The 131,850-nt window shown below is 42.2% G+C and overlaps 1 protein-coding gene and 1 non-coding gene across 9 annotated transcripts; one reads left to right on the forward strand and one right to left on the reverse strand.

Annotated features, from left to right (window-relative positions):
- The first annotated feature begins 3,776 nt into the window (after nucleotides 1-3,776).
- TJP2 (tight junction protein 2) lies at nucleotides 3,777-100,197 on the forward strand. Of its 8 annotated transcripts, none has more exons than XM_068974107.1 (23): nucleotides 3,777-3,844; nucleotides 61,780-61,833; nucleotides 64,135-64,259; nucleotides 64,907-65,009; nucleotides 66,419-66,980; nucleotides 70,823-70,926; nucleotides 71,557-71,710; nucleotides 73,369-73,477; nucleotides 73,583-73,716; nucleotides 75,528-75,594; nucleotides 76,421-76,571; nucleotides 80,375-80,483; nucleotides 81,630-81,840; nucleotides 82,690-82,877; nucleotides 83,737-83,832; nucleotides 84,543-84,622; nucleotides 85,029-85,239; nucleotides 91,982-92,082; nucleotides 93,283-93,495; nucleotides 94,776-94,886; nucleotides 96,036-96,365; nucleotides 97,841-97,926; nucleotides 99,312-100,197. In XM_068974107.1, exons 2-23 carry the CDS (start codon nucleotides 61,789-61,791, stop codon nucleotides 99,475-99,477), a joined length of 3,456 nt encoding a protein of 1,151 aa, XP_068830208.1. In that variant the 5' UTR covers nucleotides 3,777-3,844; nucleotides 61,780-61,788; the 3' UTR covers nucleotides 99,478-100,197. The 8 variants fall into 8 exon arrangements, with proteins under 8 accessions (XP_068830208.1, XP_068830207.1, XP_068830210.1 ...); XM_068974106.1 differs by lacking the exon at nucleotides 3,777-3,844 and adding an exon at nucleotides 22,579-22,638; XM_068974105.1 differs by lacking the exon at nucleotides 3,777-3,844 and adding an exon at nucleotides 53,992-54,147.
- On the reverse strand, nucleotides 37,876-37,947 carry TRNAC-GCA (transfer RNA cysteine (anticodon GCA)). The gene has a single exon. It is a non-coding gene; the product is annotated as a tRNA-Cys (tRNA).
- Nucleotides 100,198-131,850: the final 31,653 nt, after the last annotated feature.

Genomic DNA, 131,850 nt, shown 5'->3' on the forward strand with positions numbered 1-131,850 from the left:
TGCATCACAGGTCAAGATCTTCCTTATAATACTTTGAGTTCTTTGAATATACATGGACAAAAGAGTATTTTGCTGATACTCATTTTTTTGTTTGCTGACTTTATCACTTGACACAGCCTTTCTGTAGACATATTAATATCCTTCACTAACCTTGTAGTAAACTCTGCTTTCTTGGCATCCTGGGAGGGATTATCTCCTACTGTTTAATTTTGTAAATAAGTTCTAAATCCTTCAGTGGCACCTTGATATCTTATTTCTCACCCTTTAATGTGCATATGAACCACTCTATTAAAATGCAGGTTCTAATGCTGTAGATGTGGTGGGGCCTGAGAGTCTGCATTTGAATATGCTTATAGGTGATACTGTCAGTTTTGGTGATGCCCACCCAGTGGATGGTCCATGACTCACACTTGGAGGAACAAGCATCTAGAGCAGCCCGTTCCATGATATCCTGCTCGTTCCCTCTTGACCTCACAGTTCTCTGACCTTCCTAAAAATTTTGTCCAAATACTTCCCCTCCCTACAGCTGTTAGACATCTCAGTGGTTAGAAGGTAGGTGATAAATTGTGCTTCTACGGAGGGAAATCTGCTGACAAGCATTCTGACTGGAGATTTCTCTTGAGCTGGTTGACTAAATAGTGTTGCCAATATTTCTTCCAAGGGTTCTATCCCTTTCATTCTTTTCCAGAACTATTCCAATTGCCGGAACGTACATGTAATACTGGATAGTAATTATGAGCAGCTCCTTTTGGGTTTTAGAACATAATTGGAAGTCAGGTCATGACTGAGTTTTCAAGACCTCAAGAAATTCTTTCACTACCAGCCCCTTCCTCCTTTTAGTACTTTGTCTTGCTTCTGTAAACAGAACTGTGCTGGGGCTTCTACTCTACAAACTGTAATCATATGATAGGTCAAAACCAGCTGCCAACGAGTTGACCGAGTGTTGCAAGTTTATTGAAGCACAGATTGGATAACTTGCACATGTGTTTATTGACCCCCAATGCCCAACACGATAAGTACGCTGGCAAATATTTTGCCATTGCTTACTTGGTTTTAAAATAGCCCTAGGACTTCCCTGGTGGTACAGCAGAGAAGAATCTGCCTGCTAATGCAAGGGACATAGGTTCAATCCCTGGTCTGGAAAGATGTCACAAGATGTCACATGTCGCGGAGCAACAAAGCCTGGTATGCCACAACTACTGAGCTCGCGCTCTAGAGCCCGCAAGCTGCAACTACTGAAGCCCATGTGCCCAGACCCTGCAATAAGAGAAGGCACCACAATGAGAAGCCCGTGCACCGTAACAAAGAGTAGCCCCCACTTGCCACAACAAGGAAAGCCTGTGTGCAGCAACCAAGACTGTGTGTAACCAACAATAAAAATAAATTATTTAAAAAACAGCCACAAGCAGAAAAAAAAATTTTTTTCTCTTAAAAAAATTGACAGCCAGGGACTGCCCTGGTGGTCCAGTGGTTAAGACTCCATGCCCACAACATAGGAGGCATAGGTTCAATTCCTGGTTGGGAAACTAAGATCTCACATGGTACATGGCATGATAAAAAAAAAAAAAAAAACAAAACAAGAATTGACATCTGATTACTGAGCCACTTATGGATTTTCCTTTTTAAAATTTTGTGAAGTTTTCCAGCACTAACTCATGTTACCTGACAAAAATTTTACATATTTGTCAATACTATCGCATACCAAGTGTATTTAGTTTTCTTCCAAGCTTTTCCTTAATTTATAGGTAGCCCTAGTCAGTGTTGGAGAAGGAAATGGCACCCCACTCCAGTATTCTTGCCTGGAAATTTCCATGGACAGAGGAGCCTGGCAGGCTGCATTCCATGAGGTTGCAAAGAGTCGGACAAGACTGAGCGACTATCACTAGTCCATAGTTTGTATTTCAGAAATGGCTGATTGTTATTTGAGGTTCCTGTATATGTCAGAAACTTCAGGCAGTATCATAAAAGATAGTTAAAATCAGGATGTTGTCAAAATGCAGAAAACTGACTTAATTCAAAAGCAAGCCATTTCAATGAAAGAGGCAAACTCTATTTGGCATTGATACATGTAGGAAAATTTCATACTAAGGCCCAAAGCATAAGGAAGTCCATCTTGATTTGCTGGGCATTTATTTATTGTGGGAAGTAATAACAGAAACTGTATATGGGCCGGGCTCTAATCCTGCTGGTTGCTTTGTAGGATATCCAGATGTCCCTGCATTAGCCTGTGCCCACATTTCCTGCTGATCCTTGGAGAAGGGAAACGGGTCTCCTGCCTGCACAAATAAAATGGACACTCTCTGATTTCTGTTCTATTGTGTAGGGAGTGTTTTGCACAGATACCACAATATCACTTTGTCTAGCAGGCAGAGGAGTATGTGCGGAACTGGTGAGAAGCACATTCCTCCTCCCACTGGATGTATCCCCACATGAGGCTGCTGGGTTTCCAGCCCTGCCCAGAAAGGAGCTTGCCTCTTGTGCTGTTTGAAAGGCACGGGCAGGATTCATAAAAATGTCCAGAAAGCATTTTCTTGGATTGTCTTGGGATGAGGGGTTAAAATAAAAGTATCTGCCATCTTTTCTGATTGGGGGAAACCTACATGTATAAATATAGAGACAAGCCAGTATCGTAATTCCCTTTTAGTTGAAAATGTTTTTTTCTATTATATACCTTAAAATGGTGAAGTTAAGTGTATTTTACCAAAATTAAAAAAAAGTTTTCTCTAGATGTTTTATCACCTGCTGGGTATTTTTTTTTTCAACCTGAAAAGTGAATTTTTTGTTTGTTTGTTTTGGCTGTACCTTGCAGCATGTGGGATGTTAGTTCCCTGATTAGGGGTTGAGCCACTCCTCCTGCATCGGGAGCACAGAGTCTTAAGCACTGGACCCCCAGAGACATGACATGACATGCGTGTGCTCAGTCGTGTCAGACTCTTCGTGACCCCAGGGACTATAGCCCATCAGGCTTCTCTGTCCATGGGGTTTTCCAGGCAAGAATACTGGAGTGGGTTGCCATTTCCTCCTGCAGGGGATCTTCCCGACCCAGAGATCAAACCCACATCTCCTGTGTCTGTTGCATTGGCAGGCGGATTCTTTACCACTGTGTCACCTCTGGACTGCCAGGGAAGTACCCACCCCTGCCCCCAAAATGAATTCTTTACTCTTCTTTTTTTCTTTTTTGAAGAACAGGACAGCAGTTGCACTCCTAGATATACAGCTGAGAGAAATGAAAACTAGGTCCATGTACACATTTGAGCATAATAGCTAAAAGGTGGAAACAGCCAACCCAAATGTCCATCAGCTGTAAAGTGGATAAGTAAACTACGATATATCCATACATGGAGTGAGGTTCTGACACAGGCTACACCCTGGATGCAACTTGAAAATGTTATGCCAAGTGAAAGAAACCAGTCACAAAAGATCACATATGAGTTCGTTTATATGAAATCTCCAGAAGGGGTGACTCTATAGAGACAAAATTAGATTGGTGGTTGTCTACAGCTGGGAGGAGGAGCGGGGAATTGGAGGATTAAATGGTTTCTTTTTTGAAGTAATGAAAATGTCCTAAAATGGATTGTGGTCATGGTTGCACAAGTCTGTGAATATATTGAAAGCCATAACGTAGGTGGGTAAACTGTACAGAATGTGAATTTCAGTACATTTCAAAGATCTCGCCAAACTGGGAATGACCATGCTGAATTTTAACAGTAGTGTCTTTTTCAGGGTGCGAAGTACTACCTTGCTGTCATCTCCTTGTGAGTGGGATTGGCATCCCAGCTGCAACTCTTGGCACAAGTGCTCCAGGAAACACAGACACGTGCCAACAGACAGCCTGCTTTACCAGGTACTTGCCTTTTGGTCTCTCATCAGCTTTAGTTACTGGCCTAGTTTGATTAAATAATCTCACATCCTACAAGTCAAGGCCACCCTATTCGATGTTGCTGGTAATGAAATTGTATAATATCCAAGAAAATTTAATTGTAATGCCCTGTTTCCCAAAGATGAGAAAGATCTTGCCTGCATTTATGGTCTGAATTGATAGGTAATTCTGGGCAAATGCTGATAAAGCAGCTAGGTCTAACCCTCATTATTCAGAATAAATGCATACCAAGGTATTTTGATGTGTAGGGTTTACAAGTCATTCTGGTAGGTCACATTTTTTCCATTATCTTTGACATAGCAAAATTATATAACAGTGGAAAGTGCTTTGCTGAAAATAAAAAAGACATCAGTGACACTGGCTTCTAAAGATTAATTACGTACAGGCTTTTAGAAAAAGGGCTGAGTATTATCTATCGACTGATTCAGTTTTAAGTACGAATTAAATGGGATTTACAAGGTATTAAATTCTATTTTGGCAGATGCTAGGATGCATTTATTCTTAGTTACACTTTAACCCCTGGTTATAGGCCAGTCCATGGCTGCTAGAATGGGGTTAGAATTTTTTTTTCATGTGTTTGTTTCAAAATTCCTGTCTGTTTAAACTTGAGGACCTTACTGGGGTGGATTCCAGCTTCATATCAGTGTTGGAATTTAGTGGAGTGTGACTGGCAGATAGCTCTTCAAATCCTAGTATTCCTGCCTTCTGACTGTGTGATCATCTTAATGTCTGTGAGCTCCAGATCCTTTATCTGTAAAAAGGGCTTGTTAACATGAAGCTGAATGAGTTAACATATAGCAAGCATCGGTCACACACCAAGGCCTTTCTTGCCATCTAGTTGTCCAAATGGGAACACTTGAGTGGGGAATTCCTCAGTTTCCACTGAACTAACAAGGCTAGGAGTAGGTTTTGTTTACTGAGATGTTCTCTATGGAGCTTTTGAACATTCCAAACATAAGAAGACAGATGCTTGCCCAAACCCTGGAAGTGGTTTTCCTGAAAGTAGATTTCTGGGTAGGGTCTGTTGCTTTAGTCAGATGATTTAGAGGTCCAGTATGGATATGGCAAAGGAGGACCTGGAGCTGGCATTGTCTTTGGACAAGGACTCAAACAAGCTCTTCCTGATAAATGTCTCCCTGGTTCTGATTGCCTATACTAGTGACCACATACCCTTCAACATCAGTTTGTTTTCCCAAGCTAGCATCTTACTCCACAGCTCCTTCACAGATAAACACTGAAACCTGGGTTTCTGGGTGAATTAGCTGCAGGCAAGCTTGGGTGGTGCGGTTTTCCCCACATGGCTATAGTTTCAAATCCAACGGACATTTATTAAAAGCGTTTTATTTGCCAGGGACTGGACAAGGGGCTTTCATCCATCTTGTTTATCCTCAGAACATTCTGGAGGAGCTATTGCCAGCTCCCTTTTGCAAATAAGGAAACTGAGATTCAAAGATTTTAAATGGTTTCCCCAAGATTGCATAGCCTCTGATTCCCAAGTGCAGTGAGATTCCTATAATAGCAGCTGTTTTCCATACTAACTCTACAGAACTTGAGGATTTAACTCCTAAACTAGGATAGTAATGGGTTTTTCGCAAGGGCCAGATCTGATCAATTGATAGTGGCTGCCTGGAGTTAAAGGTTTCTAGATACTCTCCCAGCTGGTGCTAGTGGTAAAGAACCTGCCTGCCAGTGCAGGAGACTTAAGAGACACAGATTCAATCTCTGGGTTAGGAAGATCCCCTGGAGGAGGGCATAGCAACCCACTCCAGTATTCTTACCAGGAGAATCCCATAGACAGAGGAGCCTGGTGGGCTATGTCCATAGGGTCACAAAGAGTCGGACGCGATTGAAGCAACTTAGCATACAGATACTGTCCACGTTTGTTGAGTAAGAATTTTGTGACCCATTAGCAATGTCTGGCATGGATGGAGGAGGCCATCCATGAAGGCCCTTTACCTGTTTCTGATTATAAGCTTCTACCTGCAGCTGCCCTGCTTTACTATCTGAAAGTCTCTGGAGAGCACTATTTGCCTGGCATTTGTTTGTTGCTACTTATGCAGCAAAATCATCTTTTCCTCTTTGCTTTCGGGAAGGAGGCTCAGAGTCTGGACAGAGCCTCACTTCCTAGACATGGATTCTCATTGCTAGGTAATTTAGATAGTAACAGTTTAGAGTTGTTACCAGCTCATCCCATAATATGGGTATAGATAAGTGAATTGAAAGTGAAAATTAAAACTTTCGCTTCTGTGCCTCTGAGAGCCCCTCTGCAGTCCCCTCTCCCCTGGGACTCCTCCTCTGTAGGAATTCCTGGGGAGCTCACAACCAGCAGCCCAACCCCTTCACATGGAATTGGAGACAGAACAGTAGCTCACAAACTTTAGCTGCATCAGTCACCTGGAGGGCTTGGTAAAACACAGATTCCTGGGTTCCCTCCTTAGAGTTGCAGCTTCAGTCCCTCGGGGTGAGACCCAGGATATTTGCATTGCTAGCAAGTTCCCATCCAGGCTGATACTTCAGGTTTCCCCACCACACTTTGAGAACCACTAACCTGGACAGTACTTTTAACAGGTGTCTTAGAGCCTGGGCTTGTTTGTAGATAGTATGTGGCCAGTTTCCGTACCTGTGGTGAAGAGATTCTTTCCTCAAACTTTTTTTTTTTTTCCCTCAAACTTTTAATGAGCACCTCACAGGCTGCCTGAGGAAAGCTAAGAGGAATGTAAAGGCTTGTCTGGGGGACTTGGGAATCTAATTTGAGATCAGTAATTACACTGCTGTGTGAAAAGGGCTGCAGAGCAGAAAGCCTGAAGCAGTGATTATGTGAGAGGAGGCTCCTGAGGAGCGTTAAGTTGTTGGCCAGGTGTGCAGAGAGGGGAAGAAAAAAGTGGGGAGGACAGGCTGTACCTCAGAGGCCTGGAGATGCTGTACTGTGAGAAGAAAAGTTGTTTGTGTTGAGAGTTCCATTGTAATTCTGATATGAAGTATCAACCTACAGTAATAAAGATGAAAGCCTTATATTTATTTGGGAGCTTATTACAGTGTACTCGGTACTGTACTAAATATTTGGCTGCATTGTTTTTCATTTAATTCTCAGACCCACCTATGAGATATGGGTCCAACTATAATCTTAATTTGTATAAGTTTCCTAGGGCTGCAGTAAAAAACAAAAACAATCTATCGCAGACTGGGTGGTATAAACAATAGTGTATCGTCTCATAGTTTGTATTACATGACTGAGCGACTGAACTGAACTGATAGTTTTGGAGGCTAGAAGTCTGAAATCAAGGTGTTGGCAGGATTGGTTCCTTCTGAGAGTTATGAGGGAAGGATCTGTTCCAGGCCTCTCTCCTTAGCTAGAAGGTGGTCGTCTTCCCGCTATGTGCGTCTGTCTCTTTGTCTAAATTAACCCATTTTAAGATAGCAGTCACACTGCATTAGGGCCCCTGCCTAAAGACCTCACTGTAACTTGATTGCCTCTGTAAGGATCCTGATTCCAAATGAGATCATATTCTGAGGTAAGGAGAGCTGGGACTTCAATGTGTGAAATTTGGGGAGACACCATACAACTCACTATACCATTTTACAGATGCAGAGATGGAAACTCAGAGGGTTTACATAAATCACACGCCCGTCAGGTCCAGCTGTGTAACTTGCCATTTTGATAGGTCAGAACAGCTGAAGAGTGGCAGTGGCATACGTTAAACGTGCGAAGTAGCAGAACTGGGGTTTGTTGAAACCCCAGATCTGATTCATCATTGTATTCTTTCACCCAGTGCTTCACTTTGTTTACTGGCCTTCCCCCCTTTTTTTTTCTCTGCTATGTCTGCTCATGGTTCACTGGGAAAAGCAGTGGTGTAGAGGTCAGGATACCAAGCCGATAGCCTGTTTATTTCTAATTCTTGAGTTTATGGATCAGATATTTTTATATGTCAGTTTCCTGTCCTGCCTGTTTAAGGAGAGTGGTGGGAAATTACCAGATTATGTCAGGGATCCCCACCCTCCAGGATCTACTGCTGATGATCTGAGGTGGAGCTGCTATATATTAATGATAGTAATAAAACGCACAATGAATATAATGCTCTTGAATCATCCTGAAGCCATTCCCCACCCCACCCCCACGCTCAGTCTGTGGAAAAATGGTCTTCCACAAAACTGCTTCCTGGTGCCATAAAGGTTGGGGCCACTGGAGTATATGAAATTGAAAATTCATTGCTATTAAAACATTAAATCCCTACACATAGGGCTTCCCTGGTGGCTCAGTGGTAAAGAATCCGCTTACAATGCAGAAGATGTGGGCTTGATTCCTGGGTCAGGAAGATTCCCTGGAGAAGGAAACGGGAACCCACGCCAGTATTCTTGCTTGGGAAATTCCATGGACAGAGGAGCCTGGTGGGCTATAGTCCATGGCATTGCAAGAGTCAGATACAGCTTGGTGACTAAACCACCGCTACCTATAAATACACAGGTTATCAGAGTATAGATGTCCTATTCTTAATTTCCTTCTCAAACCAACCTAAATATTTGTAAGCAATGTGTTAGTTCTGCACTTGTGTTTTAAGTACCTTTACTTGGAATTGTTTCAGCATTCAGGGATTCAAGCAACTTAATTGTCTAGCTGTGGAGATTTTAGACAAGTAGTTTTGTCAGTACTCATACAATAATTCCGTATTTTCTTCTTTAAGTATTTATAATGAAAGAGAATTGCCCCAAATACTTATGTACAAAGACTTTGGTCACTTTAGCAGTTAAAGCAAAATTTCATCATGTATATTTGTGTACCATTGAAGTGGAAGAGAAATAAAAACAAGAAGTGTTTGAATGCTGTAATTATAGTCTAATGTGTTTTCCAAACAAAAATTAAAGTGCATGCTTCCCTCATGAAGTCAACAAGATGGAATGGTAGCCATTTGCTTATCTCTGGAAATCTGAGATGTCTGGATATTTTAAGTATAGCATATATTAGAGATGAGTAATATTCAACCTAGGTTCTGAAACATAAATTTAATTATACTCCTGAATGTTTTAGAGAACCCAAAACCTAAGAATTAAAACATGACTAGGAGCTTGTGATGGAGAAGGAAATGGCAACCCACTGCAGTATTCTTGCCTGGAGAATCCCATGGACAGAGAAGCCTGGCAGGGCTACAGTCCACGGGGGTCACAAGAATCAGACAGGACTTAGCGACTAAACCACCGCCACCAGCAGGAGCTGGCGAAAGGGACTCCCAAATGGCGCAGTGGTAGAGAATCTGCCTGCCAGTGCAGGAAATGCAGCTTAGATCCCTGTGTTGGAAGATCCCTTAGAGAAGGAAGTGGCAACCTACTCTAGTATTTTTGCCTGGGAGATCGCATGGACAGGGGAGCCTGGTGGGCTACAGTCCGTGGGGTCACAAAGAGTCAGAGACATAGTAGGTCACATACCAGGGGCCTGTAAACCTAGAGCCCTACCTCTCTCTTACTTTTCATAGCCACATTTCTTAAAAGGAATCTCTGTACTTACCACCGTTTTTCCTCTCCTCCACCTGCCTCTCTCTTCAGCACTTCCTCCTCCACGTATTCCAGCCACTCAGGATCCAGTAACTGGTTTCAGGTACCCTCTGGGCTAGACACACAGGCACAGGGCTAAGCACAGCACTGCCTCAGGAAATTTTCATGGATAAGGACTCTTCCCTGCCTGGAAGATGCAGTTGAGTTTTCAATCAACAGTTACATTGTGTGTGTGCTACCTGCACTGGACCCCTGGTACTGTGACTGCGTGGGGAAGACTGGAGGCAGCTTATTTTATGATTCCTATTATAATAAAATAATGCAGGGACTTCCTGAGTGGTCCAGTGGTTAAGAATCTGCCTTCCAAAGGAGGGGACTCCGGTTCAATCCCTGGTCAAGGAACTGAGGTCCCACATGCTGCGGGAGCAGCCGAGCCCATGTACACTATAGCCTGTGTGCTGCAACGAAGGCTCAGCACAGCCAAAAATTAAAAAAAAATGATGTAATTAGTTTCTGGTTTGGAAGGGTGTCATCACTGGAGTCCCGATTTTGATACCTCACATTTTCATTAGTTGAGTGGTTGGTGATAGCATGTTTCAGTTCAGCCAAAGTTTTGATTTATTTAGAGGTAATCTGATTGTACAGTGAGATTAGACAAAACCCTCTAGATAGGGAATTCCCCTACCTAATCCTAATCTTATTGATATTTTTTAAAAATTATTGATTTTGAAAAAAATACGTGATTGATTATAATTATTCATATTTGACATGGATATTTGTGATATAATTATTGATAGTCAAAAAATCAAAATAATTATATATATGATTATTTTTAGTTCAGATCTTAAGTCTGGTAACTAAAATAACTGGCAACACACTTTGAAAGAGACTTCATACTTATGTTAAAGTTGAATTTGTCTCTTCTGATGGCTTTAGCTCAGTAGGATACTTATGGCAAGATTTAGAACAAGAATCAGAATACGTTAGCAACTGGAGGATGGTTCTAGGAGAGCCAGAAATAGATCAGGGAGAGAGAAGATAGGCGAAAAATAAAATGTCATTGGGAGGAATAGCTAAAACTGCTTAGGTGATTTAGTGTATACAACATAAATATCAGAATCTCTTGAAAATAAATTCTGATTGATTCATTTAAAAACTTAGATAATAACTTTGGAGGCAAGAAAAGCTGAAAACCCGATACATTCCTAAAACTAAATGAAAGATTGCACTTTGTATTACCCTTGCCCTCTGGCCCAGACTCGCAAAGAATTTGATGTACCTTCTGTGTGTAATTTTAGTCATTGCGGCCCTCCACCATGCTTGCTTCTCTCCATTACTCTAGAAGTGTGGGAAGTAACTTTGATGCAGTCTTAGCCTCCAAGAATACTGCCAAGGAAACTCTCCCAGAGATTATGAGACAGAAAGGCTTAGAGAACAAAGTCAGTTGTTCCAGTCATATGATTTATTCACCTTGAAAACATGCTTTGAGATGCAAGGGGGAAAGATTCAAACCCTTTTAACATAATTAGGTGAGGATATAAATAAGGTGAAAGGCCCACACTCTGGAATCCTGTGCTTGCAGTCATCACATGTCCTGTCTCTTTGTGGTGTTAGCTTTCCCCAATGACGGTGTGGTCACAGAGACCAGATTTGAGGTTGAACAGGAGGCTTGGCAGATAGAAAGTGTCTGAAGCCAGCATAGGCTTTCCCCATAGCAGGGATACAGGCCAAGTATACTTGGCCAGTAGCTGTAGTTCAATAGTAATTTGCCTGCCTTTGGGGGCAGAGTATACAGGTGGCCAGAATTGTACATAATGGGTGTCACCAATAGGTGATCACTTTAGGGATGACTTAGCTGTCAATCTAGAGGCAACATGAGCTGGGCTTTATTATGTGTTATTAATATTTTAGGAAATGTTTATTAATAATAATATAAACTATATTATTACATCTAAAATTGTAAGTTAGATATTCAGTACATTTATTAATATTTTATTGGGCTTTTCTTGTGGCTTTATTAAATATTAATTTTTAAGATTTACTTTATCCTTCATTGGAATTCTTCTGTTTATAAGTGACATTCTTATTTGTTTCTTTATTTTCATCTATACTTAACACAAAAGCACTTCATTTATTTTATTTTATTTTTTAACATATCTTACTAACATACTGTCTATACTATATACATCTTACTAATTGTGCCTAAGTCTTACAAACTGTGGGACTTCCCAGGTGGCACAGTGGTAAAGAGTCTGCCTCAATGCAGGAGACTTGGGTTGGATCCCTGAGTCGGGAACATCCCCTGGAGAAAGAAGGACGTGGCAACTCACTCCAGTGTTCTTGGCTAGTAAATCCCATGGACAGAGGAACCTGGCAGGCTAGAGTCCATGGGGTTGCAAGAGAGTCGGACATGACTTAGCAGCTAAAGAACAACAACTTACAAACTGCTTGCTTTCTCATTATCTATGGAAAATAAATCTTAGGAATTTCATCCATCTGATTTTTACCTTGTCCTCTATACCAGTGGTCCCCAAACTTTTTGGCACCAGGGACCAATTTTGTGAAAGAAAATTTTTCCATGGACCATGGTGGTCGGGTGGGATGGTGGGTCAGGTGGTAATGCCAGTGATGAGGAGGGGCAAATGAAGCTTTGCTAGCTGTCCAGCCACTCACGTCCTACTGTGTGGCCTGGTTCCTAATAGGTTGTGGCCCAATACCCATTCACAGCCTGGAGGCTAGGGATCCCTGCTCTATACCATTGTTTAAAAGAACTTTGAAGTATTTATTCAGCACATTATGGTATAGTCATACAAATGGGGATATTTTGCAGCTTCCTGCTCCAGTATTCTTGCCTGAAGAATTCCATGGACATAGGAGACTGGTGGGCTACAGTCCATGGCATTGCAAAGAGTCGGACATGACTGAGCGACTAACACACACAGAAAAGTGATGATACAGAACTATATTGCCATGAAAAAACTGCCTATTCCTATGTAGAGAAATGGAGAAGGCAATGGCACCCCACTCCAGTACTCTTGCCTGGAAAATCCCATGGACGGAGAACCCTGGTAGGCTGCAGTCCATGGGGTCGCTTGAGTCAGACACAACTGAGCGACTTCCCTTTCACTTTTCTCTTTCATGCATTGGAGAGGGAAATGGCAACCCAGTCCAGTGTTGTCGCCTGGAGAATCCCAGGGACGGGGGAGCCTGGTGGGCTGCCGTCTGTGGAGTCACACAGAGTCAGACACGACTGAAGCGACTTAGCAGCAGCAGCAGCATGTAGAAAAAAACAGATAGCAAAAGGGCACGTCTAGTATAGCCCCAGATGTATAATGTTATATATGATATCTACATACTTACCTATGCATGGAGGTACCTGGAAGGATGCTCATCCAGTTATTTAACAGTAGTTTGCTCAGGATTGTGACATTTTAATTGCATTTTACTATTCTTTTGTGTGTGTGTGTGTGATCTGTGGTATGGTTTGTGTAAATAAACAAGTATCATTTATTTTAAAATAACTGAAACTCAAAGATATGTCTATGTACAAATATGTATGCAAATCAACATACCAAGAGGATTATAACATCTGACCCTTTTGTAAGCCAAAGACATTTTGTAAGAAGAGAATTCTTCTCTTTTTTCTAAAATTTTAGTTTTGCTTTGGGGTATAACTGATTAACAACAATGGTATTAATAACCCTGGTGGCTCAGTGATAAAGGATGTGCCTGCCAGTGCAGTAGCCGCAGAAGATGTGGGTTGGATCCTTGGGTCAGGAAGGTCCCTTGGAGGAGGAAATGGCAACCCATTCCAGTATTCTTGCCTGGAAAATCCCATGGACAGAGGAACTTGGCAGGCTACAGTCCGTGGGGTCGCAAAGAGTCGAGCATGGCTGAACTCGCATGGCATAGCTAATTAACAGTGTTGTGACGGCTTCAGGTGAACAGTATGTATGACTCAGCCATACATATACATGTATCCATTCTCCGCCAAACTCCCCTTCCATCCAGGCTGCTACATAACATTGAGCAGAGTTCATGTACTATACAGTAGGTCCTCGTTGGTTATCCATTTTAAATATAGCAGTGTGTACATGTCTATCCCCAAATCAGTAACTATCCTTTCCCCTGATCCTTTCCCACAGGAGAATAATTTTCTGACCTTCAAAATGAATGTTTTACCTGCCTTGGAAACCTTGTTATCTTTTGTCAGAGAATTGTAACAATGTCCCTTTAGCAGAATTTCTTAAACTTTCTTGATGATAAGATTCACGTGCTGGGTACAGTGCTGCAATGTAAAATTCCCCAGGGCCCTTCTCAGACCCACTGAATCAGGATCTCAGGGAAGGACCTGGGATGCCTCAGGTGATTCTTATCATCAAGAAGCTGTCTTTATAGAAATGTATGTTATGTGTTTTCAAGTTTTTATAGAATGGCTCTTGGATTTGCCTTTCCCAGGACCAGCTTCCTTTGTTTTCAGAGGCCTGTACTATTTTGCTCAGCTGCCCTGGAAAACTTAACAGCTTTTTTTCTAAGGCCCCTTTCAGATCTGAGGATTCTTTGACAATCAAGGAGACACTTCAACAATTATAATCTGTGTTGGTCAGGGATACTGAATTCTTAGTGCTACAGGATTAACCAATTCAAGTTGCCAGAGGCCTCTCTGGGCTCCCCGGAGGACTTGTATATCACACAGACAGTCCCCTGGGCCACTCTCACCTTAGATTCCCTCCCTTGCATGGGAGATGAGGACTTTTTTCCCTTAAAAAGGAAAAATTTTCCCTTATTAAAGGTTTATTTTTATTTTTTTTAAGAAACTTATTAGGGGAGAGGAAATTCGAGAATTCTCAGACGCTAGCATCATATTTGATTTCAGGATTCTAATTCCTAGCTCATTGTTGTTGTTTAGTCACTCAGTAGTGTCTGATTCTCTGCAACCCCGTGGACTGCAGTATGCCAGGCTTCCCTGTCCTTCACTGTCTCCCAGAATTTGTTCAAACTCATGTCCTTTGAGTCAGTAATGTCCTCCAACCATCTCATCCTCTGTTGCCCCCTTCTCCTGCCCTCAATCTTTTCCAACATCAGGGTCTTTTCCAAAGAGTTGGCTCGTCACATCAGGTGACCGAAGTATTGAAGTTTCAGCTTCAGCATCAGTCCTTCAAATGAATATTCAGGGTTGATTTCTTTTAGAATTGACTGGCTTGATCTCCTTGCAGTTGAAGGGACTCTCAAGAATCATCTACAGTACCACAGTTCAAAAGCATCATTTCTTTGGCACTCAGCCTTCTCGTCCAGCTCTCATATCTGTACTAGCTATTAGCTCATTGGCTGGAGTCAAATGACGTTTGTGGTATTTACCTTTTTAATATTGCACAGGAAGATTTTCACAAATATGATTCCCCAGCATTATTTGTTCAGTTGTTGTGTCAGCAAAAGCCCTCTTAAGTCTGTTCAAAAGAACCCAAAGGAAAACAACAATAATGACAACCAAAGACCTACCTCTGCCCCAACTCTGTACAGTTGTCTCATTGCTGCAGACTGAACTGAGGGACAGGCGGGCAGGGACGAGAATGGACTGTGAGTCTGATAGGTTTGGAGTCTTACCCATCATCTACTCTGTGATGCCCTTGGACAAGCTGTTTTCCTCTGGGCAGGGATGAGAATGGACTGTGAGTCTGATAGGTTTGGAGTCTTACCCATCATCCACTCTGTGATGCCCTTGGACAAGCTGTTTTCCTCTGGGCAGGGATGAGAATGGACTGTGAGTCTGATAGGTTTGGAGTCTTACCCATCATCCACTCTGTGATGCCCTTGGACAAGCTGTTTTCCTCTGGGCAGGGACGAGAATGGACTGTGAGTCTGATAGGTTTGGAGTCTTACCCATCATCCACTCTGTGATGCCCTTGGACAAGCTGTTTTCCTCTGGGAAGCTCAGTCTCCTCATCTTAAAACAGGGCAATAATATCAAATATACAGGGGCGATGGAAGGATTTATATTAAATGAGTTAATATAGTGTTTGAAAGATTTGTGGCACATAATGTGCATTTAGCCAATTACTTTTTAATCCAGGTTTCTGGGTTTTTTGATGGGGTGTTAACAAGTAGCACCTCTCCCTGAAGAGTGTGGATTTTATATACTCTGCAATATAAATAGTGGTAAAAATAATTAAAGATGTCAAAACGCAGAGCACAGTGCCTTTAGGATCCAGGGCACCTTGCCAGGAGGAGAGGGCTCTCCACAGAGAGAACATGGTTTGTAGCAGGGTCTGTCCAGATGAAACCACATCCCAGAAAGTGCTTCTGTGATCTCCAGGATTGGACTTGGATTATGCTGTATCTCAATTCCTGTTGAGCAGGCTGAATATGCCCAGGTCAGCCCCATAAGTTTCCTAGAAGCCTGCTCATCCACAGTATGGCACCCTGAGGTCAGCCCAGACCACAGCCACCTCCTTCCAACCAGAACTACCCCCAGCATCGTTCCAGGGCCTCTTCAGACTTGTAATCCATCCAGCTGATTCTGAGTTACACAGCTAATTCTTCCGTCAACTTTGTGGCCAGGTGAACCCATCATGGCCAGAAACATTGCCCAGTGCTTACACAGGATGGAGGGTAGGAACAGGGTGGGTATGCTGGGGTTTGGAGTTTGTACCATTAGCAGTGAGAGGAGAGGCAAGTAGAAGCCACCATCCATTTAGAACTGAAAACTTCCTTTCCCTGTAAGTCTGATTACTGATATTTTCAGGCTCTTTGTACTTACTGTAATATCTTTTCATTGTAGTGATAACAGCAGCAATGCCAACATTTTATCAGTGGTAATAATGATGATGATGATTAAAAAGAGGGGCCCTTTCTAGGGCTACTCTCCCTGCTATTGTTCCTCTCTGGTCTGCCCATCCCCTAAATAGACCATCTACCATTCCCACCCTTTCATACCCTGCCCTGGACTCTGTGAAACCCTTGTCTCACTGTAAATGAAACAGTCAGCTGAACTCCACCTTCTTGCTTTAATTTAAACTTGGCTTTCTCCTGAGGGCATCATTTCCTGGTAGTAACCTCAAGGGATGCTTTCTACTTTAGATGGAAAGAGAAATCTAAGCAGGAGCTGGCTTTGTGGTCCAGGCAGAGAAGCTCCAACAAAGGCTCTGGGGCAGGAATGAGCTTGGCAGGGTCTCAAGAGCAACAACTGCAAAGAAAGGCCGGTGCAGCTCCAGGAAGTGAGCTTGGGAGAGTGCAGGCTGGGCTGAGCCTGGAGAAGGCAGCAGGGTCCACGCATATAGGACACGGGGTCTGCCTTAGCCCAGGCTGCCACAGCAGGACACCCCGGACAGGGTGCTTAAACAGACGTTTACTTCGCACAGTTCCGGAGGCTGAGAAGTCCAAGATCAAGGTGCTGGCAGACTCGGTCCTCAGTGAGGGCCCCCTTCCTGGCTTCCAAACAGCCGCCTTCTCGCTGTATGCTCCCAGGGCCATTGCTAGGTGCATGCACGTGGAGTTAACGAACCTGGAAATTTAGTGAGAGTACCATTAAATAACGAAATGTGAAGGCATGGGGCAGAGCAGAACTTTGAATGCCTCTCTCCTAGATGTTCTTTTAAGGGATGTGAGGTGACTGCTTATGGAAGGAGGAGTCCTTTAAGTGAATATGCACAGTTACTGGTATGGTTGTTTGGCTTGGGAAGGGAAAGGAATGCCAGGCCTGTTCTCCTGAAAGGTACCGTTCCTTCAGGCAGAGTTTTAACTGCCAGCACCTAAATCATGCACGTGCTCAAGCAATTCTTGTGCCTGTCATCGTTTGTGTACGTGTCTTTCTCTTCATCACGCTGTGAGCAAGCCCCCTGTTGTATATTGCCTTTATCTGCTATATACCTACCCCAGGGTACCTGCTAGGCATTCAAGAAACACTTACTGAAGGAAAGTATCATTATAATGTGGGCCATTTTAAAAGTATTTATTGCATTTGTTATAATATTGCTTCTGTTGCTTATGTTTTGTGTTGTTTTTTTGCCTGCAAGGCATGTGGGAAACTGGACTGGAAACTTTCCCTGCATTGGAAAGCCAAGTTTAACCATTGGACCACAAGGGAAGTCCCGGGAGTGCCTTCATGATTCTAATCCACTACCCAGTGTACAGGCCAACTCAATTGCTTAGTTAGCCTGGAAACTTTTCATGTTGGGCTCCTTTGCTCCCATTTAATGATACGTTATAAAATCATGTTGCAAGTATGTATGTGTGTGTGTGTGTGTGTGTGTGTGTGTGTGTGTGTTTATCCCCAAATCTTAATGTTCTTGAGGAAATCTGATTAAAAGTGTTTAGTTTTTTACAGTTATTTGAGGTCCTCTGACCCTGCTTTAAAGACTTTATACACTGTAATACATAATGACGTGTTAAAACATTTCATAAACTAACTACAATTAAAAAATAAAAGTATACGCAGTCCTCACCATTAATCAAATCATATTCTCATATACTTTCCAATTCTTTTATATATATATAGTAATTTTTTGTTATTGCCATCAGGATAGATAGTGTTTTTGTTTGGTTGGTTTTTTTGCCGCCCTGTGTGCTTGTGAGATCTTAGTTCCCCAGCCAGCCTGGGCCGTGATAGTGAAAGTGCAAAGTCCTAACTGCTGGACTGTCAGGGGACTCCCGAGGATAGATGCTATTTGTACTCTTTCTCATTGGTTATTACATTGTTATTATCCCTGTTGCTCCACAGACTTCCTTATATAATTTTGAATGATGACTTGCTGTGCCCATTACGTTGATCTGCTGTAGTTTACCAGTTCTCCAGCCTTGGACAGCGATGGTTTCCATCCTATGTTATTATACATACGATGACGCGCTGCCCCACCTCCCAGTCACCTGCTGTCATCTATCCTCCAATCCTGTCTTGTTATTGAGACAGCTCTGGCCAGGATGATCTGTGGTTCTCGGTGAACATCTTCTGTTCTTAACTGAACTCTTCAAAGTTCTGTGTTGGCTCTTCTTCCCTTCTTGAAATTCATTCTTCTTTTGACTTTTTGGACACCTTACTGCAGTGGATTTTTTTTTTTTTCCTTTCTGGCAGTTTCTCTTTTATCTCTACCCTGGGGTCTTAAGCTTTGCTTGCCTCCTAAGTATTGGCATTCCCTGGGATCTTCCCTAAGTATTGGCATACTCTTATTCTTTTCCTGCCTCAGTTTTCGTCATGTTTCTGAATACTCTCATTACCTCCCGTGACATCAGCTTTCTTGATATACTGGCAATTTCCAAATCTCTTCCTCTACCACAAACCTCTCTACCTAAGATCTCGTTAATGCCTGGCACATAGTAGACACTTGAACATCTCCACCTGGAGGACCCATGACCCTCAGAACTCAATCAGTCCCTAACTAAACTCACCATCCTTCCTCAAGCCCCTCCCAAGATCTGTTCCCATTCCTTTGTTTCCTATTTTGGCAAAAGACACTGTCATCTACTTAGTTAAGCCAGAAACCTGAGAGTCACCTTAGACTCACTTCTCTCTTCCTTACCTCATATCTGATCAGGCAGTCACCCAGCCTGCTGATTCCACTTCCTTCATCCCTTGAACTGGCTTATTTTGTCTAACTTCATAATCACATCATCTTCCACCTGCATTCCAACAAAAATCCTTTTTTTGTTTGTTGTTGGCCTTGTCATTCTTACTGATGCCCCTCCCTGCAACCCCCACCAACTCATCCATTTTCCAAGAAGCTGACAGAGCGATCTTCAAAAAATGCCAGTCGAATCCCACTTCTGCAGTGTCACAGTAGACCACAAACCCTGTTTGCCTGAACAACCTTACCTCCTGCTACCTCAACAGCAAGTCTCTGATCTCTTCCTTTTTCTCCACTTGTTATTTGTTGTCTTCACCTGGAAAGCTTTCTCCTCTTTTTGTCTCACGAAGTCATTCCTCCCTGTCCTTTAGAATGTGTAAGCTGCTGTCTCATCTCTCGAAAGACTTCACTAAACCCCATACCCCTGTCTGGGTGAGGAACCCCTCCAGAAAGTCCCTAGACTACTCTGAGCTGCCAGGAATCTTGGTACTTAAATGGTTTCTTATAATTTACTAATTGTCTACTGTAGTAGGCTGAACTCTGAGGCTACAGCCTAACTAAGTCTTGTATTAGGGCGTTCTGACTTTATAGAAAGTGTTTAGTAATTATTTGTTGGATAGAAGTTCTTTGGAGAAACAAAATTCTAGGAATGGGGTTCACATGTGCAAGCCCACTTGTGAGAAATATATACTAGTATAACTTGCTTTTCCAAAGAGTTGTATAGCTTTATACTGCCACCAGCAATGGTACTGTATCAATTGAAAGACTTTTTTCAACATGAGTCAGAACTATGTATTGTGTCCGAATGTTGGTATTTCTACTATAAAAGTATGTCATCATTTGGAGTACTGTAATGTATTAGAAGGGCTTCCCTGGTGGCTCAGTGATAAAGAATCTACCTGCCCAATCAGGAGACTTGGGTTTGATCCCTGGATCCGGAGGATCCTATGGAGAGGGAAATTGCCACCCACTCCAGTATTCTTGCCTGGGAAATCCCAGGGACAGAGGAGCCTGGCAGGCTACCGTCCATGGAGATGAAAACAGTTGGACATGCCTTAGCGACTACTAAATAGCCACAATGCAATAGAACTTTATGCAGCGATGGACATCCTATATCTACACTATTCAATATGGGAACCACAAATGTGTGGCTACTGACTGAGCACTGGAGATATGACTAACACGACTAAGAAACTGGACTTTTAGTTTCTTTTAGTTTTAATTTAAATTTAAATGTATCCGATACTCACATGTGACAAGTGGTTATCATATTGGACAATGCAACTCGAGAGAGAAAAAGGAAAATCATTCAGCAGATATAATTGCTACATTCTGGGTTCCTTTCTTTTTAAGTGCTAGTGGTACAAGCTCACATCACTAAGGTGTGACCAGTTCACATATGGTGTCAGTGTTATTATTAGTCAGCACTGCCTAATTTGGGAAACTTTTTTTTTTTAATAGTGCTTTCATCAGGAGAGTAACACCTTACCTCAGGAATACAACCAAAGTATCTAATTCTGGAGACTTAAAACTGGGAAATGTTACTCACAGTGCTTTTTATTCAGAGGCAGGCACTTTGCCATTGCAAAGGAAGCCAGAAGCTAACACTTTCAGAGGCATCTGCTCGACTTGTTTTTCCACATAAGTTGCCAAACTTGTTTTCATTAGGCAGGAAACGAAGCAACTTTTCAGGGAGAGAGCCTGGCTTCTGCATCTCCTCAGTGGGTCCATCAACCCTTCTACCTTCTGAGGTGCTATGCAGTCGCTTACTCATGTTCAGCTCTTTGCAACCCCATGGCTGTAGCCCACCATACACCTCTGTCCATGGGGATTCTCCAGGCAGGAATACTGGAGTGGGTTGCCATGCTCACCTCCATCTACCTTCTGGTGGGCCAAGGTAAACTACGAACTGTTCAACCGAAGAGCAGGATGGACTGAACGTTTCTCTCTCACAATGTGGTTTCCTTAAGATTTCAAACCCAAAGGTATATTTTTATTCAGGGTATCTGTTTTGATTCTCCAAATAACTTACATGCCTTTAAAATAAGGAAACTTATTTATTGTGCACAATTATATATACGTAGACTTCTCACAAAGAGTCAGACATGACTGAGCGACTGAACTGAACTGAGACTTCTCTGATGGCTCAGACAGGAAAGAATCCACCTGCAATGCAGGAGACCTGGGTTCCATTCCTTGGTGGGGAAGATCCCCAATATTCTTGCCTGAAAAATCTGGTTGACAGAGAAACCTGTTGGGCTACAGTCCATGGAGTCGCAAACAGTTGGACAAGACTGAGTGACTAACCCACGACAGAGGATTCTACAATGAATAAATGTACGGAGTTGAATTTGATGAATTCTTCCTGATAAGCATTTGTGACCTACTTTGGGGCTTCCCTTCCCTTGTGGTTCAGCTGGTAAAGAATCCCCTGCAATGCGGGAGACCTGGGTTCGATCCCTGGGTTGGAAAGATCCCCTGGAGAAGGGAAAGGCTACCCACTCCAGTACTCTGGCCTGGATAATTCCAAGGACTTCTATAGTCCATGGGGTCGCAAAGAGTCGGACACGACTGGGCGACTTTCACTTAAAAGAAAAAAAGCCTCAGAAATGGAAGAGGAGTTTTAAACTCTATTGGAGTTGTTGGGAATGTGCCAAAGAGATAACTTGGAGTATATTTTCCCAAAAGTCTTGTTTTATTATTTAACATGAACCTCTCACTCTCCGAGTTCAGGGTATCAATTGTTGAGCCGAGAAACGTGGGGTACAGTCCTGGGTGTGTATGTGTGTGTGTTGGCTGGCCGGTCTGGTCTCTAGGCAGGACAAAAAGAAACTTTGGAGCTTCCCCGGTTCTTTCTTTTGGAAGAGAATTGGGAAGAAGCCTCTGCAAACCTCTCCAAAAAGTGTTCGTACAAGATGTGCACGCGACCTTGGGGGCAGAAAGAAAGTGAAAGTGTCAGTCGCTCAGTAGCGTCTAGCTCTTTGCGACCCCATGGACCCTGGACCCTCCAGGCTCCTTTGTCCATGGGGTTCTCTAGGCAAGAATAGTGGGGTGGGTTGCCATTCCCTTCTCCAGGGGAATCTTCCCGACCCAGGGATTCGAACCTCTGTCTTCCGCACTGCAGGCAGATTCTTTCCCCGCGGACAATGAGACCATCCCGAACGCGCTGCTTCACGCGAACTTGCAGCGCTTCCCCGGCGCGCGCCCGGAGCCGGACCTGCTGCCCCCAGTGCGCGCCGCGGAGCGAACCATCGGGTCCGCCGGAGGGGGGTTGGGCGTGGGGGCCGCGGGACGCTCTGGCCTCGGGGTTTCCCTGCTGCCGCCCCCTCTTCCGTCCTCGGCCGAGAGTCGCTCACTGCGCTCCGCGGGGTCTCCGGGGGCACGGCGCCGGCAAGCCCTCCCCCCGGCCGTGCAGGGTTGGTAGCGGCCCATTTGAGAGTTTCCGCGGCCAGGCGGCGGGCGCAGAGGCGCGGCGTTGGGTAGGGGGCGGGCCGTTGCCGCCGCCGCCGCCTTGGAGGGAGGGACAAAGGGGTGGGTCCCCGCGGACTTGCACCGGGCTAAAACCCGGCTGCGGGGCGGGGGACTGACCTGCAGCCTGGACAAGGAGGAAGAGCGGGGCCCAGGACAGGCGCGCCCACGCGGGACCCGCGCCCGAAGATGCCGGTGCGAGGAGATCGCGGGTTTCCACCTCGGCGGGAAATGTCAGGTTGGCTCCCTGTAAGTTCCCTCTTGCGTTCCGCTTGGTTGGGAGAAGGGTCGCGAGGAGAGAGCCTGGGAGCGCGTGGTGGGCTTCCCGGAGGCGCCATGGGAGACTGGGACTCTCCCATGCGGAGGTGGGGTTGAGGGCAGCGGGTAGGTTTCACCGGACGGGGGTGGTGGCTCGTGGCCTCCGAGGCTCCTGGATCCTTCTCTCTGTTCTCCAGAGTCACTTGGATTTCAGGTTAAGTCGCGAGTAGGGAGAAACTGTCTTGAACTCTGTCTTGGATCCTTGCTACTTCGGGGGCGTCTCGCTGCGCCTGCTGTGCCGCCTGCCCTGTGCCTGCGTTTTCCTTCTCTGTTGGTTGATGCAAAATTACAGGCGTATGTGCGTGAGACACACTGACAACTCTTTGGACCAGAATCCTCGTTTTCCCTTTTAATCGGTTACATCTGCAGAAGAAGTAAAAGTTGTTCGCTGTAGGAAATGGAGCTGGGGTTTGGGAGGACGCCAAGAGAAGAGAGTGATGGATGCTTTGTACTCTGGTATTATCTTACCTGTCACCAGTTCCTTTTCTGTCTTCATTTGTGAAGTCTCTGCTTTACACAGTAGTTTATTTTAAATTATAAATAATCAGGGTTTTGACTACAGGGTTTTAACATTCTTGAAATGTGGATGAACTTGGGAGTGAATACTCCAGGGCTTAGTAATGGAAAGGAATACAGCCTCCCACCTCTGTTTTAGCTTCAGTTCTTAGGCAGCGCTGCCGCCTTGGCAGCTGTCTAGCCTGAATAATGGTTGTGGTTTCCCTGCAGTTCCCAGTGGAAACTGCCCTCATAGAAACTGCCCTCATCCCGTCATAGAAACTGCCCTCCCTTCCTCAGTTGGGGGAATCCCAGCAGAGAAGGCAGGAGGCCCTGTCCTCAGATCTTTAGGTGGTCTGGGCCAGCTGTGCTGACACTCTGGGAGAACAGGTCCACTTGTGTCTGGATGATTCCTGGGCGAGACAGTCTGCACACAGACTTTGGAATCAGACTGTTTCCTTTTTAAGTGAGGAGTTAGTGGTCATGATTGCATTTGTAGCAGAGTGCCATGTGATATCCTGCCTTAGAGAATGAAATTGGGTTATTTGATAAAATTTCATGACTGGCTTCACTTCAGTGTGAGGATGCCTCTGTCACCCTGTCTTGTTGGGGAAGAATGCCAATCTTTAAGACTCTGATGTATTCCAATTAGAGAGATGAACAGGATGCTGTCGTTTTCCCTCTTTGGGGAGGTGAAAGAAGGGGAGGGGGTGCCTTACTAATGTGGTAGTGGCTTTTGAGGTTTTTCTTGTGCTTTTTCTGAGCTGCTGTCAGAGATTTTCCCTGCCCCGATTCACTGCTGCAGCTTTTTCAGGACCACGCAGCTAATAACGTAATGAGCACCTACTTGGGCTGGTCCATTGTGAAGAGGTGAGTGCATGAGATAAGCAAGACTCAATTTCTGTCTTTTAAGAGTGTGCTATGCGAGCTGAAAATTTTAGGTGTATTTTTAGATTGTGTAGACTCTCTCTGCTGGGATACCTGTGGCTGAAGGAGGGAGTGTGAAATACAGATGTACAGTCTGCAGTACAGAAATGCAACAAAGTGTGGGATTGTCCTGTGCACACTCCCTTCAGGGATTCTTGTGGGGAGGAAAGTTTGCCATTTGAACAGATTCCTCACAGCGTAAGTCAGTCTAGAAGATGGGGCCAATAACACACCTCACAGGGTTGAGTGAGGACTGAATGAAATGTGCCAGGGTGCCTGGCTAGTGGGTGCTAAATAAACAGTAGCTTGTACAGTCGTTCCTGGGTATCATGGGAAGGGGGAGAATGGTTCTGGGACCTCCATAGGATACCAAAATCCAAAGATGCTCAAAGTCCTTAATATAAAATGGCATACATAGTATTTTCCTGTAACCTCAAGGCATCCTCCTGTACACTTTAAATCATCTCTAGGTTAAGATTCCCTAGAGGAGGGGCATGGCAACCCCCTCCAGTATTTTTGCCTGGAGAATCCCATGGACAGAGGAGCCTAGCAGCTATGTTCCATAGGGTTGCAGAGGGTCCATAGGGCTGCAAATAGTCCCACAAGACTGAAGTGACTGAGCATGCAAGCACAGGCTACTTACAATACTATATACAATGTAAATATTATGTAAATGATGTGTAAATAGTTCTTGGTGTGTCAAATTCAAATTTTGCTTTCTGGAACTTTCTGGGGTTTCTCCCCTGCCCCCATACATTTTTGATCTGTGATTCGTGAATCTGCAGGATATGGAGGGCTGACTGTAATATGAACCGAAACAGGTGCTGAAAACTCTTACGTGCAGGATCCTGGATTACGGAGGCAAGTGGGACCTAGAAGCACAAATAGGAGACGCCAGGTAGGTGTCAAGGCAGTTGCTGGGAGAAAGATGCTCACACTCTTGAAAGACCTTGAATGCCAGTAAGAGAACTTTAAGAAAAAGCCACAGAAATACCTAATGCATTGATGACTTGACTTTTCCTGCAAAGGAGTGAGCCAGTTTCCTAGTAAACACTCTACCCCACACCCCCTACATAGGGAATATTACTATTTGGGGGGCACTCATATGCTTAAGATCCTAAATTTTTTAGCATCACTTGCTGGGGAGTTCCATTTGCAAGGATTTCTGCCTCCATTTGTTAGACTTTTAGTCTAATTCTTTGTATATTGACAGAAGGTCACAGCCAGACATTTCTCTTTCGTGGGAGAAGTGCCTGGGAATTTGAGGGAGATGCTAAAATCCCTAGTGACTTTAGCAAGTTTTTCTTTTCTGAAGAAGTTCTTCTTAGGAGACAGATAAGTCCTTGAAACTAGGCGGGGCCACTTGAGTCTTGTGTGCTGTCATATGTCATGCAGCTTTGGTGCGAGAGTAGCTTGACATGTGGGAAGGGCGGGTGGGGTGAAGAGTTAGGAAGGGTTAGTAATCACGCTGAAACTCTCCACATACCTCTACCAAAAATATGAGCCATCAGGGAATTCCTTGCCTAATCCCTAAAACAAATCCCATTGAGGAGCTGTGGCTATAGATTAGCTTATCTAGATTGAGGGCTGATACCCTATAAAATGCCTTGTTGATCAGACTTGAGGTGGTAATCACAGGGCAACAAGTGCTGGGCTGGAATGGCCTTGGACCAGCCAGCCTTGGGGTTGAGAAGAATTTTCATTGAAAATTAAGTGGACATGGTAGAATGATTGTCTAAGATGTTTTACTGAGTTTATTTCTTCATCCTAAATCCAAGGGTCAGGGTCAGAAACATAGACTCAGGGGTCAGATTCAACACCTGTTGTGTAGGTTAAAAACTTGTTTTACATGGCCCTTTTTAAAAATATATATATATATTTTATTTTTTGGCTGCGCTGGATCTTCATTGCTGAGCATGGGCTTCTCTAGTTGCAGTGAGCGGGGGCGATGCTCTCATTGTGGTGCAGGCGTCTCTCGTTGTGCTGGCTTCTCTTACTTAGAAGCACAGGCTGTCGGTGCACAGGCTTCAGTAGTTGCAGCACGTGGGCTCAGTAGTTGGGGCTCGTAGGGTTTGGTTTAGTTGCTCCACAGTATGTGGGATCTTCCCAGACCAGGGATCTAACCCCTGTTCCCTGCAATGACAGGTGGATTCTTAACCACTGGACCACCAGGGAAGTCCTGTACGGGCTTTTTTTTAAAGTTCAGAAAGAAATGTTCCCTAAAGCAGTTTAGAACCTACTTTATCCCCACAGGAACTTTTATGATTACCTTTATGAGTAGAAGCTCCTTTAGCTAGCAAATTTATGAGGGTCTGAGTTGGTATCGCCATTAAAAATTTTGCAAAATTCATATAACAGCAATGGAAAAAACTTACCAGGCACTCAGTCCCACTATCTGCTATTGGCAATAGCTAGTTCCAGGTTTAAAGGCTACCTAGGAAAGGAGCCAAATAAATCTGTACTATGCCCATGTCACCGTATGAGGAAGAACGTTCTGAGGCGGAAAGTACCAGCATCCACTTTTGTAGCTTCGTTAGGAAATGCCCTTCCTAGAACTTGGTCTCTGACTGCTAGAGCCCAGGCAGGCCTGCATCGGTCTTCCCCTAATGGTGACTGTTTCATACTGGCTTTTTAAGGGAACTAGAGTCTCTTTCATCCAAAGCTGTATCAGCCTCAATAACCTGTGTGCTCAAAAGGGAGATGCAGGACTGTCATTGGAAAACCATCTATTAAGTTTGTTACGCATTTTCTCTTGTCTTTTTTGCTATCTCCTGAACAGTGTTTTTCCCCCAAGTGTGTTGTACAGACAGACTGTACAGGGAGGGACATTGCCCATTCTTCAATTACCGTGCTTTCCTCTTGTATAAATAAAAAACGTAAAGCCAGTCTGTAAACTCATTAGGATGAGTGGAGTGAGAATAAGATAAAAAATTGTGAAGAGAGCCCTTGAAATCTGAGATTTGGAAAATACTCTTAAACTGTGAGTGTGACATTTAGGTATGGAGAGCTAGGTATACCTCAACCACACCTTCAGGAAAGTCACCACAGCATGGCCCAGAAAAGACAGGAAAGTTGAACTTGATGGGCTTTATGTCTTAATGTGTGTATCGTGCCATTGTCTACCCATACAGTGTATTTGTGAAGCTATTTAACGTCTTCCGTAAGTCTCATTCCTTTCTCTGCTTCCCATGAGCCATTCTGCAATTTTAAGGTCTGTTGGTGTGACGTTTGCAGTAAGATAGTGTACTCCAGTGTTCTTGCCTGGAGAATCCCAGGGATGGGGGAGCGTGGTGGGCTGCCATCTCTGAGGTCACACAGAGTCAGACATGACTGAAGCGACTTAGCAGCAGCAGCAGCAGGGTGAAAAGAGGGGAAGAGCTTTGGCACTCCTGGAGGACATACCTCTGTTACCAAATGCATCTTAGTCACCATTCATAAGTGCTTAAGAGTAGAGAGACCCAAGCAGCCTCCCATGCAATGCATCTAACTCATTAAAAATGAAGCTCATAAAAGTGAAGTTGCTCAGTCGTGTCCGACTCTTTGCAACCCCATGGACTGTAGCCTGCCAGGCTTGAGGAGCCTCTCGGTCCATGGAATTTTCCAGGCAAGAGTACTGGAGTGGGCTGCCATTTCCTTCTCCAGGGGATCTTCCCAACCCAGGGATCGAACCCGGGTCCCCCGCACTGCAGGCAGACGCTTTACCATCTGAGCCACCAGGGAAGCCTATGGTCTGTAAATTATTCTTTAACAAGGATTGTCATAGGAATTGCAAGTCTTGAGATAGGGAAAAAGCATGCTGCTATGACCTGGAGAAAAGAGCAATTGAGGTTCTTTGTGGTCGGTGAATAAAACCACGACAGAAAACACTGTTTTAGTCACCAGAATCCCTCATTCTGTGGGTGTGCACAGTTTTCATGAGAAAACCTAGGGCTTCAATTAGTAACTTGTTCTTCAGTCATTTAAAGTCAGTCCAGATATTTGTTTAGTGCCTCTGCCAGATGGTTAAAGTTAAATCAGGTCTTTAATCTTAAAAACAATGCAGCTTCTCTGTCACTTACACATCATGGTGTGTTGCAAACCATAGCAGTATAAATTTTGATGATAATGAGTGTTTGTTTTAGCTTTCAAGCTAAATATTTTGCCTGATTAGATTATAGATTATAGTTTCTACTTACATTTCTGTTCCCCCATCATTTTGTGTGTGTGTGTGGGGAGGGTGGGGGAGAGTTTGGGGGTATTGATAGTAGTGGTAAAAGACTATTGATAGATCTTTTGAAAATAAATATTTGTTGGGTATAACAGGAAGCTCTTCTGACCCCAGGATTTCAAATTATACTATTAATCATGGCAAAAACCTCATGTCACATCCTTGAGTACAAATGTTTACTGAATTTTACCCATATGCATATGTAAACATGGATTTCAGAGTTAATCAATACAGTAATTATTATTTGTGTCATAGACTTTACTCAGCCATATGAAATATATACATTATGTTCACAAGAGAAAAATGATGTCGTCTTTGGAAACTTTAATTGTAGTATGCTTCATCTGACACCCTATATAAACACAGGACTAAATATATAGTTATGTTTTTATAGTTAGTGACAATATAGTTAGTGAGAAGTCAGAGGCATTTAGAAGGAACATATGTAATACACTGTGGAAGAAAATTATTGGGATAGTCTTGCTGGTCATTAAAGAGTTGGACACGACTGAGCGACTTTCACTAACAGTTATTGGGCTGTAATTAATAGGTAATGATTAGAATCCAGTTGTATGTTTTGTTTTGTTGGCCACAAGGCATACAGGATCTTAGTTCCCCTACCAGGGATCGAACCTGGGTCCCTTGCAGTGAAAGTGCCGTGTCCTAACCAGTGGACCACCAGGAGAGTCCCAGAATCCAGTTGTATCTTTGCCATTGTATATGTTAGAAAAAGCTTTGTTAGAGATGAGAGAATACTGCAGATACTCTAGGTTTTTTCACTTAGTTGAAGGTGAACTGGGGAAATAATGCATTTTAGTCATCAATAGGACTTAGTGACCTTCTCTTCTAGGACTTGTAGCTTCGGGAACCTTTGTTGTTCTTCTGATAAAATAATGTTCCATATATGGCTGTTTGTTTCCATTCACTGAGAGACATTTCTTATAAAGGAAGTGTTCTGAATCCTAGGTTTCTGAATCCTAGGTGGGATTTCTTCTCTGCCTCCTTTTGCAGCAGGCATCTGAGAGGTTGCTTGTGCTGGGCTCAGCAATGGGGAGGAGAGGTGATGTACCTATCAGAGGCTACCAGCCCATTCTCCATCCTCGGACGACTCTCTCCAAATATATCTAGCAAAGCAGAATGAAGTTCTTTGAAGAAATCAGTATTAGCCAAGCTAACCATTTCTGCTTTCGAAAAGAATAGTTCAGAAGAAACTTCTGGTGAGCTCATTTTTAGTTGCTCCCTTATCCTTCTTCCCTCAGGCTGAATCAGTTAACCTCCTGGCCTGTGATTGGCTAGTGTGCACACGCCAGTGTTTATTTGAGCCCTTATCATGTCTGCCTTATGCCAGTCATTTCCTGTCAGCTGTGAGCCCCTCCCTGGTCTGCGTCATCTTGGTCACCCCAGACACTGACGGGTCACCAAGCACATTCCCTAAAGTATCGACCACATTTTACTGACTTGATTTGGGGAAGTCTTACTGCATAAAGTAGTAAGAATGAAAGACTCTTTGAGAACTTAGAAAAGTAGATTCCTAGATTCCTGACATTGATAGCGTGAGTGGATGATAGTTTGTCCATAAGAAAAAAATACTGTAGAATTTTTAGTAATATACAGATTGTTTCTTCGTTGGTGTATAAGCTGTACTAAGAATTAGCGTGGTGACTTTAGCTAAGGCATGTAATTCTATTAATAATTCTCAGTTACCTTATGGGGATAACTATACTTGATCATCTCTGAAGTCTCTTACTGTGCTTAAGATTCTCAGTATCCAGTGTAAAGCCTAGAGACCATTCTAAATTTCTGTTGGTTCTTGTCACCTTGAAGTGCTTTCATACTCAGACAAATTGTGTGTGTTTTCTTTCTCTTTGTTTTCTCTTTGAAGAAGAGATTCAATGAAGTCTCTCTGCACAGCAGTTTTTTAAGAGTGGCTGTCTTGTTTAGCTCATGAAGTGATGGAAAGATCTATTATTCAGTTGCAGCTTAAATAATGTACTAGCTCAGTGGGTACTGAATTCTCTTCCTCACTCTGCAGCCCCAAGTCAGCAGCTGCAACCATCTCACAGAGCTTCTTGAGAGTTCTTTTTCCTTCTTCTTCCTTTTCCCCTTCACCCTTCCCAGTGAAAACTGCATCCTGGGAGCCTCCAGTATCCCCTCTCTTCCCCATGGAATCCTCTCCCAGGAACCACATTGCCTGTAGCATGGGCGCAGAAGGTAAGGCAGGCCTGTCACTAGGATCCCTTTCTGATTTGTTCTTCACCAGTGCACTGGAGACAGCCTCCTGGTGACTGTTGCAAGGCCTCTTTCGCTGTTACTGACTGACATGAAGTCACTCTCCAGCAGCCACATTTAATGGATACCTCAGGCACATGGGATTTTTTCTGCCTAACTTCAGGGAGAGCACTTCGCCTGCCATGGTCGGGTCTGTTTAGTGTCTGGGTGAGTTTTAAGAGGGGAGAGAGATTTGTAGCATCTCAGACATCCATTGAAATTTTCCAGAAATGCAACTGGAAGCATTTGTGCTTTTCCTTCTGGTGTTATTGTGAAGAATCTAAAAACAGGCAAGTGGCAATAAAATACGTTGAAATCAAGAGCTAATGAGTTCACTTTGAATATCGGTGTTTTTTTCAGATTTTAATCAGAGGCCGAGAAGGAAATGGCAACCTACTCCAGTATTCTTGCCTAGAGAATCTTGTGGACAGAGGAGCCTGGTGGGCTGCTGTCCATGGGGTCGCACAGAGTCGGACACGACTGAAGCGACTTAGCATGCATCCGTGCATTGGAGAAGGAAATGGCAACCCACTCCAGTGTTCTTGCGTGGAGAATCTCAGGGACAGAGGAGCCTGATGGGCTGCCGTCTCTGGGGTCACACAGAGTCGGACACGACTGAAGCGACTTAGCAGCAGCAGTAAAAGAAGCAATACTCGATCGGCTTGTAGTGCTTAAGTATAGTTTGCAGATGTCTTTACTCAAGAGTTGGGGAGAGACAGGAAAGGTAGGCTGAATTTACCAAAGAAGTGCGGTGAAAAATATTTGCCTGAAATTGAGGAAAATTTTCCTGTGGGAACAGTGGTCTCCTGAGTGTGTCCTCAAAAGCTTACGTACTCACAGTGAAGTTTTTTCTTATTATTATTTTCATGTATTTTAAAAAGTTGAAGTATAGCATATATAGTAAAACACAGAAGTGGGGAGTGTGATACTTTTTTTTTTAATTGTAATAAAACACAGTAAGACCCACCATTTTAACCATTCTGAGTGTAAATTCAGTGGCATCTGCTTGTGCCGCCACCATCACTATCCAGTTGCAGAGCTGGCTGAACTTTTGCATGAATGTATGCATTGTGTGATTACCACCTGGATCAAAAAATAGAACTTTCCATCACTCTAGAAGGTTCTTCTCTCTTGCCACTTTTTCGACTGTTACCACCCCACTGACAAGGGAACCTCTCTTCTGACATCTCTTACCATTGTATAGCTTTGCTTCACTTTGATAGGATCTGTATAAATGAAATCAGCATTTGGTATCTGGTTTCTTTCCTCAGCGTAACCTTTGTGTGGTTATGTGATTCAGTAGTTTTTTTTTTTTGCTCAATAATATATATGTCACTTATATGAATTTCCCAGTTTGTTTATTCATTCTTTTGTTGTTGGATATTTGGGTTGTTGTTAGGTTTTTGTTTTGTTTCTATTATGGGTAAAGCTGCTATGAAAGTCACCTAATACTTTGTTCTGTTGGCTAATGCACCCATTTCTCTTGTGTAAATTTCTAGGAGTAGAATCGCTGGGTCATGGGCTGGAGACATGCTTAACTTTCATTCTGTGACTGTTGAAATCAGGCGTACCTGGGTGTGAGATCTTTTTGTCCTGAAACTTGCATGGCCTTAGGCAGTTTACTTTGCTCAGCTGTGAAATGGGCATTGTATACCTCTGGGTCAGGGCTCAGTGAAGGAGACAGACATTATTCTAGATGTTTCAAGGAGAAAGGGATTTAATGGAGGGAATTAGATGCCTACAGAACAAAAGGCTGGAGGGATGAAAACCAAGGGCCCATCTCTAGGTCTCTGATTTGCCTCCTAGAAGGTTAGAAAGCTGCCAGGACCTCTGATTTTGTCAGCCTCTGTAGCCAAGAGGAGGCTGAAACGATAGGGAGCTTGGAGGCAGCTGCAAAACTCAGGTCTGGGAAGTCAGTTTCTGCCTATGACTGCTGCTACAGGAAAAGAAAAAGGAAAACTAATGGCATCTGTTTCCCTTCATTCTTTAGATCTTAAGTAGATACTTGCACCTCATTGGTACCCTTTGGGCAAAGATATTGGGCTCTCTAGTCTCTGGAACTAGAGGAAGCTGAGTACCAGCAAGCAAGAAATGGCATAGATGCCTCCTAGGATTGCAATGGCAATTTCATTGCAGTGGTTATAATTTGCTTGTATTATCACTATTACCGAAGAACATGATGCCACAGTAGTCACAGGACTGCTTTCTGTAATCTGTGTTCAGAATCAGTACTTTAATCAGACTTTATAATCACCTGCTGGGGGGTGGATACCACTGTTAAGTCCTCCCAAAGTATTGTCTCTGAAGGGCCTTTGTTTCTCAACTGCTCTGTGATGGTTGATACTTTTCAGTATGAGTAAGCTTGAGAAGTTTTCATTTGCAGGCCTATAAATTAATACAGGCTGTGAAGTGACTTGGTTCTAAGAGCTGCTTTTTGATGTATAACTTTGTGAAACTTAATGAATATTCCTTTTTTTAAAACAATTTATGTATTTATTTTTGGCTGTGCTGGATCTTGGTTGCTGCCTGTGGGCTTTCTCTAGTTGTGGTGTGCAGGCTCAGTAGTTGTGGCACGTGGGCTTAGTTGCCCATGTGGAGTCTTGTTGGACCAGGGGTCAAACCTGTGTCCTGTACATTGGCAGGCGGATTCTTAACCAACCGCTGAACCACCAGGGAAGTCCAAGTATTTTCTTTTTGAAGTTGTTTTGATTTATTAGTTTTTTTTTTTAATGTTTAAAGAATTTTATTGAAATACAGTTGATTTACAATGTTGTGTTCATTTCAGGTGTACAGCAAAGCAACTCTTATACATGTAGATAAATATATATAGACATTTTAAAATATTTTCTTCCATTAAAGGTTATTACAAGATACTGTAATATCCCTGTGCTATATAGTAGGCCCTTATTGGATATCTATTTTCTATGTAGCAGTATGATTTAATCCCAAACTCCTAACTTGTCCCTCCCCCTAACTTGTTAGTTTTAAAGTAAAAGGTGATATGCAAATCTGGTTTATAGATTGATGGGCTTCCTTGGTGGCTCAGATGATAAAGAATCTGTCTGCAGTGCAGGAGACCCGGGTTCGATCCCTGGGTTGGGAAGATCCCCTGACGAGACTGCCCCCTTTTCCTCCCTCTGTCTTTAACTTCTTCTATCTTTTGACAAGTTAAGTGAAAAGATACAGTCTTGGTCCTGTTTTGTGCCTCACACCTAATGCTGACAGCACGTGCTAGTCTACTAAAAAATTTGGCAATAGTGTCTGTCCCACTTCCTATTTGCAAAACATGAGCTGTAAGGTGTTGCTCTTGAGACATTTAAAAGTCTTGACTCGGTTTTTGCAAAACCCTCCCTATATAATGATGCCCCATGTGGAAAGAACTGCTGCTGCTGCTGCTGCTGCTGCTGCTGCTGCTGCTGCTGCTGCTGCTGCTGCTAAATCGCGTCAGTCGTGTCCGACTCTGTGTGACCCCACAGACGGCAGCCCACCAGGCTCCTCCGTCCCTGGGATTCTCCAGGCAAGAACACTGGAGTGGGTTGCCATTTCCTTCTCCAATGCATGAAAGTGGAAAGGGAAAGTGAAGTCACTCAGTCATGTCCGACTCTTAGCGACCCCATGGACTGCAGCCTACCAGGCTCCTCCATCCATGGGATTTCCCAGGCAAGAGTACAGGAGTGGGGTGCCATCGCCTTCTCCGGGAAAGAACTGAGTTTTTCTTAATTTAGAATGTCTGTGAATCTTCTCTCTCATTCAGAGAACTTTGCCTATGACCCTGACTAATTAGGGACGCTACTACTGTTGCTTTCAGGCGAGTGTCTAGAAACAGACTAGCCAAGTGATGTATTGATTCGTAGTTTATTAGGCTTAGATCTATAGTACTGCTTGAGAAATTTGAAGTGGTAAGGAAAGCAAATGTTCTAAGTGCCAAGATAAGCATGAGCAGTAACTTCATTTCAGCCACTGGTTTAGCAGAGTGAGCTGGCTCTGTGCAAAAGCTCACTTAAATTTGAATGTGCTAGAAATACACTGACAGAATCTCCTGTTTTATCTCTTTTCTCGCCTGACTTAGCCAGTCAACCAGGGCTAACAGTGGATGTCCGAACAGTTTACAGTGGCTAATACAATGCACAAAAGCTTTCTTTGTTTGGAGAGTGGAAAATAGAGCTGAAGGGGGCTTCTTAAGGGCACTGACCTAATTTCACTCCTACGACAAAAATGATTGGTTTTAAACATATATGTATTTCTGATCCAGGTGTCTATATTTCAGCTAGTAGTGTTACAGCCTGAGGAAGGGTCGCACAGTGCTGCTTTGTGTATTTTTACAAAGCAGCCTTATTTTTATTTGACAGTGTCCTTTAAACTTAAAACAAGAAGTCAAATTCTGGCATAAAATGATAATTCCACAAAAGCCAAGGAATTAAGAAAGGCAGCTGGCGTTGCATCATCACCCCTGTCAGTCCTTGAAACCTCCTCACATTTGAGAACTGGTTAGTCACCAGCTTTTTAAAGATAAAGTTCTCTGGGGGCCATTCCTCTGTAAAATGTGGGGAAATAGAGCTGAGTTTAAAATAAAGTTAGTTCAGGCATTGCCAAATTTTCTGAATTTCTTAAATTTCATGTTTATGATTTACTTTAGAAATCACATGTCAGCAATGTTTTTACTATCTATTACCCCAGAATATTTGCGGGCAGTATGCGCTGCCTTAAAGAATCTCTATCGCTTATTAATAGAACCAAGGGGAATACACATGTCACTTGGGGGTGGGAGAAGGGAGGAAGCTCATTTAGCTTTGGTGTATTAATAAGCTCCAAGGAACAATGGCATTGCTGTTCTAAGTGGTCTTTGAGTGTGATTAGTTGGTGACATATAAATGTTGGCCCGACTGGATTATGTCCCAACGATGAACTGTCCTGAGAAAATGCAAGTCACTCACCTATCACTCCAGTCAGTCACCAGACTTGTCCTTTCAGCTTTACCTTTGGGATAATGGTTTATGCAGCGAGGTGCCCTCGACACTGAGCTGGTATTCTGCCTGTCTGCTGTCTGTCTCTTCTGTCTCTTCCAGCTTGGATATTGTTGGCTCCATCTGTGTAGTCTGCAACACGGATAGTTCATTTTCTCTGTGAGAGGGAACATAAGCTTTTTGATTGGGATGAGCTTCGTCAAAATGAATGCTTGGAAAACAGTAAACTGCAAAATAAATGTCCTCAATTAGATGTAAACTGCATTGCTTGTGTTTATCCTTTTGGAAGAGCAGTGTGTTTTCTGATAGGCCTGGGTTCTGCCTAGTGTTGGAAGGAGGGTCACTTTTAACACTAGGCGGGGTGGGGAGGGGTGGTGATTGTGAATTTTCGCAGGCAGGTCTGGTTCTTGGCATTACTACTCCAGGCACAGAATAGTTGCTCAGTAAATGAAGGAAGGTGAAAGGAGGAGAATAGAGACAGTCCTAAAAAACTGAAATGAGATTGATCTGGGTATGTATTCTCTTACCTTGCTCACTGTGTTTCTCACTGGCCCCCCTCCCCGCCACAGCCATGCAGGTGGCTTGGAGACTGAAGCTGCAACATTCCATTCCATATTGGATGAACAAATGTAAAATAGGCATTAATGGACTTTATAGAATGGCTCTGAGGCTCTGTCCTTGATTTCTGCAAACATGAGTATGTTGGGAGCTGGCTTACTAAAGTTCCACCCAAGTAGAACTCCTGATGTCTCTGTAAAATACCTAATGGTCAGGGGACCCCAGGACACAAAGTAAGATGCAGACAGACTTTTCTCTGGTGAAGTGAGAGAAGCCACACGGCTGGTGCAGTGTTAGTACAGTGTTAGACCTTGGTACCAGAGAAGGCAATGGCAACCCACTCCAGGAAAATCCCTCCTCCAAGGAGGAGCCTGGTAGGCTGCAGTCTATGGGTTCACGAAGAGTCGGACACGACTGAGCGACTTCACTTTCACTTTTCACTTTCATGCATTAGAGAAGGAAATGGCAACCCACTCCAGTGTTCTTGCCTGGAGAATCCCAGGGATGGTGGAGCGTGGTGGGCTGCCGTCTATGGGGTCGCACAGAGTTGGAGACGACTGAAGCGACTTAGCAGCAGCAGCAGACCTTGGTACAGACCTCACTGAATCCTCCCAACCAACTGGGAGTGAGTGTTAAAACTAAATTTTATAGGTGAGGATAAGGAGGCTCAGAAATGTTAAGTAACATGTCCAGTGTCACATAACTTGTGTGACAGGGAGGGAATTTGAGTCAAGGTCCATTTAATTTGAGACTTACAGGTGCTTTCAGCTCCCAGCTCTGCTTTGCAGAATCAGATGAGCAGAGAAATAAGAGGGAGAAGCTAATGGCCTCTCTGTTGATTTGTAGGATTTTTTTTCACATTATCACTGAAAGTATACAGAAAGTTTTCCTCCAGGGAGTCACAATGAAATAGCAATGTTTTTAAGAGTTGTTATCATTCTTCAGTGACCCATGTGTGTCCATTACTGTATGAAGCCCCAAAGACGCTAAGGTGACAAGACAGAGTTTTATGGAGAAGTCGATTATGTAGGCTACTAGTGAAAATCATAGTTTTTTTATAGAAATATTAAGACTCTCAAGTGAGAGTGTCCGCTTTCTTCAAGTCCACAGCCTCCAGTTAGAAATGACTGTGTAATCCCATCCCACAGAAAACAACGATTGTTGTTAATGTCAAGAAAAACTTGTTGGCGGCTACAAAGCATATGAGTTGTGGAATTCGAAAGAATGTTCATCTTTGATATGCTGTGTTTGGGAACTTGTCTGTTAAGGATCAGAATTCCATTATTAGTTTCGTCAGGATCAAAGTACATCTTTTAAATAACGCTAAGAGGTGTAGGTCACCAGGCAAGCACAGTTCAGTGGCAGGCAGGTCATCTTTTTGTGATATCCAGCTGAGACTGAAAGCATTGATGTATAAAACTGAGAGACTGGGTTAAAGATAGAGAGAGAGAGGGGATTTTGGAGCCAGAACTTTTGGCGATGGATTGCTGGGGGTTCGCCTTTGGAGGCTTTTGGGGTAGGAGGACGTTGACAACCAGAGCAACAAGCACAAGGGGTAGAAAGAGCTAGACAGGCTCCAAGTGCAAACTTTGTTTCTCTCCTGTTGCCCTTGGAGTCCTGTTAAGTGAAGCCGCTCAGTCGTGTCTGACTCTGCGACCCCGTGGACTGTAGCCTACCAGGCTCTTCCCTCCGTGGGATTCTCCAGGCAAGAGTACTGGAGTGTGTTGCGATTTCCTTCTCCAGGGGATCTTCCCAACCCAGGGATCGAACCTGGGTCTCCTGCATTGCAGGCAGATGCTTTACCCTCTGAGCCACCAGGGAAGGCCCTGGACTCCAGTTAGGAGCATTGCTGTCATCCTCCCAGCCTCACCGCATGGCATTCTTCCCTGAGGACCCAGGACTGAGGAGTTCCATGAGCTTCCATAGACAGTCTAATAAGGCTGACATTGTTTGAAATGTTGGTTCTTGGCTCGAAGCTCAGCCATGACGAAAGCTGGATATATAATTCCGACCAGATTCTGTGGTGGGTGATGGAAACTTCCAGTGTTCTCATGTTCTCTTTAAAAAATTTCTTCTCCAGTGGCAACTGGTCTTGGTCTGTGGGTGCTGCATGCTCTCTGTGGGGGTACACAGGCAGCAGAACCAGAGTTTTCACTCCTGTGTTCAGCACATTTCCTCAGTGTCTTGCCCAATACGTGTGTTGATAATGCTCCCACCTGTAGTTAATTATCCACTTGGAGGATTATCCAAGCAAGATTCTGATCTCAGGCCAACTTCCCATGTGGTATGTGATTGGAAATTGTTAACAAGTTCAGATTTTTGTTTAGGTAAAATATAACCAGAAGTTCCATTGCAGTGGAAACCAAGGGTAGTTCACTTTGAATTGGCCTAACTTTGCAATTATGTATCCGCTAAGACCTTGTATGTGTATATGTGTACTCAGCTGTGCCGGACTCTTTGTGGCCCCATGAAGAATAGCCCACCAGTCTCCTCTCTCCATGGAATTTTCTAGGCAAGAAGACTGGAGTGGGTTGCCATTTCCTACTCCAGGGGATCTTCCTGACCCAGGGATCAAGCCCACATCCCTTGTGTCTCCTGCACTGGCAAATGGATTCTTTACCACTGCACTTCCTGGGAAGCCCCTCTTCTCTAATAACTAAAAAATAAAAAGAAACAAGAAAACAGAATTATCTCCAAACAGCGACTAGATGGTGAGCCAGTTGAGAAGTTAAGAGTGTAGATGTCCTCCAAGTTAAGAAGTAACTTAAGTAGGAGAAAATGTGGAGAAAGTACATGTCAAAGCGCATTTTAAGATGTGGAAAGGCTAAAACACTGAAATGTCCTTCAATGATAAAACATTTCTGCCTGAGTTTTGGATGTTATTTATGCTCTGGATTTCCAGCTTTAGGACAAATACTGTTTGTTGTATTTCTAAGTGGTTGGCTGTTTCGTTTCTAAACAATTCATTCTTTTCTGGGGGATGGAAGGGACCTCAAAGATACAATAAACCATCACCATGGTCAAAGTCTTGAAGAAATGTTGCGCAGAAGAGAAATTAATGTTGTTCTTTGGGTTTGGAAAAACTTGGGGCTGCCAGATCAGTGACTGACACCGTAGTTCAGTACGCATTCACCGCCATTGTTCTCCAGACTGTTCCAAGCCTTTCTACATCCTAAAAAAAAAGGCATCCTCTGAGGGTGGGGACTGTTGTTCTATGTTGATAGGCCTTTGTTTTCAAAGCCTGAGTCACTGTAAATACTTAAATGCTGAATGACTAAAAGAGGTCTTAAAGAAAAATCTTTTATTAAATGTATACCATATCACTTTTTTTAGAGTGAGACTTATTTAATAGAGGAAGTACCCCCTCGTTTGTGTGACATTTTACAGTTTGTAAAAACTTCCATGTAAAATTCTCAGTTGATCTCAAAGAACCCTGTGAGGTGGGTACTATTACCTGAGCTGTGCAGCGAGCTTAGAGGTTTTACGGCTGGTTAGTGACAAACCAGGGGCTCATCTGTTGACAAACTAGAACAGCTGGAGAGAGCTCCAGAGTGTTGTCTGGCCCCCAGCCTCCAGGGAAGCAGAAGCCTGAGTCTTTTTGACAAATGTATTAGAAGTCCTTACCTGAATTTCCTTATCTGTTTATTTGGCCTTATCGCACGGTGACCTTGAGATCTTAGTCCCCCACCGGGAATTGAACCCTGGGCTCCCAGCAGTGAAAGCACTGAGTCCTAACCACTGGACCGCCAGGGAACTCCCCAGTGAAGCACTCTTGATAGTGCATTTTGTTTCCATGGTCCTTTGGCTTTTTCCATGTCTGTATCCATTTCTCAGAATGCCCAGTAAACATTGCTGTTGCTGGCCCTGATAGCAGTTTCTTGCCCACTCCTAAGTTAGGTACTTGCAAAGGTGACTTTGGAATTTGGCTTAGAAATGGTGGTTTGATTTAAATTTTCCTCACAGTAAAAGGGGGATCTTGACTGGGGCTTAAACCCTAGGGTAAGCCCTCAGCCTTACTGCTCTGAGAATGCCATTACTGCCCCAGACTGAAACCCAGGAATTCAGTGCAGCCCTCCCTTTCTTCCTCCTTCCCACCTCTTGTATTCAGTAACCCCCCTGGGGCTGTCGACCTCAGACTTCTTTCCTGCTTCTCAGGAAAGTGAGGAGTCTGGTCTCAAATATATAAAAATACAAATCCACTCGTGCCCTTGACCCACCTCAGACTTAGAGTTACTTTTTTCATGCACGAGACCGGGATGCTTACTGAGAGCCAGGTTCCCCCATCGGCCTCCCCCTCTATGTCCCAGCCGTGATGGTTTCTTGCTGTGTCCTCTCTCAGTGGATTGAAGTCCCTATTTCCACGGGGTCACTAAAAAGGAAAGCCCTCCCTGATCTCCCTGGGAGGCCAGCTCCTCCTGTTCTAGACCTTTCTGTACTTCCCTTCGTAGCGTGTGTCACAGTTTTAGTTCTGCAGCTGCTGACAGACTCCTTGATTTACAGCTGAGCCCCCGTCCGCCTGTAAGCTCCATGAAGGCAGGATCGTGTTTATTTTTCTCACTGTTTAACCTCTAGTGCTCAGTACAAAGCCTGGCATGAAAAAGGTGTTTAATAAACATTTATTGGGTGAATCAATGAATGGATTCCACCTTCTGTGTGAAACTTCAATTCCAATAACTCTTCCTCCTAGAAATTTTATTTCAGCAATTAGGTCCAGCGATTAACAATGAGAAAGTGCTATCTTCTACCTTCCACATGGTTTAACTTGCTCTGACTATCCCACAACCAGAACAGGGTCAAAAACCTCATAAGGTGTCAGTTGATTGTAATATGCTCTAGTGGTTTTGTTTTGGTTTTGGCTGCCCCAAGTGGCATGCAGGTTCTTAGTTCCCTGACCTGGGATCAAACCCATGCCCCCTGGAGTCCATCTACTGTTTTGTTTTTTCCCCAAACTTTAAACTTTTTATTTTGTATTAGGGTGTAGCTGATTAACAGTGTGGTGATTGTTTCTGGTGAACAGTGAGTGGAAGTACTCAGCCACACATATACATGCATCCATTCTCCGCTAAACCCCACTCCCAACCAGGCTGGCACATAACACTGAGCCGAGTTCCATGTATTATACAGTAGATTCCAGTGGGTTTTTTTTTTTTTTTAAATAGTATATGTAGGACAACTAAAAGTGTAATTTTTTTCCATCTCTTTTTTATGTCTGCATCATTGCACCACCTAGTGGGTTATGTCTGTTACTATGCGGTAGCCTTGCCGATTTCCGGATAAACAAATTCCATGAAAGGGTAGTGAATGTTGGGTGCCTTCTTATGCTTTAAGACTGCATACAGTTTCTGCCAATAATTTATGTTACTAGGCATAGACAAGTTTTTGAGAGGAGCTCAACATTGTTTAATTCAGAATTTAAAAAATAATATTGACCTGTGTCTGAAATTTCCCATGTCACCAGTAAAGGAAAAGAGTGAGGGTGGGGAAGGGTATTGTACACAGTTTTATGGACTGTCCATTTAACTCAATTTATACAATAATGCCATGCAAGATACTAGGTCAAAGAAGGTTGTCTCCTTCTAAGTTTAGCAATAAGGCTGTTCTAAACATCTGAACTTTTTCTTTCAGTTTTGTCATGAGAAAAAAAATAGAAGGCTAACTGTTTTGATACAACCTGCTTCAGTTTCATCTCTTCTGTTTTATTATTAAGTCAAAATCATTATTAAGGCTTGCTGAAGTGCACTTTGATTATTTTTAATAGTTTGGCCTGGGCTCCCACCTTTCATTGGTGTGGGAGCTGGATGCAGGAAACCTCACCTTTCCCCTTCCTGTCTCTGGTCTTTGCTGTCCCCTCCCCTTAATGGAGTGTTTTCTTCAACAATCGGATGGATCTTTTGTTTTCCTCCATTGATTCTCTGAGATGGCGCACACTCATCATGATGAATGTGTTGTGCAAGTATACATTCCATTGTCAAGTTTATATCTAAAATGTACAAGTATACAACTCAACAAGAGAACAACCCAATCGAAAAATGGGCAGAAGACCTAAATAGACATTTCTCCAAAGAAGACATACAGATGGCCAAAAGGCACGTGAAAAGATGCTCAACATTGCTAATTATTACAGAAATGGAAGTCAAAACTACAATGAAGTGCCACCTCACACCAGTCAGAATGGCCATCTTTAAAAAGTCTACAGTTAACAAATGGTAGAGAGGATATGGAGAAAAGGGAATCTTCTTATATGGTTGGTGGGAATGTGAAGTGGTACAGCCACTATGGAGAACAGTATGGAGGTTCCTTAAAAAATTAAAATATAACTACCATATGTCTAGCAATTCTACCCCTGGGCATATATCCAGACAAAACTCTAGCTCAAAAAGATACATGTACTCCTATGTTCATAGCAGTGCTATTCACAACAGTCAAGACATGGAAACAACCTAAATATCCATGAATGGATGAAGAAGATTTGGTACATACACACAATGGAATACTACTCAGCCATTAAAAGAACAAAATAATGCAATTGCAGCAACATGGATGCAATTAAAGATTAAGTAAAGTCAGAAAGGCCCAAAGAAAGGCAATGCCGAAGAATGTTCAAACTACCACACAATTGCACTCATCTCACACCCTAGCAAAGTAATGCTCAAAATGTTCAAGCTGGATTTAGAAATGGCAGAGGAAGCAGAGATCAAACTGCCAACATTCAGTGGATCATCAAAAAAAAACAAGAAAATTGCAGAAAAACATCTACTTCTGCTTTATTGACTACATCAAAGCCTCTGACTGTGTGGATCACAACAGACTGTGGAAAATTCTGAAAGAGATGGGAATACCAGAACACCATACCTCCCTCTTGAGAAATCTCTATGCAGGTCAGGAAGCAACAGTTAGAACTGGACATAGAACAACAGACTGGTTCCAAATCAGGAAAGGAGTATGTCAAGGCTGTATATTGTCACCCTGCTTATTTAACTTGTATGCAGAGTACATCATGAGAAATGTTGGGCACAAGCTGGAATCAAGATTGCCTGGAGAAATATCAATAACCTCAGATATGCAGATGACACCACTCTTATGGCAGAAAGCAAAAAAGAACTAAAGAGTCTCTTAATGAAAGTGAAAGAGGAGAGTGAAAAAGTTGGCTTCAGACTCAGCATTCAGAAAACTAAGATCATGGCATCTGGTCCCATCACTTCATGGCAATAGATAGGGTAACAGTGGAAACAGTGACAGATTTTATTTTGTTGGACTCCAAAGTCACTGCAGATGGTGTCTGCGGCCATGAAATTAAAAGACATTTGCTCCTTTGAAGAAAAGTTATGACCAACATAGACAGCATATTAAAAAGCAGAGACATTACTTTGCCAACAAAGGTCCATCTAGTCAAAGCTATGGTTTTCCCAGTAGTCATGTGTGGATGTGAGAGTTGGACTATAAAGAAAGCTGATTGCCAAAGAATTGATTTTTTTTCAACTGTGGTGTTGGAGAAGACTCTTGAGAGTCCCTTAGACTGCAAGGAGATCCAACCAGTCCATCCTAAAGGAAATCAGTCTTGAATATTCATTGGAAGAACTGATGCTGAAGTTGAAACGCCAGTACTTTGGCCACCTGATGTGAAGAACTGACTCATTGGAAAAGACCCGGATTCTGGGAAAGATTGAAGGCAGGAGGAGAAAGGGATGACAGAGCTTAAGATGGTTGGATGGCATCATGAACTCAATGGACTTGAGTTTGAGTAAGCTTGGGGAGTTGGTGATGGACAGGGAGGCCTGATGTGCTGCAGTCCGTGGGGTCGCAGAGAGTTGGACCCAACTGAGCGAATGAACTAAACTGAAGAAAGAGACAAGTACCGTGTGATGTCACTCATATGTGGAATCTAAAATATGCCACAAATGAACCTATCTATGAAACAGAAACATAGACATAGAGAACAGACTGGTGGTTGCCAACGGGGAGGGGGTTGATGGAGGGATTGAATGGGAGGTTGCCGTTAGCAGATGTAAGCTTATATGTAGAATAGATAAACAACAAGGTTCTATTTATAGCACAGAAAACTATACTCGATATCCAATGATAAATCACAATGAAAAGGAATGTTTTAAAAAATATCTATGTATAACTGAATCACTTTGGTGTACAGCAGTAATTAACATTACTTCCAACATGGTAAGTCAACTTTACTTTAATTTTAAAAGTAAAAAATAAAAATGTATAAGAAATACTTAAGCCGTTGAAGCCATAAATTGGAAAGTTTTAAATCTCATCCATAGATAATGGCTTAATAGAAAATTATTGCGTCTCTTACTGAGAGCTGGTTGAATTAGTGTTTTTGAAGGGTCATTTGCAAAGTTTTACCAATGTGCCTACAGAAGGAGTTCAGAATATTTTTTCCCCACAATCTCTTCTTCGTTCTTGCAGAAAAGTTTACCAAAAGAATACCAGAAATATCTTCAAAGTATGAAAGCAAGCACTGCTTCTGTAAATAAGCGGTGTTTTGTCCTCAAAATACCATTTGACTCATCTTGATACCGTGCTGTAAACTGCTAGAATTTAAGTTATTACAGATGAAAAGACTTAGAAATGAGCGTGTTCTTTAATTCAGAAATACCACAAATTATGAGGGAGGGGCTACATAGCAAGAATGTTAACTATAGTATTTGTTATAGTACCAAAAAATTGGTTGCTAGGGATATGGCTAATTATTTGGTAAGCATGACTGTTTACAAATTTAAATTAAACATTTGGTTCCTTAATTGCATTTCGGGTGCTCAGTGGCTAGTGGTTTTCATGACAGAGAGCTCTGCTAGCATGACACAGAGTTCTGTTGGGAACGCTTGAGTCTGCATCTTTAATGTGCGTACTGATCACATGGGGCTCTTGTTAAAATGCATATTCTTGTCAATAGGTCCAAGGTAGGGCTTGAGATTTTGCTTCCAGGTGTTGGCAATACAGTATCGAAATGTGAGGTTCTTTAAGTTCCTGGGCTCATTCCCTGATTCTCATAGGAAAGGCATGTCTTTGAGGTGCAGGTCTCTGTAGGTTTCCTAACTTTCTGGGAATTAGCCAGGCACATTGATACATGGCCGAAGTACCCTGTGTGAGCTGTCCTCTGATAGTGCCTTGAGACAGGGAGTGACAGTTGACCTTGGGTATTTAATACAGGGCCAGTCCTGCTGGCAGGATTTAGCTGAGCACTCTAATTGGTTTTCTAGCCTGCCTTTTGACAAAGCAGTTTATAATTTTCTTTATCTTGGTACCAACATGGGTGGTGGTTTGTATGTGTGTTTATTTTTTCAAAGTGAGGCTGTTTGAAGGTTATACAGGCTTAGTCAGATTTAAAATCATAGAGTAGACAGGGCTACGACTGTGTTGCCAAATTAGCTCCTCCTTTTTTGGCTTATTAATGGCTTCTTTGTGATTAGAAATAAGAATGGCTTGTTAAATTGTAATTATAATTTATAGCTTAGTGTCCAGAACTATGAACATAGAGGTATTAAGTATAATTATCTGCTGATGGTATTGTTATTTTTTGCCTCCTATCTTATTAAAATTGGACTCATACAGATCTGGATTCAGATAGTGACCATTCACCTACTAGCTGTGGGGTTATGTGCAAGTTAATTAATATCTCAGGAGATGTATATATACATATACGTATATGTGTGTGTATATGGCTTTCCAGGTGGCACAGTGGTAAAGAATCCGCCTGCCAGTGCAGGAGATGCAATGCAAGAGATGCAGATTCAGTTCCTGGGTTGGGAAGACCCCTGGAGTAGGAATACCAGAGTAGAATACCAGAATGGGTTGCCATTTCCTATGTATGTGTAGGTATGTGTGTGTGTATATATATATATTGCATTTCCCTGATGACTTAAGTTGTAGAGCACCTTTTCATGTTTCTTTACCATATATATCAGTGACCTCAGATATGCAGATGACACCACCCTTATGACTGAAAGCAAAGAAGAACTAAAGAGCCTCTTGATGAAAGTGAAAGAGGAGAGTGAAAAAGTTGGCTTAAAACTCAACATTCAGAAAATCAGGATCATAGCATCAGGTCCCATCACTTCATGGCAAATAGATGGGGAAACAATGGAAACAATGACAGACTTTATTTTGCTGGGCTCCAAAGTCACTGCAGATGGTGACTGCAGCCATGAAATTAAGACATTTACTCCTTGGAAGAAAAGTTATGACCAACCTGGACAGCATATTAAAAAGCAGAGACATTACTTTGCCAACAAAGGTCCGTCTAGTCAAAGCTATGGTTTTTCCAGTAGTCATGTATGGATGTGAGAGTTGGACTATAAAGAAAGCTGAGCACCAAAGAATTGATGTTTTTGAACTGTGGTGTTGGAGAAAACTCGTGAGAGTCCCTGGACAGCAAGGAGATCCAACCAGTCTATCCTAAAGGAAATCAGTCCTGAGTATTCATTGGAAGGACTGATGCTGAAGCTGAAACTCCAATACTTTGGCCACCTGATGTGAAGAACTGACTCATTGGAAAAGACCTTGATGCTGGGAAAGACTGAAGGCAGGAGGAGAAGGGACAACAGAAGATGAGATGATGGATGGCATCACTGACACAGTGGACATGAATTTGAGTAAGCTTGGGGAGCTGGTGATGGACAGGGAGACCTGGTGTGCTGCAGTCCATGGGGTTGCAAAGAGTCAAACATGACCGAGCAATTGAACTGAACAGAACTTATCGCATATATATATTCTCTCTGTTGAGGTCTTTGGTCCATTTTTTTAGTCCAGTAGTTTTCTTATTGTTGAATTTTAGGAGCTCTTTGTGTATTTTGGAGAACAATCCTTTATCAGATGTAATTTTTGCAAATATTTTCCCCCACTCAGTGATTTGTCTTCTTCTCTTGACATTGCCTTTCACAGAGCAGAAGTTTTTTATTTTAATGAAGTTCAGCTTTTCAATTCCTTGTTTTGTGGATCATCAGGACTTCTGTTTTCATATGTTAAGAAAGGGAGGAATTGTGTAGAGTTTTTGGAAGGATTACTGGGCAACAGCCATAAAGCATTCAGCACAGTGTCTGGCACATTTTAACATTCAGTTAATGATGATATGTATCAGGCCCCTCATGTAAGCATGTGTTTGCAAGGGCACAGCCATTAGGGAACCTATACGTAACTGGTTATTGGAAGAACAAGAAATAAAATAAAGTCCAGCCCAATGCCCTTTGTGTACCCTCTTCTCAGCAAGTCACTGTGGCTGAGTTACTGAGCCAGGTTGACTGAACCCAGGCCAACTGCTTGAAAGTGACTGTCATGCTTGTTAAGATGTTCTGAGTTGTCAGAGTGATTGGATCCATTGCAGGTCTGGTGTCCAAGCACCACCAGCCGTGTTTTTGGGGTGGGTTGTTTGTTTGCATGCCTGAGATCAGGCATCACTCATGGGTAGGTTCTGAAAGGCACAAAGGCTGTACAGTGGAAAGGATACAGGCTTGGTAGCCATGCTGACATGGGTTAGAATCTGTCCTCTGCTACCTTTAACTTGTATGACCTCAGACAAGTTACTTTGTCTGACTTTGGTCTTTTCTGTAAAATGAGTCCAATAATTTTGATAATGATAATAGCTGGAAATGACAGAGCATTTGCTGTTAGGGGGGCATCACCCTGAATTCTGTACATAAATAATCTGATTAAGTTCTCACAACCCTAGTGGAGTAGGTCATGTAACTGCCCTTGCTTTACAGATGGGGGAAACTGAGGCATGGAGAAGTTAAGTAATGGAAGTGGTGGAACAAGGATTAGAATCCCCACTTTCTGGGAATCCCCTGGTGGTCCAGTGGTTAGGACTCAGCACTCTCATGAGTGAGGGCCTGAGATTTAATCCCTGGCTAGGAACCAAGATCCTACAAACCGTGTGGTACAGCCAGAAAAAAAAGAAAAAGGATCCTCACTTTTTGATTGCAGAATCCATGGTGCATTTTTTTAAGTCTTAAAAAAAAAAAAAAAGAAGCTTTATTGAGATGCAGTTCACATATCAAACTAAAAATGTACAGTTCAGTGGGTTTTAGTATATTTATGGAGTTGTGCAACCAACACCATATCAGTTTGAGAACATTTTTATCACCTCAAAAAGGAAACTCCATACCCATTTAGCAAGTTATTCCCCAGTTTTCCCGATATTCCCTTATTCCTAGGCAACCACTAATCTACATGTGATCTCTGTGGATTTGCCTCTTCTGGACAATTTACATAAATGGAATCATAATATTTTGTGATTCTGCAAAATATAATGCGTCTGGCTTCTTTTGCTAATAATGTTTTTAAGGTTTATCCTTATAGCATGTATTTGTATGTCTTTCCTTATTAGCCTGAATAATAATCCATTGTATTCATATACTGCATTTTGTTTACCCGTTTACAGTTGATGGACATTTGGGTGGTTTCCACATTTTTGCTATGATAAATAATGCCACTGTGAACATCTGTGTACAGGTGTTTGTGTGGACATATATTTTCATTTCCCTTGGGTTCCATGATGTGTTCTTAGTTAATCATACTGTGCTCTTCTCAGAAAAAGAACAGGTTCTTAAATGGGAGTGGTCACCTTATATTGCTGCTGCAGAATTATGGTGGGGACCTTTATGGATAGTGTTAATTGTGTGATGAGCACTGGGTGAGGCTCTTTATAAACATTTCTCCACTCAGTCCTCACAACAATTATAAAGGGTAGGGATTTTGAGCCCATTTTGTAGATGAAGCAACTGAGCCTCAGCAAGGGAGCTGCTCCAGCTCATGGAGCTTGTCAGGTGTGCGGGAGCTGAGCTTGGACCCTGGCATGTGCAGGGCTCTAGAGGGCTATTCCCACCATGTTCTGTGGCCGTGGTTGTCAGAGGCATTCATGACCATCCCACCTCCTCCTTGCAAGTTTACTGGCCTGGTATTTCCTGTGTTTTTGTGGGAGTTTGCCTCAATTCACCCTGTCAAACAGATGAGGAGATCCTTGTTTTTACTAACTGGCAGTGGAATTGAGTGGTGCCCAAGGTCCTGTGTCAGTTGGGAGGGGCAGAGTCTTGGATGGAAGTGTCTTCTTAGAGCCTGGGTTCATTGCTTTTTGCATTTCAGCACAATTGCTTTTGAAATGCACCTCTAGGCGAACCGTTGTCCTCTCTCTGTTCTTCATTTTTTACTTAAATATGCGCTGAAAGTTTACCTTAGGTAAATAATAGGTGATGGGTTAAAATAAGAACAATAAAACCCTCATAACTCTAGTCGGTACCCATCACAGTAGGTCTGGAATCTAATCCTGTGAATTGTTGAGCTATCAAGAATCCCTCTTTATAAACTGCTGTGTGTAGGTTTTTTCTCTCACCCTGGTCACACTCAGCTGTGTCTATTGTGAGTTGTGTGCTGTGAGCACACTGTACACTAGTTGTCACTGTTCCCCGTCAGCGTGCACCTTCGTAAGTTGTGAAGGGAGGGTAAAGAGCTGGTGATGATCTTGTTATCATAGAATCAACTATGAGAGACTTTTTTAAAAAAAGAATTACATAAGGGTTTGTTTAACTCACTGCTGACTTGGTTACTGCTATTGGAAGGGTTTAGCTTTGAAGAGACACAGGCAGGTACCTGGAAGCCAAAATCTTGGTTTATAATTTTTAAAAACTACTCATTTTAGGAAGAGCAAGAGTGAAGCTCATTTTCAAACTTTTCTGGGGAAAAGGAGTTTCTATAGGTTGTGGGCATCTGTGAAAAACTGTACAGAGCGCTATGAGCGAGGTACCTGCTGGGTGTTGATAGCTTCCTTCTGTTCCAGTTCTCACACTCATCTTGTCTCCTATTTCTGGGGTGGGTGTGTGTTTTAGGACTCCCGAGCTGTAGATTAAGTTGCTTAACACCTCTGTTCCATGCTGAGAGTGTAGCATCCTGTGCTTACTTCGCAGCCACACTGAGTGCCTGTCCACATTGTCTTGGACACACCTTACAGGTTATCCCTCCAGCTCTGCCTGTGGTCCCCTCCCCAGGATATCCACCCACCCACAAGCTAGTCATCTTTCAGCTCGGGGGTACACAGCCGTCCCCCCTGGACCTCTCATCCCCGTTTCATGGCATGCACCCATGCCATCAGTTCCACATTGTATATACCTGCCATTATCTCAGAGATCACCCTGTTCCAGCCCCATGTGGCCTTTTTTTTTCTTGATTATAAGCTTGTTTTTCACCTCATGGCCTTTGCATCTACTGTTCCCTCTACTCGGAGAGAGGTCCAGGTTTTCTTATGATTCCTTCTTTCCAGAGTCACATCCCGTGGCAGTTACTGCTACTGGAGGTCATATGTTTACTTGTCTATTGTCTGTTTTCTCTGTTAAAATCCTCCCTGTGTGGGGAGAACTGATTCGTGTACCCCCAGCAGTGTCTGATGTGTCCTAGGTTCCTGAGGAATATTTGTTGAGTTTATGAGCCTTGTCTATCCATCTGCGGTTGTAGTTGGACTGCATCGGGATTGTTTACGTGTCCTGGTTCCCCCCTGGACTGTCACTGCCTGAGGGTAATAATGTAGGATAATTTTTTTTTTTTAATCCACAGGGTGGGTGCTAATTGCTCAGTAGATGTTTCTCAAATATGTGACTATGGAAGTTAGGGATCTTGGGAAAGGTAAAGCCCTAAACTCTTGATCTTCTCGTGGAGGCAGCTGTCCACCACCAGGTGTCCTTTTGATGCCACTGATAGAACAACTGCTCATCAGGACAGCCTGCAGTGGTTCAGATGGCCTTTTCACTACTGGCCCGCTGCCTTTCTCTTTCAGGGTCTTTGCCCTCTGCTGCTCTTTGGGTCCTGCACAATCCAATGCACATGTGTTCAGTCGTGTTTGACTCTTTGCAACCCCATAGACTGTAGCCCGCCAGGCTCCTTTGTCCCTGGGATTTCCTAGGCAAGAATACCAGAGTGGGTTGCTATTTCCTTCTCTAGAGGAAATCTTCCCGACCCATGGATCCAACCCACAACTCCTGCATTGGCAGGCAGATTGGTTACCACTGAACCACTTTGTAAATCCTGCACAACTGACCCCACCCCCAATTGTATTCATTCTTCAGACCTCATCTCAGTGGCCTTGTTCATGGGAAATAGCCCCTATTCCCCAATCATCCAATGAGATCAGGTGCTAGCTCCTGTCAAACTTCCTGAAGACAGTGCTATATGTGGTTTGATCCTCATTTGAACGTCAGTATCTGGCACGTTGCGCTTGGTAAATGTTTGTTGAATGAGTGAGTAAAGAATTAATATGAAAGTATATACACTACTATATGTAAAATAGGTAGCCAGTGGAAAATTGGTATAATACTCAGGGAGTTCAAACTGGTGCTCTGTGACAACCTAGAGGGGTAGAATGGGGTGAGAGGTGGGAGGGAGGTTTAAGAGGGAGGGGACATATGTATGCCTATGGCTGATTCATGCTGAGGTATGGCAGAAACCAACACAATATTGTAAAGCAATTATCCTTCAATTAAAAATAGATTAAAAAAAAGAATTAGTATATTTACATACCCATGTTCATAGCAGCAGTATTCACAATCTAAGAGGTAATAGTAACCCAAGTGTCCATTGATGAATAAATAAAATATGGCATACCACATACAATGGAATATTAGCCTTAAAAAGGAAGGAAAATCTGGCACATGTAGCAAGGATTAACCTTAAGGACATTATGCTCAATGAAATAACCCAGAACCAAAAAAGCCAAATACTATATGATTCCACTTGCATGAGATATTCGAAATAGTTACATTCATGGAAACAGAAAGAATAGTGATTGTGAGGGGCTGAGAGGAGGAGGAATGAGGAGTTGTTGAAAGGGTCTAGAGTTTCAGTTTTGCAAGATGAGAAAGTATTGGAGATTGGCTGCATAACAATGTCAACAGACCTAACACTGCTGTACTGAACACTTAGAAATGGTTAAGATGGTACATGTTATGTTATGCAGTGTTTCTTTTGTTGTTGTTTTGCTAAGCTGTGTCTGTGTTGTTTTGCTGCAGTCATCTCTGACTCTCTGTGACCCTATGGACTGTAGCCCTCCAGGCTCGTCTGCCCATGGGATTCTCCAGGCAAGAATACTGGAGTGGGGATCTTCCCAACCCAGGGATCGAACCCACATCTCTTATGTCTCCTGCATATTTAAAAAAAAAGAGTGAGTGATGGCAGGAACTGTAAGTTTTGAAAATCATTGAAGAAAAATCTGGAATGATTAACTTGTAGAATGCCAGTGACTTCTAGGTAATGTTCATGCATTTAAGGGAAGGAAGTATTTATTTCCTCATCAGGGCAGCAGGAGTGTTTTCCTGAGGATGGTCACAGGAAAGGAACAAGCTGCTTTGTGCCCTCCATCCATGCTCCTCTGTGCCTGGGGCCTGGGCTGAGCCTGGCTGGTGTGGGGCGCCTGCACACCCAGGGTCGAGTCCTGGGCATCCGCTCAGCTCCCAAGGTCCCGCTTCAGTAGGGCTCCTTTGTCTTCCCTGCCCTCTCAGTGTAAGATCTGAAACAAACTTTCATTCATTTCTGATCCCGTTTTGCTGGCCCAGCACTTCTGAAGCACCTACTCTTACGGAGTCAAGGGAAGGCCATGAACACTTTTGAGAGCTTTGCGCTTTGTAGGGAGAGGTTGCCGCGTTCCAGGCTGACACTGGCCCTCTGAGGTGTAGGTATGTTTTCCTCATTTAGTAAAGGAGATCGGTTATCCCAGGCCCCACAGCTCGGTGACAGGACAGAGATGGCCCCCAGATCGTCCTTGCCTCTGCGTCAAGCTGCTCCTTTTGTGGTGTGCATCTCGTGGTCTACATTTAATTCACATCTCAACCTCAACCTCTGGAGAAGGAAATGGCAACCCACTCCAGTATTCTTGCCTGGAAAATCCCATGGACAGAGGAGGCTGGTGGGCTACATAGGGTTAGGGTTACAGTCCATGGGGTCACAAAGCATCAGACACGACTGAGCACACAACCTCAAACAACGTAGAGGGCATGCTCCTCCCTTGCAGCCTGTCTGGCCCATTGGTGTAAAATACAATACACGGTGACAAGGACCACCACTCCCCAAGACCATGCTTCCAAAATCCCAACCCGGCTTCCAAACCCCCAGCATCCCATACAGGCTTTCTTAGATGTTCAAAAACCCCAAATGTGCTTTTCCACCCCAACCCTCTGCAAGTGGTGAAGACAAAGAAATGGAGAGCAGGGGCCTTTGTTATTCTTTTATCTGTGAAGTTTACAGAAAGGGGCGAGAGAGGAGGCTCTGCTGAGTGAGCACTCTGCCCCCGCTATGGCCCTGACTGTACCCACTGCCCGAGTGTAGACTTAGTTATCTCCAAGGATGAGCAGCTTCGTATCTTCAAGCCTTTTACTTTTCTAGGTGATAACAGCAATCCCAGGCACCTGAAACTTTACCCGTTGCTGTTCAGCCAGCTTATGCTTTTCGTGTATGTGTGTGTGTAGGGGTGAAGGGGGGCATCTATGTAAATAAATACTTCTCTAAGTGTTCCTTTCTACAATATTGCTCTAGAATGTCCTCCTTAACTTAAAAAGTTCTGCTCAGATACTGAATCATTTTACATGTCTAAAAGGAGTATTTACTCTTAATTCTCTAGTTCCCTGGCATGGGAGAGAGGGAGGGAAAGCAGCAGAGTGGTGCAAATCCAGAAGGCTTTCTTTTTCCTCATAAGTAGTGCTTTTCAGAGCGTTCGGTGTCCCGCTGTATGGATGTGTCACTGTGTGAGATAACAACAGGGTTTGCTGGGAATGTGGGCCACTATTGTATCTGCCTTACGTAACCACGTGGAGTGGTGGCAATGGGCGAGCAGCCTGGGATGTAGGCAGTGCTCTGGCTAGTCACCCTCCAGAGGCCATGAAGACCGCGCAGTTCCTCCAGAGGATGTGGGTCCAGGCTGTTAAAAAGTTGGGGAGATTGAAAGGCCATGTGAGTCTCTCCGCAAGCTCTCCTTTCCCCCTTTTCTTCCCCAACCTTTCTTTGTGGGAAATTGGGAGGGGGAGCCTTCTCACAGTGATTCCTTTCTCCTCTGATTTATTTGTGCTTCTGGCAGCCCTCAGGAACAAACTGTGAGATGCAGATTGTAGTCATTGGTGGGTTTAAAAAATAGTTGTCTTATATTAGGCAGACTTATGTGAAACTGATAGCCTCTTAATGGGATTTATGAATCAAAGGCTGCTGTTTCCCCTGTATTGGGAATCTGCAAGCATGGTGTTGCTTTCTGGGGAAGATGTTTGTTTGTATTTGGGTAATTGTAATTTCTTATTTTGGGTAAAAAGCTTTCTGCTTCCTTATCCAGCAGAAATCTATATTTTTCTTCTTACTATTATTTGTTAGTATTCTTTTTATCTTGGTTTCTAAATGATAGAAAAAAGTTTTTCCCTTGTTCTTTTTTTCTCCCAATGGATTGAACATGGAGTGCACTATAACATGTATAAGTGTTTACTTCTATGATGGGATTTTTATCAAACATGTCCCTTATGGGCAGATACTGATTCATCTCTGGCTCTGACTTTCCATCGCTGAAAACCAACAGTTTGTAGATAAAAAGCTTAAAAAATTTCCTGTTGGGAGAATCAAGGCAGTGAAGACTTTTAGTAACTGCCTCCTAGTTGGTTTTTATCACATTTCGATATTCTTTATGTAAAATATGGAATTTACCTGTTTGGCCAAGATTTTTCAAAGGAAAGAAATTTTAACAACTAGAGAGTATTTTTAGAGACCAATCAAATAACTATTTGTCCCTTTTTCATTCTTCATGTATATACGTTACTGCCAACACAAAGCTTTTTATTTACAGTTTTTAAAAATGGCCCCTTTTTATCTGTCTGTGTTGTCTAGGAATGAGTCATTACAATTTCGTGGGGGTGGTTATTCACCTTACATATAGAAAAAGTGAAAGTGACGTGGGGGAGAGCACTGGAGATCCCCCTGCTGCCGGAATGTTGTCTCTTGGGTTGAAAAGGAGACTCGGCTTCTTCTGCAGCCTTCTGCTCCTCCGGAGCCAGCCTGCTTCTGCACCTTGCCTGCCTTCATGCACTTCTCAAATTACTGCTCCCCCTTGCCCCCTGGCAGTCTGAATGATTGCACTTTTGCTCTTTTGGCTTTGCCGTCTGTTCTGCATTAACAAATATTGGTATGAGGTCCTTGGGCTAGGAATCATTGGGTACCCTTTGGTGTTTACTCATGAGCCCACCTTTCCTTCCCCCCACCCCCCGTTTTTTAACTTACAGAGTGTTTGGTATATAAGAGAATTATGTATCTAAATCATAAAGTGTAATTATAAAATATACTCGTGAGCCCGTCACGATACCCATGGACCCTCACTAGGGTGGACCCAAGGTCCTTTCTCACTCATCTACCTCATCCTGGGTCACACACACACACAAACACCTCTAAACAAAAGTGTGCAGTGCAGTGGTGTCCCGTATATTCACATTTCCATCTTTGAATTATGTAAAAATGATAGCTCTCTATATAAACCCTTGCAGGATGTTTTTCACTCCGTTATGTTTGAGACACTCCTGTGTTGTGGGTGTGTGGCTCTAGTTTTCATTGCAGTATAGCATTGCATTTTAATAACATATCACAATTTGTTCGTCTGTTCTGCCCTTGATAGATCATTCAGGTTGTCTCAGTTTGGGCTGTTGAAATATTCCTGCTGTGAATACTTGGTGGATCTGTGCGCACATACTGGCACATTTCTCTTGGGCCTCTGACCAGCAGAGAAATCATTGCATCGTGAATACGAGTCCCTTTACCCTGCCTGATATATGTATGTACTTTTCCTATGGTCTTGCATGTGAAGCTTTCCGAAGGCTAAGCAGCTCCCTGCCCGCATTCATGCAGTGGCTAAATATTGATGGCAATTCTCGGATCTCTGCACAGCCCAGCACAGGTTGGGTGGGGCCCATTGGCCCAGTTGGAAAGGCGTGGTCTCAGCTGTTGCCTAAGGTGATACATGACTGCAGGCTGTCCCTGGGGATGTATCGGGAGCTGATTTTCTGTGATTGTGTAGGGTGCTCTGTGTTTCTAGAAAGATAGTTATACAGATGAGGCAGAGAAGACAGTCAGTGATTTGCTGTTTTGGGCACACCCATGGTTGAGTGACTGAATAAGTGAAGGAATGAAAGAATGAAGGGTTTTCTGTGAGACCTTTGTAAAAAGTCACAGCTTTGTGGGTTGTATGCAACATGGTTTATTTTTAATGCTCAAGAGAGCTGTTAAAATTTATTTCACTCTAATTTCTTTACCTTTAAAATTAAGATTTGAAATTTATCACTTAGTATATTCTCTTAAAATTTAAGTAGTTAATGGGTTATGTCACAGCCCATTAACTCTAGGTAAGAAAAGGTTGCTTATAATCTGAGCAGTTTCATAACAAGTTGATGAAGTCTTTGGCACTTGGCAAGGTCTGATTGATTTAAAAATTTCATTCATTCCTGTGATTGGCACAGTAGTGGTAAGGGATTAATCCTTTCTCTGACAAATTGAATTTAAATTACTCCTGCAGGCAGCACAGGAATACTTAAAGGCAATTTAATCTTATTAAGAAAGAATAGTGAATTACAAAAGCCAGGTTCATACTAGGAGAATGTTTTGAAAATAAAATTTTGAAGTAATGTATTTATTTTGCTAACTGATAAAAAAATTTAAAACTGTTAATAGAGAGTTTTCTGTTTTTATTTTTGACATATATTCTAAAAGCAATGTGCTCATAAAAATATTCTCTAAACCCTCACAACTCCTGGAGAAATTTAACATTTATTGGTATTTACTCTTCCAGTCCTTTCCCTGCATGCTTACAAAAATAAATAAGTCAGAGAAATAAGAAACAGGAACAAACAATGATGTTTTGCACCTTGATTCTTTTTCCTTTAACTGACATTTAAGTGTGTGTGTGTGTATAAAACCAGTCTCCTATTGTTGAGCATTTAATTATTAAAAACTATAAACAGCTGTATATGTACATAAATTTATATGTATATCTTTGTGCACTTGTACAAGTATTTCTGTAGAATAAATTGCTAGAACTGGAACTGATTGATCAAGTGGTATGTATATTTTACATTTTGAAGTACATAAGGCATTTGCCTTCTGGAAGATGTATGCCAATTTATATCCCCACTGCTTCCCAAGAACAGGCTGGCCTAAAAACATAAAACTAATTCTCTTTCTAATTGAAAATATGGTCATCATGATGAAAAAAGCTTTAGAAGTGGACAGAAGTTAAATGAATATTTCAGTGCCTGTGTGTTTCACTGTGAGTTGATTTATTTAACCTAAAGATCACTGTCCTTTTGGGATTATGCTCCCCATCTACCCCATAGCATTGCCCAGTCCTCGGAGTCGTTGTCATGGTACTGCTTCTTTCCTGATGACTTTTAAACACATTTTTGGGGTAGGGTACTGAATGATGTTTTTTCTTAATACATGAGAGTATAGCTATACTCAGAGAGGATTTGGCAACTGTATTTATTTTACCGCAACTTTCAGAGTAATTCACTGTTGAAATCTGTCAGCTTTAAAGTAAAGTGCAGAGAAGAAACTTGGAAAACATACATGCTAGTAAGATTACTTCCAGGTCATGGTGAGTTGGTTGTATTGAAGCCACGTTGAAAACAGGTGTCGAGATGTTAGGAAGTGTTCTGTGAAAATGGAAAGGGACGATCGGTTCTGATCAGCTGGATTTCTGCTTATTATTTCCCTTTAAGAAGAAGCACTTAAAAAAAAATAATAGGAAACTTTATTAAAATCTTGGGAAAGTTGTGATATACTGGCACAAATTGGAAAATGCTGTTATAGACAACAAAAATCCAGAGAGAAATGGCCATAAACTATTTCTCTCTGGAACACCAGACCATAGGCACCTGAGTTTCCAGCTAACCACCTCCAGCGTGATACGGAAAGAGCAGAGAGCCACTGAATGGAGTAGAAATTTACTTTAAAGGAAAACTTTTTTTGTAATAGAAATCGGTGCCTTCATCATATTAATTGGGTGATGAATGAATAATATATCCGTTAATTTATGGAAAAGAAAACGTTTTTGAGTGCCTACTCTGTGTGCCAGACACTGTTCTAGAAGATATGAGACAAAAGTGAGTAGAAAAAAGTCACTTGAAAATCCGTTTTCTTTTTTTTAAATTGAAGAACAGTGATCATGGTGAATAAACTTAAACAGTGGGAGAGATTTACATATTTTAGACAGTTACCTCTTTTGAATGCTTACATATTTCATTGTGTTGCCATGCCTTCATTTAGCCTAAGCATCACCCCTTTTTGGACACTAATGCACCTCCACCCCGAAAGCACTCAGTCCCTGGTGTGCTGGTAACACAGAAACTAATTCTCACCTTTTCCAGGCACCATTTTTTGAGTTCTTTCTAACCCTAGAGACAATCTAAGTTCTATTTTTAAATCTCTTTCTGAGAATTCTGATCCCTTGGAGCCAGATGGTATTAACCAGGGAAATGTCCCCACAGTGAGTACATAGAGGGAGGAGGGAACTAAAGGATTATAAACTCCTCTCGATTTGAGTAATCAGTGACAGCCACTCAAGAGTAGTCTTGCTCATCTTCTGTACAAACAAAATTGCCTTTTTCTAACCCCATTCTACCAAAAGAAAGAAATTATCTGCTCTAATTTATCAGTTGTTAGCCTTTTGTGCTAAGTGGCATCTTCCCCCGACCAAGCCTGAGTTTTAACTGGGTAAAACAGGATGACAGTATCTGGACATGTTTTGATTCTCGTCTCTCTGTCTTATTAGTAGCAGTGCGGGAATTGGCAAATTTGAGTTTAAAAAATTTTTACCGTAAAATAGCTAGAGAGTTTTTCTTAAATTATTTGTAAATAAGTACAGTAAAGCTTTTTATTCATATAATTAAATTTCTTTAAGTCCTTATGTTTTAGATATTGTCTATTAAAAAACATGTAACTAGATCTTCTTGTTTTTAATCCATTTTGACCATCTGTCTATTGGGATAACTCTACATTCATTTCTACAATCATAGTTTATGTTTTGTACTAATATTTGCCCTCCTTTTACTAAATGTCCCATTTTGTCTCTTCTGCCTTCTTTTGGATTGACTTTTGTTTTCATTTTATTTTTCCTTTTGCTATTTGGAAGTTATATATTCTAATTATTCCTATGGTGGTTATACCAGAAAATTTAATATGTGGATTTTACTCAGTGAAGTTCAAAATTAATCAACAGTTTAATTCTGCTCTTGAATGCAATATTTAGAATAATTAAATCATGTTACACGCTTCTAGATTTAAATCATGTTACACGCTTCTAGATTTACTGTGTTGCCTGGTTGTGTGTCTGTGTGTATGTCTGTGTGTGTGTGTGTGTGTGTGTGTGTGCGTGCGCGCACGCGCGCACGTGCGTGTGCATGCGCGCACGCGCTCAGTTGTTTCCTACCTTTTGAGACTCCATGGACTGTAGCCAGCCATGCTTCTCTGTCCATGGAATTTTCTAGGTGAGAATACTGAAGTGGGTTGCTATGCCCTCCTCCAGGGGATCTTCCTGACCCATGAATTGAACCCATATCTCCTGCATCTCCTACTTTGGCAGGTGGATTCTTTACCACTGAGCCACTTGGGAAGCTCACAGAATTTTAGTTCTGTCTTAGTTAACTGTCAAAAATTACACGTTTATTATAGTTGCATATAGCCAATATACTTCCAGGTGTACATCCCTTCTTGTCTTTTATTCTTCTTTCTGGGATTATTTCCCTTTCTTAAATTTGTCTTTTGGAAGTTCTTTTACTGCTTGTCTAGGGTAATAATCTGTCTCAATTTTGTTTTTTAAAAAATGTCTGTCCCCCAAATCAACAGATACTAGTTTCAATATGTAGTTCTACTAAGTTCAGGCTTTCATTATTGCTGTTTCAAAGTCAAATGTTATTCTGATTGCTCTTTTGTACTCTTTTCTGCTTAGCTGCTCTCAAGTCTCTGTATCTTTTTCTGTAGTAAGATTACCATGTTTTTCAAAGTGATTTTTTAATTTGGTTTTTTAATTTACCCTGTTTGTGATGTATCAGTCTTGAACCTGAAGAATCATCAGGTCTTGTTGTTTTGGAGTATTGCGTCTGTCTCACTTTCTTAACTTCTTCTGGAAATCTAAATAGACACATTGTAAGACTATCTCACTTTCAATTTCTTTCAACTGTTTCACTTTTTTAATGATTTGTGCTGCACTGGGTAATTTATTCACATCTTTCTTCCAATTCATTATTATCTTTAACTTTCTGTGGTATGTGGTTCAATCCATTTTTAAACTTAATTTTATTATCGTATTTTTTTATTTCTAAAAAAAGTTTAGATTTGCCTGATCATTTTTGATACTGTTCTTTGAGTACACTTTGAATTCCCCCTTTTTAATTTCTTATGAAAAACACATGAGACATATTATACTTTTCTTTTGGTCTGTGATTGATTTTTTCCAAAATCCACAGACTTTGATTCTGCAGTTTCTCTTAACTCTCACTAATGATGACCTGTTTTGTGTTTGTGTTTAAACTGTGAACTCGTGTTCCACAGATACTTGTCTGCAGGGTTCTCTGAAGCCTGCTTTTTAGTGTGTTCCTGGGTAATTTTAGTGTGTTCCTGGAGTATTTCATTCACTCCATGTACCTGGGTGGTGGTGCCAGTGTAGAACCACTTTGGGTATGAGTGTTTCAGTAGGGGAGGGTGTCGTCACATCTATAACATGAATTTCAGTCTCAAGCCTGAGTGAGTACAGGTCTCTCAATACAGGAATTCTCCAGGGAGATATTTTTAGTTATTTCCACTCTGCCCAGAGCCAAGAACGAGACAGGCAGCTGTGCCTGCTGTCTCCATCTGCCTCACATGCTTTTCCCCCTTATACATCCACTCTGATCTGATCTCCACCCTGTTTACATCTACAGTTTTCTCTCTTTCCAGCCTCCTGTTGAAATGCCTGCTGCAGTGCTGCCCTTATCTCTCTGGCTTTCAGCTTTCTTGCCATTTTTTGACTTTAAGGATTTCCCCTCAAAGCCAGCATGCATTTAATGGATTATTACGATTATGAAATGATATCCACTGTTTTCAGGTTTGTCTAGAATATTGTCAGAAATTGACACCTAGGGGTCTGTTTATGCTGGCATTATCATCTTTTACACCCATAATGCTGATGGGGAAAAGGCCAAGGGGTCCCACAGACCTTGATACAAATAGTATCAAGTTTGGCACTCTCTTGATAAAGGCCAAGGATTCCCTTAGACTTAAAAATGCATAAACTTGCCTAGGAAGTTGCTTTTGACAGGACGAATGAGAATTTTTTTTTTAATTGAAATATATCTGTTTCCAACTCTAGATAAGCACTTTTATCATGACCGTGTTTTGGAGTGGTGATAAGAAAAAAGCTTAACACTTAATATTTCTTCCTTTTTAGGGTGTATCTCTCAGTATGTATTTCACTAATTTTCCTTGTATTGTTAAGACTGCCATTTCATTGAAGGAAAGTGTGTTTGGAAATAAGTAGTATAATGTTCCCACTCTTTTTGATGTGTGGAATGTGTGAGCTGGACTTTCTATGGAGACATTTTGAATTACAATTTTATTTCTATCATTGAAATGCTTGTGGTTTAAATCAAATTGGTTTTGATTCTTTTAAAACAGGCTCCAGGCATGGAAGAACTGATATGGGAACAGTACACCGTGACCCTACAGAAGGTGAGTGTTTCGTATGTCATATCTGCTACAATCTGTTCTAGTATTTACAGATCATGAATCTTTTTTTAATTGAAGTATAGTTGATTGACTGTGTTTCAGGTATACAGCACATACAGATACACATACACACTTTTTCAGATTCTTTTCCATTATAGGTTATTAAAAGATACTGAATACAGTTTTCTGTGCTCTATAGCAGGACCCTGTTGTTTACTTTATGTATAGTTGTGTGTATCTGTTCATCTCAGATGCCTAATTTATTCCCCCTTCCTTTTCCCCTTTGGTAACCGTAAGTTTGTTTTCTATGTCTCTGTTTCTGTTTTGTAGGTTCATTTGCATTAATATCTTTTCTTGGATTCCACATACGAGTGGACATATGATGACTATTATTCCATTTATAGATACCATAACAGATCATGGATCTTATTTATTTGTACACAGACACAATTACTGCATTAACAAGGATTTGTATGTTCTATTTTTTGGCTAAGATCTGTATAATATAGAAGAGTCATAGAGATTCATTAATGTATTCACGTCTTCAGATAGAATGTTTTACAGGAAAACAGAGGAAAGAAAGGGAGGAATGGAAATAATCTGTTCTGTTTAATGTTAAGGCAGCTTCTACAATATCTGTACTTTTAAGTATAGCATTTATAACATCATTTCCTCACTGAGTGTTAAGTCCAAACAGAACTTTAAAACATTGGTTTAGCACTAGGGAGACATGGGTTGTATTCCTTGTCTCACTCCTGATTGTGTTAATGGGGCTAAGTTAATCAGATTTTTAATGATGCTTATTCTGACAGCAAAGTTCGAGGTAGGCATGATAGGTGTTAGCCCCACGCAAGACAAGTACAGCCATTAAGAACTTGTAAGTGATTTGTGTGTGGCTAAATGAACTAAACACACACTCGTGATTCCAAAGTCTTACTCATCAAGCTGCCTTGGTCAGCCTCATGATTTTCTTGGGCCCTGTATGGGTCTTTTTCCACTCTGAGTCCTTCCAGTCTCTGTCACTGTGTAGGTGGAGTCTGAGTTCCTCAAAGGGAGAGTTTTCCTTTGATCACAGCCGTGAACTTTAGACCATGACTTCAGTGGAAACTGGTTTCTGAATAAATATGTATGGAGTCAATTCAGATAGAAAAACACGGATGGATGCTCAGGTGCTGAAACTTCTGGAGCGGTAATCATGATTTCCTGAGTTGAGGGGCCTTCCCCCTTTAGGTCTTATTTTTCGCCTCTTGTCATTTTCTGGGGCTTCCATTCTGACTGTTTTCTCTGCCCTTTCGCCGTATACCATTTGAATTTAAACCACAAATTGGCAGAGGTGAGGAGCTGGTGCAGAGGATGGAGCTCTCTTTGTGTGGAAACTGGTATCAGGCGACAGTCCTGCCAAACTCAAAGCCGTGGGGCTAATGGACAGCAGCTCAGCTTGTTCTGTGTTTCTGTTTGCTGTCAACTGGCACAGTGGGCCCCACATGGGAACTTTTTTTTGGGTGAAGGTTTCTTTTATTCTCTGAATAGCTTTTTATATAATCAAACCCTTATTTAGCCTTATAGCCACATATATCCCTGGATGTGAATATAGTCCACATATAGTCCATGTAGTCACCTGGGTGAAATCCAGGAGCTTAGCTTTTCTGAACACTGAAATGAATTAAGATTCTGTATTATTTGGGTTCACCCTTATACATTTCTAGATTAATCTTCAATCTCATTCATCTCTATTTCCATCCTAAATGCATATAGAAAAGAATTTAATACTTTGCTCTCTCATAAGATGTCAAAAATAAGTTCATCTTCAGATTTTGTCTTTAAAATCCATATACTTCTTCTTCACTGTGTATTAAACAAGACCATTAGCTCCTCTAACTTGTAAGTTAAAGGTATTCTTTAAAAATACGGTTTTCGCACAGATTGAGTTGTGACAAGCCTTTCCAGCTCAGGCCTGGATATGAGAACAGATGTGATTGGTGATTCCAATAGCACATTCTTATTTGGACAGAAGATGTAATTTCCATCCCCTGCCAGCTTCTAGTGATAACTCCAGTCTGTGCTATTAATCTTGTCCAGCTTTCACAAGGCTGTTCCTTTTAGATAAGGTGTTTCCCTTTATAAACCTGTCGGCTAACCATGATGATGCCGTGTTCCATTTCTCACTTGTTTCTCTAAGCCTTCTGTTTCTGAACTGTCTCTGGTTATTGGTTTGACCTTTATTTTATTGACTGCTGGTAATAAATCCTGAAAGCCACTTATAGAGGATTTTATTTTAATTTTTATCTTAACTTCAATGACCAGGATTCCAAGAGAGGATTTGGAATTGCAGTATCTGGAGGCAGAGACAACCCCCACTTTGAAAATGGGGAAACATCTATCGTCATTTCTGACGTGCTCCCGGGTGGGCCTGCCGACGGGCTGCTTCAGTGAGTGTCCTTCTTCCTGCTCCCAATCCCTGCCAGTCCACTGGACAGGGGGCTTTTGGTGGTGTGCACTTTTAAAATTAAAAAAAGAAAGGAACATATATATATGTTAGTTTTCTTTCATACAGAGAGCATGGTTGAAATTTTACATCATTTTTGGGATGAGATAAAATTAAGAGTTAGGGTTCTGTGACCTCAAAATTTCTTTAAGAAGCCGAGGCAAGCTCTTGACTTCATCCCCTCCAAAACACAAGTGACTGTCAGCCTCCTTTGGGGTCATCTGTAGATTTGCTAGAGCATACCATGTACTGTGTTCCACCAAACACCGTGGGTAAGGAGGGCCTGATGTACAAGTTCCCTCTGTGCTCAGACCTTAGTGCCATCCAGCGACTCAGAGGGACCCATGGGTTTGGGTCCTTCTCCACAGATGGTTTCCAGGAGACACTGTCCAAAGCGCTCTGAGAGTCTCCTGGGTTCTTTCCTCTGAAGAGCTCAGACCGAGTTGACAGATTAAACCTCAGGAGTCATTAGACACTGAGCCTTTAATAAAAATTTTGGGTCAATCTTTTGCTTTTATTTGTTCCTAAATAAATGATTCATAGGGGCAAGCTGGGGGTTTTTCATATCCCATTTTTCTGTTTTGTTTGCAGAGAGAATGACAGGGTGGTCATGGTTAATGGCACCCCCATGGAAGACGTGCTCCATTCATTTGCTGTTCAGCAGCTGAGGAAAAGTGGGAAGATCGCTGCCATTGTATGTCCTGGGTTTGTTTTCAGCTTGACTCCGTAGAGCTTTGTTTTTTGCCCAGAGGAAAATTACTACTTACTCTTCAGCACTTGACAGAATTGCACAATCTAGGGACCACTCCCTCTGTATCCTCAGTATGTTGGGAGGGTGATGCTAACTAAGGTTGATGTAAAGATCCCTTCTTGCCTTCTCATCCTTCTCCTAACTTAAGACCAGTGCCTCTCTTGCCTGAATGAATTTGCCTGAAGAGCCAGGTTAGATAATTGTTCTCTAAGAGATTTAGCTAGATTGCAAACAATGGTAAAACTGCATTAATTTAGAAACTAAATTATGAGCTCATAAACTCATTTGTAACAGGTCTCGCAGGATCACGATCTTTCTTCATAAACTCGCATTTCTTTGGAGATAACTGGCAGTCTGTGCCATTCACTCATTTATCAGCTCACTCAGTCATTCAGCAAACATTGGTTGAAAATCCGCTTGGCCCTGGAACAGGTCTGAGCTGTAAGGAGTGTTCACTCCAGCAGGGCAAGTGGACACACTGAGCGAGAACTGGAACATGGTGTGTTAGGGACAGTGCTGGGGGATACACGGGGTGTGTGGTATTTGATGTTTTTTTTCCAGCTTTATATGGTAAAAATTTTCAAACAAAAAGGGAAGTTCAAAGATTAGTATAACCAACACATATCTTCTATAGTGTTAATATTCTGCTGTATTCACTTAATTTTTCTCTGTATGTGTATATAAAGACATTTTTAGTCAACCATTTGAGGGGAAGGGGCAAGACACGGCAGTTCAACCCTTCTTACTTCTGAAATCTCCTAAATAAGGACATTCATCTACATAACTATACTACTGATATCCTATTTAAGAAAAGTAATAATAACTTCACTGCGTCATTTAGTACACAGTCCATGTCCTAAGGTGACTTTGATAGACTGTTTTTGTTCTCCATCCAGGAGCCAGTCAAAATTCGTGAGTCACACTTGGTCCTTATCTCATCAGTCCTTTTGAATCTAGAAGGATGCCTCTTTGCCCTCCTCTCTCCTCCTACATGCCACCCCCCACTTTGAATGACATGATTTATGGATGAACCTAGGCACTCCTATACAGAATGTCTCACTTTCCACATTTTCATTTTTGTAACTTCTTGATTTAAAGCCTCTTGGTGCTTTTCACACTTTTGAGTAGAAGCAGATTTTTGGAGCAACTGTGCTCCATTTTATACTCATTGTCTTACTTTCTTCTTAACACTCTGAGGTATTTATCCTTCTTGTTTTAAAGATAAGGATCCTGAGGCTTAGCCTGGGTAGGAACGCACAGTTATGCTGGAAAGGAAACCCGGGCTCTTAACCACTATATTCTCTCTGCTTGGTTGGGATTGTCTTGTGTCTCCTCTGTTTGTTTGGTGACAGGTGGTCAAGAGGCCCCGGAAGGTCCAGCTGGCCCCGCTGCGGGACAGTCCTCCTGTCCACGAAGATGACCGGGCTTTCGAGGTGATGGACGAGTTTGATGGCAGAAGCGCCCGCAGCGGCTACAGCGAGAGGAGCCGGCCCAGCAGCCGCGGAGGGCGCAGCCGCAGCTGGGAGGAGAGCCCTGAGAGGGGCCGTTCCCACGACCGGGCGCGCAGCCGGGATCGGGGCCGGAGCCTGGAGCGGGGCCTGGACCACGACGATGACTATGGGCGAGCCCGGGAGCGCAGCCGTGGCCGCAGCCTCGAGCGGGGCCTGGACCACGATGATTACAGGCGAGCCCGGGAGAGCAGCCGCGGCCGGAACATTGACGCGGTCTACGATCGCGCCTACACCCCCGAAGGGGAGTATGGCCACAGGGCCCAGCCTGATGGCCGGTATGGGGCGTCCCAGAGCCGCAGCCGTGAGCACCTCCACTCCCGCAGCCCCAGCCCGGAGCCCCGGGGGCGGCCGGACTCGGACAAGCCCATCGGGGTCCTTCTGATGAAAAGCAAAGCAAATGAAGGTAGGCATGCGTGATGAAGAAAAGCACTGTAACACTAGCTAACTCTTCCGTGGTACCTGCTTTGTTCCACACACTGACCTAAATGCTTCGCATAGATTAGCTCATTTCATCCTCACCACCACCTCCTGTGGGTATTATTCATATTTTTATTTTATAGACAAGGAAACTTGAGGTGCAGAAAAGTCCGTTGACTTGCACAGAGTTGTATCATCAATGGCAGAGCCAGGTGGCAGAAATTTGGCTTTAAATGGATAGGCCAGTGATTCTCAAAGCCACATAAGTATCACCTGGACTCTTGTTAGAAAGGCAGATTCTTAGGCCCCAGCCCAGCCCCCCCCGAATCAGAGGCACTTGGGTGGCCCCTTGTGTTACGCTTTCCTGGTGAACCCAAAGCAGCTTAAACTAATGAAACCACAGTAGAGGATGCTACTCCAGCCAGTCTTGATTGAGTTTTTGCTCAATGCCAGGGCCTCTGTGGAATAAATATTTTCTTCTTTAATCCTCACTAGAAGCCTGCGTGGTGGGTAGGACACTTCGCTCCTCTTTTACAGGTGGGGATAGATTTATGGTATGTGAGGAGAGATTTATGGTGTGTCCACGGATGAGGTGGGCTCTGTCCTGCACTGCTGATCCATGTCATGTGCCTGGAGCATTTGCACACATTTAATCAAGTCCAAATTCACTAAAGCCCTGGGTGACAGGTAGACAAAGCAGTATTACTTGCAGTTTAGGTGAAACTCAGAGGTGGGAGGTGACTTGCCCACATCTTGAAGCTGATAAGTAAGTGGTAGAGTTGGAACTTAAACTTCATGCCTTGAAAATAAATGACAGGAAACAAGTAGGTGAATGAACAGGGATTTAGAGCCCCATGTTGTGATATTCCTTGCATTGATTCTTGGCATTCAACATTTTAAATTCCTTGTAATATACGTTTTATCTCTTTTCATTCTCTAGTTCTTCTTCAAGAGGAAAAAAGATGAGTGTCCAAGAGTGTAATGTGTAAGATCGCTTGCTTTTAAGGTTGGGAATTTGCACTTTTAAAGAGCCTATCAGATGAAAGGGTTTGTTTTCTTTAGCTCTTCTAGCGGTGCATAAAGAGTTGAGTTATAGAACTGGGTACCTGTTGGAAGACCTGATACTGAAAAGATATTGAAATAATTGCAAGGATGTGAATAACAGGATACCTGGAGCACAGGCCCAGAAAGTAATGGTGAACGTTGAGATTGTATGATCTCTGAGGAATGTGCGTCTTAGCTGGTTTAAGGATTCTAGAGAGTCTTATCATCCTAGATAATGACATCATCAACCCCCAAGAATTGCAGAGTGGAAACCATTCTGCTTCCAGATTGTGGACTGTCGAGGAGTTTCGAGAAAGATGACTTGATGTGAGGCATCCTTCACAGAGGCCTACTGCATGTTCTGTAGGACTTGCACCTAGGTTCCCAAGCTCCCCGCTGTAGTGCTCTTCAGTACTTTCCTCTTCTTCCTTCTCCTCTCCTGCTTCTTCCTCTTTTGCCTTCTCCTCCCCCTCCTACTCCTGCCACAGAAAGAACCACATGCTGCAAATAATCGTGGGTGCACCAATATGTGAAAAACTTGACCAACTGTTTCATGGGACAATCCTTACCGTGTGCTGGTTTTTGAACAGTTCCATTACATTGAATTAAAAAATACTGGTCACAGCTCACTAAATTGATTTCAAGATTCACTCATGAGTTGTGATCCACAGTTAAAAAAGATGTTGCGTGTCCTAAGAAACTGCCCAAGTCATGCCTGGCCTTAGTAATACTATCAAGGAACAAAGGGAGCTCATGCCCCTTTGCAGATATGACATTTACTCCTCCTGGGCCATTTTGTTCTTTAAACTTGGAATTCAGTGTTCATTGTTTTCCTCCCAAAGTTCTACTTTTTCAAAAAGATTTTTAAAGCCACCTTTTGCTAAGATTTGGAGAAGGAAATAGCAACCCACTCCAGTATTCTTGCCTGGAGAATCCCATGGACGGAGGAGCCTGAGTCCACGGGGTCGCAAAGAGTTGGACACGACTGAGCGACTTCACTTTCACTTTGCTAAGATTACGTAATAATTAAGCATAACTGGCTAGAGTTCCGTAAAAGTTAATCTTTAAAACTATCTGGCTGTTGGCAAGACCTTCGTTTGATTAAGGTAAATATGATCCACTCATATGCCCAGCATTTACATGTTTCATGGGTATTAGATAGACATGCTGGTAAAAGTCTTAGAAGCTGGTCAGCTGATTTTTTTCTTAATTTGAAAGATGCCCACAAACACATCAATAGCAACTTATTTGTTAACTTTACAGTAAGAGTACAGTTTTTAAAAGAATAGAGGAATTGTAGACACATGAGAATTCATGGCTGAGGTTTGTCTCAGCCTTCTGTGCTGGACTGTGAGGCTGTTTAACCAGTAAGGAATTGCCATCCTTGAAAGAAAATGTCATCCATCTTACCCTTATTATTTCTTGAGAGTCATCTTCTAATAAGGTAGGGGTGGACCTCAACACAGTTAAATCATTGTAAGATCTGATGCAAACTTACGGTAAGTCACTTAAAACTGATCTTTAAATCTATGTCTAAGTAGTAAAAAGTTATTTTGAACTGATAAGATTTTAGCCCATAACAATAACAATGAAAATTTGAATGTGCCTCTTTTAAAACCTGCTAGGTTTAGGTAATGGCACCCCACTCCAGTACTTTTGCCTGGAGAATCCCAGGGACGGAGGAGCCTGGTGGGCTGCCGTCTATGGGGTCGCACAGAGTCGGGCACGACTGAAGCGACTTAGCAGCAGCAGCAGCAGCAGCAGGTTTAGGTAGCTTCCTAAAATAACCAAAGTTCATCCTCAAAATAATGTCTATTTACAAGTTTAGTAAAATCAGAATAATATTTAAAATATTTTATAGTATATGTATACTTAGTAAATACAGTGGTTTTTCTTTTGAGAGCAACACTAAGCCCATGAATCCCCAGAGCTGTGCCAGTTTTAGTTGAATACTGTATTTGTTGCTTTGCTGGTTTATTTATCCCTTTTCTTCGCACACTGAAGTTTTTTCAGTGCCAAACCCTACACAATTTAACTTGTTACAGATAGAGAGTATAATATTGGTGGTACCTTCCTATAGGCAACTGGATTGTCAATAGAACATGCCTGTACTGAATTGTGTTTTTTTTTTCTTCCCCCAACATTTTATTTTGAAAAGTGTTAATTTTGTGACGAATACTCAAATAGCCTTCACCTAGTTTTACCAGTTTTTAACATTTGGCCACATTTGCTCCATTTCTCTTTTTCCCCTTTCTCCCTCCCCCTCTTCTTCCCCTACCTCCTCTCTGTCTCTAATTGGTGTTTTGGAAATAAGTTGCAGGCAAGATGACCTTTACCCTTAAATATTTCGGTGGGTATCTCCCAAGGACAAGAACATTCTCTTACATAACCATAATGCCATCATCACTGTTAAGAAATTAGTATGAATATGCCTTTTAATATATTATAGCCCAGTTCATTTCGAAGTTACTCCAAAATAATGTAATCCACCCTCACCCCCACACCAGCCCCTCTGTACCCCACACATTGAATTGAGGACCTAGTGAAGTTTTATGCAGTGTGTTTGTTTTTTGGTATCTCCTTTAATCTAGAACAATCTCTCTGCCTCTTTTGTTTTTTATGACATTGACAGTTTTGACAAGTTCAAGCCAGTGGTCTTATACACTGTCCCACATGCAAAATTAACTTTTCATACATATTTTTAAGTAGTTAGTCCTGAAAGCCAGACTCAGTTTTCTGGACATGTTAATGAAATATGTGTATATTTCTGTGTTTGTCTTCTAGAATATGGTCTCCGGCTTGGGAGTCAGATCTTCATAAAGGAAATGACCAGAACCGGTCTAGCAACTAAAGATGGCAACCTGCATGAAGGAGACATAATTCTCAAGGTGGGCGGATAAGGGCAGAGAACAGCCAGGTTCATGCTCGGCTTCATAGTCCGCATTTCCACATTTAAGTTCCAGCACAGTGAAACTTTGTTGAGATGGGAGTCTCAATAGTAAGACAAAGCCAGGAAGAATAGCAAAGAGATCGTTTTTAATCAGGAAAACTAGACTTAGAGATGTGTAATAGAGGAATGTCAGTTTAAAGAAAAGAATCTCAACAAAGACATCCTTCTTCCCCTGTTTATTTAAAGTTTAAGCTCCTGTTTTCTGAATGAAGGAAAGATGAGAGGGTGACATGGTGATATATGGATGCTGAATATTTAATAGTTTTTGTAAACCTCTTCAGTCAGGAAACATATTCCAGTAGTAAACCAAGCCATTGTCTTGAACTTGGAAGTTCAGTAAATTCACAGAGTCACTTGAGCTTTCATGCCTGTGTTTGGGTTTCAGACATGCAAGGTTATATTTAATTTAAAGGATAATTCATTTTTGTTCATTCTATCATCTTAAAGCCCATGTCTGTTTGAATAGCTGAGCAGAGCCTTTCCATTTTTAGTAGGGGAAATAAGAACTTTTCTGTTTCACTCTTAATAGTTGTATTACATGGAACATTACTGTTCTTCACATACACAGATAAATGGAACCGTAACTGAGAACATGTCTTTAACGGATGCTCGAAAACTGATAGAAAAGTCAAGAGGGAAACTCCAGCTCGTGGTGCTGAGGGACAGCAAACAGACGCTCATCAACATCCCCTCATTAAATGACAGTGACTCAGAAATAGAAGGTAAAGAAAGGGGAAGGTGTGAACTTAGCTGGGAGTGAGGAAGGCTGTTGCTTCCGCATTCTCATCTCTATTTATCAAAGCCGTTCAGCTGGAAGTTAAATTCCTAACAGAAACCTCTCTTTTAAACTTTAATTCCTAGTTAGGTTGTTATTTTCTTATTAAGGGGTCTATTGAAGTTAGAATTCCAGTATGGAATTCTGGTGCACTTAAGAGTCCCAGTGGACTCTGATTAAGGCCATTGAATACAAAACTTGTGAGTAAACAAATGTATATCGGAGTGGCTCAGAGAACTAACCACAGGACTTCCCTGGCAGTCTAGTGGTTAAGACTCTGCCCTCCCAATGCGGGGCGTCTGGGTTCAGTCCCCGATCAGGGAGCTAAGATCCAGCATGCAGCAATTAAGGATCCTGTGTGCTGCGTTTAAGACCCTGTGCAGCCAAATAAATAAACATTTAAACAAACAAAAAGAACTAACCACATACATTTGTAAATTACTCCTTCTTGGGCTTTCTTACGTGATATTTTTGAAGTGGCTATTAATATTTCCAACAAAGAGAAGACAATATGGAGGATAGCTAAAACTGGTAGACTATAATAAGGAATCAGTTAGAACAGCTGAATATTATAGTATTCATTGGTTTGGAATTTGTGTCACCTCTTGTATGAAGATGTATTCATTTCTTTTAGTTTTAACTTGAAGATGAATAGTACATAGGATAACATCATTTATTTAGTTGGTCAGTCTTTGTTTATTTCCACAAACAAGTCCAACTTCATGTCCTTCAAACTGGTCTTGGATATTTTGTGCTTTATTCTTTTTTTTTTTTTGGCTCTTAGGCATGTCTTTATTATGATTTCTAAATTGAGATATAGTTGATATACAACACACAGGATAACATTTTAACCATGTAAAAATTACCAATAAAAATAACTAGCCATGGCATTTCCTACGTAACCATCTAGTATTGCCTTTGTGCAGAAAAGTTTAGAAAATATTAAGTGCTCAAGTTTAGAAATGGACTTGCTTTTTAAAAGAATTACTTCATAAAACCTTAAAACTTAGTTTAACTTCTATTATATAAAATGTTTAATCAAGTGGTTACTGCTCGGAGTACAGGAGAACAAGGAGAGCATGAGAAATAATCCCAACTTGCAAGGAGCTTGCAGTTTACCTCGCTTTTTCCAAATGTCATCCTCAATCCACTAATAGCATTGTGTCATACAGGAGCTTGATAGAATTGCAGAATCTCAGGCCCTACCCAGAACAACTGCCTTTTAACAAGATCCCAGGTGACATGTATACACATTAAAGTTTGAGAAGCATTGTTGTATGGTAAAAATGAGTTTGTGTATCTTTCCATCTATAAAATCCCCATCATTGGCTTTTGGCTCTTCAGTGGCAGCTTTGATGGAAAGAATAATGAATGAGGAACATAAAATTCTGAATTTGGATTTCTCTTTGTTAATTAATGTCTTTCTGTTCAAGCTATCAGATTCCCCCCCCCCCCCCCGAGGGAAGACTATCAAACTATTTAATAGCACATTTACTGTCTGCCCTCTCTTCCATTTTCCATGTTTCCTTGCTCAGAGAATTGAATAATTTCTGGCACAGGTCTTAAATGTTTCATTAAAAAGACTTTTCTTATTTTTGAAACCAGATATCTCAGAAATAGAGTCCAACCGATCGTTTTCTCCAGAGGAGAGACGGCAGCAGTATTCCGATTATGATTACCATTCCTCAAATGAAAAGCTAAAGGAGAGACCAAAGTAAGATGATACGCGTTTTCCCTTGCACATGTCCCTGTGTGTGTATACGCATACTTGTGGGCAAATCTGTCACGTGATGAAACATTAACATGCTGTGTGCTTAAGTTCGAGAGAGGACATGCAGAGCAGATGGTCCAGGATGGGCGCCACACCCACTCCCTTTAAGTCCACTGGGGATTTGGCGGCTGCGGGCAGCATGGAGCCCAGCAAGGAACCCAGATACCAAGAGGAAACCCCAGGTGAGGCTCATTTTACACAGTTGTGTTCAGGTGTGTGTGCTTGGTAATTCCAGAGGGTGGCTGGTAGGAGAGAGAAAAAAATATTTAAAATCATTCTTATGTATAGAAGAGGCATTCCTAACTCATTTAATATTTAAAAAATAAAAAAGAATTTGCCTTTTGTATGTACCAACAGGTTGGTCACCTTCTGTTATATTTCATTAGTCATGGTCCTTTTGTCTCCCATCCCTGATCCCAACCTGATCTGTTTTCTGTTCACAACACTTCTCTCATCAGCTGCATGGGTTTTGTCTTCTGTCCAACTATCAGTTCTCCAGACACCAACCTGGTTGTCCTGCAATTCAGTTCAGTTCTGACACTGACTACCTGAATTCCTGCAGAGCCTGATGGTTAAGGGCTCTGTCTCACAAGATGCCACCACCACAGACGCCAGTCACAAGCCTTGGGTTGCTGCTTTTACTTCTGACCAATCAGCTCTAAACTGAAAGTTCCCATGACCCCCTCCTCAAGTTTGATAACTTGCTGGAATAGCTCATAGAACTCTGGAAGCACTTCATTTACTATTGCTAATCATTTTTTTAGAAATAAAGGATACAGCCAGATGGAAGAGATGCCTAGGGCAAGGTATGGGGAGAGGGTGGAGAGGTTTCATGCCCTCACTGGGCAGGTTACCCTGCCAGCACCTCAATGATTTCATCCATCCTGCAGTGTTCTGAATCCCCTAGTTTTGGGAGGCTTTGTCATGAGCATGACTTCCTCCTCTTGGTTACCAGCCCCAGATTGAGGCTGTCCAGAAGCCTACTAGGAGTCATCTCTTTAGAGCAAAGGATTCTCCTATCACCCAGAAAATTCCAAAGGATGTTGGAGCTCTGTGTCAGAAATTAGGGTTAAAGACCAAATATTAGAGCAAAAGATGCTCTTGGTACCCCTTTCACTCCAGAAACTATAGGGGTTTTAGGATCTCTGTGTCAGGACCTGGGGGTGGCGCAGAGACCAGATACATACTTGTTAATTATGTCACACAGTCGCATTTTGTCAGATTTGATTAAAGTCCTCTTATGTCCCATTTCTTTATTTCGGAAATAATTTTATTTATTTATTTTTGGCTTTGCTGGGGCTTTCCTCTTGTGGTAGTGCATGGCTTTGTTGCTGTGAGGGCTTGTCTCTTGCTGCAGTGCACGGCTTCTCATTGAAGTAGCTTCTCTTACGGCAGAGCACAGACTCTGTGGCACGTTGACTTGGTGGTTGTGGCTCCCAGGCTCTAGAGCGCAGGCCCAGTACTTGTGGCAGGTGAGCTCAGCTGAGCTGTGGCATGTGGGATCTTCCCGGATCAGGGATGGAGCCTGTGTCTCCTGTATTGGGAGATGGATTCTTCACCACTGAGCCACCAGGGAAGCCCCTGTGTCCCATTTCTGATCTCAACTGCATCCCCTACCCCCCACCACAATAAAATTAGTATCATAATTTAAATGCATAAATATTTACCCATGGAAAAAGCAGCATTGTTACATGACTTTTAAACTATTTTAAAATGCTACCATTTTGTAAATGTGATTATGCACCTTGCATTTGTAAGTTTCATTTTCCTTCTCACTTGTTTTTGAGAAACTACTGACATCTGCTAGTGCTTCAGAATTTAACTTTTAAGACTTACTTTTCATTTGATGTGATGACGTATATGTAGCATAAGGAACAGACTTTAATTTTTTGTGGATTTTGTGATCTTCATATTTAGAGACAAAACCTGTTTGTCTTGGTTGCTAATGATTTTTTTTTAAATTTTATAACTAGTGATGTTTTTTAATCCACAGTTCCTCCACCAAAACCAGCCCCAAGAGCTGTTCTTCGTCCAAGTCCTGAAGATTTAGCAATATATGGGTAGGCATCTCTTCCTGTTCCCCTTTCTTCCTCCACACAGCTCTGTCACTTAACTTAAATCTGGAAAAATGGTCATCTTAAACACCATTAAATGGTGATGATTTTGTAGATAATCAGCTGCCTTTAACCCATCTCTATTGCTAGTGTTTTTAAGAAAGAGAAATCATTCGTAGGAAGAGTAAAATGGGGAAGTGAGTGAGTGTTCACTTTGCCTGCTTGTCTGCTTAGCTGGCTAGTGTTCCAGATGTTATTCTGAATAGTTGAGTTTGCCAGATCAAGAATGCCCAGATGGGTGAAGAACTGCTTAACTCTGGTGCCTCTGTAGGGGCTGTAGTGACAGGAGGCTCTGGTGTGTGGAGGGAGGGGGGAAGTGATGCAGGGCTCTGCACTTGACAGAGAACCCCTGGTTCCGTGGTGTTCCATGGGTTAGGAACCTACCCCCCTGGACTTAGGCTGTCTCCATTTGACAGGAGCCCTATGGGATCAGCAGGATTTTCTTAGGAAGAATCCTGAAGTAGGAATCAGATGGCCTTGAATTTTTATCCCAACCCTGCCCATTATTTGCTTTTTATCTTAAATGAGTTTACTTAGACATTCTCTCTGTTTCTGTTCTTCACTGGTAAAGTGGCCTCCTGATATTCATCTCACAGCCCCAAGGAAGATAAAATTATAGATTATATAGGAAAGGCAAGAAAGAGTTTATAAAGGGTAAATCACTCTATAGATAGAAGAAATTAAATCTCTCACTGCTAATGTTGGTTCTCCTTTACCGAAAAAAAATAAGAAAACCTCCCATCTTTCTTTACTGAAACTGAACCCATTGCAGCCCCAACACCAAAATGGTGAGGTTCAAGAAGGGAGACAGTGTGGGCCTCCGGCTGGCTGGTGGCAATGACGTTGGGATATTTGTGGCCGGCATTCAAGAGGGTACCTCCGCGGAGCAAGAAGGTCTTCAAGAAGGGGACCAGATTCTGAAGGTATGAGATCCCAGCCCTGTTTGTAGGTGTTACTGGGAAAGAGTAGGGTTTCCTGGAGGGTCTTACATAAAGGATGAAGAAGTGGCCCCGCTGGTGAAAACAGACCAGCTGCGGGCTTGTTGCTGCTGAGCATCAGGTCTCTGTTTCGTTCCAGTGGACCCTGTCTCCTCAGTCCTGGAACCCAAAACCCATCCTTATGGGAACTTACAGCGTTCAGAACCCTCACAAAGATTTTTATTAGTTTGATTCACAGAACAGTTGAGACTTTCACTGAAGGCCTAGGGGGAAGATCTTGCTAGTGGTTTTTGGCCCGTTCTCCTGCGTGTTTATCACTCTGCAGGCCGTGTGCTGTAACTGAGCAGAGGTGAATGTTGCCATCAGATCGTCTGATTTGAATCCTGTCCCAGCTTCATATTAGTTTGTGGCCTTGGCTCCAGCTCTGAGACTCAGGTTTCTGTATCTGTTCAATGTGGATAAGCATACCTGCCTCGCAGGGATCCTGGGAAAGTTAGAACAGATGATACAAGGAATTCAGCAGAGTTCTTAGCACAGAGGAGGAGGGTCAGAGTCCATTCCTTTTCCCAGTGAAAAATAACAAGTTGCTGCCACTCTGTGTCACTTACGTCTAAAATTGTTCAGGAAGAGGAACACCTGGTTAACCAAATATTGATACTTTTAAAACTACTGTATATGTGTTTGTATAATCTGTTGGTTTAAAAACAACTGATAAGCAAGTCCTGCTTTGACATTTTATGAAAAACATACCATGTGTTTTCTGTTGACTTTTGAGTGTTCACTTCAAGCATGCTGAGTACCTTGTGACTATAAAAATATAGAATGCTTGGGAATTGTCTTCACTGGAATTTCTGCTTCTGTACACTTGCTTTTCTTATCATGAGTTCCTAGGGGATCTGGTAAGAAGAGCATCTAACCTCAAAGGAGATGGGGAGAAAAGCAGAATTCCCAAGGCAGCAGGCAGCAGAGCCCAGAAAGAAGTGGTCCTTTTCCTTCCTGGCCTGTGGCCTCATGGTGGTAGTTCAGATTTCATTTCCAGAGCAGATGAAGGGCAGACCTTGACCACGAGGTTCTCTGAAGCTTTGCAGTGACATTCTAGATCCTCTTTGGCTCTAGCCAGGATCCTGGAAGACAGAGTGTACCTGAGTGAACCTCAGGGTACCACATGAGCCTAGGAAACACTGCTTACCAAGTGCTACCAATAAGAACCCCTTTCGAGTGCCAGCTCATACCAGTTTACTCTTGGGCTGATGCCAAAGAAGAAGCATGTGTCCTAAATGATGTGGGGCCACAGGAAGTCAGGGAGGAATTTGAAAGCTTTTGCTCCTGAAGGCTCAAGGATAAAATATTTTCCTACCCCGGGGGTGAGAGTAGGGTGGCGTGGAGAAAGACTTTCAGAATTTTCATGGGAAAAAAAGTAAATTCATTTAGAGGCTTCACAGACCTCTCTCTCAGTTAAAGACAGAAAGAGTCACTTCCATGGGTAAATATTACAATACACAATGTTTGCTGTTTAAGAAAGTATCTTATTTCCTGTTATCACCCTGGCGACAGGGAAGAAACTGTGGGGACCCACCTCTTTTGCAGTAGTCTCATGGGGAGGTCAGACAGTAGATGGTCTTCATTCTTAGGCTGTTGACTACAAAAGGAGCCCTCCATTCTGCAAAGAGGTGAAAAAGCTTGAGCTTGCCTACTGAGGCAGAGAGGTTGTGACACGGTCTTAATGTAGCTGACACAGAGTCCTTTTCAGGCTCACAACAGACACAGCTGGACCGTGTAGACTATTAAATAGATAATGAAAGAGACTACTTATTAGAGAGGGCTATACAACCTAACCAAAGTGCTGTCTTGGCCTTTCTTTCGTTTAGTTTGTCTCAGCACTTCTTTTCATTGTCAAATTGAGTATACCAGGGTCCGATACACATATCCCAAGCACTTTCTTCTGTTGCAGTTTTTTACGTGCAGCTCTTTCTTTTGTAAAGGTGACAACTTGACATGTGGAATGAAAACATGAGTGTGTTGGGTGGCAAATTATGTGCCATGTAGATAACTGAAATAACACATGCTTTAGTGCTTGGGTTACCTGGTATGATTGTCATTTCATTTTCAGAAACTATTAGAGAAGAGAAAAGACAGAAAAAAAGAGCCTCGTAAGTTTGATTATTAACTCTGTGGATTTTAGCTACCAGGTATGCTTTAATTTTGACCATTATAGTGTTTAGCTTGATGGAAAGTCATTCTCAGTTTGTAGAGGTGGACAGAGGGCCTTCCAAGGTCTTCCCCCATGCCCTTTGGCCCTGCTTTATTTAAATATACAAATGCAAGCATGTACAGTGTATATAAAGACATACTCTTAGCCATGTATAGACACAAATGTAGATCAGCGGATAGCACGCGAGAAAGGATTCAATACCAAAGGTCAAATAGCCTTAATTCAGAGACAAAGAGATGGAAATGAGCTGTCTTAAATGCTAAGTATTGTATCAAAGGAAAAGTTAACATGATTGGTTTAGTAAATCACCGTTTTTAATGTACCAAATGTAGTTTTAGTCTCATGCCTAGTTTTACTTGTTTTTTCTTTTCAACATTCTGTTCTTGTATTTATACAGTTATATTTTACAAAACAGTAATGCAGTTTAGACACAGCCAGACTGTCTCCAGAGTAGTTATAACACAAGCATGACGCAGAATGTGTTGGGAGAAACATTCCCAAAGAGAGCCTAGTTAGTGACAACGCCAAGTCCCTGTGTCTACCTACGCTTCGAAAAGGGATAGCTCGGTTCATCTCACATTGAAAACTTCCATGAAGAAAAGATGCCGTTTTCACTTCATTGTAAATTCCAACCTTAGTTAAATTAGGCTCAATTAATTTTTTCAGTAGTAAGGCATTACTCTTTGATTAAAAGATTCTACAAGTCTTCAATGATTGAGGAAAATATTTCAGATAAATTCTATATCTTCACTTCTGTAATAATACCTTTTTAAAACATAAGGTACTTTAAAATGATTTTTGCATTTTACTTATGTGTGTTTCTGTTTTAAAATGATTTTCAAGGTACAGAGCAAAGATGCAAAGTGTCTTTTTCTTTGTACCATTTTTGAGTTTTACTCTTTCTAATTTGTCTTCCAAAAGCTGTTTACAGAGTACCCTACTTGATCAGCAGTGGATAAACATGGGCTTTTTACCCATTGTGTGGCAGAAGCTTAAATATAAAAAAGCCTATACATTAGGTTGATGGTCTACCATGTAAAACTAATGCTATTCAATTTCAGATGATAGAAGCTGTAAGGAAAAGGTGGATTTGGGCAGAATCCTTATTTGCAGGCTTCTATTTGAACTAATTTAAAAAGTAGAAATGCCTTAAGCTGAGCCAGCATGCTCATTCGCCATAGACCTCACCACTCCCTATTGAATTCTAGTTATTGGATTCATAATGGTACATTACCTCCCTGGCCACCTGCGCGGGAGACACAAAGAAGAGGGAGACTGACACACTCCTAGAAATTCTCACCCGATCCAGTGATGAGTCCTTGGTGGAATGACACATTCCTGAGGGGTGGTGGGCAGTGTGGGGAACAGGAGGCTGTGGTGGTGCCCACAGTCCAGGCTGGGTGCTTGGCGGGCCTTAGTAGGGCACCAAGGGCTTCTTTACTTGTGGGCCCTGATGTATGTGTCTTTACATAGGCAGGCCCTGATGACAACAGATCAGAAGCTCAGGGAGCACCTTTTAAGAAACAACTTCTTACTTTCTCTTGCTTTGTTTTTCTGTTTGCCCCTCCTCTATCAGGTGAACACACAGGATTTCAGAGGCCTCGTTCGGGAGGATGCTGTTCTCTACCTGTTAGAAATCCCCAAAGGTGAAACGGTGACCATTTTAGCTCAGAGCCGAGCTGATGGTGAGCAAGTTTGGTTTTGAGTTCAGTGGGCGGTAGGGGAGAGGGAGGTAGCTTGGGACCAGAATAGGCAAATCTGAGTGTTAAAAAATTGACCTAACTCTAGGTCATAGGTATGTGGAAAGAATTTGCATGGGATTTAACTTCCTACAGAAATGCTTTCTATGCACCCACTGAAAGAACTTCACTAGTTGTGTGAGTTTTGGAATAAAACTGCTTTTCTGGACAGAGATCCATCCTTAATTACTGCCTGAAGTTACGATTGAGGTTTTCTGTATGATAGCTGCAGAGGCCACACCTGCAGGTCAGCCCGCAGACTAACCCTTAACAGTCTGACAAGTTGACTCACCTTTCCAGGTCTTGTTGTCATCTGTAAAATGAAAGTTAATAGAATCTTCTTGTCTGCTTCAGAGGGTTGATTGGCACCTGTATTAGTCAGGGTTCTCCAGACAAAATGGCACACAGAGAAAGAGAGCTGCTTATTATGAGGAATTGGCACATAGGTTTATGGTACCTGGCAAGTCCCCAAATCTGCAGGGTGAGTTGGTGAGGTGGAGACCCCGAGAGAGCTGATGGTTTACTTCCAGTCCAAGTCCAGAGGCTTGAGAACCAAGAGAGCTGATTGTGTAGTTGTTGCCCAAAGGTGGACTGGCTCAAGATCCAGGAAGAGCCAGTGTATCTGAGTCTGCAAGCAGAAAAAAAGCTGATGTCACACCTTGAAAGCAAAGAGAATTCATTATCTCTTATTCAGAGAAGGATTGACCTTTCCGTTCTGTTCAAACGTTCAACAGACTAGCTGAAGCCACCCCCGTGAGGGAGGGCAGTCTGCTTTACTCAGTCTGTGTGTTAATGTTAGCTCCTCCAGAAACACCCCCAATAGGCACAGTCAGAATAATGTTTGACCAAATATCTGTGCATCTCATGGCCTGGTCAAGTTGACACAGAAAATTAACCATCACAGCAGAAGTCGTGAACTTAGTTAGTTGTCCTTCCTGTTTGAGCTGTGGTTACCATGGGGCCTGTGTGCTTAGTTCACTAAATGCATGGAAGGTAAAGCACGTGATCAGAGCTCAGAGAACCCGATAACCGCTCCAGGAAAGACCCCTGGCCAGGCTGAGCACCTCATGAAACGATGCTTTTGTCTTTCAGTGTATAGAGACATACTGGCTTGTGGCAGAGGGGATTCATTTTTTATAAGAAGCCACTTTGAATGTGAGAAGGAAACTCCACAGAGCCTGGCCTTCACCAGAGGGGAGGTCTTCCGTGTGGTAGATACACTCTACGATGGCAAACTGGGCCACTGGCTGGCCGTGAGGATCGGAAACGAACTGGAGAAAGGCTTAATCCCCAACAAAAGCAGGTATTTGAGACCACATGATTCCACACAACCCCCAAGACTCCCCCCTACACATAAACAACACCCCCTCACAAAGGAAGCCCCATATGAGTTCGTCCTTTGTCGTCGTGACCTCTCCCATCATCCACTTCTCATGTATGAAGAGACCTGGGAGAGAGGGTGAGTTTCGTTCCAGACCACCACAATGAAACAAATATTGTAATGAAGCAAGGCACACACATTTTTTGGTTTCCTGGTGCATATAGGAGTCATGTTTATATTATACTATTAAGTCTATTAATTGCACAGTAGCATTATGTCTAAAAAAGCAAGATACATACCCTAATTAAAAATGCTGTACTGCCCCAAAATGCTATCCATCATCTGGACCTTCAGTGATTCATAGTGGTTTTTGCTGGTGGAGAGGTTGAAATTTTGAGAGAAACTGTGACACAGAGGCACAAAGCGAGTGGATGCTGCTGGGAATAGACCAGCAGCACCAACAGACTTGCTTGTTGCGGAGTTGCCATCTATCTTTATAATTTGTAAACAAAAAGTGCAGTGTCTGCAGAGTGTGATAAAGCAGAGCAGAGGAAGACAGGGCATGTCTGTCCACCAGCCTAAGCAGAACAAGCCATGTCCGCATGTTTATTACTGAGCTACTTCTGGTAGATTTCATGTGCACCCAGCTTTTCTCTGCCTCCATCCCGATGAGAAAGCACCTGTGTTTCTTACTCCTGGCATTGTTCATTGTTACGCTGCATCTTCTCTGATCCAAGTCCGTAAGTGAGAGTGGCTGGATTTAGTTAGTGACTCTCACATTTGCACATTTCCTGACTTCAGAACTTTACTTCCCCTGGCTTCTTCTCTCAGAGCGGAACAAATGGCCAGCGTTCAGAATGCCCAGAGAGACACCACTGGGGACAGGGCAGACTTCTGGAGGATGCGTGGCCAGAGATCAGGTGTGAAGAAGAACCTACGGAAGAGTCGGGAGGACCTGACCGCCGCCGTGACCGTCAGCACCAAGTTCCCGGCCTACGAGAGGGTTTTACTTCGAGAAGGTGAGGGATCCATGTGGGCCAGGAAATGACCTGACTGGGCTCAGAGCCTGTTTTTCTTCATTTTTAAACTTTAATGGTCATGTTCCAGTTTATCTATATCACTTAGGCGAAGTGAGCTGACAGCTGGAATCATATTTCAGCACAAAATAGGACTTACAAAAAACTGAACTGTGCAAACTTGTATTTCTACAACCTTGGTTATTTTTTATTTTAATACTACCATTCAGAAGTTTTTATATATTCTATAGAGCAAAGTTTATCTTTAGTTATAGTGAGGGGAATGAACCAAAATAAAAGAGAGAGCTTTTATTCATCAGAAAAGAGCTGGGCTGAATTGGAGATGGAAGAACACAGTTTCTTTTCTTTAGTTGTGTTTTCAATGTGTGCGCTCAGTTGTTCAGTCATGTCTGACTCTGCGGCCCCATGAACTGTATCCTGCCAGGCTCCTCTGTCCATGGGATTCTCTGGGTGAAAATACTGGAATGGGTTGCCATCTCCTTCTTCAGGGGATCTTCCCGACCCAGGGATCAAACTCGGGTCTCCTGTGTCTCCTGCATTGGCAGGTAGATTCGGTACCACAAGCACCACCTGGGAAGTCCACTATTTTGTTATCAATACTCTATAAAATACTTTTGTTTCTTAACAGCTAAAGACTTGTAGGTATCTTCATGGCTTTTCTTTTTGTTAATTGAAGTATAGTTGTATAATATTATGTATAAAATTACAGGTATACAGTTTTTAAAGATTATACTTCATTTGTAGTTATTATAAAATATTGGCCATCTTCCTCATTTTGTAAAATATATCCTTCTAGCTTATTTTACATCTAATTTCATGGCTTTTTCTTTTCTCATTTCAGCTGGTTTCAAGAGACCTGTCGTCTTATTCGGCCCCATAGCAGATATAGCCCTGGAGAAGTTGGCAAATGACTTGCCTGACCTGTTCCAAACTGCTAGTAAGTCTGTCAGTGATACTTTTTCCTCCCTAAACTTTTGTTTAGGAAAATCTCTAACCTGCAGAAAAAATAATAAACACCCACATACCCTTCACCTGGAATCACTTGTCACCAGGTAACATTTGCCATCTATATTCTTCCCCCATAGATACACACATATACATACACACTTTTTACAGTTTCTGCTGACGTATTTGAAAGTTTAAGTTGTAGGCATTATAACACTTCCTACCTCTAAATCTCCTAATTCTCCTCCTGTACAACCATAATACCATTATCACAACCAGAAAATTTAACGCAGATACAATAATGTTATTTAGTATATAGTCCCTTTCTCAAATTTTATCAGTTATCCCAGTTATACCTTTCAAGGTAATTATTGTTGTTTCTTTTCTAAGTTCAGAATGCAGTACTTTTGAATTTTGTATCTTTTGTGATCTTCTCCTTTTCTAAATTATTTTGTGGCATGATATTTTGAACAGTCCAAACCATTTGTCTCATAGGATGCTCCCATTGGCCTGATCTGTTTCCCTTGGTTAGATTTTGGTAGAAACAGGTAGTCTTGGTCCTTCCCATTGCCTCTTATTAGGAGACAATGAATGTCAGGTTTCTTGTCCCAGTTGATGCTAGGAGGCCGGTACTTGGTTGTCACTGATTTCTAAAATTTTATTAATTCCCCCCCTCCCTGCTTTATTTTTTTTCCTTTGCAGAAACGGAACCAAGAGACGCAGGATCTGAGAAATCCACCGGAGTGGTGCGGTTAAATACCGTGAGACAAATTATTGAGCAGGTAAGAAAAGTCACCTGAGGGCCACACTGTTGGAAAGAATAGGGTCATGGTTTGCTGCAGTGTTTTTAAGAATAGAGTCTGTATTTTAATAATTATTAAATGTTAGTAAGCTGAATATAAAGGTAAGTTGTTTCATTGTGTGGCAATCAGTTGATGTTCTGTGAACCAATGTATTAATTCTCTTGGAGTTCTGAGCATTATACCAAAAACTTGTTAAATGATTTTCTCAGAAGTTCTCATAGATTGGTAATATTAAAGTGGACCTAATGTGATGGGAAATGTTTTCAGCTTTGTGATTTACATGGGCACATTTCATCTAATGCGACCTTTACTTACTAACACAAACTCTTTGATGCTATTTGGCTTTTACCCATCTATGTCACCTTTTCCCCCATTTTTCTAACAGGACAAGCACGCACTCCTGGATGTAACTCCTAAGGCTGTGGACCTGTTGAACTATACTCAGTGGTTCCCGATTGTGATCTTTTTCAACCCAGACTCTAGGCAAGGTGTCAAAACTATGAGACAGAGGTTGAATCCATCTTCTAACAAAAGTTCTCGGAAGTTATTTGATCAAGCCAACAAGCTTAAAAAAACTTGTGCACATCTTTTCACAGGTAAGTGAAATGTAAAATGTACTCTTTGCTCAAAAGTAAGGAATGAGGAACTATAGGGTGGAAGGAGTAGGAAAATAATCTGAATGGAAAATAGTTATCTGAAATTCTGTTTATGACTCCTAGGAAAGGAACTAATCCTATAAAGTGAGTGTACTAGACTCATGGTGTTTGATATTTAACTTTGTAAGTTTGACTGTTTGAACATGATCATAAAGATCCATAGTACACAATACCTGGTCATTTTGATGAGGTTCAAATTTTTGGGAGGGACTACAAGGCTAGTAGTTAAGCCTGGCAGAGCACCGAGTACCCGTATCTGGCATGGGCTGTGTCATTCTTCTCTTCTTACCATCCATGCGTACGCTGACTTACAAGGTGATAGGAACTTGGTTTCATTATTTTAAAATGTCTCTGAAATAGCCTTGAATATTCTGGATATCAGATGAAGTTAAGAATTTATTATTCCTGTTTTTAAGGTGAAAATGATACTGTGATTATGTTAGGTTTTTTTTTTAGAAGTTCTCATTTTTAGGCATGTATGGTAAATAAGAATATTTATGGATGACCTAATATCGTGTCTGGGATTTGCTTAAATAATCTTCAGTAAGGAGAGTTAGTGTGGCTATAGATCAGACTGGCCAAGAGTTGATAGTTGTTGAAGCTGGGTGATGCATTCATGATGTATACTCTTCTCTCCACTTTTGTATGTCTGAAGTTTTCCATAATAGGATATTTTTTTTTAATTCCTGAAGTGAGGACCTACTGTTGCTATTATTCGTGAAAGTAAAATGATTTAAGAATGTGACCTTTTTAGTAACTGAATGTGTGCACTACCTAAAAAAAAATGACTAGTTCTGTGAATGTGGTATAATTAAGGGTTTAAAAGGGTTGCATGAAGTTTTTGGTCATGCAGTTTTATGGAAGCCACATGTAGCAGTTGTGTGGATATAATTAATATCCTTAGGATAATGATAGCTCTGTGAATTCGGGCTTCCCTTATAGCTCAGTTGGGAAAGAATCTGCCTGCAATGCAGGAGACCCACTTTTGATTCCTGGGTCGGGAAGATTCCCTGGAGAAGGAAATAGCAACCCACTCCAGTATTCTTGCCTGGAGAATCTCATGGACAGGGGAGCCTGGTGGGCTACAGTCCATGGGGTCTCAAGAGTCGGACACGACTTAGCGACTAAACTGAGTTCAGTACCAGTCATCATCAACCTATGCCACTTTTAGCTTATCTGACACAGGGAAGGGGAGAGTGTGAATGAATGTCTACATTAGACCCTTGTTTTATTGTTACTGGCTTTTCTTATTAAAGAGTGAGATGCACTATGTACCACTATGGTGAAGTGCTCTAACTGAGAGGTCATCTAACCAAAGGCAAAGAAGGAAGTGGTGCTTCATAAACTGGATTTTTGTGAACGTAGAGTCAAGGTTAAGCTTGTGCTTTTGGCATGTTCATATGTGATCTTTAACATTATCGTTACTGTTTTTATTACAGCAATAGCTAACAGTGGGACAGCCTTTCACGGGTGCTGTCTTATTAGGCCATAGGAAAGGCCAGGTGATTTCTGCATGGTCACACATTAGTGTATGGCTGAGCCCAGACTAACACTGGTGTCTCTGACTGTGTGTCCAATATTCTATATACGTCACAGCACAGACGTATTATCCTAATGCTGAATGGGGTCTTATGTTGCCATTCCTCCATTTAAGAGATAATTCATTGAATTTGAAGTCCATGTGATTGTGACTGATGTTAAACCTACAGCCACTTCATTTCCCCCCACCTCCTTACCTTTGTGTAAGTTCACCAAATGGCTAGGAGCTTCCCTCAGAGAACTGAATTTGGGGTTCATGTGAGGATCTGAGATAGCAGGCAAGGAAATAATGAGTTGTAGAGGAAGAGCCAGGCTGAGGAGTGCTAGACGCTGGCCACTTCATTGGTCTGCCTTTGAGTCAGCTTCATTTGCTGACTCAAGTCTTCATGATGGTTAGAGCAGGATGCTGAGTAACTTAAAAAAGGATGGCCCTTTGCGGCCTTTTCCAGACTGCTTAGTTTAACTCTTGAAACTCTGTGGATGGCCCCACTGAGCACTTTATATGCCCTGTGTCTCAACCTGGCCAGGTTGTGACTTGATGATGTATGCCAAGGCCAGAATCCAAGGGTGGTTGTTGTTGTTGTTTTTTAATGATTTTAAATCAACAGCATTTATGGCCTTTAAGTGAATTAATAGGGGCTTCCCACGTGGTGCTAGTGGTAAAGAATCTGCCTGCTAATGCAGGCAATGCAAGAGATGCAGGTTTGATCCCTGGGTCAGGAAGATCCCTCGGAGGAGGACATGGCAACCTGCTCCAATATTCTTGCCTGGGAAATCCCATGAACAGAGGAGCCTGGTAGGCTACCGTCCGTGGGGTCACAAAGAGTTGGACACGACTGAGCGACTAACAGAACAACAACTAAGCAACAAGAATCAGATTTACATCAGTGACAATAGTCATCAAGCAATGCCTTCACACACACAATGAATTAAGTAGGGAAAAATGGAGCTACTGTGATGAACAGTAATTCAGAATCAAGGCTTATGTTGCAGGTGGATTAACTCAGTGAATATCTTTCTTTTTTCCTTGTTGCACAGTAATAAGAAAATCCCATTTTCCATAGATGAGTATTTAAATTTGGCAGTATTAAAATGACTCTCCTTGAAGTTACTATGTATAAAAGTGATTGAGTAGGAGAACTGAAGATCTGTAAACAGTGTCATGATACATTGTTAGCATTTCAGATGTAGGACAAATCAGGGCTTAGTATGATATTAATTGTAGCTGGTTACAAGAAAAACTAGCCTTGCTAGTTTTTGTTGATTTACTTTTTTTGTACTGTTTTGCTTAATATTATGTCTTGCTCATTTTTGAAAGGTATAAATTATTTTGTCTTTTATTTTTTTAACGTATATCCATTACTGTTTTTACAGTATAATCAAATACCTTTTACCTAAAAAATAAAAATTAAAAACATTAAAGCAAAATGACTCTTCTTGCACATTCAAGGTACTTCTCAATTATGCAGAGATGGCAAGGGGAAACTTTATTCTGAGATTTGCTGAGAAGCAAGTTAACTTATCAATGTAAATTAAAATGTTAGGCTTCCCAACCTTCCCCCATCACTTTAAAAAAGTTACTGTAGAATAATACATTTTGCATGCACATGTTACAAAAAATCATTTTTTTAAACATGACGTTTACATTATATATTTTCTTGGAGTTGTTGAACATGTTTTGCTGAAGCACTCAGTTCGTGGTTTAAAGACCACAGAAATGCAATGGTGGACTTAGAGATCCATGCAGAGCCATCCTTTGTGTGAAACTGTGGGATTTTTAAGGTACCACAGGATGGTCCAACACTTTTCTCAGTTTCCCAGATTTCATTAATGTGAAATTTGTAACTTAGAGATCATTACTTTAATTATATTAATTTAAAATTAATGTATAATTAATGCAGTCCTAAGACTTTGGAAATGCTGAATAAATGCTATTCATTAGTGCTATTGGTAAAATAGTAAAATAGTAATACAGTAAAATAATAATAGTAAAATAATGCTATTTTATACTTTTTCAAAATCTTTAATTGTTACATATTGTAAACATTTTTCATTTCCATAATATAGTGTTTGAGAAAGCCTAGTGGGGAGGAGTGAATCTTGTACCAGTTAAAAATACCCAAACTGCAATAGGCAATTTTTGATTTCCCAAGGATATGTAGGGATACTGAGGACCACAGGAAGCAGATGGAAGTTGCCATTCTCCCTGGCTGGGCACCTTGGTTGATGCCTGTCCATTTAGAGTCCCTCTAAATGGTAGCCCTGAATAGCATTTTTGAAATTTAATTTATATACCCTATAATTTACCCGATTTAAGCATGCAGTTCAGGAGTTTTTAGTATATTCAGAGATGCACAGCCACCACTACCACCGACTTTGGAACTTCTCTATCACCCTGAAGGGAAACCTCATACCGTTACAGTCACTTCTGACTTCTCCCCACCCCTCCAGCCTCACATGTCGCCTTTGTCAGCTTGTGCTCTTGCTCTTGTGCTTCCCAGCCTCCTTGGTTGTGGAAGGAGAAGTAGCGCCAAGTGCACCCATGCCTGGGCTGGCAATGGATGCCCTCAGAAGCCCAGGACTCCTGGCTGTGATGGAGGCTGAAGGAAGCTCCTTTCAGTATTTCACCTTCTGGAGTTTGAGAGATGTATTTAGTCTATCCAAGGAAGCAGGAGTCTAATCCAGAGGTTGGAAATGACAGGAGTTAACCTAATGGCTTGTAGTCGAAGAATCTGAGAAACCTGAAGAGCAAAAGTCAACAGTAAACCAAAGGAACTTGATTCTAAGAGAAAGGAAGGCAGCGTCATGGCTGTGCTCCCACCTCTTAAAGAGAGGTAAAGTGCATGATTTGAATGCTACCAACTCAGTTAGAAATCACTGCTTTTTCTTTTTTTCCATGCACTAGACTTCAATATGAATTCGGTAAGAGGCTTCTGGCTTGTTTCATTTTATCAGGGGGCATGAACATATTTTCTGCATTTCACAAATGGCCCTTTTAATTTTAGGTTTTCCTCATGATAAATACAAACTGTACTCATCTTAGACAACTTCTGCATAAAGCTCAAAAAGGTAGCTGAACATTCTGTATACAGAATGTTACAGAGTGGAGATCACTCATTTTGTCCCTGGGGTGCCCAATGTCACTTCTGTTACCAAGAGGATAGTAATCTTTACAAGGTACTATGATAAGGCTTCCCAGATGGCGCTAGTGGTAAAGAACCCGCCTGCCAATGTAGGAGATGCTGGAGACGTAACTTTGATCCCTGGGTTGGGAATGAACCCGCTCCAGTATTCTTGCCCAGAGAATTCCATGGACAGAGGAGTCTAGCAGGCTGCAGTCCATGGGGTTACAAAGATTCGGACACAACTAAGCGATGAACACACACACGGTAAGGGTACAAAAGTCCAAGGAAACAAGGTTGATTTTCTTTTAGTTGTCCAAGGTATCAGTTTATTCTAATACTATAAATAATTAATAGCCCAGGAAATTGTCAGCTTGTTCAGGATTTTCCAAGGTCAATGTTGGGACTTTTTAAAGGAAAGAATGCTGTATGTTACTGGGAAGAAAATCTTGAAGCAAAATTGCTTACAAAATGTGCTTTCTGCTGCTTTGGAGTTATTTATAGAGAAGTATGCAGACTTCAGGATAGATGGAGCAGGCTGCCTAACAACTTTCAGCGATAAGATCCAGTTTTCTTTTGGGTGACACATAATGGGCTTAATAATAGGCCATGATGATGTAGCTCTAAAAAGTACCGATTTATCTGGAGTTTGATCATTTTAGGTCCAAAGTATTGTTGAAGAATGATCACATGTATTTTACTGGTTGGTATTTTATCCTGGTGCTCCAAATTCATGTTTCAGATGGGCTGAGTCACGCAGTGGCTGAAGCCATAAGCTCTAAAAGCAGACGTCTGAGTTTTCATCCAGGCTTTTCCACTTGCTTGGTGTGAGGCCTTAGACTAGTTACTTTCACTGCTGTGCCTCAGTTTTTTATCTATAGAATAGGGATGATAGCAACACCCACCTTGCAAGGTTTGTCTAAGCATAAAATGAACTAATCCATGTATTTAGGAAAGTGCTTGGTCAGTCCTAGTAAGTGCTATTATGTAGGAAGCATTTTGTTCAGAATAGAAAATGTGTGTCCCATGAATACACACACCTGTAGAGTTTGGTTAGTCTGTATCTATATTCTGAAATGTTTAAGCCTATCAAAATGACATACATTTAGTTTTTTATTGGAGATAAACAGTACATTGGTATATATTTTTCTTTTACTGTTCATATCTATATATTGATTTTTAAAATATATACTTTTATATTTTATTTAGATGTGTTATTGTTGCCCTTGAAAGCACACTCTTTAAAAATGTATTTTTTAAATTTATTTTTTAATTGGAAGAAAATTGCTTTATAGTGTTGAGTTGGTTTCTGCCATACAACAACATGAATCAGTTATGATTTTATATATTTATATGTGTGTGTGTGTGTGTATACACATACTGTCCCTCTTGATCCTCCTTCCCCCTTTCCCATCCCACCCACTCTAGGTCATCAGAGTGCCAGGCTGGGCTCCCTATGTTATAGAGCAGCTTCTCCCTAGCTATCTGTTTTACACATGATAGTGTATATATGTCTATGCTACTTTCTCAATTCATCCTACCCTCTCCTTCCCCTAGTGTGTTGACAAGTCTGTTCTTTACATCTGCATCACCATTCCTTCCTTGCAAATAGGTTCATCAGTACTATTTTTCTAGATTCCCTATACATGCATTAATATGTGATATTTCTTCTCTCTCTGACTTACTTCACCCTGTAAAACAGACTCTAGGTTGACCTACCTCACTACAACTGACTCGACTTCATTTCTTAAAAACATATTTTTTAAAGGTAGCTTTTCTGAAAAATAAACATAAATCCATTTTTAGTTTTATGACATCCACCTATAATGCAGACTTCAACAGATAGATGGTAATAGCTTTAATTATATTCAGTTGAAAGAATAGTGTTCAAATATGTGCCAGCTTTCTCTTCTATTTGCTAAAGTTTTAATTGAAATATGACAAGTTAGGGTAAGTTATGTCCAGTAAGTTTTCTAATAAACGTGAAATTGAGGCACACCTTTTGGTTTACATTTCTGTAGCTACAATCAACCTCAATTCAGCCAACGACAGCTGGTTTGGCAGCTTGAAAGACACGATTCAGCATCAGCAAGGAGAAGCAGTCTGGGTTTCCGAAGGAAAGGTATGTGACACAGATGCTCTGCTGTGAGGTGAGAGTCTGTGTTCTGAATTTTTTTCTCAAGAGGGTAGTGAATGTAGTAAAACCATGCACATTTCGAGTAATCTCAGCATATGCTTCAATTGTTCAAAAATTTGTAAATTCTCTGGAAAAGTAATAAACAAAGGGACTTTTACAAGAAAAGCAGAATGGGATATATGCAGCCCTACATTCACTTCCCTTTTGCTTTTAATGTAGTAACTAGTGTTGTGTTCCAAGCACACTAATCAGAGCTTACAAGACCTTGTGCTGAACTCCACAGCTTATTACCAAGGACCTGGGAAACCCGGAGATGAGGGGAGATGAGGGGTTAGGTTGAGGGCGTGGAGAACGTAGTTAAGAATTAATAGGAGGGAAAGCTAATGGAGTTGGAATCGTTGTGTTAGAAAGAAGGTTGGCAGAGGAGGAGTGCTAGGGTTTTGCGTAGGTGATGGGAGAGCACTAAAATCTGGTATAGGCTCCTGACCTTGGCCCACTTCTCTGTGGAGGAAGGGCTCTCACAGCCCTCCTGCAGGAAGGGAGCAGAGAAATTAGAGACTACCTGTGGCACTAGGAGCCCCCGGTGCTGGTACTCTGCGGTCCAGCTGAATTGAGGTCGTTTGTGAGACATTCAGGGTACGATTTTGTTCCGTTAAGTGCCTCTATTACCAAGTAATGGTTGAGTCCTAGCCCTGCCCTTTAGGAATTGCATGTTCAGTCAGTATCTAGCATGTACTGACTGCTTATGCCTGCTGTGGCTCTGTGCTAGCCTCCGTGGTGAGAACAGGCTGGGCACGATGGAGCTTCTGCCTTCAAGGATTTGAGAATCTCGTGGGTGAGTGAAGAGGCGTACAGCTCCAGACAGCATGCACTTACCTCTGGGAGACCAGTTCATCAGAAAAAACTGGAGGGGAGCCAGATTCTGGAAGAAAAGTACACAATGTGAGGAAGCCTGATGGATGGTGGCAAGGAGAGATAGGGTGGAGGGTTTCTAATTTAAGTCTCTGCACAAAAATTTACATAGTCATTTAAAGCCAAGTGATTTCGGGAAGATAAAGGTGAACTTCCTTTTCTCGAACAAGTCGAGGTTTCAGTCCCTTGGCTGTGCCCTTGGGAATTTTCTTGAGTCCTCACTCCCAGGAGCCATCTCAGATCCCACTGACCCTCCGAAACAAATTCCTCTAGATGGAAGGGATGGATGATGATCCCGAAGACCGCATGTCCTACTTAACCGCCATGGGCGCGGACTATCTGAGTTGCGACAGCCGCCTCATCAGTGACTTTGAAGACACCGACGGTGAAGGAGGCGCCTACACTGACAATGAGCTGGATGAGCCAGCTGAGGAGCCGCTGGTTTCTTCCATCACCCGCTCCTCGGAGCCGGTGCAGCATGAGGAGGTGAGGCGAGGCAGGCCTGGGCAGGAAAAGGAGGTTCTGATATTTCACTCGAATTGCTTTGGCCAACAGCTTGTTCAGGGTGCTGAGGCAGGTATACCTAAGAGTTGGAGTGGTTGATATCTAGGGAGCCTCTCATTCCAAGCTAATGCCTGTGTGATTGTGGATATGGTCCAGAGGGGAATGGGACAGGAACCAAGTGCTGGGAGAGGTTGAGTGATCAGCACTCACCCCACAGATGCCCCTGGGCATGATGTCATGATGTGAGGCAGCTGTCCAAATTACCACTGGGGCATTATTTTTAAATACAATATTGTTGTATTTACTTGTAACCTTTGATTAGGTCTCTCTCTGTACACTTAGGTATCTGTGCTTTTTCTTCTCCACCCTACCTTTAACCTTTCTAATCTTGCCAAAACTCCTGAGTGTTTCCCCATCAGTTTCCTTCTCTCTTGTATTTCAGTTTTTCAGTTGAGTTTATTGATTAATTATGTCTGATCTCATGTACTATGCATCCACTGGCCAGTGAATAGACTGCTTCTGTGATTCTAGAAATCACATTGCCAGCACTGTTAGGACCAGAGTAGTTATTGGTTGCACCTCAGAGAACACTGGGATAATGACCTTTGCAGACAAGATTCCCCATATATTTGGATTTCTGTGGACTTGTCTTCAGCAGCTTAGGTTGTTTCAGTGAATTTTGTTCTTTACAATATAGAAGGACCAAATATGTAAGTTGAAAGGAGGAACAATTCACCATGACCAAAAAAAAAAATTAGTATATACTGTCGGACAAGTCATAAAAAGTAAATTAACTCATGAATGTCTGCAGATACAGTTGAGCTAATGCTTTAAACTGTTAACAACTGGTGGTCAGATAGTTAATTCCCTGGTGATCAGGTAGTTAAGACTCCACACTTCCACTTTAGGAGATGTGGGAAACTAGGATGACGCATGCCGCATGGTGCGGCCAAACACGAAAGAAAAAAAAGAATAAAATATTAACAGCTGTTAGCGGCAAAACTTTACAAAAACCTCTTGTTTTCTTACTGTAAAGGGAGAGATGCAGCTAGTTTTGGAAAAAATATACCCTCAACACTTAGAGTATACCAGGTATCTGCCTTTTCAGTAAAGAAGCACTGGGTCAGTAGCTCAACTTATGCACATTAGGAACCTTAACATCTTAATTCCTGCAAGTTTGAAGAACTCCAGCAAAGAAGACCAGTGGCTCTCTTCTTCCTGCTGGGATGTTCTCGTTGTGAATGAACCTTTATGTCTTGTAGAGCATAAGGAAACCCAGCCCAGAGCCACGAGCTCAAATGCGGAGGGCTGCTAGCAGAGATCAACTTAGGGACAATAGCCCGCCCCCGGCATTCAAGCCAGAGCCGCCCAAGGTACGTGGCTGGGACGCCCAGGATGGGAAGGAGGAAGAAACACATGGAGCTCACCTGGAGCTCCAGCCTAGCCAGGGCAGAGCATGCACAGTAAGAAGGCACTGGATTATGGTTTTGACCAACTGGGTTCTCCACTGGAGCCTATCTTTTGGGTGAATCCAAAAAATTAAGAAATGGCAAAAATGTAAAATGGAAAGGCAGTTTTAGAAGAGGGTACAATTTTAGGACTGTTAGTGTTTGTTTCCTTTTGTTTTTTATTTGTTTGTTTGTTTATGTAGAAAGAATAAAAGTTGGATGAATACTGCATGCCCAGAATCACCTGTCATAGAATCTGTTTTTCTTCTTCTATCCAATTAAATTTTTCTGCCCACAATCTGATTTAGATGCACCTGAAAAAATCCTTCCTGTTGACTTGCTAAAGGAAACAATCACCACTATTGTTTACAGTGCCTCTCATTATGAGGACAGTTTATTTTTTAAATAAACCATTGTCCAGAAGAAATCATACGATTTTTCAGCCTCTCTGAATCACAGCTATAACTATAGGCTTTCCCTTAGAACCCATTAAAGTTTCTCTTCCTAACTCAGTGCTTTAGATAAGAAGAAAGTAATAATTCATTGTGAGCTCTCAGAGGTAATTGGTGACCTAATAATATAGATGAGTGAAAGTTTACAAGCGGCCTAAGATGAAAGTATGAAAACAAAGTGGCCATCAGCATGATATTCTCCCTTAGCGCTCCCCACCCCAGTCTCCTCACTTCTGGGTGGACCTCTGGGCCAAGGCACGTCCCCTCAGCATGGCATGAACTCAGGAGCCACTCTTCCATCCTGAAGCCTGACTTGCTCTAGGTCCTCCCTAGGATTCAAATCTCCTCTAGGACAGAGTTAGGTCTGATCCCCCTCTAGCACTTGCAGGCCTCCCAGCACCCTCTTGGTTTCCTCGAGCACTTAATACTCTTCTGTAGGGAGTGAGGTAGGGCTTTGGATGCCAGATCTTGGCCATGTAACTTGTGTTTGATTCCTTGCTGGAGTGGAATTTGTTGACCACCTTTGGAAACTGATCAGGAAATGGAGTGTATTAAATCACTAATAGAGATTTGAAAATAAACTGAAAGCTCAAAGTTAAAACTATGTCATTGCTCTCTGCAGGCCAAAACCCAAAACAGAGAAGAATCTTTTGACTTCTCCAGATCTTATGAATACAAGTCAAACCCCTCAGCCGCTGCTGGTAACGAAATTCCAGGGGCATCTACCAAAGGTTGTCCTCCTCCTATTGCAGCGAAACCCACTTTTGGACGGCCTATACTGAAGCCCTCCACTCCCGTCCCTCCCCCAGAGAGTGAGGAGACGGGAGAGGGCAGTGGGGAGCAGCACAATGCTCCCAAGTCTGTCCTGGGCAAAGTAAAAATATTTGAGAAGATGGATCACAAGGCAAAGTTACAGAGAATGCAAGAGCTCCAGGAAGCACAGAATGCAAGGGTAATTGTTTTCAATCACTGGGTCATTTTAGTGTGTCAACAGTAAGAATTTTAAAGAAGTTCCATTGCAGTGTAATGATTTACAGTCCTTTTGCCACTGCCGCAAACATGAAAGGGTATGTTGACATGCGTGATACAAAGGCACCTCCAATGCGTGTGTCATTTTCAGATTGCCAGCTATTAGCACATCCCTTTTCCTTCCAGTCAAGAAAACCTGACATTGCAGGTGAATAGGGTTCTACTCTTTGTGCTTCAGAACTTTATATTGGGTTCTGGAATAGGAAAGCGTGACAAGAGAATCTGTGGCCTCTTCAAAATTATTTTTCACTGTAACATTTATTAAATAAAGGTTTCTGGAGCATTTCGGCCCAGTGGTTATGGGAGTTTTCTTCATTTAAATTGGTCACAACAATTGCAGTGCTTCTGAGCCTTTTTCTCTTTTAGAGGGGGAAGGTAGGGGAAAAGAAGGATTTATTACCTGCAGCAAGTAAGGAAAACACGAGGGATCTTTTCCCAAAGCAGTCTCCCTGAACTGGAAATTTAGGGAGGTTTAAGACTAAGGCTATGTGCATGTTCATAAGAGGGCTTGAATAGAGAAGACTTCAGCGTGGAATTGGAACAGAGGTTGACAGAGTCCAGGCTGTAGTTGACTGAAGCCAGGAGGGTCCACATAATTCTATCCTCCAACTGGGAGGGAGCCTTAGTTCCTGGTGTCAGGGCTTATTGGAACTCAGGTTCTTTATGTCTCTTTGCAGAAAGAATTCAGTGAGAGAGAAAGTAATTAGTAACAAAGTAGATGTGTTTAGAGAGATACATTCCACAGACAGAATGCAGGCTGTCTCCAAAGGCAAGAGTGGCCCTGGAGAAGCACACTATGGACAGAGTGTGGGCCATCTCAGAAGGCAAGAGATGACCCACACTCTTTTTCTTTTGTGCTTCTTTTGGTGGTAAAATATACATGGAACTTACCATCTTTAACATTTTTAAGTGTTTGGTGGCATTAGTATATTCACATTTTTGTGTAACCATCTCTATCATCGATCTCTAGAATTTTGTCGTCCTCCCTAACTAAAACTCTGTGTATATTAATTATTCCTCATTTTCCCTTCCTCCAGCCCATTAACCACCATTCTGTTTTCTGTCTCGATGAATTTGACAGCTCAGGAGCCTCACAGAAGTGGAATCATACAATATTTGTCTTTTTTGTGGCTGATTTATTTCACTTCGCGTAGTGTCCTAAAGGTTCAACCATGTTGTAGCATGTGGCAGACTTTCATTAGTTTTAAACATTTTTCCTATTTGACATTTACCACTAGGCATCACATACATCTCTGGAAACTAGAGGTTTGCTTCTGTCTTTCCTCTTCTTGGCTAAAATGGGATTGGAGAATGGAAGCAGCAGGAAATGAGCAAGCTGACTGGCTAGTCATTCATCCCTTCCCTCTTGTTCTTTTTTTACCCCCGTAATCTCCACAGATTGAAATTGCTCAGAAGCATCCTGATATCTATGCAGTTCCAATCAAAACACACAAGCCGGATCAGGGCCCACCCCAGTACACAAGGTAAGGGCTGCTCTGAGGGTATAGGTGTAAAAAAGGGGCTTGTGTAGGACTTTGATGCTTAAGAATTTTTTTTCACCTACATTTCAAAGTAACAAGAAAGTTTGGTTTTTTTTTTATTTCTTCTGGTAAACTGTGTACTTATTCAGTCAAATTTAATTACAAAGACCATAGAGTCAAAGTTTTACGGTAGTGTTGATTGCGTGCTAAAACTAACATAGTGGTGGTGTTTAGTTACTCAATCATGTCCGACCCTTTGCAACCCCACAGACTGTAGCCGACTAATCTTGTCTGCCCGTGGAGTTCTCCAGGCAAGAATACTGGAGTGGGTTGCCATTTCCTTCTCCAACACAGTGTAATCACTGACAATTGGAGCCATGTGTGTGCATGCTAAGTTGCTTCAGTCATGTCCAGCTCTTTGCAACCCTGTGGACTGTAGCCCACCAGACTCCTCTGTTCATGGGATTCTCCATGCAAGAATACTGGAGTGGGTTGCCATGCCCTCCTCCAGGGGATCTTTCCCACCCAGGGATCAAACCAGCATCTCCTGCAGCTTCTGCATTGTAGGTGGATTCTTTACTGATGAGCCACCAGGGAAATCCAACTGGAGCCACAGATGTGTTAAATTGTGTTAGGATAGTTCATGAGCAAAATTCCTGGGGTTTAGATGCCAGTTGTTTCATTGTTAATATTTTCTAGCTGTTGGCCAACAAGCTCAGTAATCCTTTTGTGTCACTTAGCAAAGTCAAGCTGTGTGTGAGCTGTGGTCTGAGGGAAAGGGAACGTCAATTGACTGGTGTTGGTAGGATGCCTTATGTTTAAAGTGCTGCATAAGCAGTAGTGATTATCACAGGGTCTTCCTGTTGAGGTTTTGCACTGGATCATTTCTTGCATCCGAGAATAGGAAACAAAACCACATTTTCTTGCAGCCATTCTGACTGGAAACTGGAGTCTAGTTTTACAGCAATAGAAAACTAGAGGCAAATTTCTTCTTTACCAATCAAATAGTGGCACAGCTGACCAGGAGGCCCCTGGCAACAGAGGGGAGTTGGTATAATTGACCAAAACTGGTGAAGAACTCGCTCTGCTTGTGAGCTTTTGACCAGTGATCTCAGGAAGGCGCCCTCATCGGGCTGGAGGGTTCTTAGGTCAGGGAGTATGTGTCTGTCTTCCCCACTCGCTACTTGAGTGGGTATCGGCCTTGACCTGTTATTCCTGTCCTCAATTCCACCACTCTGTGAACCTGGAGCGGGCCAGGAGTGCCCTGGTTTGTCAGCAGAGTGTGACTCAGGTAAGTCATCTGTCCTGGGCAGTTGCCCCCTGCATGCAGCATGGACGGGCAGGGAGGCCCAAGCTTTGGGCTGCACGTAACCCTCTCTCTTTGTTAGTTCCAGGCCTCCCGAGCCACAGAAAGGCCCTGCCAGACTTTATCAGGATCCCAGAGGAAGCTATGGCAGTGATGCTGAGGAGGAGGAATACCGGCAGCAGCTGTCAGAACACTCAAGGCGCGGTTATTACGGCCAGCCTTCCCGATACCGGGACACAGAATTATAATACCCGAGTTTTGACTCCTGTGTGCTCCGTGGCCGTTCCCTCGGAGCAGCACTCCCACCGAACAGGGAGGATGGCTCTTTCCAGTTTCAGCACGCTGTGCCGATGGTGGGGCACCTCCTGGGGAGCCCAGGGGACTGAGTCTGGGGAATTGAGAGCTTTGGGCTCAGAATTAAGAGAAATACTACAGTCTGATACTGTTACTTGCTTCCATGGACCAAAGTCTGTATTAATTCTGTTTGCATATTTTTAACATGTATATTAAGAAATGATAACTATTTTTCCTTATTAATAGCTGCCTTCCAAGACTGTTTCAGTGAGGGACAGAATGTGAAAAAGATAAAAAATACTGTCGGATTCAAAGAAGTATTTTATTACAATTCTTTAAGTGCCTTTGATAAGAAGTGTCTTCAGTTTTCTTCCTTTGAAGCTTTATGCAAAGCCATAATGGACTAAAATATTTTGACTAAATTTTTATACCTGTTTCAGAGCTATGGTTTTCTCTGCACTGTCATCTTTTTAAGGCATTTGTCTTTGTAATATTTTCCATAAATTCTGACTGTATATTATAATATCTATACTTGGTAGTTTGGCTACCGGTGCAAAATAGCTTGAAGACTGAGAAGTTAATATAGAAATATTTTGTCTGTTTAAAATCATGTGCTCCACAAAAGCAGAAAAATGCATTTCCAAAAATGTGTATATTGACAGCCAGTCTATAATTTAATAAAAAGGAGGACATTGCAATCAATAAGGTGCTTAGTGGTGAATTTCTATGTTACTTCCTGTGTTAAAGTGCATCTTTTATTTCAGTTACTGATCATGAAAAAGAGGACATAATAATTGGACAATCATAGTGTGTACTGTGACCATTGCTGCCTAAATAGATATTTCTACTATTGTTGGCCATTTGGATTATTTCCATTTTTTTTCTTTTAATATGAAATGCACCTTTTTATATATAATCCATTTTTATATTAATATATCAATGAGCAGCATTTTAATCCTTTGCAGCAGATAGGTTCTCTGAAATGGAATTACTGAGTGAAAGCAGAGGAACATTTTTAAGGCTCTTGATGTTTACTGCCAAATTGCATCCTAGAAAAGTTGCATCAATTTATACTCCTGTATTTACTGTTTAAAGGCTAAAATATGTTTGAAATTAAAAAAAAAAAAAAAACAGGAATTTAGGCTTGTGTAAATTGGAATTGGAAGTACCTTGAATTTAGGAAAGGAGAAGAGTCTTGGTTCCATTATGGGCTTTTTGTAATATGAATTGACACAATAAGCACATGTTTTAGTTGAGTTGGAAATTCAGCATACTCATAACTTAGTTATATTATAAATGTACCCTTGGTTGTGTCTGTGTCGGTTCAGGTGCTGTAATTTATAAACCATTTAGTGCAACACCGTGAATTGAGCAGGTTTCAAGGCACCGACTCAACTCTGCGTATTTCATAAATAAAAGCCACCTTTTGTGGATAGAAAAAACTGGTTAAATATATGATGGTTTGGTTTGCTTCTGCTCTTTAAATACAGGAATGAGTCATTTTGCAAACTTCGGGAGAAGAGGAAAGGAAGCTTTTGAGCAGGAGCTGCGCTGTCCCTGGCTGCAGCACTTTTCTGTGATGAGTTAGGTCGTACGCTCAGGAAGAAAGGACCTCTGTTCCCTAGAATGTTCCAGCAGTGCCCAGTGGATCATCAGTGTCTGCCCTCAGTTCAGTTCAGTTGCTCAGTCATGTCTGACTCTCTGCGACCCCATGCACTACAGCATGCCCGGTTTCTCTGTACTTCACCAACTCCCAGACCTTGCTCAAACTGAACTCCATTGAGTCCGTGATGCCATCCAACCATCTCACTCTGTCATTCCATTCTCCTCCTGCCTTCAGTCTTTCCCAGCATCAAAGTCTTTTTCCAAGGAGTCAGTTCTTTGCATCAGGTGGCCAAAGTATTGGAGTTTCAGCTTCAGCATCAGTCCTTCCAATGAATATTCAGGACTGATTTCCTTTAGGACATACTGGTTTGAACTCCTTGCTGTCTGAGGGACTCTGAAGAGTCTTCTCCAACACCACAGTTCAAAAGCATCAATTCTTTGGTGCTCAGCTTTCTTTATGGTCCAACTCTCATATCCATACATGACTACTGGAAAAACCATAGCTTTGACTAGACCTTTGTTGGCAAAGTAATTTTAATATACTGTCTAGGTTGGTCATAGATTTATTTCCAAGGAGCAAATGTCTTTTAATTTCATGGCTGCAGTTACCATCTGCAGTGACTTTGGAGCCCAGGAAAATTAAGTCTATCACTGTTTCCATTGTTTCCCCATCTATTTGCCATGAAGTGATGGGACCAGATGCCATGATCTTAGTTTTCTGAATGTTGAGTTTTAAGCCAACTTTTTCACTCTCCTCTTTCACTTTCATCAAGAGACTCTTTAGTTCTTCACTTTCTGCCATAAGGGTGGTGTCATCTGCATGTCTGAGGTTATTGATATTTCTCCTGGCAGTCTTCATTCCAGCTTGTGCTTCATCCAGCCCTGATGTACATTCGCATGATATACTCTGCATATAAGTTAAATAAACAGGTTGACAATATACAGCCTTGATGTCCTCCTTTCACAATTTGAAATTAGTCTGTTCCATGTCCAGTTCTAACAGTTGCTTCTTGAGCTGCATACAGATTTCTCAGGAGGCAGGTCAGGTGGTCTGGTATTCCCATCTCTTTCAGAATTTTGCACAGTTTATTGTGATCTACACAGTCAAAGGCTTTGGCGTAGTCAATAAAGCAGAATTAGATGTTTTTCTGGAACACTGTTGCTTTCTCAATGATCCAATGGATGTTGGCAATTTGATCTCTGGTTCCCCTGTCTTTTCTAAATCCAGCTTGAACATCTGGAAGTTCATGTACTGTTTGAAGCCTGGCTTGGAGAATTTTGAGCATTACTTTACTAGTGTGTGAGGTGAGTGCAGTTGTGCGATAGTTTGAGCATTCTTTGGCATTGCCTTTCTTTGGGATTGGAATGAAAACTGACCTTTACCAGTCCTGTGGCCACTGCTGAGTTTTCCAAATTTGCTGGCATATTGAGTACAGTACTTTCACAGCATCATCTTTCAACTGGAATTCCATCACCTCCACTAGCTTTGTTCGTAGTGATGCTTCCTAACGCCCACTTGACTTTGCATTCCAGGATGTCTGGCTCTAGGTGGGTGATCCACCGTCCTGGTTATCTGAGTCATGAAGATCTTTTTTGTACAGTTCTTCTGTGTATTCTTGCCGCCTCTTCTTAATACCTTCTGCTTCTGTTAGGTCTCTACCATTTCTGTCCTTTATTGTGCCCATCTTTGCACGAAATGTTCCCTTGGTATCTCTCATTTTCTGGACGAGATCTCTGGTCTTTCCCATTCTATTGCTTTCCTCTATTTCTTTGCATTGATCACTGAAGAAGGCTTTCTTATCTTTTCTTGCTATTCTTTGGAATTCTGCATTCAAATGGGCATATCTTTCTTTTTCTCCTTTGCCCTACCCCTTTTAAACTCATATTCAGCTTTGTCCTAGGGAGGATTTAAGGCTGCCTACAATATATATGGATGTTAAATAAGAAAAAAGTGAATGAAGAAAGAGGAAGGGATATCAGAATAGGAAGGACAAACATGAGTGAGGATAGTGCTCACTTTACGTGGAGGAAGGGAGGGGAGTTTTTCCAGAAATCTATCCCCTCCCCTTTTCTTTTTATTCTGTGGGGGCTCATGTTGCATCATGCGATTGTGACCACATTCTTGCTAGGATTTGGGAGGTCCATTCCTTTCTGTGGTCTTCCCTCGTGGCTCAGTTGATAAAGAATCTGCCTGCAATGTGGAAGACCCAGGTTTGATCCCTAGGTTGGGAAGATCTGGAGAAGGAAATGGCAACCCACTCCAGTATTATTGGGCTTCCCAGGTGGCTCAGATGGTAAAGTTTCTACATGCAATGCAGGAGACTCAGATTTGATCCCTGGGTCTGATCCCTGGGTCAGGAAGATCCCGTGGAGAAGAAAATGGCAACCCACTCTAGTACTCTTGCCTGGAAAATTCCATGGACAGAGGAGCCTGGTAGGCTATAGTCCATGAGGTCACAAAGAGTCGGACACGACTAAGTGACTTCACTTCAACTTCACTTTTTCCTTACTATGTTCACTGTAGGGCAGTAGTATAATTCCAAGGACCATGCAGTAAAAGTTCTAGAGAAAGCACTGAAGACTGCAATGTAGAAACTGCCCTGCCTTCTGATCTAATCCACAAATAAAATTCTAGAGCACTCAGGGCCATTGCCTCTCAGATAGCAATATGACCTGTATGAATCCCCAAGGAAAATAAGTAATCCATCTTTCTGCAAAATCCGTTTTACTCAGAGTTGGGGGTGGGTGTTTGAAACACAAGGTAGATCATGCGGCAGAGTGCAAATCTCCCACGAGTGTGCAGGCTGACTTGGGGGACTTACGTGATGTTTTGTATGCTCACAGGTCTCTGGGGCACCTTCCGCCCTCTGAAATTCTCCAAATCTGCATGGTAGTCTTGCTTCATCAGCAGCATCTTACAAAAGTACAGCATAACCTGTCTGTCCCTCACTTTACTGCTTCTGTCAACCTTGACTTTGGTGAATGAAACAGCAGTAGTTGTGCAGTGGAGGATGGGGGAGATTGTTATTTGGGTCACAGAACCCAAGACCAGGGTTTGAGTGTAAGTAGTTTGTTTGGGAAATGCAGGTAAACTGCAATGGGAGACTGGAACTTAATCCCACCCCACCCCACCCCACCCCCACACACACCCAGGAAATTCTGCTGAATGGCATGAAACACTTGCCTCAGGGTTTTCCCACCCAGGTGGTGGGAAAGCCAGGCTGTTTGTTCTAAAACCAGCTGGCTTTAGACTGACTGAGGGCTGCTTAGGTCAAATATGCTTGCATTGATGGGGGAGACGGTGTCCTGACCCCCTCCCTCTCCTCAACTCCCCCTTCTTTCAGGCAAAACAACGCAGAGGCTGGCAGTTGGCAGGCTGGAGCGGGCAGTGGTGCACGTCCTGAGGAACCCTGGTGGCATGTATGATGGTGATGATTGGGCTATGGATCTACTGAGGCCTCCAAGGTGAGGGTTTTTTCTGTCTGGTGTCTTAGAAACATGGGGGAACATGAGAACTAGGGAACTATCCCCTAGGGAGAGTGGAATAGGAAAGCCTACATCCCTGTATGAGTCTCCTCCCGAGAAACAGAACCAGCAGGATGTGTATATAGAAAGAGACTTATTTTAAGGACTTGCTCCCACTGTTGTGGAGGCTTGTGCTGTGCTGCGCTTAGTTGCTCCATCATGTCCGAGTCTTTGTGACCCCATGGGCTGTAGCCTGCCAGGCTCCTCTGCCCGTGGGATTCTCCAGGCAGGAATACTGGAGTGGGCTGCCATGCCCTCCTTCAGAGGATCTTCCCAACCCAGGGATAGAACCCAGGTCTCCCTCATTGCAGGTGGATATTTTACTGTGTGAGCCAGCAGGGAAGCCCAAGGAGGCCTAGTAAATCCCAAATCAGCAGGCTAGGTCAGCAGACGAGAGACCCAAGGAAGACTTGGAGGCTTACTGGCAGAATTCCTTCTTGCTCAGGGAAGATCAGCTTTTTTCTATGTTCATGCCTGACTTGAGGCCTACCCACGTTAAGAAGGACAATCTGTTTTACTCTAAATCCACTGATTAGGCTGTTAATCTCATCCCCCAAACACCCTCATAGAAACATCAGAATAACATTTGACCAAATAATCTGGCCAGCATAGCACAGTCAAATAGACATAAAATTAACCATCACAGTACCCTTCACCTTGTAGGTACCCCTGTAGCTGGACATCCATCCAGTGGTAAAGCTGAATGAACCAAAAGAGGGAAAATTATATTTATACCTCTTTATAGATTCTATATGGTACACATTTCATGTGCATATATTATCTATATGTTTTGTTTTAAATAAAAATATGTACAAAAGCCTTAAAAATTAAAAGCAAAGAGGGGATATATGTATATCTATGGCTGATTCATGTTGAGGTTTGACAGAAATGAATAAAAGGAATTCAAATCATAGTGTTGAGAAACCCCCATAACAATAAGGTAGTTGACATTTTAAAATAACATTTAGTGAAATAAATGAGGTTTAAAATAAAAGGCTGAATGGCAATTAAAATATATGTGTGTGTGTGTGGAGAGGGAGCTCTTCACATTGCTATCCTAGCTTTTTAAAGTCATCTCTGTATATATACAGGTATAAAATTGACACAATTCACATTCCCCAGACTAGTAGTGATTGCAATGGCAGTAGTAGTAGTTTGGTATTTGTTTTGTACAATAAAAAGTGTGACGTGGTTTCATTGCTTCTGCACTGTCCTCAGACATTGTTCCACCTCAGAGAGGACCAGAGTCCAGGTTCCTCTGACCTGAGCTTGAGTCTCTCTCTAGGAGGAATGATTGGGGAAAAACACATTGACTGATGTAAATCATCCTTGGAGAGATGTCTTGAGTTAGTGAGAGTAGATCTGTCTCTGAGGACAAGAGAAAGGAGTGGAAAGAAGGAAGACTTGGAAAAAATAAGAGGAAAGGGCTGGAGCTGGACTAGAAACTCCTGAACCTCCTTTCTCTTCCTTCCCAGAACCCGCACTGAATGCTCTCTTTTCTCTCCACCCCTCAGCCTTTCTAAAACAACCCTGTTAGGGACTACCATAAGTATAGACGGGCCAAAGGATCTGTGGGAAACAAATGGTGAATACACAAAAACCCCTTAGAAGCCTAAGAAGAGGGAATTACAGCTAAGATACTTCAGGAGGGTTTGAGAGAGGGGATGGATGTGTGTGTGTGTGTGTGTGTGTGTGAAGATGGGTTCTGAGTCTTTCCAAATGAATGCCCCTTTGAGGCAAAGTGATTAGAATTTAAGGCATTTAAAAATAATCAAAATGATGTTTTATACCAATAAATACACTGGCATGTTACTACTCAAAAATAGTATGATGGGCTAGGATATAAAGCCGCTAATCCAGTCCCTTCCCCAAATCAAATGTTAGTTCCCCCAAGAGCTGGTTCCCTCATTCATTATCCCTGTGCTGCTGAGGCAGCCCATAGAGCTTACAGGTTCAGATTCTGGATTCAAAAGAATTTTATGTTTAAACCCCAGTTTTGTCAAGTATAGCATAGAACCTTAGGCAAGTTGCTCAACTATCTTTAAGGCTCAGGTTTTACATTTATAAAATGGGTAGAAACCTTAACACTGTGTTGTGGGTTTTGTGTGACACTTTAATCAAATGGTATGTGTAATATGTTGGAAATAGTAGCTGGCACAAAATAAGTGTTCAGTAAATGTAGCTAGTAATATTCTCAGCCCCATATCATTTTAGAAATCTGAGTGGTGTCTTCAATTTTCCTATTTTTCTTCCGAAAGATGACCTACTTTATTCTACATAAGAACTATTTTTACCTTGTCCCTCTGTCCCTTTTCCCACAGCCACTACCCTAGTTCAGCTGGTTATAAACTCTCTAATTCTCCACCTAGCTAGCAGGCAGAATCATCTAACATAGACCTAAGAATGTCTCCTTGCTGCTTCAAAAAAGAGTGATGACTTTCCACTGCTTAGGACAACGTTTAACTCTTTGATTTTTTATTGAGATATACCTGACATGTAGTACTACTATACGTTTAAGGCATGCAACTTGTTGATTTGATACATTTACATATTGCAGTAGGATGACCACCTTGGTGTTAGCCCCTTTCATGTTATATAATTATTGTTTCTTTTTTGTGATGAGAACAATTAAGATCTAGTTTCTTAGCAGCAAAGTTTAATCTTTGTTATGGCATTCAGGTATCCTGCAGGTTCCCTTGGATACTGCATCACTGGTTCCACTTCACCCCTCTCTGTATCTATGTTCTTTGCCATATGACTTTACAGTTTCTTCCACTCAAGAGTCGGAATCTATCTCCCCACCCTTTGGCTTTGGGTTGATCATGTGGCTTGCTCTCCTGCACCTCTGCCATTCTATTCCAGGGAACACCTCAGACCACCTACTGTCTCCCGGGCAGAGTGAGAGGAATGTGGAGCAGAAACATTCTAGTTGAGCTCAGCTTAGATCAGCAGATATATGAGAAATATACAAGTGTTGTGTGCAGTCACTGAGTTTAGGGTCGTTTGCTTTATAACAATAGACCCCCACAGCCTTTGTCGGGTAAGTTTCTCCTTCAAACCCCATGTATATGCCAGTTTCATAGAAGGATACGTCCCCAGTACATTCCTTGAATTATCTGTTTCTTCTGCTGGGAATACCTTTCTTTTTTTCACCATTTTTCAGAATCCTAGTCATCCTTCCAGATTCAGATAATGTATCACATTCTCTGTCAGGCCTTCTCTGATGCCCTCAATCAAATTTAACACTGACTCCTTCAGTAAGTTTCCATAGCCCTTCATCTGTATCCTTTGATATTCTAGTTATCAATCTATAGAACTACTCCCCACTCACTCCTCAACTTCCTTAAAAGGGATGTTTGTTTTGTGTGTGTGTCTTTTACTCATCATTGAGTCCTCTTCAGTGTCCTGCATATATTCCAGAAACATTTGTTGGAAAATGGAATGAATGAATGAATAAATAAATTGAAATAAATCTGTCCAAAAGCATGTCAGTGATATAAGATTTTCTAACGTTGTGCCCAGTTAAACTTCAGCATTGACAGCACTGATATAAACTGGAGAACATTAGTAAAACAAGTTGAGAAAATCAAAGAACTTAGTTTGGCTAAGAAAAGACAAGCTAATATCAAAGTTTAGTTTTCAAAAGGATAAAATTTTAATTCTCATGCAAATATATGAATCCTTGTCAAAGCTTTTTTAATACTGTTATTTAATGAGGCAACCAGTAAGATATTAGAATTGGTTTAAAGAACATCTGAAGAACTAGTTATGGATAAGTAATTATTAAGGAATATCAATTAGGCTAAGAATTCACAGTTACATAAAACTGGTTAATATCCTACAGGATAGTAATTGATAACCTTTGTTTTTGTTTTTTCCACCAGACAAAAATTATTTGCATCTCTACCAGACAAAGAGCTACACATTAGCATGTGATTTCACTGTATCTGGGAACTTTGATCAATAGTTTTACCACTCATCAGTCACTATGTGAATTATTATGCTTAACAGTCACACAAAGTATTTTGTAGACTCTGAAAGAAATTAATTCTCTAAATTTGAATCATAGCAGGATTCTGGTAAGCTAAGTCAGTTAAAAATATTTATTGAGTGCATCGATGTGCTGATAAACACAAACACTATGTACTGTGACCTATTCTTTGCCTTTCAGAAGTTTACATTACAAATTATTTTATTTGCATGAGAAATTCCTCAGTTGACAGTCTGATTTGTTCTTTGCAACAGCCTATATATATTAAGAATAGCAGGTGTGGCTATGCTAGTTTTATAAGTAATCCATAACTGAGTTGAATAAATTGTTTAGAATCCTTCACTAGTAAAAAATACATATAGTTTGGATTCAAAACAAAGTTTTCTGCTTCTGAGTCCAGTCTTCCAGTGTTTCCTTCCAGAGGCCACTCCTATAGGATCTTTGGAGATAGTTTGTTGATCATGTTGTATTATATTCTACTTAAAATTTCTTAAAAAGCACTTTTAAACTGAGCCTGCAAATTGCCAGAAGCTATGGAACTCATCTAGTTCACCAACATGTTTCGTTTGGCCTGTACAAGGTGATGGAAATTTTGTTTAATTTAAAAATCAGTATATTTTATATACAAGTCAAGATTTGGGGCTTTTCTTTATAAAATGGTAGATTTGGCAGTTTTGGGTGCACATCGTTATAGGACAGTCGCAGGTGGGAGCTGCGTGTTTTCAGCCCAAAGTGGAACTGGGCTGATATGACTTCACTCGCCAGTATGACTTTCAAAACTGGTGAGGACATGGAGTTTGCAACCCTCCCTCCCCTCCCTTCATGGATGCTGGGTGTGCAGCATCCGCATAACTGCAAGGGGTGCCAGCATTCTGAACATGCAGAAGCAAGTCTGCTCCTCCCTGGCATGGTGTTCAACTTCCTCTATAAGATGGGCCAGAGATTTCACTTGGCTCTAGAAAGCAGTCATGAGTATATCTCTTCAAGTCCTGCTCTCCATGGCTACTACAGCTGAAATGTGTTGGAGTGAAAAACAGAGATTGGGAAAGGGTGGCAAATATATTTTTGTTGCTTGGAAAATCAGCTCCCAGAACTCTGCTGAATAAGGACCAAATGGGATTTCTTCCACCTTTGTTAGCAGGATGATTGTAGAGGTCACATTTGTGGCCTTGGTCTGAGGAAATGCATTCTGAAATATTCTCTATCGAAATAAGAATGTAGTCTAGGACATTGCAGAGGATTAGATAATGGTTTTAGGCCCAGCTGCTGGAATTATCCCTCGGTCTGGATTCCTCTTCAGGACTAAATGAATTAACATTTCATAAATTAATCAATACTTATCCATCAATAGATATGCATGTGACAGAGGGGAGCAGGGCCAACTCTTTAGTTTTCTTGCAGTTATAGTAACTGGTTGGAAGGAGGGTAACATTCTGTGGGATTGCTGCAGAGATGACTGAGCTCAGAGAGGAAGAGGGTCCTGTGAGAGAGAACCTGAAAGGCTGGGGTAGAGCTGCTCATGTCCATCCATCCTGAATTCAGAGGAAACACTGGCATCTCAGCTGATCTGGCTACAGTGACTCACTGGTTCCGGGACCTGGGGTAAATTGCCTGAGCTGCAGTTTGCTCGTGTACAAAGTAAGGATTGTGGTATTTCCTTCTACAAAATGTGGTGGTGAGAATTAAGTAAAGAGACTACCTAAGTGACTGGCCCAGTGTAAGCACTACGAAAGTATTAGCCCAAACTTAACACCAGTGTATGTCATCTTCCTTTCTTTACTGACAAAGCTTAGGGAGTAGAATTCCTCTGAAGGCAGTGACTTCATAAAGCACAGTAATTGAGGATATCAGCCCCTGAGCAGACTGCCTGTGTTTGGATCCCTCTCTGAAAACTACTCATTAGTGTATCCTGGGCTAATTGTATAATATCTTTGTTGCAGCCTCAGTTTCCTCATCTGTAAACTAAGCGTAAAATTTGCATCTTCCTCAAGAGGTTGATTGTGAGGGTTATATGCTATAATACAGGTAATTTCTTAGCACAGAGCCTGGCACGTGAAAAATAAGACAACAAAGGTTTTTCATCTGTGGAGTATGAAGTAGAGTCTTAGAGTCTCATGTTTTCTTGTTGGAGCAGAACTGGTATACATTTTTTGCAGGATGACATAACAATATTCATCAAGACCCTTCAACATGTTTGCTTTGGATCAACAGTTCTACTTCAAAAACTTATACTAAGAAAATAATTAATCTTTGAAGATAATTGTTTTTATGAGAAAAAACTTGGAAACACCCTAAATATTCAACAGTAGGGGCTTGCTTTAAATAAACTATGGTGTATACATGAAACATTATTCAGACATTCATTCATTCATTCAATAAGCATTCATTGAGCACATAGGTTGAGAGAATATCTTTGTAAAATCTAGGGATACAGGTATCTTTTTTAATGGAGCTTACGTTTTAATGATTGGTTACCTGGAATAAATAGAAACTTTTTTTTTTATGCTGGGTCATGTTAGTATTATGGATAAAAATGGAAAGGGTGTTGTGATAAAGAGTGACTAGGGGTGGGTCAGGGGAAGCCTGACTGAGATGACATTTAAGTAGAATTTTACATGGCAAGACGGACATTAGAAATCACTATTACACATGCCTGTATTTCTTGACCTGAAAAGATACTACAATCCCTATTTTTTTCATAAAACCATAAGCGTTGGGGTAAGGTCAAAGTCCAAAAGAACTGATATTGATTAGAATTTTTTCCCAGCTACTAGTAACTGAAAACTCAACTCAAAGCTGATAAAATAATGAAGTCAGTTGTTTCTTGTAACTGAACAGGGTGGATTCCAGGGCCTCAGTGACATTCTGGAGGGCCTGGTTTCTCTTTCTCTCTCTCACGCATTCTGTAGAGTTGCTTCGTCTCTCATGATCCCCAGATAGCTGCCAACAGTCTCTGGGACTCTGTTTCCTCGTCTCACATAGAACATAGAGAGCATCTTTGTCTTTGTCTCAGTGTCCCAGAAAAAGACATGAACTTCATTGGGGTTGCTCTGGTTTGGGTCACATGAGCACTCCTGAACCAAATTCCTTGGCCAGGGTGATGGGCTCCAGTGGTAAGCTGAAGCCATAAGGGATAATAGAACCGACAGTGAGGCAATCCCTAACCACCAGGCTGAGAACTAGAGGGAGAGACAGATGCCAAAAGAATTTGGGCGGACTTTTGCTGGAGAAAGAGGGGAAAGTTCTGAGTAGCAAATACCAGTTGTTGGCATACAACAGCTACAAAACTCCACACCATAAAGTGAATAGTGTTTGTATCTCTGAGCTTTGGATAATGGAATTAGTACCAATTTTTACTTTTCTTTTTTTTTTTTAAATGTATTAAAGTATAGTTGATTTACGATGTTATGCTAATTTATTCTGTACGGCAAAGTGACCCAGGCATACATATATATATGTGTGTGTGTGTGTGTGTGTGTATATATATATATATATATATATATAAACATATATGCGTGTGTGCATGCTAAGTCTCTTCAGTCGTGTCTGACTCTTCACAACTCTATGGACTGTAGCCTGCCAGTCTATTCTGTCCGTGGGATTTCCCAGGCAACAATCCTGGAGTGGGGTGCCATGCCCTCCTCCAGCGGATCTTCCCAACCCAGGGACCAAACCTGCATCTCATGTCTCCTGTATTGACAAGCGGGTTCTTTACCACTAGTGCCACCTGGGAAGCCCATGTATGTATATATTCTTTCCCACTGTGGTTTGTCACAGGATATTGAAGAGTTCCCTGTACTATACATTAGGATCATGTTGTTTACTCACTTTTCTTTTCCTTTTTATACTTTATTATGTGTCTGATTTTTTTTTACAGTGAGAATATATTCATTTTATAACTGCAAAAGAACAAAGCTATTTCCATTTTTTAAATCTGACGGACTGAAGAAAAGGCATTAAATGAATAAAGGCTGCTTTTTTTAAGCCTTTGTGTACTAGCTCTCTACTCTAAATTTACTTCTTCTCCCCTAAAGCACTGTTTTTATAGCAAAACCAGTGATTCTGGCCTTTTCCCTGAGTGAAGAGGAAGGCCCTGTGACCTGGCTTCCAGCATGCACAGACTCTCCCTCCTCCCCACCCAGTTTCTCTTAATGTAGCAGCATGCCTGCCGGCTTGGCTCGCTACTTCAGATGTGCTATTCTGAGCCACTGTAATTATTCAGCCAGTTGAGAGTTCTCATCGGTGACAACTGAGATCCCTCAAACTAAGAATAGGACTCTGACTGATGAAGGAGGATGACAGTGAAGGGACCACAAGGAACTTCACTTGCTTCCTGCCAGGGAGTCCTTGAGACCTAAGTCCTTGGATCCTAGGTTTTTCATTGGTCTGTGGTTTTGCAGTCCATGTCTTTCTGTGACATCTTGTCAGCTGCATCTTCACAAACATAACGTGGGCTGAAGAGGCTTATCAAGGGTCTCAAAGGATGTTCCTTCTCAGCTGGGCTTCCAGCTGAGTATAAGTTTGCCAGGCAATTCCTACTCTACTTTTGAGAACTTTTTCTTCAGAGGCTTTTGATTTGAGGCCAAAAAGATAATTTTGCATTTTCCAAGAGCTTCTGAGAAAGACTAACAAAACTCTGCCCTCTTTGCACAGGAGAACTTGTTCTAAAGTGGCAAAGGATTTTGAAGTTAGAAGGTGGGGTTCCACCTCTGCCAAGCTCTGTGGCCTCAGACAGTTTAAGCTTTTAAGCCTCAGTTTTGTCATCTATAAAATGGGGATAATTAAAACCCCCCTCATGGTGTTGTTCTGATAATTAAACAGTGTTTGGAAATACATAGCACAATTGGTGCCCAGCAAATGCTAGCCAATATTATCCTGTTCAGATACTCAGTCATGTCTGACTCTTTGTGATCCCATGGACTGTAGCCCGCCAGGCTCCTCTGTCCATGGGATTTCCCAGGCAAGAATACTGGAGTTGATTGCCGTTTCCTACTCCAGGTGGTCTTCTTGATCCAGGGATCAAACCCACATCTCTGCATCTCCTGCATTGGCAGGTGGATTCTTTACCGCTGCACCACCTGGGAAGCCCTACAGAGGAGAAATTCCATGTGCCTCTCAGGAAGTCCAATGGAATCACACTCCACAATCTAAAGAAGCAACTTCAAAAACGTACCCTTTTAATGTACCCAATGTTTTTCTGCCTTCCAGGTCTAGTCTCCCCGCTCATTCACTCTCACTCCCTGAGGTCACCTTCCACATAGACTAGCTGCACATAGGCCCTTGTCTTGGGTTCTACTCGGGGCACCTAGAGTAAGATAGCTACAAATGAATAAGAACAGCAGAATATTCTCAAGTGGTTTGGAGTTTTACTTTTCATAAGATTAAGCATCACTTGGTCATATCAAAGATTATGATGACAATAATATTGATAATGAGGGACTTCCCCAGTGGTCCAGTGGTTAGGACTGCACTCTCACTTCAAGGGCCTGGATTCAATCCCTAATAGATCTAATATCTCGCAAGCCACACAGAGTGGCAAAAAAATCAACAGAAAACACCATCAAAAAAATGTTGATAATGATTATGATGATTTGGGGATTACTGGGGGGTTGCTGATGGTGCCCCCACTTATTGGGTATTCAGCTCATTAAATTTTCTCAATTTCTTGGTCTTTAGCAAACCAAGCAATAAGGAGTAGATGTGTACAAATAGGAAAGACCTTCTAGGGAAGTAAAAAAAGCTGGAGGTAATAAGGCCCAGGGGAATGAAATGATTCAAACCTCCACTGCCCACATACCTTTTCTTTTTTCTTAAAAAAAAAAAAAAAAAGTGGGGTAGGGGCAACTAGAAAATGCCAATGCCAAAAACAGAGTTCTAGCAGACACAACACCAGGGTTAGAAAAGTGCTGCTGCTGCTGCTAAGTCGCTTCAGTTGTGTCCGACTCTGTGCAGCCCCATAGACGGAAGCCCACCAGGCTCCCCCATCCCTGGGATTCTCCAGGCAAGAATGCTGGAGTGGGTTGCCATTTCCTTCTCCAATGCATGAAAATGAAAAGTGAAAGCGAAGTCGCGCAGTCATGTCCAACTCTTCGCGACCCCATGGACTGCAGCCTACCAGGCTCCTCCGTCCATGGGAGTTTCCAGGCAAGAGTCCTGGAGTGGGGTGCCGTTGCCTTCTCCAGAGGAAAGGTCAGGGTTGGGTAAGTGACATTCTATACACTGTACAGTCAGTTCCCAATTGTTCCTATGCTTCTGCAGTTCTCTTGCCATTTTCTCCATCTTCACTTCCTTCGTGGCTGCACTGGCCGTGGGAGCAGAACCATCCCGGTGGCGACCCCTCTGGTCTCTGTGCATTGCTACTGTGACACAGGATGAGTAGGAGTCTGCAGGTGCTGAGATAAGGACCTTAGCAGGTTTTGTGTTTTATGCTTGGTTTCCTGTCCTAGTTCCTCTGGCTGTCTAATAAATTACCCTAAAAGTGAGTGGTGGAAAGAGCCATTGATCATGTTCAGGGAGTCTGTGGGTTAGGAATTTGGACAGAGTGCGGCAGGGACAGCCTGCCTTTGCTCCACAGTATCTGGGGCCATGAAGACTGGGGGGGGAATCATCTGAGAGTTCATTCGTACACGCATCTGGCAGCTGATGCCGGCTGTTGTCTGGAGTCTCAGTTTGTCTCCACTTCAACTGTCCCATGTGGCTCCTCTATGAGAGTTGGTTTGGACTTCCTCACAGCATGGCGGCCAAGTTCTGAGGGCAAGCCCTCCAAGAGAGGGAGCCAGGAGGAAGTTTTATCTTCTTCTCTGACCAAGCTTCACAAGTCATGAATCATTATTTCTGCCACATCCTACTCTCTGAAGGAGTTACAAGTCTCATTCAGGTTCAAGGGAAGACTGAATAGAATCTGCCTCTTCTTAGAGGCAAGATTCTGAAACAATGCGGGGCTGGAAATTTTGCTGTGACCTTTTGGGGAAAAACAGCCTGCCATATTTACATCCAGGTCACTAAGGGGGGTTATACCAAGGTGCTTCCAAGACTGGATAATTACACTTTGAAACAGGGAAAGGTGAAGATGTTGGGAAGGAGTAATGGCTGGCTTTCATGCAACAAACAAGGATAGATGTTTGATCCACTTTTCCTTCAAGATCCCTGAGAAGAAGTAAAAGAAAAAGGAGGGTCAAAGGAAGGAGCTTAGGTAAAGAGTGATTATCAGGTCTGTTGAAACACTGCCTCACATCAGAGACCTTAAGTTTTGTGGGGTTTTTTTCTTGTCTGTTGGTAATTTTTATTGGAGTACAGTTGATTTCCAGTGTTGTGCTGGCTTCTGGTGTACAGCAAAGTGAGTCAGTTATACATATACATACATCCACTCTTAGATTCTTTTCCCATGTAGGCCGTTACAGAGTATTGCGTAGAGTTCCCTGTGCTCTACAGCAGATTCTTTTTAGTTATCTGTTTTATATATAGTAGTATATATATGATTATACAGTGGAAGTGAAAAATAGATTTAAGGGCCTAGATCTGATACATAGAGTGCCTGATGAACTATGGAATGAGGTTCGTGACATTGTACAGGAGACAGGGATCAAGACCATCCCCATGGAAAAGAAATGCAAAAAAGCAAAATGGCTGTCTGGGGAGGCCTTACAAATAGCTGTGAAAAGAAGACAAGCGAAAAGCCAAGGAGAAAAGGAAAGATATAAGCATCTGAATGCAGAGTTCCAAAGAATAGCAAGAAGAGATAAGAAAGCCTTCTTCAGCAATCAATGCAAAGAAATAGAGGAAAAGAACAGAATGGGAAAGACTAGAGATCTCTTCAAAAAAATTAGAGATACCAAGGGAACATTTCATGCAAAAATGGGCGCGATAAAGGACAGAAATGGTCTGGACCTAACAGAAGCAGAAGATATTAAGAAGAGGTGGCAAGAATACACAGAAGAACTATACAAAAAGGATCTTCATGACCCAGATAATCACGATGGTGTGATCACTCATCTAGAGCCAGACATCCTGGAATGTGAAGTCAAGTGGGCCTTAGAAAGCATCACTACAAACAAAGCTAGTGGAGGTGATGGAATTCCAGTAGAGCTATTTCAAATCCTGAAAGATGATGCTGTGAAAGTGCGGCACTCAATATGCCAACAAATTTGGAAAACTCAGCAGTGGCCACAGGACTGGAAAATGTCAGTTTTCATTCCAATCCCAAAGAAAGGCAATGCAAAAGAATGCTCAAACTACCGCACAATTGCACTCATCTCGCATGCTAGTAAAGTAATGCTCAAAATTCTCCAAGCCAGGCTTCAGCAATACATGAACCGTGAACTTCCTGATGTTCAAGCTGGTTTTAGAAAAGGCAGAGGAACCAGAGATCAAATTGCCAACATCCGCTGGATCATGGAAAAAGCAAGAGAGTTCCAGAAAAACATCTACTTCTGCTTTATTGACTATGCCAAAGCCTTTGACTGTGTGGATCACAATAAACTGTGGAAAATCCTGAGAGAGATGGGAATACCAGACCACCTGACCTGCCTCTTGAGAAGTCTGTATGCAGGCCAGGAAGCAACAGTTTGAACTGGACATGGAACAACAGACTGGTTCCAAATAGGAAAAGGAGTACGTCAAGGCTATATATTGTCACCCTGCTTATTTAACTTATATGCAGAGTACATCATGAGAAATGCTGGACTGGAAGAAACACAAGCTGGAATCAAGATTGCTGGGAGAAATATCAATAACCTCAGACATGCAGATGACACCACCCTTATGGCAGAAAGTGAAGAGGAACTAAAAAGCCTCTTGATGAAAGTGAAAGAGGAGAGTGAAAAAGTTGGCTTAAAGCTCAACATTCAGAAAACGAAGATCATGGCATCTGGTCCCATCACTCCATGGGAAATAGATGGGGAAACAGTGGAAACAGTGTCAGACTTTATTTTTTTGGACTCCCAAATCACTGCAGATGGTGACTGCAGCCATGAAATTAAAAGACGCTTACTCCTTGGAAGAAAAGTTATGACCAACCTAGATAGCATATTCAAAAGCAGAGACATTGCTTTGCCGACTAAGGTCCGTCTAGTCAAGGCTATGGTTTTTCCAGTGGTCATGTATGGATGTGAGAGTTGGACTGTGAAGAAGGCTGAGCGCCGAAGAATTGATGCTTTTGAACTGCGGTGTTGGAGAAGTCCCTTGGACTGCAAGGAGATCCAGCCAGTCCATTCTGAAGGAGATCAGTCCTGGGATTTCTTTGGAAGGAATGATGCTAAAGCTGAAACTCCAGTACTTTGGCCACCTCATGCGAAGAGTTGACTCATTGGAGAAGACTTTGATGCTGGGAGGGATTGGGGGCAGGAGGAGAAGGGGACGACAGAGGATGAGATGGCTGGATGGCATCACTGACTCGATGGACGTGAATCTGAGTGAACTCCGAGAGTTGGTGATGGACATGGAGGCCTGGTGTGCTGTGATTCACGGGGTCGCAAGGAGTTGGACACGACTGAGCGACTGAACTGAACTGAACTGAACTGAGTATATATATGTGAGCGACTTAACTGAACTGAACTGAACTGAGTATATATATGTGGAGAAGGAAATGGCAACCCACTCCAGTGTTCTTGCCTGGAGAATCCCGGGGATGGGGGAGCCTGGTGGGCTGCCGTCTATGGGGTCGCACAGAGTCAGACACGACTGAAGTGACTTAGTAGCAGTAGCAGTATATTTATGTCAATCCCAAACTCCCCATTTATCCCTCCCCCCTTACCCCCTGGTAGCCATCAGTTTGTTTTCTATATCTGTAATTCTACTTCTGTTTTCTAGATATGTTCATTTGTACCCTTTTCTTAAACTCCACATATAAACGATAACATATTATATTTGTCTTTCTCTGACTGACTTCACTCAGTATGACAGTCTCTGGGTCCATCCATGTTGCCGCAAATGGCATTATTTCATTCTTTTTATGGCTGAGTAATACTCCATTGTACATATGTACCATATCTTCATTATTCATTTATCCGTTGATGGACAGCTACATGTAAACCAATGAAACTAGAACACTCCCTAACACTATACACAAAAATAAAGTCAAAATGAATTTAAAACCTCAATGTACGCCTAGATACTATAGAACCCTTAAGGGAAAATATAGGCAGGACATTCTTTGACATAAATCACAGCAAGATCTATTTTTGATCTACCTCCTGGAGTAATAAAAAAAAAAAAAACCCAGAGACGTTAAGTTTAAACAGTTGAATCTTCTGTCAGACTTGCTGGACAAAGCTCTGTGGAGGCAGAGATTAAGTCAGCCTCGTTCTAAGATGTGTTCAAACTTGTGTGGACAAAGGGGCCCTGGGGAGGGCTGGGTGTTGGCAAAGATCTGAGAGGGAAAATTGCATCCCTAGTTTGACCAGTAGGGTTACATTCTGAATGTCCTATGGGAGGGCTTGTGCTGTCAATGTATTGACATGCCAAGTGTCACACAAGAATCACAGACTTCTGAGGTGCTCTGTGAAGAGGATCCTCAAACCTAGTAGGCACTTGGGGCACAATTCTTCCTTCACTCCCATTTCCTCAGGGAGGGGTCTGAGAGTTGCAGAGATTCCATGAACTTTGCAGTTCCTGCTGAGAGGGAGCAGATCTGTTGCTTATCTTCACATACTCTGAGTGGATTTACTGGGTGATTATGAACCACCAGATGTTGGATTGGGCAAGATTGTGTCCTACTGACTCTGTAGCCCAAACAGCGCTCTAGAATCTGACAGGACAATGCTAAACAAAAGAAGGAAGAATGAGAGGCAAGCAGGTTTGGGGAGAAGTGGCCTGAAGAAGAAGGGAGGAGAGGAGGCTGATACTGAAGCTTTTGGCCCCTTCCTTTTACTAGCACTTTCGGAGTAGCCCTTGGCAAAGAGTCCACATGAAGTACCTTCTGGGTTCCTGACAGTGTGACTCTTAGGACCTACCTGCTGATGCCAGCCAGGGCCTAAAAATACATGAGAGTGAATAGCTGGGGGCGGGGGGTGCTTCTCTCCGGGAGACCCAGAGTTTACAGACTTGCTCTTCCCTTCCTTTAACAAGCATATGCTCCTCTAGAAAGTCAGCTGGCACCTGCCCTTTGCTTCCTTTTCATTCTTTCCTTCATTCTTGGAATATGCACATGATGTCTGGATCTGAAGCAGCTATATTATGTCATGAATCAAGAGTCATGTGCAGAAAATAGCAGAACAGTAAGATCAAACATAACCTATATCCCTGGTAGCTTTGTGATGCTATATGTCCATCCTGTACAGGCTGCCCCTGGGATTCTTTATATCTCAGAGAAACAAACTTATAGCTTATTGCTGTTGCTGCTAAGTCGCTTCAGTCGTGTCTGACTCTGTGCGACCCCAGAGATGCAGCCCACCAGGCTCCCTCCTCCCTAGGATTCTCCAGGCAAGGACACTGGAGTGGGTTGCCATTTCCTTCTCCAATGCATGAAAGTGAAAAGTGAAAGTGAAGTTGCTCAGTCGTGTCCAACTCTTAGCGAACCCATGGACTGCAGCCTACTAGGCTCCTCCATCCATGGGATTTTTCAGGCAAGAGTACAGGAGTGGGGTGCCATTGCCTTCTCCAATAGCTTATTGAGTCAGTGGTATCTAGGTTTGTCTGTCAGCCATTAAGAGCACTGAAAATGTGGCACTTTTTAAAAAAAATTAATTATTGGTTGCACTGGGTCTTTGTTGCTGTATGAGAGCTATCTACAGTTGCAACGAGCAGGAGGTTACTCTTTGTTGCTGTACAGAGGCTTCTCACTGTGGCGCCTTCTCTTGTTGTGGAACACAGGCTCTAAGCGTGTGAGCTTCAGTAGCTGTAGCACATGGGCTCAGTAGTTGAAGTTCGAGGGCTCAAGAGCTCAGGCATAGTAGTTGTGATGCTCTGAGGCATGTGGAATCATCATGGACCAGGAATCGAAAATCTCCTGCATTAGCACGTGGATTCGGATCCCCTGTACGATCAGGGAAGTCTGCTGTAGCACTTCTTAAAGGAATGCTCAACTATCGTTACATGATTTTGGGAGGCCAAGTTTCTGACACCCATTTTGAAAAGTTTTTTAGTATATAATGGGCAATTCTTTTCAATGAGTTTTACTCACAAAATAAAACACAATGTCATCTAATCTTTTCTTCAGTTCAGTTCAGTCGCTCAGTCGTGTCCGACTGTTTGTGACCCCATGGACTGCAGCACGCCGGGCTTCCCTGTACATCACCAGCTCCCAGAGCTTACTCAAACCCATGTCCATCAAGTCGGTGATGCCATCCAACCATCTCATCCTCTGTCATCCCCTTCTCCTCCTGCCATCAGGGTCTTTTCCAAGGCGGCAGTTCTTGGCATCAAGTGGCCAAAGTATTGGAGTTTCAGCATCAGTCCTTCCAACGAATATTCAGGACTGATTTCCTTTAGGACTGACTGGTTTGATCTCCTTGCAGTCCAAGGGACTCTCAAGAGTCTTCTCCAACATGACAGTTCAAAAGCATCGATTCTTCGGTGCTCGGCTTTCTTCACAGTCCACCTCTCACATCCATACATGAATATTGGAAAAACCATAGCTTTGACTAGACAGACCTTTGTTGGCAAAGTAATGTCTCTATTTTTTAATATGCTGTCTAGGTTGGTCATAGCTTTTCTTCCAAGAAGCAAGCGTCTTTTAATTTCATGGCTTCAGTCACCATCTGCAATGATTTTGGAACCCAAGAAAATAAAGTCTCTGACTGTTTCCATTGTTTCCCCATCTATTTGCCATGAAGTGATGGAACCAGATGCCATAATCTTAGTTTTCTGAATGCTGAGCTTTAAGCCAACTTTTTTCACTCTCCTCTTTCACTTTCATCAAGCGGCTCTTTTGTTCTTCTTCACTTTCTGCCATAAGAGTGGTGTCATCTGCATATCTGAGGTTATTGATATTTCTCCCAGCAATCTTGATTCCAGCTTGTGCTTCATCCAGCCCAGCATTTCATATGCTGTACTCAGCATATAAGTTAAATAAGCAGAGTGACAATATACAGCCTTGATATACTCCTTTCCCGATTTGAAACCAGTCTGTTGTTCCATGTCCAGTTCTAACTGTTGCTTCTTGACCTGCATACAGATTTCTTATGAGGCAGATAAGGTGGTCTGGTATTCCCATCTCTTAAAGAATTTTCCACAGTTTGTTATGATCCACACAGTCAAAGGCTTTGGCATAGTCAATAAAGTAGAAGTAGATGCTTTTCTGGAATTCTCTTGCTTTCTTGATGATCCAATGGATGCTGGCAATTTGATCTCTGGTTCCTCTGCCTTTTCTAAATCCAGCTTGAACATCCGAAAGTTCACAGTTCATGTACTGTTGAAGCCTGGCTTGGAGTATTTCGAGCGTTACTTTACTAGCATGTGAGATGAGTGAGATGAGTACGATAGTTTAAACATTCTTTGGCATTGCCTTTCTTTGGGATTGGAATGAAAACACCTTTTCCAGTCCTGTGGCCACTGCTGAGTTTTCCAAATTTGCTGGCATATTGAGTGCATCATCTTTCAGGATTTGAAATAGCTCTACTGGAATTCCATCACCTCCACTAGCTTTGTTTGTAGTGATGCTTTCTAAGGCCCCCTTGACTTCACATTCCAGGATGTCTGGCTCTAGGTGAGTGATCACACCATCGTGTGTGATCCTTTCTTAGGTCTCATAAAACACAGATTTGCAAGGACATATCTGTCTATTCAAGATCATTTCTCCAACAATGAAAATTTGTTTCAGTAATATCAGTTATCTATGCAACTGACCTGCTTCAACACTTCTTTTGGTACATAATAGAACTAAGATCATGGCATCCGGTCCCATCACTTCACGGGAAATAGATGGGGAAACAGTGGAAACAGTGTCAGACTTTATTTTTTTGGGCTCCAAAATCACTGCAGATGGTGACTGCAGCCATGAAATTAAAAGATGCTTACTCCTTGGAAGAAAAGTTATGACCAACCTAGATAGCATATTCAAAAGCAGAGACATTACTTTGCCAACAAAGGTCTATCTAGTCAAGGCTATGGTTTTTCTAGTAGTCATGTATGGATGTGAGAGTTGGAGTGTGAAGAAAGCTGAGCACTGAAGAATTGATGCTTTTGAACTGTGGTGTTGGAGAAGACTCTTGAGAGTCCCTTGGACTGCAAGGAGATCCAACCAGTCCATTCTGAAGGAGATCAGCCCTGGGTGTTCTTTGGAAGGAATGATGCTAAAGCTGAAACTCCAGTACTTTGGCCACCTCATGCGAAGAGTTGACTCATTGGAAAAGACTCTGATGCTGGGAGGGATTGGGGGCAGGAGGAGAAGGGGACGACTGAGGATGAGATGGCTGGATGGCATCACTGACTCGATGGACGTGAATCTGAGTGAACTCCGTGAGTTGGTGATGGACAGGGAGGCCTGGCGTGCTGTGATTCATGGGGTCGCAGAGAGGCGGACACGACTGAGTGACTGACCTGAACTGAATAGCTTATTTCCATAGATTTTTGGTCAAAAAGTACAGTCTTTTTGAAGATTAATTAAACATTCGCATGTGTGTGTGTGTTAGTCACTGAATCATGTCTGACTCTTCATGATCCCATGGACTGCAGCCTGCCAGGCTCTTCTGTCCATGGAATTCTCCAGGCAAGAGTACCAGAGTGGGTTGCCGTTCCCTTTTCCAGGGGATCTTCCTGACCCAGGGATAGAACCTAAGTCTCCCACATCGCAGGCAGCTTCTTTATCGTCTGAGCCACATGCATGTAACAATACATTCTACTCAACTGAGGTGGTGACTATGTAAACAGCCATGACCACATTCAGTCTTGTGAAGGTAACAACAAATATGCCCTGACTGCTACTTGATGAAGAGTGATTCCACAATGTCAGAGATTGTTAGATCTATGTAGCCTAATTTCAAAGATAATGTATCTTAGAATCAATGACATATACTAAGTTTTGATATCTAATGAAGAAAATCCTTCCATCTTGATGATTATTGTTTAAAGTCACTAAATTTGACGGTAATTTGTTAGGCAACAAAAGTTTAGTGATATGGTCTTTATAAGAATAATTAGGAAATGCATCTGTTTCTAATATTATACAAATCCCTAATTTAAAAAAGTTAAACCTGTGTGCAGCTTCCATTTTTGACTGCACATTTTCTGTGCTTGTGATAAAAGGAGAAATAACTTGTTAGCCATTGCCTTTATTCAAATGTCAACTTGTTCTTTCTGTAAATAACCATTTAGGCTGGAAAAATCTGAAAGTCACCTAGATTTAAGCCAGGGAGGAAAGGCAAGTGAGCTCAGATAAACCAGGAATCACACTGTAGCTGAGAATTTGAGCTGATATTTATGAGCATTTATAGCAAAGCTCCAGACATTTAAAAATAAGGAATGAGTAATAAACCTTTCTAGAATTAAAATAATTCTTCTTGCTATCAGTTCCACTCTAGTTCCTGTTCTTTTCTCCAGAGGAAGGAAGTTTCAGATTATCATTTGAGCAATCTTATGCCTACATTTTAAAAAGGAGTACCATTTTGCTATTGATCGTCATTGAAGCTGAGTGATGGTCACATGGGCGTGCCTTGTTCACATTTTTCCAGTTTATAGCGTATTTCAAAATTTTTATAATAAAACATTTCTTTAGAAGGCTGCCACTTTAAAGCTCCAAACAGTGATAAATACTCAATGAGTACTTACCCAAATTGGTATTTAGTAGTTAAGCACTCACAATGTACATTTACTCCCTAAAAAGAAAATAAAACTCCCTAAAAAAATCACTTCTGCTAGAAGTAGACTCTGAGGTATTTATAAATGTAACGGTAGGCATGTAGGTTTGTTTTAGAGTACTCCAGTGGTAAAGGATGGATGGAGCAAGATCAGCCATGAGCCAGTAGTGGTTGAAGCTGGGTGATGGGGACATGGGCTGCTTATAATATCCTCTCCACTTGGGTGAATGTTAGAAATTTTCCATCATAAAAATATTTTTAAAAGATAACATCTATGATCCAGCAACCCCACTTCTAGGTATACAGTCCCAAAGAATTGAAAGCAGAGACTTGAATAGATATTTGTATACATAAGTTCGTAGTAGCCGTATTCACAGTAGTCAAAAGGAGGAAGCAACCGAAAAGTCCATTGATGGATGAATGGATAGACAAAATGAATGGTATACATATAATGCAGCATTAGTCAGACTTACAAAGGAAAGACATTCTGACATATTCTACAACATGGATAAACCTTGAAGACATTATGCTCAGTGAAATAAGCCAGATACAAAAGGACAAACTGTATGATTCTACTTATATGAAATATCTACAGTATTCAAATTTACAGAGACAGAAAGTAGGATTGTGGTTGCCAGGGTCAGGGGGATGGAGAATGGGGGGTTAATGATATTATTTAAGAAGGCAATGGCACCCCACTCCAGTACTCTTGCCTGGAAAATCCCATGGATGGAGGAGCCTGGTAGGCTGCAGTCCATGGGGTCGCTAAGACTCGGACACGACTGAGCGACTTCACTTTCACTTTCCACTTTCATGCATTGGAGATGGAAACGGCGACCCACTCCAGTATTCTTGCCTGGAGAATCCCAGGGACGGGGGAGCTTGGTGGGCTGCCGTCTATGGGGTCGCACAGAGTTGGACACGACTGAAGTGACTTAGCAGCAGCAGCCTGAGAAAGCGAGGCAGGAGACCAGGGTTCGATCCCTGGGTTGGGAAGTTCCTCTGGAGAAGGGAATGGCAATCCACTGCAGTATTCTTGCCTGGAGAATTCCAAGGACAGAGAAGCCTGGTGGCCTACAGTTCATGGGATTGCAAAGAGTCGGACACGACTGAGTGACTAACACAGTCCACAGTCCTGAGAAAGCTCAGCCTCAGTATCTCTTGATTTGACAAAAAGGTTCGTGCCAAGGGCAAATCTACTTCTTCTACTCAGCTCTGAATTGCGTTGTTATCTTCCTGGCAGTAGAAGTGATAAAAGAAAAGCATTCTGATTTGGGACTAGAGCAGATACGTTTATGGGAGTGAAAAAATACAGATTTTCTTTCCTCCTACCACCTTTGTCAGTTTAAACTAAAATACTTACATGCAAAATCTAGGGCAGAAATAATAGTTTGTTTTCAATTGTGGTTTAATTGGTGTTTTATAGATCAGCAGTTGTTAACAAAAGCTCAACACAGGGCCAGGCTAGGGCATTTTGTTCAGCCCTGCACACCTGCTATTTTTATGGGCATGATCCTGTGTGTCCCATGGGGACCCTGAGTGATGTGGGTGGGAAATGACTAGACACATCCATCACTGGGAGGCACTCAAACAACAGGCTCTTTTTGTGCCAGGCACAACACAGGAAGAACATATCTAAAGAACCCCAGTCCTAGACCCTAAATAGCCCAGACCAGAGGCATCTCATCAGGAGGCATTGCCTTGTCTTTGGGACCTCCGAGAGTTGAAGGGAAATTCTCAAAGGGGATCTTTGCCTCCCCGACAACAGATACTGGGTCTAGTCAAAGAACACACAACTGGCTTCTGGCAAGTGCAATGGGCTTATAGAGTCCCTCACAAGGAGTGTGGAAACCACACTGTTGGTCTCGCTCAGTCCCCTTCCCAAGGCTCTTGGATACGGGGAAAGTCAAAGTGTTAGTCACTCGGTCGTGTCCAACTCTTTGCAACCCCAGAGACTGTAGCCTTCCAGGCTCATCTATCCATGGAATTCTGCAGGCAAGAATACTGGAGTGGGTTGCCATTCCCTTCTCCAGGGGGATCTTCCCAACCTAGGGATTGAGCCCAAGTCTTCTGCATTGCAGGCAGACTCTGTACCATCTGAGCCACCAGGGAAGCCCTGAATATGGGGACCCACTCCTTATTCTTTACGAGGGAGGGTTGGCAGTGGGCGGGAGGGAGTTGAGCAGATGAGCTGTATAGCCCTGGAAACCAACATTCTACTCTCCGCCTCTCTGAGTTTGACTGCTTTAGATTCCACATATAAATGTAATCATGCAGTATTTGTCTTTCTGTATCTGGCTTATTTCACTTAGCCTCCAGCTTCATTCATGGTTAATGTCCTCCAGGTTTGTGTTGTCTGAAATAGCAGAATTTCCTTCTTTAAGGCTGAAGAATATTCCAGTGTGTGTGTGTGTGTGTGTGTGTGTGTGTGTGTGTGTGTGTGTGTGTGTGTGTGTAGCGCATACTGCGTATCAAAATGTCCCTTGTGAATGTATATATCCATACATATTTATATATACAATGTAAATATATTATGTCCAATCTGCTAAATCATGTTTTTTCTGGGGAATGAAGTCTGGGACCTCTGAGTCTGCCATTTTGCTGATGTCACCTCTTTGATACATGACTCTAGTTTCCTAAAGTATCTTCACACTTTCTGTCCAATCCTTCCTCTCCACTGCTGCAGAACAGCCCCTGATAATTTATATTGTGGTCATTTTGTCTGTCCTTCTTACATGTTTATTAGTCATGTATATATCTATCCTCTTCAGTGAAAATGTCATCTCATGTCTTGCTCTCATTTTCTAATTAGATTGCTTGTCTTTTCAATTGTTGAGTTTTGAGAATTCCTTATATATTATAGATACTTGTCCTCTGTCAGATGTACAGTTGCAAATTTTCTTCTCAGTTTGTAGCTTATCTTCACATCTTCTCTCTTTTACAAATATTTTTAATTTTGATAAGGTCCACTGGACTGTGAAGAAAGCTGAGCGCCAAAGAATTGATGCTTTTGAACTGTGGTGTTGGAGAAGACTCTTGAGAGTCCCTTGGACTGCAAGGAGATCCAACCAGTCCATCCTAAAGGAGATCAGTCCTGGGTGTTCATCGGAAGGAATGATGCTGAAGCTGAAACTCCAATACTTTGGCCACCTCATGTGAAGAGTTGACTCATTGGAAAAGACCCTGATGCTGAGAGGGATTGGGGGCAGGAGGAGAAGGGGATGACAGAGGATGAGATGGCTGGATGGCATCACTGACTCGATGGACATGAGTTTGAGTGAACTCTGGGAGTTGGTGATGGACAGGGAAGCCTGGCGTGCTGTGATTCATGGGGTCGCAGAGTCGGACACGACTGAGCGACTGAACTGAACTGAAGGTCCAATTTTCAAATTTTCCTTTTGTACATTGTATGATTGATGTCAGAACTAGTAATTCTTTACCTAGATCTAGATCCCCAAAATTTTCTATTTTTTTCTGAAAGATTTCTAACTCCAATATTACATTTAAACCTATGATCCATTCTGGATTAATTTTTGATCAAGGTGTGAGGTTTAGGTCACTGCTTTTTTTTTCTTTATTGCTTTTTTCCACCCCCCAGGGATTTCCAATTGCTCTATCACCATTTATTTAAAGGATCCTTGCTTTTATTTATTTCTCATTCACAAATGGGAGAAAAGACCAACAAATACAGACTATGATGACATAATTGGGTCTAAGCTGTGGCAGGTATAGGAACACAGGGATAAAAATGTTAATTAGATACGAGGCAATAATTGCCCAGGGAGCAATTAGCTTAGATATATGCTGTTAAAAACTAAGGAAAATAAAGAGACATTTGACCTATGTGTTTAAGGGGGAGAATGATAGGCGGGAAAGAGAATGGAATAAAACATGTTGGTCTTAGTCAGCAGAGAAAGCAGCCAAGTTGGAATGTCATGCAGTTCTATGGAGTGAGGAGGAGAGTGAGGAGGAAACAGGTAGGCGGGTGTTTGAGGGGACTGTGTGCAGCTGATTAGAACTTGGGAAAGTCGCTGTTTCCCTCCATGTAGCCTCACAGACCAGAGCAGTGGCAACACCTTTTGCAAGGCACCCTAACCTCTCCAGGGCATGACCAAACTTGGTGTCTCCCTGGAGAGGAATGCCAGGGCTGCCTCTGACACTCTCCTCACTGCATTTGCCCTCTTCAGCTTCCTTGTGATGTTGGAATGTAACTACTTAAGGACTCAAGAGCCTGCCACAAGAGACAGGAAGGTTTTACATTCCAATGCTTGCTTCCTTGCCATGTGACCATCTCCAAAATTTTCTGTTATTTTTGGAATGGGAAAACCAAACATGGTATGGTTCTTCAGAAAAGCAAGGTGATTGCTCTTCAACTTGTTTTCAGAAAATAGACACTTTCTATTGATTCTTTGCCATAGAAATGTAAAATTCAAGAAGATGAGGCTGTAAGGAAAACAACTATTTTGACACAGTTAATTCTATGTGTGCACTTTGTTAGTGGTTGTAGTGCAGTTTGGAGCAGAACGTAACCAAACATTTGGGCACTTAGTGTTTGGCACTTAAGAAATCATTGCCTAACTCAAGGTCAGAAAGATTTATTCCTATGTTTCCTTCTAGGGATTTTATTGTTTTAGCTCATACACTTAGGCTTATGAGGTAATTTTCATGTACTATGGAAGTTTACGGAGAAGGCAATGGCACCCCACTCCAGTACTCTTGCCTGGAAAATCCCGTGGACGGAAGAGCCTGGTAGGCTGCAATCCATGGGGTCGCTAAGAATCGGACACAACTGAGCGACTTGACTTTCATGTTTCACTTTCATGCATTGGAGAAGGAAGGCAACCTACTCCAGTGTTCTTGCCTGGAGAATCCCAGGGACGGTGGAGCCAGGTGGGCTGACACCTATGGGGTCACACAGAGTCAGACACGACTGAAGTGACTTAGCAGTAGCAGTAGCATGGAAGTTTAATATTCCACACATGATAAGCAGCTTAAATACAAGTTTTATTATTGCAGAATTCCCAAGGCTGTTCATTATTGACAGCTTGGTAAAATTGACTATAATCCAACTCTTCTGCTGTGAGCTGGGTTTTCCTGCTGTATAGATCCTACCTGAATTTGTCAAGGTCCCTGGGAAAATGCCAAGTTGTTTCAGTCATCTCTGACTCTTTTGTGACCCCAAGGACTGTAGCTCACCAGACTCATCTGTCCATGAGATTCTTCAAGCAAGAGTACTGGAGTGGGTTGCCATTTACTACTCCAGGGGATCTTCCCGACCCAGGGATCCAACCCTTATCTCTTATGTCTCCTGCATTAGCAGGTGGATTCTTTACCACCTGGAAATATTGAATATGAATATTGAATACTGAATATGTTGTGTTGCCAGAGGCAGAAATCCGAATCAAAGTAGGCAGAAAAGGAGATTTTGTTGGAAAGATATCAGGTCCCTCAGGTAACTGAAGGAAGAGTTGAAGTCCCTGAATGCAGAAAGTTTGGGTAGAGCTGGCCGTGAAGAATGGCTAGAACTTGAACGTGAGCAGGTCTATTCTCTCTCTTCTTCTTAAAATTTTTTATTGGCGTATAGTTGTTTTGTAATGTGGTGTTAGTTTCTGTTGTAAAGTGAATGTTATGTGTATACATGTATACATTCTTCTTTAGATTTCCTTCCCATGTAGATAACCACAGATCACTGAACAGAGTTCCCTGTGCTAAACAGTATGTCCTCGTTAGTTATCTGTTTTGTACATAGTGGTGTATATACGTCAATCCCAATCTCCCAGTTTATTCCACCATCACCCCCACCCTCTCTGGCTCTCTCCTTTCCTCTCTACCCTTCCCCTTCTTCTCACTCTCACTCTTTCTCTGGGTCTTACTTCCATTTCTCTCTGTCCGTCAGTTCCACTCCCATGTAGGCTGGGTTCGTTCTCCACGAAGCCCAAGACAAGACTATAGGCAGGATGCAAGACCCTGGACTCCAAGCTCACACCAGAGACTCTTCCCCCAAGTCCCGCCCTTTGAAAAATTCTAGGTAAGATCTCTGATTGGCTACTTGGAGTCATGTGCCCCTCTGGACTATCAATGCAAGCTTTCTGGTAACATTGAGGATGGGTTTTATTTGTAGAAAAGACTTTTCAGAAGTTTACTTTTGATTTAAACAAGTTGTTCTCAAGGTATTATAGTTCTAGTTCTTACAGAACTTTTAGTTCTATCTATAATCTTGCAGTTGTTAACAATCACTTTTTAAGTGATTCAAATATTGTTTGGTCTGTTTGAAAACTCAGTTAATGAAACAGTTTCAACATTTCAAACATCATTTATCAATCTAATATATGTGAGTTTCTTTTAAACCATAATTGCTTGACCAAACAAACCAATCTTTCTGAAGATAACTCTTATAAATGCAGTAAATTAGCCTTATAAATAAGAGAAGTCTGAGATTCCAATTCTGCATATGAACTTGTTGGGATTTCAACATAATATTGTAAATCTAACTTAGTTATTCCCTTGAATATTTTAAACTGACTTTACAAGGCTATTACTCTAATACACCCAATTCTGTTCAGTATTAGCCTCTGTCCCAATGGCTCAGATGGTAAATAGTCTGCCTGCAATGCAGGAGACCCAAGTTTGATTCCTAGGTTGGGAATATCTCCTAGAGAAGAATTACAGTATCTTCAGTATTACAAACATATAGGATATCAAATCTTTCTAGAGTCTTTCCAAACACCAAGTGTTAATACCATGGTTTTGGTTCCTTTAAAATTTTTAATGTTTAGTTTTAAATCTTCCCAGAATTAAAAACCCAGGACTCACTGAGGAATGGGCTTCCCAGGTGGCGCTAGTGGTAAAGAACCTGCCTGCCAATGCAGGAGACAAAAGAGACACGGGTTCAATCCCTAGGTCAGGAAGTCCCCTCGAGGAGGGCATGGCAACTCACTCCAGTATTCTTGTCTAGAGAACCCCATGACAGAGGAGCCTGGTGGGCGACAGTCCATAGAGTCGCAGAGTCAGACACAACGGAAGTGACTGAGCATGTATGCACTCACTAAGGAATACTCATAGACTTCCAGAGAGCTCAGAATATTTAATTCTTAATCACCCAGGGTTAAAAGATGCTTAATCACCAAGGAAACTTCATCTTATTCCAAGATATGTGCTTTTTTTTTCACATTTTAACACCACTGAAATTGGGATGTGTCTTAGAATCAGCAGCACCTTAATTAGCAGCAGTTAGTCCTTCTCAATGAAACTTAAAATGATGGTGTCTTAAATTAGGTGAGATGTGCTGCCATCTCAGCTAACTGTGATGACTGACGACTAGAAATGAAGGCCGTGTGTGAGGCCTGGAGCTACAGATATCCAGAACATTTCTTTTCACTCACACCACTGTCATGTTGAGGTTGCCTTTTTTGTTTGTTTTTAAAATTTATTTACTTTTTTTTCGTTTGTTTAAAACAGAAAGTTTATTTGCTCAG

Source organism: Capricornis sumatraensis, chromosome 6, assembly GCF_032405125.1.
Source record: "Capricornis sumatraensis isolate serow.1 chromosome 6, serow.2, whole genome shotgun sequence".
Taxonomy (NCBI): Eukaryota; Metazoa; Chordata; class Mammalia; order Artiodactyla; family Bovidae; genus Capricornis; species Capricornis sumatraensis.

Coding starts and splice junctions, on each gene's coding strand:
- TJP2 (XM_068974105.1), top strand. CDS start 53,992: ATGAAGACCGCGCAGTTCCTCCAGAGGATGTGGGTCCAGGCTGTTAAA. Junction 85,240..91,981: donor TTGTGCACATCTTTTCACAG/GTAAGTGAAATG, acceptor ACATTTCTGTAG/CTACAATCAACCTCAATTCA. Junction 94,887..96,035: donor TCAAGCCAGAGCCGCCCAAG/GTACGTGGCTGG, acceptor TGCTCTCTGCAG/GCCAAAACCCAAAACAGAGA.